Source organism: Sprattus sprattus (genome assembly GCF_963457725.1).
Source record: "Sprattus sprattus genome assembly, chromosome: 4".
Classification (NCBI taxonomy): Eukaryota; Metazoa; Chordata; class Actinopteri; order Clupeiformes; family Clupeidae; genus Sprattus; species Sprattus sprattus.
In genome coordinates this window covers 29,490,134-29,603,344 of record NC_137923.1, presented here as the reverse complement: position 1 = coordinate 29,603,344, position 113,211 = coordinate 29,490,134, and the positions used below count along the sequence as shown (strand labels likewise).

The 113,211-nt window shown below is 42.9% G+C and overlaps 5 protein-coding genes across 7 annotated transcripts; 4 read left to right on the top strand and 1 right to left on the bottom strand.

Moving 5' to 3' along the window:
- Window positions 1-2,360: 2,360 nt before the first annotated feature.
- mapre2 (microtubule-associated protein, RP/EB family, member 2) lies at window positions 2,361-12,058 on the top strand. Of its 2 annotated transcripts, none has more exons than XM_080836466.1 (7): window positions 2,361-2,428; window positions 7,535-7,662; window positions 8,373-8,518; window positions 9,165-9,381; window positions 9,618-9,763; window positions 10,158-10,316; window positions 10,724-12,058. In XM_080836466.1, the coding sequence occupies exons 2-7, from the start codon at window positions 7,542-7,544 to the stop codon at window positions 10,814-10,816; spliced, it is 882 nt and encodes a 293-aa protein (XP_080692592.1). In that variant the 5' UTR covers window positions 2,361-2,428; window positions 7,535-7,541; the 3' UTR covers window positions 10,817-12,058. The 2 variants fall into 2 exon arrangements, with proteins under 2 accessions (XP_080692592.1, XP_080692591.1); XM_080836465.1 differs by lacking the exon at window positions 2,361-2,428 and adding an exon at window positions 4,831-5,048.
- A 2,989-nt stretch (window positions 12,059-15,047) lies between these two features.
- Window positions 15,048-69,938, top strand: spidr (scaffold protein involved in DNA repair). The gene is made up of 20 exons (XM_080838174.1): window positions 15,048-15,148; window positions 15,442-15,597; window positions 15,770-15,833; window positions 15,937-16,119; window positions 19,828-19,988; window positions 34,764-34,999; window positions 38,063-38,175; window positions 41,323-41,611; window positions 48,015-48,237; window positions 48,800-49,056; window positions 56,888-57,046; window positions 59,529-59,616; window positions 60,317-60,454; window positions 60,924-60,983; window positions 65,277-65,499; window positions 65,861-66,004; window positions 67,813-67,906; window positions 68,294-68,408; window positions 68,921-68,974; window positions 69,248-69,938. Exons 1-20 carry the CDS (start codon window positions 15,131-15,133, stop codon window positions 69,359-69,361), a joined length of 2,889 nt encoding a protein of 962 aa, XP_080694300.1. The 5' UTR covers window positions 15,048-15,130; the 3' UTR covers window positions 69,362-69,938.
- An 856-nt stretch (window positions 69,939-70,794) lies between these two features.
- Window positions 70,795-72,227, bottom strand: cebpd (CCAAT enhancer binding protein delta). The gene has a single exon (XM_080837776.1). It carries the CDS (start codon window positions 71,990-71,992, stop codon window positions 71,117-71,119), a length of 876 nt encoding a protein of 291 aa, XP_080693902.1. The 5' UTR covers window positions 71,993-72,227; the 3' UTR covers window positions 70,795-71,116.
- A 1,591-nt stretch (window positions 72,228-73,818) lies between these two features.
- mcm4 (minichromosome maintenance complex component 4) lies at window positions 73,819-84,485 on the top strand. The gene is made up of 17 exons (XM_080836384.1): window positions 73,819-73,833; window positions 74,234-74,315; window positions 77,294-77,449; window positions 78,008-78,171; window positions 78,588-78,689; window positions 79,113-79,208; window positions 79,368-79,463; window positions 79,603-79,741; window positions 80,313-80,533; window positions 81,085-81,205; window positions 81,491-81,750; window positions 82,111-82,476; window positions 82,736-82,863; window positions 83,072-83,279; window positions 83,510-83,738; window positions 84,074-84,207; window positions 84,344-84,485. Exons 2-17 carry the CDS (start codon window positions 74,255-74,257, stop codon window positions 84,434-84,436), a joined length of 2,574 nt encoding a protein of 857 aa, XP_080692510.1. The 5' UTR covers window positions 73,819-73,833; window positions 74,234-74,254; the 3' UTR covers window positions 84,437-84,485.
- Window positions 84,486-85,543: 1,058 nt separating this feature from the next.
- On the top strand, window positions 85,544-91,565 carry ube2v2 (ubiquitin-conjugating enzyme E2 variant 2). 2 transcript variants are annotated; one of them, XM_080836484.1, is made up of 4 exons: window positions 85,544-85,567; window positions 87,043-87,191; window positions 90,193-90,318; window positions 90,923-91,565. In XM_080836484.1, exons 1-4 carry the CDS (start codon window positions 85,552-85,554, stop codon window positions 91,067-91,069), a joined length of 438 nt encoding a protein of 145 aa, XP_080692610.1. In that variant the 5' UTR covers window positions 85,544-85,551; the 3' UTR covers window positions 91,070-91,565. The 2 variants fall into 2 exon arrangements, with proteins under 2 accessions (XP_080692610.1, XP_080692611.1); XM_080836485.1 differs by lacking the exon at window positions 90,193-90,318.
- The last annotated feature ends 21,646 nt before the right edge of the window (window positions 91,566-113,211 follow it).

Here is a 113,211-nt window from a genome sequence, read left to right as displayed (position 1 = left end):
TCCAAGAATGAAACTGTGAGCAAACAGAGTGCAGATCATTGGGTGTCGCTGCTCACTCGCTGTAATCATGTTTTAGTCAGATTATCAACAAAACCCCAATGGTCTCATGTTTATGTTTGCTCACAAGTCACACACTTCTGATACAATAATTAGTTTTCATTGCTCATTTTTTCACAATTGGAAAACTGATTGATGAGATGTTGTTTTCTTTGATACATATCTTTGAACCGAGTGCACTGCCTTAGCCAATCGGGTAATCTCTTAAAGCCTGGCATAGATACTTAAATATACAAAAGAGCACTGGATAAAGATGAACTTACATGAAATCTGATGCTGGAAGATAATACTGTCCAGTGGAAGGATGTTTACTGTGTGTTGTGTGACACAATTTACAGAGTAGAACTGTGGAAATTTCATGAGATGATAACTAAAAGCATGCATTGCAATAATAATTCAATATTTGTTCTCACTGAGATTGTCTAATCATACTTCTCTGGATAAATAGCTATACACATTGTCTGTGTTTGTCATATGATGGTATGACTACATTATTTTTGTTTAATTTTCACTAACTCATTCCTTCATTTATTTAGTCATCTACTACTACTCTCTCTGTCTGTCTTACTGTCTTTGTATCAGTCATTGTGCAACATCTTCAGACAAGAGCTGCTTGTTTAATTTTTTTCTTGCATAAACCAACACACTGCACAATTCACTGAGCAATGTTATTGATACCTGCTGACACAACAAAACGTTATCCACAAGTTAATTTTGTGAACTTTATCTAAAATGTTTTTCTTTGTTTATTTCAGTGATTTTTGCATGGTGGTAAAACAATAAAGACAACTGAATACTGCATTCATGCAATTCTTCCAACTGAAGAAAGAAATATCTGTGTTCAATATTAGTTAACTTACAGTGTTGAATTGATAAAAAAAAATGTCAAAGGAAAGATAATCAAAATGGGGAATCAATGGTGAGGGCCCTTTTCAAACTGGCAGCCCATGCAACTTTGAGACACCACTCTGGTAATACAGAACCTACACACGTTCTTACCACTAGGTGTCATCATTGGTTCTGGTGGAGGCCTGCATGCCATTCAGCTAAAAAAAGAAATGTGTTAGATTTGTCTCAGTGCTCTTGTTAGACTTGTATGCCTTTCCTACAGAGACAGCTTGTTAAAAAAATGTAGAATGTACTAGAAAAGCAGCATTTTTCACTCTTTGCTTTAAGACGCGTTTTCTTTACCCGTGTCAAATCACTTTTTCAGCTTACACTCCTTCCGGTGGAGGACGAATTTTAGTTTGCAAGTTAAGCCATCTAAGCCCTGACTTGACGTGATAAATGACCACATGCCTAGGAAGACACAACGACATAAAAGCAAGCTTAACACGATAAGAGCAGGCCTACGAGATTATTTCAGTTGTTGCATAATTATAATCACGAAGGTCTCCTACTTAAAGTAAGCCTAAAACAGAGAAATAAATTAGCCGACGCAGTAGGGTGAATGCTCAAAATGCGTGACTGATGTAGGCTACAATTCATACACATTGGGATTTTTTTAGTGGTTTACAAAGGAACAGATAAAATAACAAAACAAGGAGATTAAAAAGGTTTAAAGTGCGTTAGAAATAACACAGAAAATTGCAATTGCAACATACGCAAAGTACAGTGCATTTGACCAGTTAACAAAGAGGATCTGAGAAGTCTAGATTTGAAACTGGCTACAGTTGGAGCACATTTGATGTCATCAGGAAGTCTTAGGTGCCTATGTCAGTGTAGGCCTTGTTGTCAGAGATATTTCTTCTAGTTAAAACGGTTGACTACTGCTGTAATAATCAAAGTACTTATTCAGCTTAGACTAGACTCGAAATGACTTAATATAGGCTAATAAAAAAGACCGCATGTTTTGAAACAGAACACAGACACAACAATATAAAAGTAAACTGAACACAAAAAGAGAACGACATTTCAATTGTAGTTTATTTATAATCACAAAGGTCTCCTGAATGCTCGAAAAGCAGTGATTGATTAGTATATATAAAAAAACTATCAATATCCCTGTTGCAACCTAGAAGAGATCCGACAGTTACAGCGACAGAGATGATGGCTGTCTAATGAAAATAATCATTGTGCTAATATTATCGTGCTTATATTTGCGGCACTCTGCTGTTTCAATGAATGTGAATGCTGGTGAGATTATAAATGGGAACCGCTGGAATTTGTTGAACTGCGCTCTCATCTCTAATTGGCAGGATAAAACATACGGTACATATGCACCAATTGGCTTACACAATGTCAACTTCTTGTCAAATAAGAAACGTGTGCTTTTCGCCGTCACCATCTCCTACTATGAGCAGGAAGAGGGTGGGGTGACTAGCCGAAGATATTGGCATATTTCATCTGGTTGAAGAGTAACAGTTCAACGGTGAGTCGCAGGCTTTGTGTGTGCTAGATTGAACTCCATGTACTATATCGCTCTATTTCGTTAACCTTGTCGTGTTTCAGTTCAGCTGATTTGTTTTGTAGCTCACTATACATTAGTCACCTTGTTATGACAGTTTGAACTAGTAGGCTACTAGCTTGATAGCTTAGCTACCAGCATAACCAGCTGTTTGTCAACTCGATTGGTCTGCTCTGATTAGCGAACCAACTAGCCTTAGTAGCTAATACACTAACATCAGCAAATGTCAACTTTGTTGTTTTGGCTAAACGCTTTGTGAGGCTTAATGGTAATTAAAATATTACAACAGTACTCTATGCTGTCTGTCCTTCATTGCAGTGGTATATATATAATTATACCGATAGAAGCAGCTAACATGAGTAGCCACTTAGCTAATAAGCTCTAGCAATAATTTGTACACGGTTATTTGACAGTGTCAGGCCAGTGCAAAGTGCATTGCAGATTTATTGCTACTGAAAAGCATGCATTCAGCCTAACACCAAACACGTAACATGTTACCTTATGTTTGGATTTAAGATGAATTAGCCTTTTAGCACACACATGTAAAAGTAATTTTGCAGAAAAAAAATATCCAGGGAAGGGCAGGATGCTCTGATTCACCATACAACGTGGTCATGGTGGTGTTTTAATTAACGGGAATGCTACTTGATGTTGCTCATCACCAAACGGGTAAAAGTAAATCAAGGAAAACAAAATGACATTATCTGGCATTTGTAAAGGAGTCCAATCTGCCCCATAAGATAATTGTAAATACGTTTGTTTTTTTTCCAGCGGTTTCAGTCGTGCACAAGTTGTATACAAAGGTGCTTGCGTAAACATTGGCTTTTTTCATCAAATCATATAGGTAATGAAAATAAGTTGGTTTCATGCGTAAGTTTTAATGATATCACTGACAATGGACAAAAGGTCCATCATCAACAATCGTCCTCTGTGGGTGTGTCTGGAAATGAGGGTGTCACGGGCTGGCTTCAAAGCAAATTCTTCTAGCCTCATTATCCTTGACAAAAAAAGGCAGTTTGATTAAGAGTTGTGATAGTTGTCTTGTCATTATTAACATAATTAGTTACCATAATCTTGTCACTCATTTGTGAAATGTATTTTGTATTTATTTATGTAAATTATTATAGAAAGTTTTTAAAGGTGGTTTATGTCACGACATTCTATACATTCTATTTAAAGAGACAGTGTGCAACAATTTGCCACTTTTTGAAGGATGTTTTATAAAGGCAACTAATACTGTTATTGTCAAATTAATTTACATGGTATATGGTCATGTAAACACACTTGTCGTTCCAACTAGCCGCTTAGTGTATGCAATATACAGTTCGGTGTTCCGGGTCAGACCATCCTGCGAAAATGTAAAAAGAAAAGCTTTAGCAAAGGACAACTATATTGCCAAGACATGAATTATAATACTAGATAGGCTTTTATCAGTGTTGTTTTGGATTCTACGTAGTTTGATTGCTATTTTTCAATCAAAACTCCATGCTGTTGCTTTAACAGTTTTGCTTTGAATGGTCAATTTCCCTGTTAGGCCTATTTCAGTGTAGTACATGAGTTATAATTGTGCTATTTCATTGCAGAGAACCTCCTGTATACCATTTTGAGACGCTTGGTAATCTTTCCAATTTCTGTGTCGACTTAAACCACAGGCTATAATATACGGGCATTTCTTTTAGCTACATCAGTTTTGAAGAATTTGGAATTTGTTTTACGGATTTCTATTTAGAATATAATGGTTCCATTTTTTCTTCAAGGACTCTAATCAGTAGTTTTAAGAACATTTTTAAGGGTTGTAAGTCAAGTTTAATCTTTAATAGTTTTGCAAATCAAAATTAATTTAAAACCATGTATTTTGCCAAAGAATTTCAACAGTTCCAGAGAAAAGCCATGGCTAGATCTATGATTATGAATTTCAATGTGTTATCATTTATTATACTTGAGATGATAGCCCACCACTACAGTACAGTGGTTCTCTGTAGTGTGAAAAGGGTCATTCAACAATATATTTAACTCAGCATTACTTTTATATTATTATTCATATACAAAACAACCAGTAGATTAGAGTCTCAATAATATAGTGTTCATTTGGTCAGGTCTTTGAAGCATCCTCCTGTTGAAGCAAAACTCGTTCAAGCATTTTTGGAAGTCACTCTGGAGTAGTCAATTTAAGAGGCTGGCTCAGTAACTCCTTTGTATGTTTTGACAGACTTTATTCGAGGGGGCACAATAATGTTTCATGTTTCCATAAGGGAAAACTGGATGGTTTCTATGGTGGAACCCTCCCATGGTCACATGACCCTGCAGTTTCAGACAGCTTTTCAGTGACGTCGCTGTAGAGCCAGAGATTTGCTGAGAATAATCGGGGCGAGCGCTAGCAGAGGTGCGGCAGTAGGAGTTACACACACCGTCTATTGCTTCTCCACCGTGAACAGAAAACTGTTCAATATTTTAGTGACCTAATGCCAGGTCCCACCCAAGCACTGTCCCCAAATGGAGAAAATAACAACGACATCATTCCGGACAACGGAACCAACATCATTCCTTACAGAAAAAATACTGTTCGGGGAGAGCGCGCCTACAGGTAAACTAGAGCAATGCCTCGTTTTTGCGTGGTTATTTCTGGCAACTTAGCTTCAAACCTAGGTCTGCAAAAGGGATGATAATACATTTGTCTACAGCAACGTCGAAAAGCAAAATAGTATAAACACTCTGTCTTATAGTATGTGACACTCTTCATCATGTTAGCGCTCTGCTGCAGAGCGCCCGAAACCAAATCCTAATGTGTTATAATTGTGAAATGTCTTTCTTACTATCTTTCTTCCAGTGAATTAGTTAGGTAGTAATCGGTAGATGATTGGCTCCATAAAAGGTTGGTAACCAGCTGGTTATCCTGCTACCCAATGCAATAGTGGGTTAGAATGGTCGTCGTTTCCTCTGACAGAGCAGACATCAGATACCGTTAGCTACTGGCTAACATCCATTAGCGATCACAAATAAGATCAACGGGTATTAGCCTACGCAGTGAAGCCTTGTCTGTCAGACAGGGTAGAACCAATGGTTGCAATGGAAATCGAGTTGTAAATATTCACACGGAGATTTGTTTTTAACTTGACATGCTTGCTAATGTTATAGATAATGTTAATGTTAGCAAATTGGCATGTTGGTCTGGAGCTGGCTGGTGGAGACATGGAACATCCGCTTTTGTTGACACGACAACGGCAATCCCGTTTTTTCTGAATCCTGAACCATTGTAGTTGTGTGGTTGCCACCCAGTATTCGCTATAGAGATACATTTGACTCTCTATGTGTCTTCGTAGTGTCAGGACAATGCTACTGGCAACCCAAATTCCTCCTCAGCCATTCTTGCCTTCGAAGTCGAATCGTAGTAAACTGATCATAAAGCTAGCGAACGTTTTAAAGAGAGCATTCAACGCTGGCTAAGCTAATTAAGCTTTGGCGTCGGCCAACTGGGAGGAGATATTTGCCTCCTGCAGTTTGAAGGAGTTTTAAGAAGCTTATGTAAGACATGTTGGTTATCTCGATAGACAATAAGAAAAAAAAAAATATGTGTCCCGTTTCTCTCTGCCATCTTTTTTCTCTAGCATATTATCGCATTGTTGCACAACGACTGGTTTATTTGTATGGATTTGTGTTTACATTCCTTTAATTAACTAAGGGTCTGTCCCATCCAGGGCCTGTCCTGATGTAATCCTTTGCTTATCATAAACCGATGTTAACACCAGGTCATTGGATGTCTCAGGAGTATGACCTGTCAAAGACTCGAGGGCAGTTATACAGGCTCGTAGGAAACTCTGTGTGTCAGGGGTGGGGGTAGATGTGGGGTAGCATGGTCGCGTCTTCCTCATGTCCTTGTGTTCTTCCCAAAGGGTGCGGGACCTCTAAATTGTAAAGTTCATGGTAGGTGTCTTTCTCCAGACACCAAACTCTATTTTATGCAAACCTTCCCTATGTGTGTATTCGTTTAGCCTATCACGAATGGAATGGGTGCTCAATCAAATACGCAAGCCACGTTAGAAGCGAACTGTTTTTCCTCTGGCAGAATCCTATGATAAGACTTGCCCCCACACACGTTCCCTCGGGGGTTGCGTGACTTGGGAAGAGGGTGCTGCAGAAGTGTAATCTTAACGATGTAAACAAGTCTCTTTAAGAGAAATTTCGAGGGAATCCCCTCCCTGAAAACAACCTGAAAACAAACTAAACTAAATATAATAAAAATTGCTTGGAAATGAAATTGTCGATTTCAGACAGGTAAACCAATGCGGCCAACATAAGACACAACTAACAATGACATCAACGTTTTCTTAACTTGTTTTTGAAATGGAAGAGATATAGGTCTGTTCAGGCCATATTTAGGGATTCACACAAGATACACTGGTCTTTATCTTGACGTGTGATGTTTTACTTAAATGTTTTTTTATCACATTTTTTTTGTATCTCATCCATATTTGTCCCCCATCTCAGTCATCTTTTCTCATTGCCATCAGTGGCAATCACACTGGGTGAATATGACTTCTAATTCAACAGAAATAGTAGAACTTTAATATAAGTGATTAGAACCTAAATGCTGTGCATGAACTGGCTTGTACATAATTTCCCGCAGTGTGAATATGAAACCCATATTGTGGATTCTTACCCCTCTGAATGGGGCTTTCCTCTCCTGTAACACATTTTTTTTTTGTAGAAAAAGGAGCATAGTAAGAAGTAGGTGACGTCTATTTTTACACCATATCCGCATTGAGGACAGGCTGGGCACACTGGGCAGTGAATTTCTTGCAAGTGTAATATGAAATGTGAAATTAGAGTTATCCTCACACCTAGGCCTATTTTCCGCTTTAATTTAACATGTACGTGCATTTTTATGTGCTTTTAATGTGCCATTATCCCAGTGTCAAAATGAGAGCCGCGACGTTTCAAATGTAATCTACCAGTGTAACAAGCACTTAACAACCACAACCACCATCACTGAAACCATTGCTAAATGAGGCAAAGTGGAGGCAGGGTAGTCCACTAATTGTTGTTGTTATTTTGTTTACGTTATTTTGGCAGTTGGGGGATGGCGGTCAATGTGTATTCTACCTCAATAACCCAGGAGACGATGAGCAGGCATGACATCACTGCCTGGGTTAACGATCTTGTGTCCCTCAACTACACTAAAGTTGAGCAGCTGTCTTCAGGTAAGTGCAAGCGTGTCCTCTAGTGCTGTACCCTTCCCAAGATAATGGAGGAAGATGGCTGGCCTACTACCCTAATTAGAGAGTAATGGACTGAGAATGAGATAACAAGGATGTAACAAATTAAACACTGATTTATCCACATTTGTGAAACCATGCATAGAGCTTCATTTGGCATTATGCTGATGATTACCTTAGAGAGAGTGAATGCTAAAAAAAACTGTTGCTACATATTTTTTATATAGTTCATAACTTTGGATCACCTTATCTTGACCCATTACAATATAATATAATAATATATGTGAAAAAAGAGTATTCATAGGGTAACCATTTTTAAAATAAAAATCAAGCTGGCCATTGCATTGCGTGACCCTGTGGTTTCTAATAGATGTTTTAGTTTATTGATCGATGTACTGCACAATCGTTTGACAGCCAGGGATGTGGTAACAGCTGACCTAATGGAATGCTGTTGGCATTCTGAGTTAAATCAGAGACAGAGTCTGTCAGAAGCCTATATTGGTGAGGCCTAATGGCACTCAACTATATGGAAATCGAAGCCTGTGGAGTCAACACACGCACACAGACATACACACGCACATACACACACATGCACATACACTCACGCACGCGCACACACACACACACACACACACACACACACACACACACACACACACAGTTTACATTTTTAAGCTTTTGCTTTGTCTTTGTAGGGGCAGCCTACTGCCAATTTATGGATCTGCTGTTTCCTGGCTGCATCAGTCTTAAGAAGGTCAAGTTCCAAGCCAAGCTGGAGCATGAATACATCCACAACTTCAAGCTGCTGCAGGCCTCTTTCAAAAGGATGAATGTGGATAAGGTGAGTGGATGAAGGCCACAGAGTTTTCAGCTTGATGCCAGTCTGCCCAAACATGTACTTAAATGGCTAACTTGGTAGATGAACATCAGTGAATGGCTGTGCAAGTGATCGGAAGTGCTGTGTAGTAGAGGTCTGTGTGGGATGGATTTTTCAGTCCTGCTCTCTCAAGATCCTGTCCTCCCTGTTTATGTAAAACTCAGGTTATTGCTTGCTGCTCTAGTGCAAACATGAATACAATTCAGTTTTAGAATAAAAAAATCTACTTTTATTTAATTTTATATATTTATATTTTGCGGGAATCCAGCACGCCATGTCTTTATCCCACTCACAGACACGTATCAGTTTCTTCCTTGAACGCGCACTCGAAAATTAGTCCTGCGCCACATGCTTGTGTCCTGGACCAGTGTTACTCCCGCTCGAGTGCAGGCCTCTACTATGTACAAGGTTTTTGTGAAATTAAAATGAAGAGGCTAAGTTTCATAACAGATGTAATTTGAAAGTGTGAAATATTGATTTCTATACACACATACTCTACATAAAAATACAATACCTGGTTCAATGTTTTTTTTTGGAAATGTATACATGTTTAAAACTTTTTTTGTTGGTGTTGTGTTTAGTCAGACAGCTTTTTTTGTCCTTCTCAAAGATCATTCCTGTAGAGAAGCTTGTAAAAGGACGGTTTCAGGACAACCTCGACTTCATCCAGTGGTTCAAGAAGTTCTTTGATGCCAACTATGATGGCAAGGAGTATGATCCGGTCGAGGCCAGACAGGGACAAGATGCCCTTCCCCCGCCCGACCCTGGCGAGCAGATCTTCAACCTGCCAAAGAAGTCCCACCATGCAGCGAGTTCCCCCACAGCAGGTAACGCCTCAGTACCATTTAGGCATTCATGTTGAGCTTCATGTCAATTCAAAAAACCTCAAAATCACATATTTTCAGTTTCTCAAGATGCACAATGTTATTAAGTATACCACTAATAACTCTTACCAAACTATTGATTTCAGTGTACTGTATATCAGTGGAAAACAGTCCTTGCTCATGTTGTGTTTAAGTCATCACCCCCTCCCAAAACTAGCTTATTATGCATTTGTATCCAGGAGCTACCAGATCGTCCAGTTCAACCCCCAAATCGTCAACGCCAACATCTCGGCCCTCCTCCGCCAAACGAGCCCCTGTGACCTCATCAATTCCTGCAAGGGGAGAGAAGGAACTAGAGGCCCAAGTGACACAGCTCGCTGATCAGGTCTGCACTTCCGGCTGTTCCTACTAAATGCACCTTGTACCTTAATCTTAATACAACCTTATTCATATGCAAACCCTTTACACTATGTAGTGTATACTAATATTATAGTGTACATATAACATAGTCCTACACTGTCATGACTTGCAAACATGCATAACCTTACAGCGCTGATGGAATTTCCGACAATATTTGTAACCCTCATTACATTTAGTCATTTAAAAGATGATTTCACCCAGCAAGTGATAGTTGTGTAAATATATTACTACTTTTGAGTGATGGGATCAGTGCTTCCAGCTGGTTTGGCATGTAGAGATAGATGAACAAGTAGATGAGTGATTCAGCTCTGTACTTAAGCTGTATCATTTAGGTGTATCCTGTGTCCTGTGATTTGCAGTTAAACACGATGAAGCTGGCACTGGAGGGCGTGGAGAAGGAGAGGGACTTCTACTTCGGGAAGCTGCGGGAGGTGGAGCTCCTCGCTCAGGAGCACGGTCCAGAGAACAGCCCTTTTCTTGACCGACTGATGGAAGTCCTGTACTCGGCAGACGAGAATGTAAGTACCAATTATATCTCTGTCTCACAGTTAAGGTCATGCATGCGCAGATTAAACATATCTAATTTGTAAACTAGGTACAAGTTTAATTGTAGGTTTTGAGTTAGAATAATGGAAAATTCTTTCCTGTACCTTTTCAGTAGGCTTTATTACATGTACTGTATTTAAGATGCTCTTGAGACCTTTAAATATTTAAATAAATCCTCCAAAGTACTGTTGCACAAAGTTGCAAACAGTTCATAGGCATTTTTGGCAGGGCATGTTGCATTAATAAATGCTGTGTTGTGCAACACGTCACACATGGCAAACATGCACGCTAACATTACACCTGATGCAGTTGAGCTGAATGTGCATGTGGGCCAGGAATGCAGGCTCGTGTTGAGTTCCTACTCGTGTTCCCCCCACAGGAGGCGGGAGCTGAACTCGGGGAAGAGGCAGAGGCCGAGGCCCATGGCCGAGAGGAGTTAGCTCAAGAGCCAGAGGAGCAAGATGAGTACTGAGCTCACAGGAGAGTTCAACTCCTTTTTGTTTCATGAGAACTGTTTTTAAAATCCCAGTATTTTTTTGGTTCATTTTTTCATCTTTCGGTTTTTGGTTGACCTGAGGATTGAGCACATAAAGCATCCTAGAAGCACCCCCGTCCCTCCTTTTTTATTCACTACGTCCACGCATACTGTTTGTGTTTCCTTTGGTGACTATCATTGGTTTGAGATGCTGCATCCTGTCCGTGCTCTGACCATCCTGATTGTCTTTTTTTAAATCAAGGACTCTTTGCCTGAAGCAAGAAGTTCCCAACTTCTTTTGTGAGGCCGTGTTTGTGAAGGATGGATTGCTTATATCCGTTGGCAGTATCCTCTTCATGCATTTTTTTTATTTGTCTTTTCCATGTTTTTACATATCAAGTGTAGTAATCAGGAAAAAAAGAACAATGCAATAAGCATAGTCCGGTAAGGCTTGTAGAATGGCCTGTGGAACTCCCTAATGCTCTGAATTTTGCTTCTCTTAACTGTTAGAAATACGCTTCTAGAACACTCTGCTTGCTCCTGTATCCGAGAGGGTATCCTTGTCCATAAACTAGGTTTATGAAGCCAGTTTGTGAGCATGACCCATTTTCCCTCTCTGATAGTCACGGCAGATACCTTGTCATACCGCAATCCGTGCATTCATGAGAACAGCAAAGTTAGACTTGCACTGTAACATGGTGCTGCAATTTAAAATGAATTATATGTATTGTATAATGTCTTAAATGGGCAGCATTGCAATCTGTTGTCTTGATGCGCATTCAATCGTGCAAAGCGTGTCACTGCAGTGTCCAGTAAAAAAAAGGAAAGAATAAAAACCATCCCTCACCGTCCAGTTACCTAAAACAAACCATGTATATTAAAGATGTTTTAATATAATTTTGAACCACAGGTTTTTAGCAAAAATACCAGTCAGATCACCAAGTTATACGTACATGGCATAAGAGTATCCCAGTGCATAGTATACTTTTTCATGATATTGCATTTATTTCCATGACAATTAAACTCTGCAGCTCACCGCTTTAGTCATATATTGTGTACAATGAAAAGGAATGTAAACATGTATTGTTAATAATTATAGACAATGTTTTTTTTCTTCTTCTCAATAGCCCACTCATTATGCATTCCCCAAAATGTGTTGCATGTTTGCATTTTATTTGTGAATAACTTGACCTGCTTTTTACATATTTAATAAAAAACAAAAAAAACAATGTTTAGTGAGCTGTGTTTTTGTATGTTTACCCTGCTGATTTCGATGGATTTGCTGTAATAAACCCTTCACTTTAAAGGACAATATTGTATTGCATTCCTTTCTAAAATTAATTTCACATTATATTAATTTAAACTTGGAAAGAAATGCTTGTTTTACATGTAGTATTTATTGTTACACAAGGTTTTTATTGCCCTAAGCTTAACTGTTCTCTCCCTTGTATGTCGCTTTGGACAAAAGCGTCTGCTAAATGACTAAATGTAAATGTACATTTTATTCTACAGAATTCATTTTTTATCCAAAAAGTATGCTGTAGTGGAAATGGACATTTCTTAGTTTTTATTGCAATACTGATTCACTGAGTGGACACTGTTGTGACACAGGGAGTCCGTTTGTGAGATAAAAATAATCTAAGAAGTACAATCGGGATCAATACTGATATGGAAATAAGAGCAACCTACTAGAGACCTGGAGGCCATTTTAAAATGCACTCTCATGAGACTGACCTAAGCGGTAAATGGATTCATTGAAATATTCTTGCCTTGTTCATCCTCAACCAATGAACCCTGTTTAAAGAATGTACTGGCCAAAATAATGGATTTTGACATAAAACAGTGTGACAATTAGACCACAATCAAAGTGATGTAACTGAGACTGGTAGAGAAAATAAACTTTAAAGGTTATTCAATGCTTCAAAGGACAAAACACCAAACACATCATGTTACAAATGGAGCATCTACTCTTAAAAACCTTAACTAGTTTAACTGCAAGATCAGGGTGCTAACACCAAGGGTTTGAGGGCGCGTACAGTGATAAAACATCATTGCAGTATGCTTTTACAATAAATAAAATAAATAAACTTAGACATATACATACATGCAAACATGAATACATACATACATACAGTACACACATGTATACCCACATAAGTGTAATCAGTGTAATGGCTTTGTCTCAAATGAACATTTTATCTGGAGACTACACAGTGGAGTCTTACACACTGTACATTCTAAATGTGGACTAGGTATACATAGAGATGGGCAGTATTTCAATTACTTGTATTTGAAATACTATTTAATTTACTTTTGAGTATTTTGTAATTTGTATTTGATAGGGCCGATAAAAAATCGAATGCAATTTGTAACAAAATACTTTAGAGTGGAGTCATTTTGTATTTAAAATACTTTCTTCAGTGTTTAGGCAGAAGGAGATTTTTTTTCTGTTGGATTCTACCACTAGACCATCTGATCTGCCTCTGAATGTCATTGTCGATTCAGGCATCAATTTGCCAAAAGTGGTGCTTCTTATGGCCCGCCCCTTTTTGGGGCGAAAAGGAAATCACCCCAGATCTCTCTCATTGGTGTAGGGTCCTCACATTTGGCAGCTACAGATGATGACTCTCATGTTGAATCAATTTTTTTTCACAAAACAGGGTACAGGTCGAAAACTTAGATAGCTGTCTTGATGCTTGTCAATTTATCTTCATTAGTACACCAAAGGAGGTTCTTTCAAATAGCGAATCGAGTTGTTGCCCTGAACGTTAGCCATCTTGACATAATTTGATTTGATCAAAGCCATATGATGTCCTTATACGCAATTACGTATGACGAAAGCATGGTGGGGATAGCCCTCCCGGAAGCCATAGAGATTGCAATGAGAGCCCTGTTTTGTGAAAACATGAAAGTCACACAGCTGCTGCCTGCAAAAATATATATATACAAAATCAATCAAGTTGTTGTCTTTTATTAGCTTTGCTTAGTTACACTGACATTATGTGACTGTTCTTCCTTTTTTACTGGGTTCACCAGAGCTTAGTGTATATAAATAGCCCTGTAGCCAGGGCCCATAGACATATTTATGTCAATCTAAATAGTCTGAATAGCCAAGTCAAATTGCCAAAAATACTGATGTTTACCTACTATATTCAGCGAAAAAATAAGCGGAATATGTGTGCTGGGGCAGGGGCGTGGTGGCGGCGGTTACAAACATGAAAAAAAGGATACGGGACTCAAATGTTTGGGAACCACTGCCTTACAACACTGACAAGGGCCCGTCATAATAGCCTGCACCTGGGCCCGTGATAACTAGCCTACGTTACGCCACTGAATAGCCCAAACCTGAATGTTCTGCTATACCAAATTGAGAGAAAACTGAAAATTCAGAAAAAGTATTTCCTGTATTTTAAAAATACAAAATACATGTATTGTATTTTGTTACGTTTTCTGGCAACAGTATTTTGTATTTTATTTTGATACATTTATTTGAAGGGTATTTTGTATTTTGTATCAAAATACATTTTTATGTATTTTTGCCCATCTCTGGGTATACAGTAGGCTACATTAGCGAAACTGAAACTACTATTCAAGGCGCCCGAGGCAACATTAGAGGCCTGAGACGAATAATAAACGTTCAATTTCTAGTCTTTTTTACACGTAGTAAGTTTCAATAAGACCATACCATTACATATCGACATTCAAGGAGCAAAGATGAGACGTCGTTGTGTGGTGAGAACTGATAGCAAATCGCGCTGCCAGCGCCGCCGGTGGGGAGAGGCAATTTTTTCAATTCTTCCGATTTTTTGGTGGCACCAATATATAAAAGGCTACGCTCTTGCGGTTAGTTTTAGCGCTCTTTTTAACGCCCAAAGTATCAAATAATTATGCAAATGTGATAATATGGTGAAGTAAATGTCAATATCATAAAGATTGTCTTATCCAGAATATTTCCATTTTGAAGCCCTAATGTTGCTTTGGGCTCCTTTAACTGTAGGGCAATTTATGCATGATGCGGAGCCGGTTTTCCCTCACAATTCATCATTGCCCATCCTGCCATCCCCATGCTGAATTTACGGTGGCCACTGGTCTTCCGTGGTCGCGAGGTGGCAATAGCGCGCTAAAGTCTTTGAAATCGTGAGGAGAAGAAGTAGACAACAAGACGCGCCAAACAAGATGTTGGTTACTGTAAAACAGTCTCAACTACTATTTATTCCATAACCTAATGGAAAGAATATTGAACGAAGCCCAGCAAAAATATAAAATGATGATATAACAGAGTGTACTATTGAAATACATTTACGTTTCAACATGTCTATTTCTGTAAGGGTAAGTTCGAGCTTTGACCGCTCGCTTAAATTAACTCATGTTGCATTGCATAGCATAGCTAGCAGTAAGTTAGTCGACTTATTGATCCTAGCAGCATTAGCAAGTTACATTTTATGTGTGTGGTTAACATGACGTTAATGTTGGCTATTTTGTGCAATAGGTTAGTCACAATAAAAACTAGTAAAGACCACCACATTTCTCATTTTAGAGACAGACCTCGATGACGAGGGAAGTAACATAACATTAACAAACAAGTAACATCAGACATTCCCACATCTCTTTTCCCTCGTCAGCGAAAAAGAAAGTCAAGAGATTTGAGATGTATCCTGTTCCCAGAGGATGTAAAAGACACGCTCCGAATTACCTCTAGTGAAACCAAAATGCCGGTCTCGTCACTGAAATCATGGCAGCGATGTGGAGACGGTTTCCTTGACACCCCAATCCAGAAGGTGAGGACACCTAAGTCAAGATAGCGTGACGCATGGGACCAGTGTGTTCTCTATCTTTGTCAACACTTGACAACAATTTAATCTGATTATCCCATGACAAATAGTTTTGATGCGCTGTCTCCACTCCACAAACAACTTCCATGTGTAATTTCAACTCTCATTATTGTGACAGAAACCCAAAACAGTGGGCCAAAAACATGCAACTGCGAGACAAAGTCTGCTTCAAACACCTTCAGGTAACCAATATATTTGGTGATTGGTAAGTTTGTAACTGTTACTATTTAATCTGATAATTTAATCTGAATTGACTTTTGAATGCTGTTATTATTACCCTTTTAGAAAAGTACAGAGAGGAGCCTGTCCACATTGCTTGGAGCTCAAGTGAGAGTGAACCATCTGACTGTGAGGAAAAAATAACTCCATCCAGAACAGTGGTACCTCCCAAACCATGCCAGTCTCAGCCCCAACACAAACCCAGACTCAACGTCAGCAGCTATCTGCAGTTATTAAACAGTGAAGCAGGTAGGCACAGTTGGTCTTTACTCTTTGCTACATTTGTTTTCCCCGCAAACAATTCAGACAATTAGTTTGAGGAAAATGTGAGATACCAGCAACATTCTCAAACATCTGCAGAATTATGCTGGTATGTGTGTACCGTATTTTCCCGACTATTAACCACACTGCAGGGTTTCCCCCAGGATTTCCTGTAAGGTGCGGTGGCACCTCAGCGGGGGGTCTGGGGGCCCCCCCCCAGAAAATTTTGTATTTCTTAGACGCAATTTCCTGCATTTTAACCGAATTGTGGGCCCAGTTTCAGCTCAATACAGAACTGTACTTTTGTTTCTAAATACGGGACAATGTCATTATTTCAGGTCCTTAAAGGTGTACAAAGTATGGGTCCTCATGAGCTACCTATTTGGCAAAACATGATCAGTGTTATACAGCCACGGTTTAAACCTAGGCTTTTCAACCCATGTTGGGTCCCAACCTGAAGCCCTGTGTTTGCCAGGTTTTTTATTGTTGTTGGTTGGCTGGCTCTTCTCACTGTCTTCCCTCACATCTGACTCTCTTGGTTCTAGGCAGCATTCTCCAGCTCCACTACTACTACCTGCCTATATTTCATTTCAAAACATTACATGTTGAAATATGATGACAAAATATTACTGTTTACAGTAGCCTACTTCACATACATTGTGTGACTACTATGACTATTGTTACTGACTACTGATACTGTCATCATAAGAAGATTTAGCAAAAGGGGCAGGTGTTTATTTTGGGGATATTTACACTGCACGCATAGTAGCCTGCTTGCTGAAGCCTAATGATGCTGTACAGCGCTTGCTACAACTACGTCATTAAGCAGGGTGCCGCAAAGTGGTCAACAAGTCAAACAAGAGAAGGCGGTGCTGAAAGGCAAAACACACACACACACACACACGAACGCATGTCCAAGTGGGGTTATGAATTCACAGGATATCTCGAGGTTAATTTGAGAAATGGCTCTTTCCTTTTTTTAGTGAAGTATTTCAGCAAACTCATCTGAAAAAGAGGACAGAGTGAGACGATCTAAATGCATTAGAATTATTATCTTTGAAGGGGACGCGTTGACATTTTGGATTCGAAAACTCCGGCGGGAATTACTAGCTATTAGGCTACTTGTTTAACTGTTCTTGTATTTATTACGAACGAAATCGCTAAGTTGGTCGGCTTGTCCTTAGCCTAACTAATAGATCTATGAGCTCTGCGAAGGTGTCCGCCTATTTTAAAACCACGCAGGCCTCGGACTTGCTACCTTTAACAAACTTTGCTCTGTTGTCATCCGCTACAAGTGCAGGGCTCATTGAGGGACCACACACAGCTGTGCGTTTAGAAATGACCGTTACTGAAGCTTATTTACATTTAGCCTCCCGAAATAGACGCAATGTGAGAAACCAGCCGTCTACGTCTACAACATATTAGGCCTACGATGTAACCCCTGCACAATGTTCAACAACTTGTTCTCACATGTAAAATAAAATTAATTCAACGTCACGTACCTCTGATCCAGTTGTTCGGTTTCTAGTTTGAGGGCCAGTGTGTCAGAAACGAGAGAGGGGGCGGGGGGAGTATGTAAACCGGCTGTGGTAAGCCGTGGATGCCGTGGAACGCTGATCAAGTGCGGGAAAGGCAGACGAATCCTTTGATGTGGCAAATAACACACCAAAAAACAGGGCTCCGATTTTTTCCGATGCGTGGCGGGGAATGACGAAGGTGCGGCGGCCCGCCACGCTGAAATGAACGTAGCGGAAACCCTGCACTGTATATAAACTGCATTACAGTATTTTATGTAATTTGATAAAACTAACCCATGTATTGGCCGCACCAGTGTATTAACCACAGTTTATTGAATGTAACGTCATGCCAAGTAGTTGTGGTGGAAGCACTCCTAGGCATTGAAAAGATGTATGAAGTGGGGATGGATATTTCAAGCAAAAATACGACACTTGCATGCACCGTAGGGGTGGGGGGAAAAAAATCGATTAATCGATTTTTCTCGATTCTCTCTTAAAATGATTCTGTCTCGATTCAGAAAAGTTTATAATCGATTTTGCAAAAAAAAAAAACTTTTATTTTTTTACACATCCATTTTATGTTGAAATGCAAGCTGCATCGATTATTGCATTGCTCATAGAAAGTCAAAATTGTGACAAGAAAAAGCTTTTTCTCTGATAAAGAAAACGGAGAAGGTAATTCATCTGTTGATTTTCTTTAATTATCAAACACAAAGTAGGAAGTGATTTTAGACTGAGTTGCAAACTCAAATTATTTAAAAGTCGAAATGCATCGATAATGGTTTTATCGGTTTAGAATTGATAATCGATAATTGGTTTAAAATCGATAATTGATTTAGAATCGAATCGTTGACCTCTGAATCGGAATCAAATCGAATCGTGAGGTGCCAAGAGATTCCCACCCCTAATGCACAGACACACACACACACACACAAATACCCCATTCCCACTCACAGTGAAAACCATTTATTGGGTGTGGGAATGAACGCTTAATGTCTAACTATAATTGTGAATTGATCCCCCCGTGATCTTGTACCATGAACGACAATCTTCTGATATGCTTGCAGTTGGAATTGAACACGTTACTTTAATGGTTCCGAGAAGGGCAAGAGGGGGGCACCTCATTAGCTAACATTACATTGATATCAGAGTAAGCCCTTGCCTCCCATTATTTCTCTTAGGATTGTTTAATGTCTGGTGTCCATTTAACATCACCCACAAGTGGTTGTGATCCCTTTGAACCCAAGACTGCCTTTAATTGGTAAGCCGGTTTTGAGAATTAAACTTTTGCTAGCTAGTTGTGTTTCCTGGTTACTCTGGTTATCTAGTTGCTCTGCTAGCTAACTAGCTAGCTAAGGGAACTTTCATAACCTTAAACGATTTAAATGGATTTCTATTTGCAAGAAATTATAGCTATTATCTTTTTAAATTACCTTATCAGGCTGATGTTATAGTCTCCTCGATTTGACTTATAAAACTCTAGTTGGGAAAGGTAGAAACCCTCAGGGTGCCTGTGCAGTTTCAATTTACAACTTAATTTTCACAAGGTTATATTCACACATATTAACATCACACGCTAGCAGCTGCCCACTGTTAAGATGGTTCACTAAGCTAGAGATAGCTAGGATAGTTAATATCCAGGTTAACTGGCATGAGACCTCGCACACCTCTTGTGGAAGCTCCATAGCATCCTGTTACAGTCTGGTAGGACTGAATGTGACTGAGTGTGAATGAAAATGTGTTATCTATCCAATGTTGTTTTTCGTATATGAAAGAGAGAGAGAGAGAGAGAGACCCATCCAAACTTTATCTGGCAGTTGCTGTGCGCGTTACTAACTACTTGGCAAAAAAAATGCATTCCTGTGTGTCGGACACACCTATTAAGTATTAACTGCAGGGCTGCAGAATGTTTGCAAAATCAATGTATAAACCCCGGTTAATAGTCTGGAAATGACGGTATTCAAGTTTTGTCACTTAATTGTTCCTTTGGTTGATTGATTAGATGTCTGTATTTACCTCTGCTTCCAATGTAGATGCCTGTCGCTACACCATGCACAATTTTTGAATCATACAGAACTTTTTATTTTCTTTAATTTAAGATTCCATTTATCATAAATGGAGACATAACCATAGGAGTTTTGTGTCATTTGCCTCCAACTTTATCAACCTCTCTTCGCAGACGAGCTCCCTGCTATCGAGTCTGACAGTGATCTGAGTGATGAGGATGACGAGGTCAGGGGTCACAAGGAGGAAGAGTCTGACGACACGGGAGCAATTTCAGATTGCAACTCGCCTGAGAAGGACAAACGTGAAGAAAAACCACCCAGAGAGACACAAATAGTGAGTTTCCAGAGTACTTTCCTTAATAACACTACATGAACAGTCATACACAACCCCTACTGAAGGCCTTGTGATATGTTGCTATGAGCTCACAGTAGGTGGCAGTATTGCTTAACGAGAGGACTGCAGCATCTCTATAAGCCGTGAGTTTAAAACTTCAACACCAAAGTTCCCCTTGGTCTTCATAAGATGGGATTTCAAGTGGGTGCTTGGAGGCCTAAAATCTCTGTTCAGAAAACTCCCTATCTCCCTATTGACTGACGATTTTTGCTAGGCAGTTTAAAGCTGTGACACAAAACTCCACCAGTCACAATCCTGAGTAAACACAGGAGATTCTTTTTGGCACCATTTCTAAGATGTGTGATATCTTCTCTTGTGCATTTCTTTCTGGTTGGTTTATTGTTGGAACTAGCTTGAGGTGCCTGATATTACTCTCTCCTGGCTGTAGTGATGGGAGAGATTTCTCTCTCCTACAGTTAATAGTGATACAAATCTTGACCTCTATTTATCAGTGGCAAAGCTTGAAAGACACATGTTTTCAGCTGTACACCTGCATTAGCTGACCCCCTTTATGTTCACCCTATAACTCTATGATAATTGTTTTTCTGCAGTGGCATTAGCCGAAGCACGATGGAGGGAAAGATAATGCTGTGAAAGGAAACAGGGTACTCAAGACTGTTGGACTGTTGGCTGGTGTATATAGTTGAGGTCATGATCAGGAGTGCTGTTACTTTTTGACACACTTTGAGGACGCTTGATGCCCGTTCTGTTGGAAAGTCTTTGTTTTGCCATTTTGTCGCCACATGCTTTGCAGAAGCAATGCTTCCATTAAAGTCTTTAACACAGATGTTGGACCACAGGACTCACAAGTACCCTAACCCAGTACCAATGTTGGCAGTTGGCGGATTGGAGATTTCCGAGACTACTGATTCAGGTTCTGACAAAAACATGAAAAGATTTCCTAACAAGATGCTGGGGGAAAAAAACAAGATGAAGTAGAAAATACCTGAATGGTTGTAACTGTGTTGATCCAGTGATCAAACTTTTTTTTTCTATGGGGGTCTGAGCCACACCTAACAGAATCAAACCCAGCCAGGCAGAGGGCCTAATGGGCGTAGACTTAATTGTGGGGTTAATTTTGAAACCATTGGACCAGCCTTTAACTAATTGACCACTCTGGGTTTGCTACAGTGCCTTGCATGAGTATTCACCCCCTTGGATGTTTTACCCTTTTATTGCTTTTATAAATCAGTCATGGTCAATTTAAGTTGGCTTTTTGGACAAAAAAAATCACAAAAAAGCCCTCTTTAATGTCAAAGTGAAAACAGATTTCTACACAGTTATGTAAATTAAATAAAAATATGTAATGAAAATAAGTAATTGCATAAGTATTCACCCCCTTTATATAGACTGACCTAATTCAACAGAGGTCCAGCCAATTGTTGCTAGAAGTCTCACAATTAGTGAAATGGGGATCAGTGTGCAGTGAATGTAGTATAACGACACCTGTTCCTGGAAGGTCCATTCACTGGTCGGTATTCAGTAATCAGTATTCCTGGCTATTGTTACACCATTAAGACCCAAAACCTATGACTACTCTGAAGGAGTTTCAAGCTTCAGCAGTTGAGATTGGAGAAACTGTTTATACAACAACTGTTGCCTGGGTCACCAATCAAAGCTTTATGGAAGAGAGCCACTGTTGAAAAAAAGTATCGACTACAGTTCGCCAAAAGGCATGTGGGAGTCTGCGTGGTCAAGTGGAAGAAGGTTCTGTCGTTTGATGAGACCAAAGTGGAGCATTTTTTCAACAGTGGCTCTCTTCCATGAAGCTTTGATTGGTGAAGAACCAAGGCAACAGTGGTTGTATGTAGAGTCTCTCCAATACCAGCTGCTGAAGCTTGAAACTTCTTCAGAGTAGTCATAGGTCTATTGGTGGCCTCTCTTACTAGTCTCTTTCTTGCATGGTCACTCAGTTTGTAAGGACAGTCTGATCTAGGAAGATTTACACATGTGCCATATTCCTTTCATTTCTTGATGATGGATTAAACAGAATTTCAGGGGATGTTAAGTGCCTTGGACATTTTGTTGTATCCTTCCCCTGACCTATACTTTTCAATAACCTTTTCTCTGAGTTTCTTACGGTGATCTTTGGTCTTCATGGTGTAACAGTAGCCAGGAATACTGATTACTGAATTCTGACCAATGAATGGACCTTCCAGAAACAGGTGTCGTTATACTACAATCACTTGAGACACATTCACTGCACACTGATCCCCATTTCACTAATTGTGAGACTTCTAGCACCAATTGGCTGCACCTCTGTTGAATTAGGTCAGTCTATTTAGAAGGGGGGGAATACTTATGCAATCACTTATTTTCGTTACATATTTTTATTTAATTAACATAACTGTGTAGAAATCTGTTTTCACTTTGACATTAAAGAGGGCTATTTTGTGATTTGTTTTTTTTTTGTCCAAAAAGCCAACTTATATTGACCATGACTGATTTATAAAAGCCATAAAAGGGTAAAACATCCAAGGGGGTGAATACTTATGCAAGGCACTGTATACTGTCTATTTCGCCACCAACAGTTCAAGCTGATATATTAACCTTTTTCCCAAACCCAGTTGACAGTAAAGAAAGAAATTCTTTGCCCTTGATGAATAAATGTACACAATCTTCTTGTTCTTTGATGTTTGCTGGCATTGCTACTTCCTCTCTGCATCAATTTTTCTAGCTCTGGTTTTGCTGCCATTGTTGATACTACATTTTAAAACAAATACTTTACTTCAACCCCACTGGTCTCTGATTGGTCTTCCCATCAGAGCAGCGGAGTGGTTCAGTTTGCCAATAGGGTAGGCGGGCGGTGCCTTGCAGAGTTTGATTTTAAGTTTGGCTGTTAATTTATAGGCTTTACCAAACAGTAGTAATTCCTTTGATCACTGATTTCAAAGCCAGTTAAAAGTAATCTTTAGTCTTGCAGTGCATGATCAAAGAGCTAATCAAATTATTTTGCCAGAACTATCCAACCGTCTCATCTAATAGCCACTGCCACTTTAGGGGGACTGTCATTTCACCAGTAAAGTCTGTTTGTTTTTTAGATCTGAACCTTTTATGGGTCACATCAAATGGTTAACCAGAACAAGAATGAATGTCCACAGTTTTCTGCTGCTGAAAAAAAACTACAGTGTGAGGAACTTCATCTTTTATCTCGTTGACCTTTACCCTGTGGCCAGCACCAGGTTCCAACTTGGACAGAATATGCACACCTTTTCTATTTTTTTTTTTTCAAATCAAGTGGCTTCCATTCTTCTGTCACAAGACTACTGGTCAGTCAGCCCAGTGGGTGATCGTGAGGTGGTCTGCGGTGTGACGCATCAGCCTTCCCATCAGTCCCTTCTTTTGCGGATGTGAAAGTACACTTTCCAATTTAGACATGCTGACATGGCCAAAACGTTTGTCGCGCCCCAAACTTCCACCATTTGAGGTCTAAAGTGCCTTCTTGGAGTAGTTGATTCCCTTCAGTCATTGATTTGACCTTATGGGTAACCATTGACCATATCCAAGACACCGGGAAAGCTGTCTAGATTTACATTTATTTAGTCATTTAGCAGACGCTTTCGTCCAAAGCAACATACAAGGGAGAGAACAGTCAAGCTACAAGCAATAGAGACCTAGTGTAACCATAAATACTATTTTGCATAAGAAATTAAAAAAAAAGTGCAGAATGTAACTGATGTAAGTGCAAGTTAAATACTAGTAGAAGTGCAATTTAGGAAGGAAGGTGCTCTCTGAAGAGATGGGTCTTCAAGAACTTCTTACGCCCCTGCTCTGTTAGTGCTAGGCAGCTCGTTCCACTAACGTGGAATTACGAAAGAGAATAGTCTGGATTGACGTACTTGCACAGGCGAAAGTGCTAAACGACGCTCATTAGACGAGCGCAGCATCCTGGATGTAACATTTGCCCTTACAAGAACATTTAAGTAGGTAGGAGCAGAACCAGCAATCACTCTGTAAGCAAGCATAAATGACTTGAATGTAATGCAAGCAGCTACAGGCAGCCAGTGGAGCTGTCTAGGTTCATGGCATAAGCCTGGAGGTCTCTTGCATAAATCAGTAATTTCCAGGGAAACCCAGCTGAAAAGACAGATCACTGTGGGTTTGACTGATCAAGTCTCGGGCGAAGGACTGTATTCATAAACATTCGAAGCTGCTTTCATGTGGGTACAGCTAAATATTTTTTTATATTAAGGCAATTGACAACGGACAATAATGTAACATACATCAACTGGTTGGAACTAGTTGACCTATAATTAAAAATTTTCAACAAGAAAAGATGTTAATTCCTCTATATGTTATGGACTTTCCAAAGAGGCCAAACCTCACTGTTGCATGAAAGTCACCATACCCAACAGCCTAACCTATGTATTATAGGGATGGGGGAAAAAAATCGATTCAGTCACAAATCGCGATTCTTGTGTGTGACGATTTTTAAATCGGCATGCTGCCTCAAAAATCGATCTTTTTTATATATATATATATATACAGTGGTGGCCAAAATTATTAGAACACCTGACAGATCTGAGAATAATTACCTTTTTTTTGCCTCCAAAACATGATTTAATTTCATAATGTTCATGAAACATGCAGATGGCTGTTCTGAGCACAACAAATATCAGATGAAGTGATTCCTACTGTTTTTATCCACTTTTAACTTTAATATGTGGTACGTCCACCTTTTGCAGCAATTACAGCAGCACATCTCTCTAGCACAGAGTCAATATATTTCTTCAGAACTTCAACAATAATGTTATCCCATGCCTTCTGCAACTCAAGCCAAAGGCTTTCCTTGGAATTTACAGTAGATCTGTCGAGTTTATTTTCCAACTTGCCCCGAATTTGCTTGATGGGTTTGAAGTCCGGACTTTGAGAGGGCCGGTCCATAATTTTCAATGTTCCAGCAGATTCCTTGTCGCCGGTAGATCCGGCAATAGTTAAAATAATGTTTATGGTCATTGTCCTCTTTGAAAATAAATCCAGGCCCAATAAGACGTCTCCAAGAAGGAACTCCGTGCCTCACCAGAATGCTGTGGTATACTTTTGTATCCATGATGCCATCAAATTAGCCAAAGTCACCTGTTCCTGAGGCTAAAATTGCACCCCACACTATAATACTACCCCCTCCTTGTTTAACTGTTGGCAAGAGACACTAATTTTTATATCTCTCCCCCTCACTTCGTGGAACATACACGCTTTGCTTGTTGCCAAACTATTCAAACCTGGACTCATCAGTACACAACACTTAAACCAATCTTTATTTGTCCATTTCTTGTGTTCTTTTGCAAATTTCAGGCGTTACACTCAATTGTTCTCTTTCAGTAATGTTTCTTTGCTGCTATTCTGCCAAAAAGTCCTTCTTCTCCCAGTTTCCGACGGACAGTTCTTGAAGACACGGTTGCACCATTAGTCATTGTGATGTTGATCTCGTCACACAGTTCTTGTAAAGTCTTTCTTCAGTCCTGAAGACTGAGAATTTTGAGATGCTTCACTTGTGTGTCTGAGAGTTTCGTTTTTAAACCTCCCTCCTTTCGGTTCTGGTGCCATGGTGGTCTAAAGTGTACTTTACAGTGCTGGGACTGCATCTCAAGTCCTTGGCTATGGGGCAGTAACTCCAGCCAGCATCAAAAAAAGCCTTTATTCGAACCCGTTGCTCACTCGTTAGCTCCTTCTTCACCTTAGCCATGTTCAAAGAGCAACATGTGCTTCAAGACTGCTTCTAGAGGCTTTGGATCTATACAATTTTGTGGTGTTGCCTCAGTGACAAAACCCTGATGTTACCAATCACTTAATGAGCAGGATAGGCCTTGTACATTCAAAAGAATCGCCAAGCTGTTTCCTAAGACTCTTGCATCACCATCAATTTAACCACAATAACACCTGACAATGATTACACAAGTAATTTGGCTTCTTCTGTGCAGGAACATGATTGTGTGACATTGACAGTGAAATAGGCCTAGCTTGTTTTTGTACGGAAAATGACCTAAATCTCATTATGATGGCTCTATTCTAGGATTAATATAGCATAATGATGACTTTGTACATATCAAATTCGTTTTTAGGGTATTTTAATGGCCAATTCAACAAAAACAACTGAAAACTCTTAAATATGTCTAGTGTTCTAATAATTTTGGCCACCACTGTATATATATTTTTTTGTCTAGCCTACTATTAATTATTGTATTCAAGGCGGGGAAAAACGTCCTACAGATTGCGCAATGCATTCTATGAGTTCCTTACAGCTAGAAGCTCAGCTTCACACATAGTAGCTAGGTAGGAATACAAAGGCTAACATTTTGGACAGCTAACAGCAGACGTTAGTTCCATAAATTCATGCTGCACCTCAACAGTTTAAATCGCACGTCTGGATGAACGTTGGCCAACTCTGTAGCAGTTTTTTTTTTTTTTTTTTTGACGGTGGGCTGACTGAGGTGATTCAAATTGCTTACCCCTAGAGGGGCACCATTGTGTCTCGCATACATTCCTCGTATGACGGCGAGAGAGCATGAAAAAAATAAAATTAACAACAGTGTCTAAAATACACGCTGTCTGAAGTGATTACTCGTTAATTTATAAAATGTAGTCTTGAGAAGAAAAGCAAACTTTTAATCGCGATAAATTTAGAATCATGAATTTCAAAATGTTTCAAAATCTATTGACAGCCCTTATTTTAAGAAAACTTGTACTGATTCTATTTAATTTACCTTTTATTTATTGTTTAAAATCAGCCTAAGTGGCATTCATTTCTTAATCTGTCAGTTTGTGTGCAGTTTACAGGGGCTTTACAATAAAAGGGCACATTTGTATTTATTTTCTCTATTGGCTGCCCTGCAGCCATTAAATTAATGTTAAGATTTAGGAATTCAAACTTGAAATTAAACTTGGAAAGCTCTAAGTGAATTTGACTGTGTTGTAATTTAACGTATGATTCAACTGTTTTCCATGGTCCAGTTCAAAAAAAAAAATTACCAAAAGAAATTGCAAGAAATCATAATATCGAGTCACTTGCAAAATCGCAATACCCAGAGAATCGTGATACATATCGAATCGCCACCCAAGTATCATGATAGTATCGTATCGGGAGGTCCCTGCCGATTCCCGTCCCTAATGTATTATAGCAACAGGATGTGCTACAAACATCATATTGATACTAAACAGACCCTCCAGGATTTTGCGATCGCGCCAATTCAACGATTACCCGCGAATTTAGCGCGACGTAGCAATTTTAACACATCACCGCAACTTTCCCGCAAATTTGACAAATCATTGTCGTCTCCCACAACTTTATCCTGTCCTGCAGACACAGTGCAGACACTAACAGAGTTCTAATCCGTTGTAAACAATGAGAATGGCTACACCAGGGTACTATTCGGCGACACTCGCTAAGCGGTTTAGCGAGCTAAACTCCAGGCTAAAAAAAGACAACACCGCTTTAGCGCATTCGCCGAAGCAACTTTTGCTCAATTTCCATGGTAATTAATCGCTTAGCCCTAGCCTGCTCCAGGGCAGGCTAAGCAAAGGTTAGCTGGCTAAACTTGCCACACCCACGCCAAAAGGAGGGATCCCATTGACAAGGAGTCATAGTTTGATTAGCGTAGGAAGAGTTCTTTGCGATCGCCAAGAAGATCCATTTTTCCATCATGATGAGTTCTTGTATGAGCGCTACCGATCCACCCGACAAGGAATAATTAATTTAGAAGACCTTCTCGAGTCATTTATTGCACCACCATCAAACATTGAATGTCATCACTTTCTTGAGAGTGTTAGCCTTCATTTTTGTAATGTCGGCGATGCGGAGAACAAAGCACTCATAATTATATGACAGTGGTAGCCTAAAGTAGAGTTGAGACATTGGTACAGTTGATAAACCCGAAATAACTTTCATAATGCAGCCTGAGACGTGATTTTTAGTTTGCACATGGATACTAACGTTTTCTTTGATCCCAGGAAATTTGAGCACATAACCCAAATAGATATTGGCTAAAGTTGTTTTACCTACTTTAACTTACATCATTGCAAACGTTTAGTTTTGCAAACGTGTCTAGTGTTTGTGCGGTAGTGAATGGTGGATGGTGGAGGTGGATGGTAAGGTGGGTGCATGATAAGAAGAGAGAAAGAAACACAATTTATTTGGATTGCTTCAATTTATTGAATTTCTTATTAATACATTTTCATTTAGTCATTTAGCAGACGGTTTTATTCAAAGCGATTTAAAACTACAATTCTTACGAAGGTGAAGGGAATCGAACCGGCGATTTACTGCATGCAAGCCCTACGCTCTGCCCGCTGTACCAAAGTCACATGTTCGGGTCAAGAAAAGATATCACTAATTAGACAGCCTATGGACAGTTTCTTTAATGCTGTTGCACTCGCGACAGTGATGAATTTTGACATGATTATGGTCTTGAATTCTTCATAACGCGTTCATGGTCATATCCCGCCTCAGCGGAGAAAAAAATGAGTCTTTTTCTTTGAGTTTAGACTATAATGCCGTTCAAAAAATCCTGGTTTTGGTTATCGACCTTTCATGCCTTTTAAAGCAGGACGTGCACGTGCAATTTAGCTGACGAGATAAATTAACTTGAGGTTAAAATAAATTAGCGCCCGTCGCCAGACCGGCTTGGCCTGTTCTCATTTAGCGAGCTAGTTAATCTCCAGTTGCGAGCTAAATTAATTATCTTAGCTTCAGTTGTACGCCGAACAGGGCCCAGGCATGGAAATTAAACGCAGTTTTATGTGTAGGCTGAGATATTCATAACATTTTATTCAGTCTTACTTGTGGTCCTTTTGTGTTCTGTCTCAGAAAAGTTTATAATCGATTTTGTTATTTAAAATTGAATGTTGAAATGCAATCTGCATCGATTATTGCATTGCTCATAGAAAGTCAAAATTGTGACAAGAAAAAGCTTTTTCGCTAATAAACCAAATAGAGAAGGTAATTCATCTGTTGATTTTCTTTAATTATCAAACACAAAGTAGGAAGTGATTTAAGACTCTGAGTAGCAAACTCAAATGATTTAAAAGTTGAAATGCATCGATAATCGTTTTATCGGTTTAGAATTGATAATCGATAATTGGTTTAAAATCGATAATTGGTTTAAAATCGATAATCGGTTTAGAATCAAATCGTTGACCTCTGAATCGGAATCGAATCAAATTGTGAGGTGACAAGAGATTGTCACCCCTAATAATCAGGCCCAGAAAAAACCTCTAGAAGTCTCAACACTGGTGTCTTTTGTCCCAGATCGTCCCCTTCCATACTCACGGTGGGTTAGGACACATGTCAATAGGAGGGACAACAACAGGTACACCTCTAAAATGATTTCATGTCATGCATATCACAACCCTCATGTTGCGGTCAAATATATTATGCAAGTACAGGCAACAGAGAATTCACTGGAGGCCCAGACCGTCCGTGTGTACACCTCATCATGGATGTTGGGTTATATTTCTTTAAGCGTTATGAGTAGTTTATGGATCGAGTACTATTTACAGCTTTGGCAACTTGAGTTTAGATTTTGGCAATTGTTTACACTTTGAATTTTGATCGTGACAGCCACTGCAGCCTTGTGGTGAAGTGTGTTCTACAAACAGTCTCACTAAAGGGCATTGTTTTTTTTAACTTTTTTATTTGATGGATGCTGAGCAAAAGGGTATTTTTAAATGTTCTCCAGATCACCAAATACCACTATTATGTAACTGAGAATAAAATAGTAAAATAGTGTATTGTTTTTGTGTAGAGTGTGATCAATTGGCATTCCTTTGGCTTTTCTTTTGGTCACTTACCCATGCCATATTGAAACGCTTGGAAGCAAGAAATATGGAAGCAGGCACCACACTTGAAAGCGGAAGCTGTCAGCTGACTGGAGAGGGAAACAAGCAGCTGCGGAGGCTCTCACCTCAGTGGACCTCGTGCCACACTAAAGTTATTTCCTACTCGCAGAGAGGCCAGTCAAACGGACTCATGACGCATTGTTTCAGCTGCTTGTTGTTACTTTCTGAATTTTATATAGCAAAATTTCAAGTCGGTTCAAGTTGTTAGCTCCACCTTGAGTCAACGATCCAAGATGTACTCTTCCCTTGCAGGGAAACTTGCTGAAGCAAGCAAAAAAAGCACACAAAAAAACTGAAAAGGAAAGCAAGCTGCTGATGCTATGTGGGTTAGAGGCACTGGAGACAAATGTGTTGTGCTTCAGAGATTGCAGTCACACAGTGTAGTGCACATATCAGGTATTCCACAACACCAGGTCAATACCACTTACTTACCTACTTGACTTTGTGCAGATGTAGGCTGTTCACATATTATTATGTCTAAATAATATGTAATGAGTGCAATACGTTTAAATAATAAAAAAGCGAATTATTCTCTGGACACTGGACAGGAACATTAAGCCCATAGTGAAACATAGCTGAACTAGAACTCAACCAGTGGAATTCAAAATGCAAAAGCTAGCCCACCTCACATGAGTAGGAGAAAAAAGTACTGTTACAGACGTCTCCCTCTGAACTGTTGGCTTCTACCAACCCTAATAGATCTCTTGTGTAGGGAAAGATTCATTTTAAGAGCTGATAAGCTGAGATAAGCGTTTTTTCTAGTGTCAGTACAAATTGTAATTCTAGACTGAAATGATGCAAACGGCATAGATCTTTGAAGGATACACCACTGTTGAAATGGCTACATATAATGAATGTAGCCATGGCAACATTGCTCAACAGCAATAACATAAAACACAGCTGCCGATTCGATTGGCTATAACAGACAATCCACATTATCCAAACAAATCCATATGATAAGTTTAGTTTGGCTTGATCTGAAGATCACCTGTGGCAAATAGGTGAACGTTATACTATCAACCAGTGGACCTTTTAATTAGCTGAGCACAAGTGCACTACAAAGCATTACGAAGGACTTGTTAGCGCTGCAATGGAATTGATATTGTGAGAACCACAGGAGCTTAAAAGGGCGCCAAAAAAAGATTACACTATCAGCAGAAACACAATGGAGCTTCTTTGCTTGGCCCCAAATCAGAGCAGGCGGGGAGATTCTGGCTTTAGACATGCATCACATGAACTTTCTTGCACTAAATTATATAAAAAATACCGTTCTGTCTCCGTATCCATCTGACTGAAAAAAATAAGTTACATTCTCCAATAAGCCAGAACTTGTGCTGTATTCAGCTATTTAAATCATACTCAGCAGCTCGTAAGGTTGCATCATTTCCATTAAAAAAAGTGGACCAAAACTTGAATGAAAGAATTCAGAATGCAAATTCTGGTTATGCTACAGGTTTAAGAAGTGTCCCTCCTTGCAGTAAAACTGTTATTGTGCTGACTAAGTAAAAGCAGATGATAATTGTGACTTACAACTGAAGCATGAATTGACTATAAATGTTTTATATGAGAGGAGATATCAGCCAGAGCCTTGTTGGGTACTTGGCTCATCAACCTTGTGGGCTTTACTTGGGTGCTTGTGATGAGCCCTTGCTTGGGTGAAGTGCTCATCATTCGATTCCCTTCCAAAGAGTGTAAACATCTCCTTGGGCATCACAAACAACCAATTGCCATTAGAGAGGTTCCTAGAAGCAGTGTCAACCGATCCCCACGTGGTGTTTGGATTCACCTAGCAACACTTTCTAAGAATCTACTGTACTATGATATAGTCCCACTCCTTGGTCACACTGACCCCTCTTTCAGGCCTCCAAAATAGAAACATGCCCTTTTTGAAATTGACTGAGGAAAAAACATTGCTATTCGATCCTGTTGATTAATCCAATAGGCTACCACATGCTACTGTAGTGTTGTTTGTGCACCCAAAGTTGTTGCTGGGAGAAGAAATGTAGAATGGCAGAATGAATAGTATAGGCTTACTGTGGCATTGTTTTATGTGTGTTTCTCTCTCTGTCCTCAGAGTGAGCAACCACTTGCCAGAAATAATGGCAGAAAGGACTAAACCAATTCACTGAAATATATTAAAAGAAATAAAATTCAAAACCAATCAATCATTTATATTTATCTCGGTAACAAGGAATGTGCACAACTAAAAAAAAAAACCTCAGTGATTCGAAACTAACAGCATTGAGGCCAGATGACGGCTAGCTCCTCTTGGCCTCAGCCAGCAAACGTAGCGATTACCACCACATCTGCAGCGTTCTGTGCCAGGGAGATTGAAAACCCGTGTTTACTACCCAGCGCTCTCCCCAAAAACATGCCAGAGATGGATTTGACAGAGGTTGAAGTCCTCGTGTGCTTCCAGCTCCTCTGCAATCATTGCAGGGTGAACACATTTTTGAACAGATGCCAGGAACATAGTGTTCCACGGAGCTAGTTAGAAGAGTGTGACGTTTGCTGGAAGCCAGCCTAGCAGGGTCAAGTTGATTCAAATAAAAAGAGCGCGTAGGCCGATGAGTGGGCTGGAATGTTGGAACTTGTCTGCACACGGCTAAAAGGTTCTGCGAATGGCTTTTTCCATGGGAACTGGTTCTATAGTCAGGTGTGTTGGTTGGGTGGTGTGCTGTTCATGCAGCAGCATTACATGTGTGTGTGTGTGTGTGTGTGTGTGTGTGTGTGTGTGTGTTTGTGTGAGTGTGTGTGTGTGTGTGGATGTTTATGTACCTTATACTCTGTCCCCTCTCCCTTCGGGCTAAGTGTGTCACATCCGCTGTGACTCATCCTCAGGTGATTTATCTTAGTCATCAATCACTCGTTGTATTTATCCGCCTCATATGTGACGTTATGGCTGTTATCTTTATTATCTCTTTCTTTTGCCCGAAGGGGGGCTCTTGTTGCCTATAAACCTTTTACTGTTTTTATGAGTACAGTGTGCACAGCATGCCAAGGATCTTATAGAACAACTTTGTTCACTGATTTACATTCTGTAGTGAAGCACATTACCGACTAGACCAGTACTTTCTTAGGGATTCGTTTGAGAGCGACATTAGCCATACATTTTCTTCATATTGTAGTAGTGCCATAGTAGTTCCTATGGGGATGAGTATTGACATGCATAACAAAGTTATTGTATTTATTTTTTTCAAAATGTAGCAAGTCTACTATAAAGCCATAAAGAGCGTGTTATGAATTCAGATAATTTGACCATATAAACTCAAAGCCTCCTGGTAATAAATAAGGAACTGGATTTTCGCCTTGCTAATAGAACATTCACAATTAAGGGTCCTCAGCGTGGAGGCATAGTGTGGTTAACAACTTGTTGGCTTTATAATGTCGTATTATCATCTTCGCTGTGCACCTGTTACTTGTTGTTGAGAATGGCATCATGAAAAAGAAAAAAATATTTGTGTTAAACTGCATGGGTGTGTTTTAGGGCTGGGATAAACGATTATTTTTTAAACGATTAATCTAGCGATTATTTTTTCGATGCATCGATTAATCTAACGATTAATTTTTTCTGTTCGATTCGATTTGATTATCGATTATCTCCCCATTAATTCACTAATAGCAATTTACTAGTTGATTTCTACATCTGGGGAAAAAAACATGAATCCCTTGACATTGCAATATGTGTTTGTTTATTGCTCTTCAAAATTCCAAAATAAAAAAGAAAATGGAAGAAAATCACCTAACCAGGTCATAAAAATGTTGTCTGTAACACTGAAAAACAGAATACATGGTTAAAGACAAAGAACCAGCTTATTTTTGTGTGGAGGAACGTAAGCATTCCAACATGCTCAGGAGTCAGGCTTGCCCTTTAATTCCAAAATATTTATTTTTTTTTTTTTCAAATGATGCATCGGCGCGAAATATTTTGCGTCAACGTATTTTTTGCGTCGACGTAATCGATGACGTCGACGCGTCGTACCAGCCCTAGTGTGTCTATATCACTACAATGCATCAGCCAGATCAATAAAAACGTCTCTATTTGGATTTAATGCGTCTGTTTTGTCTGTTGTAGTTCCTTGAACAAATTCAGCTTGACCCCTGTCTAGTGAATCTCTGTTCATCTTAGGGCAACATGAAGAGGGAATAAACGACATCCTGTCCTTTTGCCATTAGAGAGGTTCCTTGAAACAGTGTCAACCGATCCCCACGTGGTGTTTGGATTCACCTAGCAACACCTTCTAAGAATCTACTGTACTATGATATAGTCCCACTCCTTGGTCACACTGACCCCTCTTTCAGGCCTCCAAAATAGAAACATGCCCTTTTTGAAATTGACTGAGGAAAAAACATTGCTATTTGAGCCTGTTGATTAATCCAATAGGCTACCACATGCCACTGTAGTGTTGTTTAAGCACCCAAATGTGTTGCTGGGAGAAGAAATGTTATATGAAATGAAATGATCTTATGTTTTTAAGCTATGTTTTTAAACTATATTTTTAAGCTATGTTTTCAACTATGTTTTTCAACTATGTTTTCAAATATGTTTTTAACTATGTTTTGTGTTTCTTTCTCTGTCCTCAGAGTGAGGCAACCAAACTTACTCCGGCTCAAACTTGAATCTCAAGTTTGCCGTTTTTGTGTCACCCCTGTTCCATCCCTTACATCCTATGTGGAATGGAACAATCAACTGTTTAATGTTGTCTTGTGTTCATTTGTGTCAAATAATATCGATATAGTGTCGAGCGACTTGTGGTTGAGTTTGGAAGTAACTGGATGTCTATACTAAACAGGGAAGGCAACTGACCACCTAATTACCTCCTCTCATGCTTTAGAATATCGGATCTTTTTGGTCTATGATCGTAGTGACTGCTTTTCTTCCAGGTGGCTGATGTGGACATCTCTGACTACCCCTCGGATGGAGAGGGTAGTGCTGCAGGTGAAACAGCCTCCTCGAATGTTGCGGAATCCGACCCTGTAGATTCAACTGATGGTGGCCGCCGTTTACTGAGTGACTGGGTCCGGTCCGCTCAGGCATTGTTGCAGACACCTCAGAAGCAAGCCAACTGCCATTTCAAGACCCCAGATGACTCCAATAAAAAGAGAAGGAAATTTGAAAGGTACGAATCAGAGCCATCCAAAAAAAGCATATTTTTACGGGTTGTTGATTTGTTGAGAGGTAATGATAAGATCAAGCGGGATGTCACTGGGGTGGGAACCGTGTGTGTGATTTTTGGCCGGCGTGAAAGAAACAGCTCTGCAAGGCTAGGGGGGTGCAGCTGTATAAACACTGGTAACCTTGGTGCTGGAGCCGATGTCTGCGGGACGCCGGACCGCTGGGAGTCTATCACACTTCAGCCCCGTTAGCCATGGTTGCATGAAACAGCTGGTCAGCACATCTGTAGGATCACACAGACGGGGATGCTGGACCACTCCAGTCCACGTGCTCAGATGACCTAAGTTAGCTCCGCCACAAACACAGCCCCGCTATTATCTCTTTCCCTCTTCCAATGACACCTTGGTTGTGTGATAAGAGAACTGGCATGAATACTGCCAGAACTGCTTCAGCGCCCTGAATATCACGATGGCAGTGTTCTAGGACCAAAGCCAGTTTTAAATACAAACAAGTTGTAACACGAGGTTCACGAGGGCAAGATAAGACCTGTGTTTTTTGGCTAATGTGGCCCGTTGTGTATATTTAGTACTGTGGCTCAGGTGCTGTTTTAAATAGTGCTGATGTTGTAGTCTGACAGGGAAACAGTCCTGCTTAGAGTTATTTTGACTTGTTCTTTATTTGCTTAGTAATCGTGCCTCTCTGTCAACAGAGTTATTGTTAAAGCCTTTTAAAACTGGTGTCTATTTCTGTGATTATTTACTGAATGGACGTGGTGAAGAGTGGTGTATATATGAAGCCAGGACTGACCACCAGTATCCCGACAGTCATCCAGGGACTTGTTTCAGCCTTGTACGGCCCTGTCCCCAGACTGCCGTAGACTGTCTAGTGTGTATTGCATTCATTAGCTGATTCGTTAAGCACACACTCACACACCCATGATGGTAAGGAGCATGCATCAAATCAACTTATTGACCCCAGATGAGACTTCATGCAGCCAGCAGCCCGGCCTACAACGTTAGAGGAGTCCATCTGTTCCACTATGGTTTGATTTTATGCGATGCCAGTCTCAGGAGTATGGATATGTGGGAAACGCCCATGAGCGTTAGCGTGAAATAAGCTTTTGTTTGTCAAGCCAAGTAGCATGTATCCTCGCAGCAACAATCAGCATTCTCTCTGAAGAGATTTCTTTAGCCATATAAACATCAGATCAGAGTATTGCTCTGTGAATGGTCATTTAGCATGTTGTCCCCTTCCTTTGGAAGGAGTCGGTCTTTGGCCAAGTGAACTTAGAGTGTACCTCAGGGGGGAGCTGTCCCCCTTGGTTTGGCCCGTGTTTTGGAAAGCGGGACTGTTCCTTGTGTGATCCCTGACCGGCACGCAGAGGAGCAGAGCACTGCACGCGTCTAGCTGATGGCTTATTTGGTGGCCTGCTCAGGCAGTCAGATGGTGTCACACGCCTGGAGGCCTCTTGGTGATGTCTCTTTATTCACCCTCTGCCCCACTGATTATTAAAATGGCTGATACTACTCCCTCTCTCTAGATCCAGACACAGTTTTTAGCAATTTCTGTGACGATTTCACAAAATGTCTTTCGGTTTCGAAACGCAGTAGCATCTTATGAACTTTAGACAGCAATAGTTGAGAATGACGTCACTGTGTTGTGATGTCTCTGAGGCAGATCCCATAGTATGCTGAAAGTACAGTGAAGCAATATTTTTACACTTATCCTCACAGTCTTTGTTGCTGAATGGATGTCTCTTCTGTACAACAGCATGTGCATGCTAAAAATAGACATTAAATTACCATCATGGTTTGATCAATCTCTTTAAGTTCAGGGTTCCCACGGGTCATGGAATTTCTGGAATATCATGGAATTTCATAAAAGTTTTTCCAGACCTGGAAAGTCATGGAATTTTACCATTTTGCATGCACAGTCCTGGAATATCATGGAATTTTCTTAACAGTTGTGTAGAAGCAAAACTCGTGTGCATTTTGTTGCTTTACTTTTTAGTTTTGTGTACAACTTTGTTTTCATACGCTTTGCAAATCTGACGGAATATGCACAGTAATGTAGGCACTCTGAGATTCCTTTGAATGAAAAGTGCGTTAAAAATAAAATGAATTATTATTATTATTTATTATTAATGTTAGTGGTCTGATGAACATCAATTTAAAAGTTGATGTTAGCAAACCACCAATCATGGACTGTTGTCTTTTTTAGCCAGCTATACGGTCTGGTGTTTAGCCAGCTATACGGTCTGGTGTGTTCATGAACGCTTCGACAGTGCTTCAGTGGTGACGTTGGTGGTGTCAGTCAAAAATATTGGCATTGGTTTTGTTTAACAAATCTCAAATTTCAGCCAAGAAGGGTGGTTGTTTTTGACATTTACAGTTAAGTTTTACATATCTGGTTGTGTAAAGCTTCATATAGACAAAGAACAGCTCTAGGGGTGAATATAATCTTCAGTTTTCACACTTTTAAAAACTTTTTAACATTTCTTTTTACGGAAGTGGTCATGGAAATTCTGTTTTTTGGGTCTGGAAAGTCATGGAAAATCATGGAATTTTATATTTGACTTCGAGTGGGAACCCCATCTTATCCTATTGTAGCTGGAAGAGCTCTGTTGACCCCTTGAGTAAAAAAAGCAAGTCACTTCTCCAACAATGGTTTGCAATTGCAGAGGACACCATCGATGACTTGTTCTTTATGTAGAATCCACTGGGCACACAGACCCACACTGTTATTGACATTGTTTGTTGTTTAGCTAAATGTATTTCCACTGATTCCTCTCCCTGCTCAAGAGTGTGTGTCTGTGTTGCACTGATTCCTCTCCCTGCTCAAGAGTGTGTGTCTGTGTTGCACTGATTCCTCTCCCTGCTCAAGAGTGTGTGTCTGTGTTGCACTGATTCCTCTCCCTGCTCAAGAGTGTGTGTCTGTGTTGCACTGATTCCTCTCCCTGCTCAAGAGTGTGTGTCTGTGTTGCACTGATTCCTCTCCCTGCTCAAGAGTGTGTGTCTGTGTTGCACTGATTCCTCTCCCTGCTCAAGAGTGTGTGTCTGCGTTGCAGTGGAGGGCTGGCTGAGAGGCTGAACCAACTCCAGAGCAGACAGAGGTCCGCCGTCAGCTTCTGGAGGCACCAGTCCACCGCTGACACAACCACCACCACCGCTGCAGCTGCAGGTAACCCAGGCCTCAGTGGCTTAGTCTCTTGGAATGGATTTAAAGTGGGTATAAAAAAACTGTAGCCATCCATCCAGTCATCCATGCATTTCCATCCTTCCTTTTTTTATACTTTCCTCTGCTGCAGCTCAGCTCATCTGTATCTGAATCATATACTCCAAGAAACATGTATTCTATATAATCAAACAAGCAATGCATTTGTTCTATATACTTAAAGAAACTTTGCATCTGTTACTCAAAGAAACAATGCATTTGTTCTATATACTCAAAGAAACAATGCATCTGTTACCAAAAGAAAAAATGCATTTGTTCTATATACTCAAAGAAACAATGCATCTGTTACTCAAAGAAACAATGCATCTGCTCTATAAAGTCAATGTTGCTGAGGAGTCAGTGGGCTTGTCTCAGGGTTGCACCGTAAGCACATAATCTTTAATCATATGCCAGGGGTTATGTGTTGCATTTCACCAAAGAGCTGTATTACACAGATGGCTAGTCTGCCATGCCAGCACCTTTTAATGGTCCACATTTGGTACAGTATCATTCAGTAACAGGACAAAATGGTGCTTGGTGATGGTTGAACTTGCAATCACCCTTCTAGAGTGACATTTCTTGAACAAACAGGAAAAAACAGTTGATACGCTGCACACCTGTACGAGCACATTTACATAGAGCTTGCAACCTACGCACTCCTAGAAGGCACAAGTGCACCTGAATGCCTGAGCAATATCATTGACTTCCAGCCTGCAACTGTCAGGGGCTCTTGAAGCCCACGGAGGTGATGGCTGTCAGATGTGTGGTTTGCCGCGTGGGTGGGTCCATACAGAAAGTGTGACACTAGTATGTGTGAGATGACTCCAAGCCTTAAAAAAAGAAAAGGGCTTTAAATAAGGTGACAGGAACATTTTTTTCTTTCTTTCTTCCTTTCTTCCTTTCTTTCTTTTTTTTCCCCTTGGTCCACGGAACAACGATGAAATGAGGTGGTGTGTAATCTGACAAGTGCCTTCATACACAACTGTGCCCTCTCTCTTGCTCTCTTACCCTCTCTCTCTCTCTCTCTCTCATTTATTCTGTCACTTTCTTTCTGTCTGTCTGTGTGTCTCTCTGAGTGGAGGAGAATGCAACGGTTGCTGGTGGAAAGTGCCGTGGAGGAGGGCTGAAAGGTGGGGGTGGAAAAGTAGAGAACAATGAGGTGAGGGTGGGCAAGGCGACAGAGTTATCAGATCATCCAACGAGGGTACGACAAACGCACCGTGGCCTTTCTACCTATAGAGATGTGTGGTTTGGAAATGGATGCCAGTACAGCACAAAAGCAGACGTTTTAAAATCCTTTCAAAAACGAAGTTTTCTGTCGATATGGTGTCATACATGAGATGTACAGTGATGGTACAAAATGAATATTCATCAAAAACGTACATTTCTCTCCGTACATGTATACTGAACATGCAATATATGCTGTAAAGAACACACAGTGATCAGGTCCTACTGTACGTAGGCCTCGGATGCAGGCTAATCAAGTAATACTTTACATTCAGACTGTCTGTCTTATGGAGTGGTGAACCCTTGGGCCCTTAATGCTTAATGCTAACAGGGGTCTTAATGCTCTTCAACAGCAGTCACAGGGGTGTTAATGCTCTTCAACAACAGTAACAGGGGTCTAAATGCTCTTCAGCAGTAACAGGGGTCTAAATGCTCTTCAGCAGTAACAGGGGTCTAAATGCTCTTCAGCAGTAACAGGTGTCTAAATGTTTTCCCCCAATCTGCTGGCATACAGTGAGAATTTCTACAGAACAGCTGTGACTCACATGTGGCATAGGATAACTACCCAGTGTGGATTTGCTGCAGAAAGCCACAAATTCAAGTGTTCATAGTCAACATTTGTTCAGAGTGAACATGTATTCATAGTCAACATGTGTTCAGAGTCAAATCTGTAGGCAGCCCTAAGGGACACCAGTGATTATTAGTTTAGTCGTCGTAGCCAAGGTTTTTGCACTGCATGAATGACGCATCATGACCATACCTTGTTGGGTGCAGCATTTGTGTCGGAGCGAGTTATGTTATTATGGTATGTTTACTATTCCAAATCCACACAGTGCGCTGCTTTAATGCAATGAACACACAGAGCACGTCTCTGGTTATCAGTGCCAAGCTCTGAACTGCATGGATCACTGCTGTCGTACTCAGTGACATGACTCAACCAGTGCTGTGCTCTCCTATCGTTCATCTATAATCAGCCTAGAGAGAACGAATTCTTGTCCTTACTGTCACGCATCAGGGATAATGTGTGTGTGTTTGTCTCTGTGTGTGTGTGTGTGTGTGTGTGTGTGTGTGTGTTTCATATCCATGGTGCTGAGGCAAGTCGGTTCCTGCTTCACAGTTTGGGAGCATGGAGCAGAATTTATAGGCGGTGCATTAAAACAATTCTTGTGGCCAAGAGGGAGAGTGTCAACTTTTCAAACTGTGACTCTCACAGAACGCTCAGTGCAGTTGTGCTGAGGGTAGGGTGGATGAATCACACTTCAGCTTGTTTCTTGTTTTTTTGTTGTTTTCCACCCACGTGCTATTTCTCACGTTGCTCTGTTGTTACAATCTGTCTCGAAGTGCCTTTTTTGTAGTGATGTGGAATATTAAACTGTCCATGAAGGCCTTGAGGCTTGTGAAGCTTGTGCATTGCCGGTACACGATCCTAAATGCCCATTTCCCCACTCTAGTGTTTATCCTCACCCTGCACACATTTTAGTGGAACTTCTATTGGTATGTGTGTTGTAGGTCTTTTTAGTTTATGGACTTCAGTATCATATTTTGATTCTGACAATTTTTTGAGCCACTTCATTTTTCTAGTACTGTCCTGAAATATAAGCGTTGTTAAGCAGGCCTGCACTAGACATTTTGGTGGTCTCTTCCTTTCTCAAATTAGACTTTCTACCTTTTGAACGTTTGTACAGAGGATATCCAGTCAATCTTTTATTGAGAGCCAATGACATCTGCTCTCTTCCCTCCCCGGAGCGCTGTAATTAGTGAATGCCTATGTGCAACACTGCTCTCTTTTGCACTCCTGTAGTGCCATCTAGTCTGATGTTCTGTGTGTGTGTGTGTGTGTGTGTGTGTGTGTGTGTGCGTGTGTGTGTGTGTGTCTCCATGTGGCAGGGAAGCTGGGTGTGCTAGCACTCCGAGTCCTGCATGTGCAGGAGGACTGTGGCCTGAGTGTGGTCCTGTGCCAGCGCCTCCAGGAAACACAGAACCCGGTGCAGGAGCAACAGAACCCAGCGGAGGAGCAACAGAACCCGGTGCTGGAGCAACAGAACCCAGCGGAGGAGCAACAGGATGAGCAGGATGACCCAGCGGAGAGAGACCACTGCCTGGTGCTGTTCAGTCGGGAGACGGTGACCCACCTCGCTCCGAGCCCGGGTGACCTTGTCCACGTGCATCCGCCCTGGTGAGAAAAACACTGACCCGCCTGGGTGTGTGTGTGTGAGTGTAAGAAAGAGAGGAGCAGCAGCAGTAGTGGTGAGAAAAACACTGACCACGCGCCCTCCTCCCTCACCGGGCAGGCAGGAGTGACTGTAAATGATAATAATAATAATAATGGATTTTATTTTTATAGCACACTTTCACATACAAAGACGTCTCAAGGTGCTTAACAAGGTCACAACAACAATAATGCAAGGTAATAGGAGTGCAAAAATAGCAATTAAAACAGTGCATTCTAAAAACAATACAGAAAAGAAATAAACACAGAAACCAGGACTTTAGGTGAAGGCAGATATAAATAGATGGGTTTTGAGGTGTGCTTTAAAAGTGGTGAGGGAATCCAAAGCCCTAATGTTCTCCGGGAGCTTGTTCCAAAGTCGTGGCCCCAGCGAGGAGAAGGCACGATCTCCCATTCTGGTCATATTTGTCCGTGGAACTGCAAGCAGGTTTGCGCGTTCGGACCTTAGAGTCCTTCATGTGAGATGAGGGGTGAGGAGATCCTGGAGATAGGCTGGACCGGTGGTGTTTATGGCCTTATGAACTAGGAGTAGGACTTTGAAGACTATTCTCTGGTTGATTGGAATCCAGTGGAGGGAGTGGAGGACTGCGGTGATGTGTTCGGATTTTCGTGTCTTGGTGAGAACCCGGGCAGCACTGTTTTGAACATACTGCTGAATGTTTTTTGCTGGTAGAATGTCAGCAGAGAGTTGCAGTAGTCCAGACGGGAGCTGATAAATGCGTGCACCAGCTTTTCTGCAGCATGTTTGGGAAGAGAGGGTCTCAGCCTTGAGATGTTTCTCAGGTGGTAAAATGATGTTTGGCAGATGGATTTGATGTGTGCATCAAAGGACAATGAAGAGTCCAGCTTGACACCAAGGTTTGTGATGAGTGAGGAGAGAGGGGTGGGGTGACCATTTATGGTGATTTGGGTGATACCGGCCTTTTTTGTTTGATTCGGCGTGCCAATAAGAATGGCTTCAGACTTGCCACCATTTAGCTGTAGTGAGTTGTTGCTCATCCAGTGCTGGATGTCATCCAGGCATTTGGTAGTCTGTGATAGGCCCAGGTGTTTGTCGGGTGAAGTTCGGACGTAGATTTGTGTGTCATCTGCATAGGAGTGAAATGGGATGTTATGATAAATGGGTTCCCCTGAACACAAGTCTCATCATTGGGTTGATGTCAGGAGCACTATTTCACATATGACAAGTGGCATTTTAATGCTTTCCAAAATATTTTATATATTTTGTTATGTTCCATATTATAACCATTCCCTTCACCCAATATACACACAGACACTTACTGCAAGTAGTATGAATTGCATTAATAGTAACTGAAAACATGGGGTCGAGATTGGTTCATGCATCAGTTTATTGACGCTTTTATAAACTGTGTGTGTGTGTGTGTGTGTGTGTGTGTGAGAGAAAGAGAGGAGCAGCAGCAGTAGTGGTGAGGTGTGTGTGTGTGTGTGTGTGTGTGTGTGTGTGTGTGTGAGAGAAAGAGAGGAGCAGCAGCAGTAGTGGTGATGTGTGTGTGTGTGTGTGTGTTTGTGTGTGTGTGTGTGTGTGTGTGTGTGAGAGAAAGAGAGGAGCAGCAGCAGTACTGGTGCGGTGTGTGTGTGTGAGAGAAAGAGAGGAGCAGCAGCAGTACTGGTGCGGTGTGTGTGTGTGTGTGTGTGTGTGAGAGAGAAAGAAAGAGAGGAGCAGTACTGGTGCAGTGTGTGTGTGTGTGAGAGAAAGAGAGGAGCAGCAGCAGTACTGGTGTGGTGTGTGTGTGTGAGAGAAAGCGAGCAGCAGCAGCAGTAGTGGTGCGATGTGTGTGTAGCGATTGCGTGAGTGAATGGAGTGGAGTGGAGCCTGTCTCCAGCTGTTGGGAGTCGGGGCTCAGCCCACGCTGGAGTTGGCAGGCAGGAAGAGTGGCCAGAGGCCAGGGGGCGTCCTCTCTACTCTCTCTCTCTCACTCACTCACTCACACACACACACACACACACACACACACACACACACACTCACACACTCACACACTCACACACTCACACACTCACACACTCACACACTCACACACTCACACACTCACACACTCACACTCACACTCACACTCACACTCACACTCACACTCACACTCACACTCACACTCACACTCACACACACACACACACACACACACACACACACGCAGGAAGAGTGAAGAGTGGCCAGAGGCCAGGGGGCCTCCTCTCCACTCCCACGTCATCAGAAACTCCAGGGAATGGCTCACATTCCTCTTCCTGGCAGTGCTTAGCTCATTTCCAGCAACCCGGGAGAGGGAAAAAAGCGCAGTAGTTTTTCTTCTCTTCCTTCTTCCCCCACCCCCCACCCCCATCACCCCCTTCTTGGAGCACTAGCTGCGCACTGGATCACAATGGCCCTGGAGAAGGCCAAGACAGGGAATTGAAAACACATGCTGCTCTGCTCAGTGAGTTCCTGGCAGTTCAGTGTCTCCCTTTCGCTCTTGCTATCGCTGGTCCCTCTCACTCCCTTTCTCCCACTCACTCCCACTCCCCCAGCGTTTTACCAGGAATAGATTTTGACAGTGGAAAGTCCAATTGATATTGTCCAACAATGCTTTTGGATTTCTAGGTTAAACTTACAGTGCAAAGCACATAACTAGTTTCCTGTTCCCTGATACTATATGGGTATATTGGACCATTTTTTATTTAAGCAATATAGCACGAGTGGGTTAGGTAAGGGATAATCCCACGGGTGGTGTTCGGCCGTACCCACCGAGACCGGAGGCTGAGTGGCGTAGGCAACAACACCCGTGGGATTATCCCTTACCAACCCCACTCCCACGAGTGCTATATTGCTGTTATATAACAATTCTACAGTCAACAAATTAACATTTCAACACAAAGTTATTGATTAAAAATAGTTTATTTCGCCATTGTTTCTCCGCAACAAAAAAATTGTTCCATTGTCAACGTCTTGGTTTGGAATTATAAGAATTTTGGATTAACGGCTAGCATCAATGCGCTATAGAATATTTCATCGCGGAGTGATTTATTATAAACTGTGAAAAGTCCCCGTTGGTATGTTGACGGATAATCTATAGCATGGAACGTCTCTCGTCCAATCAGAAACAGCTAAATAACGCAATAGAACCCAGTTTTGTTCGCTTTTTTAGACACTTTCTACAAATTATAATATAGTATATAGTATATAGTATAATATAGTATATAGTCTAATCGGACATATCTGTTAGGATTTGATAGATTTTAGGTCTATATGAAAAATGTGTTTATATGAATATGTTTTATCTTATCCATGAATCTTATCAGTAGTATTTTAAGAGGTAGGTCAATCATCCCAGTTTGTTCAGTTCAAACTCCCTTAGCCAGTCAAGTTCAGTGACATTTCCCGTACATAGTACAAATGTGGAAAACTCCGGAATTTCACATGTCCGGAGTTCCAGTAGTATTCCACTCCTTGTGCGCTTCCTTTGCGGTGTGCAGAGGCACTTCCTTCCACCTTCCAGAACCCGCACCATGCGTAGGATGGCCCCCCCCCCCCTCCCACGCACACCCGCGGGGGTGTAAGCTGCCGGAAATGCCTGTCAGTACTTGCTGTTCCTCACTTCACTGATAGTACCTGGGCCACTCCTTACCTGCTTGTGACGTGAGCACTTACCTTACTCATTCACTCACTCACTCATTTGCCTGTCTGTTTACCTTTCTGCCAGTTTGTGTGTGAAGGTGTGTGTCTCATTTTTCCTGGTTGATTGTTCCATTCTCAGAAAGGGGTGTATGCACTGTTTTGTTTTTTCAATGTGTTTTGCCACACATCAGCTTTTAATTTAGGTGTGTTAGATGTCTCTGAAAGTCAGTCCTCAAGTTAATCTTCCTCTTTTTCAGACTTTTTTTAACGAAACATGTATTTGGCCAGAATCTACTTCCAGAAAATCTAATGCTGTTGATTTGGTGATTTGGAGTTTCAATAATGTGATGACCCTCACAACCTTTCAGGGAAGAAATATGAAAGGAATTTTTGCAGGGTAGAGCATATCTGGGTCTCTCGCTGCTCAGCTGAGTCTCTGCGTCATGTTATGGTTTATGGCCTCCGAGTCGGTCTTGGGTCACTCATCGCAGAGCCACAAAAGCCACGGATGACTCAGACTTCAGCACAGTGTTGCTCTTGGAGGAAGTCAGTTTAATGTAGCGCAATGGAGCATCATCACCAAGGAGCATCCACATGAAGCTTGTGTACACAGACAGTCTCAAGTTTAGGGGCGCTCTCAGGTCGAGTCTCAGGTTCAGCTACTGGGAAATTTCCTTTACTAGTTTCCTAGCAGAGCAAGCTTGGACTGACCCCTGCATAGGCCAACCAGGCCGGGGTTCACTGAGGTCATTCCATGTACCTCTGGCTCTGGCCGCCCCTCGCTGGCAAACCTCCAAATCCACCGCGGGGCTCAGCTTGTTGGGGTGGTGACGTATATAAATACATTTTCCCAGCTAAACGGCCATATGACGCTCTCGGGGCAAGCAGAGACGGGTCGGAGCAGAATCCTGCACTGGCAGCCGCCCAGCTCATTGCCCTGAGGTGCTCTCCCAGCGCCTGACTGAAAACAGGGCCTGTTAAATGCTCCATGCCAGCTTAACCTCTGGAACAGTTTGACAGTATCTTGTTTAATTATGATGAACCGAGTTTAACTGATGTTGAGAATAATTGGGTAGTGTCTGTGTGTGTTCTCAATTTTGATATGTTTTTGCGTGGATGTTTAGATTCCTGAGTTATACGATGTCTGGAGAACATGCAGAATTGAAATTTAAACGTTTCTCTGCCAAGACACATTTCTTAATTCTAAATTAATCTCTCTAAATTATGTTTCAATTTCAAAAACTCTAAACACAAATGCGTAACTGCACACTCATCTTCGCCAACCTCAGACTTCCATAACAAAACCAAGCTCTTACATTTACATGATACACCCAATATAGACACACAACACATGTAGACATTTTCAAAAAAATGTGTACTGTGGCGAAACAAACTGTGAAAAACGAAACATTCTGTAAATATATCCAACTAACACATAAAGAACATAGAGTTCAGTAAAATAATATCCATGCTGTATTTACCAAAATAAACCAATTGGAAAAAAACTGTTTGTACTTAAAGAAAGTCTTTGTTGAACCATTGTTCCAAAACAACTGACCCATGGCCCCTTTTTCTCTCTATCCTGAGGTTCTGATTGGTCCATGGCCTTTTTATCTATCTATCCTGAGGTTCTGATTGGTCCATGGCCCTTTTATCTCTCTATCCTGAGGTTCTGATTGGTATGTGAGTGTTTGCACCTGGTGAATAGTGTTTTAGTTGGGTTCGGGGTTTGATGACTTGAGTTAATGACATTGAATGCCAGAGCTTACTAATTAAGCATATGGGGCAGCTAGTGACAGCTAGTGAAGGTATTTGTGTGTAGAATTTTGCACACAAATGAAAACTGGGGAAAGTCTTGGGAATAGTTTGGGAATATAGTCTGTGTATTGGTAGATGGTGTCATGGTTTGGGATGTTTATTTAATAGGCCCAGTTATAGTGTGAAAGCAATCGAGAAAAACGGCAAGGTTTTGTGTTGTTGCCATGTTGCACGTACAGTCAGTTGCTCATTACTAGGCCCACATCAATGGTACAAGCCTTGAATGAATGACAGTGATTCTGGGCTTTCCACTGGGTGTGGAAGGAGACGTGTTTACGTGAGTCATGTGCCTGTTGATAGTCAGAGACGTGGAGGAGGATTGTTATCTGTGCGTCTGCCATTGTTGGCATCTACTCTTGCATACATTTTTAATCCTAGGGGCTGATGAAGAACTTCTCATGTATGTGATTAGATCAGGTTTTTTTTTTCTTCTTTCTTTTTTTTCACCAGTTAACTCAAAATGTCCCCACTGTAGCCTGTGGTTCTGGTGGGCTTTAAAGCTGTCGTAAGTGTGCCTGAGACCTGAGATGTACACAGTACAGTCAAATACTGAAAGTCAAATACTGAGTTTGCTGCCTTCGTCAGCTAGTATCAAGAATAGATATGAATGAATGATGAATATTAATGTTTTGTTTGTTTGTATACAGTTATAAGCAGATCAAAGAGGTTTTTCTATCAAAGAGGTTTTTTTGCTGCAGTGTTGTTTAAATGTATATGTGCAAGACCCAAAAGTTGACATTGAGAAAATGACATTGACATTTGAGAACAAATGTTTTGCCCGAGGGGAGTTATGACAGAACAATAGTCTTTCTACGAATTCCAACTATTGAGTACACTGAATGTCACAGTGCCGCAGGAAAACAAAGAATATTATTGCATTTCCTGTCTCAACTTTCCCCCACACCCCCTTCTCACCAACAGGCAAACCTTGGTCATTGAAGGCGAGAGCCGCTCGGTCATTCTCAGTACCCACTTCAGCCAGAAGGTCCTGAGTGCGGGGACACGGAGCCACGCTGAACCCAGCCCCAAGCACCGTCCCCACGCCCTCAGATGCAGCCCCTACCCCCTGAACCACTCTTGGGGCCTGTGGCTAGAGCAGAGGTGCGCCCCACCAGCTCAAAGAGACAGTGGCGGCAGCCGACAGGTGTGTGTGGTGCCGGTGGTGTTTGCAGTCTCTTCGTGCCCTATAATTTGAGTAAACACTCGCAGGCTCCCCCGAGGATCTGTCTCCACTTGTGACCTGTGGTACAGGTTCTGAGTCAGGTGTTGTTCAGAAAACTCTCGTAGGTGATGTGGACTGGCTTCAAGAGCTTAATTCACAATTAGCTTGAACACAGGAGAGCACTTTGTAGCAGTTGTCCTGTGCCAAAAAAGACATTGAAATACATCCAAATATAGATATTTTTATTCTCAAACACACATCCATATACATCTACATACATACACATGTAATTATATACACATGCACACATGGAGAGAGCAAAATAGTCTACTGTGTACACAGATAGGCAATGAAGGCGTGAGTAAAGGTATAATGCAGTATGCAGTGGATCTTAAGGTCCATAACAATGCAGATAATAAAGTGTTGTGTTTGTATTCATGCACACATATGAACCTCTGTGTATGTTTGTGTGTCTGTGTGTGTGTGTGTGTGTGTGTGTCTGCGTGTGTCTGCATGCGCGTGTGTTTTTTCTTTCTCTCCGCAGGTAGGCTTGTGTGAGCGGGTGTGGCCTGAGCCCAGAGGTGTGTGCGACTCCCTGCTGGAGGCCCTGGAGAGCCTGGGGCCAGCAGGGGCCCTGGAGCAGCGCCTGGAGGTGGTACTGCAGCGCATCTACTGCCTCCCCATCCCACAATCCTCTGCTCTCAGACTCCACGGCATCCGCAGGTCCCCTCAGGCACCGTCCCCTCACACACGGTCCCCTCATGCACCTTCCCCTTGCAAAAGCAGCAACAGCGCTGGCAGGTGCGTTATTTTTCTTATTAGTCTTTGTGTCCTTCTGTGCATTGTTTAATCACACTTGAGGTACCAGCCACAGGTTTATCACTTAAGTGCAAAGAGATTGATATATGTTTGGTCGGAGGGGGAGCGGTCAGACAAAGACTCTTATCAAATGAACTGAATAGATCATAATTCATAAGGTTTATTAATATGAAATGAACTTACACGCTTGATGTGATGTTTCTTGAAACAGTGCTCGTAGTAAACAGCATCGTAAAATGGAGAGTGAGGTGAAATGGATCCTCTGAGACACTGCCAGTAGTGGTGTGAGAGTGGAGGGGCTGAGAGTTCAGAGGAACGCCACAGACTGGTTGAGTGGGTCAGCCAGCAGAGGGAGAGGGAGAGAGAGGGAGGGAGAGAGAGAGAGAGAGAGGCCAGCGAGAGAGAGAGAATTCTCATAATGTCAGCCATTCTTCCCCTCTCAACATAAAGGGCGTGTTGACTCATGCTGTCTTATGGCTGGCAGGGCTGGGCCGAACACCAAACAGGTCTTATTGAGGTGGGCCTTCAGTGGGTTTAAAACAGCCCTGCTGTGTTGTAGGAACAAATGAACATAATACTTTAAAGTCCTATACAATTAATCTCTTTAGCGTAAGCAGATTTCAAATTGGGTAAATTTTTTCTTGAAAGTGCTGTTATATTAGATAATTAGACATAAAACCTTGCATCATTGCCATTTTCTTTTGGTACCTTCAAATAAATGTAGCTGGTGTATGCTTATGTGAAGGACAGATAAACACATCTGTCGCTTCTTCATGCCGTCCAGGGTATGCTTCATGTAGTCTTGTGGCGCAGGTTGAGACGCCCCACAAAATGGAAGAAAAAGCCTTTACAGCTCAATATTGCCAAGTTAGCATGTTAGCTTGCAAGGTTTTGCCATGTCACACAACAACAATTAGACCCTTCTGCTAGCTATAAGAAGAAGCTAACGCAGTTATTAAGGCCAAGGTTACAATTAAACTGAGGAAGACTTTGTTGGAGGAAGGGAGGAGTCTTCTTTCAGTTGGGACTAATAACTTAGTAGCTTTTATTGCTATGTCTTGTGTTGCACTTTCTTGATGTTTGGCTGTGTTATGAAAGTTGTCAACTCGCTAGTTTTTCCATCATTAACATCCCTGCCAATGTTATTTATGAAAGAATGCAACATAGGCTGTAACCGATATCATTGGTATCATTCCTGTCTCATGGAGATTTTTAGTTTTTCCAGGTACACACAGTCATCGTCAGTCCTGTCTCAGGCTAGCATCCAGATAAATTCATCTTGTGCCAAAAAGTTGATCATTCTAGTCAGCTAGCTTGTGATAAAATAAGCTATCTAATATATATTATGCTATGGTAAATCCTTACCTGTGAACTTGTAAATTGACTATTTCAGAATGCCATGGTGCCCTAACTTAAGTTGTTTGTGCAGAACCAACTGCATTCAGCAGTAGAACTCACCGTCTTTAAGAGCCTCTGTAGAACGCTGGGCTGCGCAGTGTGACCGATTGCAATATTTGCCTGCTGTACGTGTGTTTATTCCAGGCTAACATTCATGTTGTTGAAGCAGGCGGTGAGGGAGTGAGTGAGGGAGTGCAGGAACTTCTCCAGCTGTGGGGCTGCTGTCCTCTCCTTGGCAGCAGTGGGCAGGGTGTGTGGGGGAGAGAGAGAGAGAGGGAGAGAGAGAAAGAGAAAGGGAGAGAGAGTGAAGAAGATGGGGAGAAAGAGGGAGATAGAGTAAAGGAGAGGGGGAGAGAGAAAAGGAGAAGGAGAGAGAGAGAGAGTGAAGAAGAGGGGGGAGAGTGAAGGAGAGGGGGAGAGAGAGTGCTCTAGATTCTGTCAATTACCAACTAACTATGGAGCCCCTCCCAGGACACAGCATGCTCTCTGGCTCTCTGGTCCATATGGCACAGCTCAACAAACATGCCTAATGACGCACAGGACTGTCAGTGATCCACAGACCCAAGAGAGAGGTGAGAAGGGGGAGATGAGGGGAGAGCATGAGCACACACGTTAAAGTGGCAATTCGTGTTCATTCTAATGCGATCATTCTAATAAATACAAATTTAAATTGGGGTCTTCCTGTATCTTCCATTCCATGAACCATGGAAATCAGAAAACTTCAGTCATAAAACTGAAGTTGAATTTTCTTGACTCAAGTTGCTGTTCAGAAACGAGATCAAACGGGTCACCTTTGATCTTTGACCTGCATCCTATCTTGAACGTTCCGAATGAAGGCGAGATTCCACCCAGGCAAATAGAACACACTGGCCCTGTTCACCACTTGTCTTCCAGCCCACCCCTTTGGAAGAGGGGGTGGGAGTAGAATGGGGGTGGGGTTGTTGTTTTGTTCCTCTGCTGAGTAATAACACCACTGAGGTGTTTGTTGTCAGAGGACTATGTGCACGAGGCTGGCACACAAACACACGCACAAGCACTCACTCACACACACACACACACACCCACACACACACACACACACACACACACACACACACACACACACACACACACACACACACACACAAGGGTTCATGTGGTGGGGTGCTATGGAAAAAGACGGTTCCAGAGTCACTTGACTGGTAACCGGACACTGGCCAGAGCAGAGCAGAGCACGCTTTACCGCGTGGCCTTGTAAACAGAGGCCCCACTGACAAGGCCCCCCTCTGACCCCCAGAGGGCCCCTCCTCTCTGCTGCCTCTTTCCAGCAGAGGAAGAAGGAGACTCATGGCTGGGGGAAGAGAAGGGGGGGGGGGACTGCAGAATGGTGGCAACACTTTCGTCACAGAATGGGTCCTGACGTCTGCACTTCACTAGAGAGACTAGAACAGCACTGTGCAAAAGAACTAACTAACCACTAAACAGAGGACATGGTTTCTAGATGGAAGAGGGGAAGTTTCGTTTGTGCTTGACTGTTGCCATCTTTGTGTACAGAGGCACGCGCCAAAAGTGACGTCATTTTGGCCGGCGCTTGGTGCACTTTGGTGTCTTTTCAGCTAACTTGTGTGCTATCTAATGGGTGTTTGATTATTTGGCACCCTGCTATTTGTTTTGATAGCGTGTAAACATTTGTTGAATGACGCTTGAAGCTAGTTTGTGTGGTTCCTTAAAGAAAACTTAATTTGGCACTTAACATCTTTTTCTGACGAAAACTGTACTTACCTAATGTACTTCCCTAATGTAAACTAACCTTAGGTAAGTGATATACTTCACAATTTGCTCTAATTTGGCACATTATCTCTTCTTATTGCTGATTCCAGTGGTCTAGATGGTTATTTGTCTTGGCAGCCACACCTTTCATTTACCAGGAAAGCTGTGATGAGTCAAACAGGCGTCTAGCACAAGTATAAAAAGGTTATCAGTTGTATTGATGCCACAGTTGGTGCGAAGAACAACCAATGCATTAAAGCATCACAAGTGGTGCAGTCATCTTCACTTTCACTGGCTCAAGGGATGGGTTAAGTACAGTGTATGGTATATCTGACTAGTGTTAGATCATGTTGGCGTTCACTGGAGTTGCCTCTTCTGTCCTGGCGTCGGTAAACAATGACTTATGGCCTATTATAGTGATTGGATGCTTAAGTAAGACAGATGTTATCTGGACCCGATGCTACCTCTTGAGAAAAGAAAGGACAACATTTCTTAAGCCATGTTTATATCTCCCAAAAGCCTTGATCCGACATTTGGACCAACTGGACATAACAGTGGGTTGTTGTAGATAAACAAGGGATCACAGCGGATACTATCCTGCCCCCACGGCTGTATACATTACTGTTTTCAGATGGAGTCTTTTTCTAAACTTCCGTTTTACAACGTTTACCAATTTTACAAAGTGACGCTTATGTGGTTTGATTCTGACAAGTCTTCAGTGCGAAATCACTATTATAATCACTAAGGATCTTGCTTGTTCTCAACCCCTTTAGAAACTTTTGTTACCCACAAGGAATCATAACTTTTTTTCTTTTTTGGTCCAACATCCTCAGTTCCAGTAAGAGCAAACTGAATAAACAAAGTGGAAAAGAAGAAGTGTGTGTGTGCTGGGCCTGAGGAGGGGCTCCTTGGATGTTTTCATGCTGAAGTGGGAACGCAATGTGCTCGGGAGATCTGGTTACATCCCTGTTTATCGGCAGCCCGTCGCCCATTGGTTCACAGCGCAGCGGAAGGAAGCCCGCCCCCTTCAGACCTGCCAATGAGACACCTCTGAAGGGCTATCTGTGCGTGGGGCGCTTACTCTCAGTGGGGCTGTGTGTGTGCGTTTGTGTGTGTGAGAGAGACTGACTGTGTGTGTGTGTGTGTGTGTGTGTGTGTGTGTGTGTGTGTGTGTGTAAGGGAGAGAGTGAATGTGACTGAGGCTGCGCATGTCTGTTCGGACAAGCTCAATGGATCTACACTTCCAGGAAGAGCTCCCTAACTGCTGAGAATTCCTGCCATTGCTCACAATAACAAAGTCCTCAAATCAGTCAGTGTCCAACACTGCCCAATGACAAGAGACCCCCAGAGTGAAGATGCTTTCTGGATTGAGGAAGTGGTTATAGTGTGTGTGTGTGTGTGTGTGTGTGTGGGGTGGGGTGGGGTGCAACATGAGGGGGCAGAGAGAGAAAGAGGTTGTATGTATGGACACCATGAGCCTTTTTACTTTCTGCCTTGTATCACCTGCCTGTCTAGTTTCCCTCAAGTATGCACAAGCCCCCACAAGCCTCCTCTGTCACAGATAGGCAGTGCTCTTGTTTTCATTTCTCACTTGGCTGGTCAATGTGGTTTGCTGTGTACCAAGCAATGAACCAAGTGTCATGAGAATTTACAATATGACAGCGCTGCACTGGCAAGACAACACTGCCCAGACTTGAGCTTTTCTCGCCTGTTTCAGGTTCGGTTCTCTCTCTTTACTGTTGATGCCTGATAGACATCTTTCCACATGACCGGAAGAATTGCCATTTGCAAAATATACCTCAAGGTGCATGGCCTTACCCCGACCATGCCAGTACAAGTGAGTCTGCGTAAGAGGAGACATGTTAACACTCCTATATGCTCATGGTAAACACTTTAATATTAGCCTGTCTCACTGGCTGTCTCAGATGTAGGGAGGATTTGTTGACATACAAAAAAATTAAAATGGTCTCCATCACTTGATAGGGTTTTACTGAGAGATGGATAAGGTGACCCTAAATTCCAAGTGGGCCAATGAATGACCCAAGCCTTCAGTATCCCAACATCAGTGTTCTCCAGTGTTCAAAGTCACAATTGAAATGACTGATGGCTGTACTGACTATGTATGTGTTGACATGGTACCAGTGTCAGTATCTTTGTGTAAGTGTTTTTTTTTGTTTTGTGTTTGAATTCCATGTTGTTGTGTATGTGGTTGAATGCCCCAGAAGAACCCTGTGCCCTGGACTGATTCCCAAGATGCGGTCTACTTATTAGTCGTAAAACCAGGGTGCTCCGAAGTCTACTTGTTCTTTGCCTATACAGCACTTGGTCCAGAACTTTGACGACAAATTAAGCATTTTTAGTAAATGTTTTCGACATGGGTGTTGTGATATTACAAAAACGCAAGAATCGAATATCATGTTTTGTCTTATTTTCAACCAGTCATGTTGTGATCCCCATGTTATGCCAGTTCATCAAAGCCAAGTGCACAGGTTTTAGTGTGGTACAAAGTCTGACATTTTTAGTAAAGTAATAAATATATATATTTAGATATCGATATTTTATATATATACAGTATATATATTTTTATATATATAATATCATTTAGAGGCCCCAAAAGCAGTAGCGTGTGATGATGATGATAAGCTTCTATGCTCCGATGAGGTGAAGCATAGGTAAGGTTTCCCAGAAACCAAAATACCCTTGAAAACCTTTTTCTTTTGAGGTAAATTTGTCATGATAGGTTTCACATCTTTGTGCACTTATCTGTGGCTCATATGAGTCTCATTAAAAAAGTATGGATCATTGAGATGTTACTTACAAATTCTTTCTCACTGCATTGCACTAGCCGGAATTTCAAAATGAGTCAGAAAGAACAAAATAAAAACACCAACTTCCAACATCAGAACTCTCTGCATCTATCACTTCCCCTCTACTTATTAGACCACAAGCAAAACAGGGATGAGAAAATAATCGGGGGGAAAAAAACTGGAATTGTTTACTCTGGGCTGTGAACCGCGGTGTTTACTTTTTCTCTTGCTTGAGCACAGGTGCCATGTCTGGACTTGAAAGCCTTCAGCACACCACTTTTCTGGGGCCGCCTCAAGCTCCCAGGCAGGAGCACTGCTGCCTGCACTAAAGACAGCCTCGCACTTGGCTCAAGTTCTTCTCCACCGCCACTCCCCCCTTTCCCCAACATAATAAGAAAGCAGGCAGAGGACATGTTCAATGTGATGGGGGAGGGGTGTGTGTGTGTGTGTGCAGGCGGTTCCTGTCATGTTATTTACTGATTGGATTTGAAATGCTCACTACCCCAACCCCTCTTGTGGTGTCATTCATACCTTACAAACTTTAAGATTATGTGGTTATGAGTTGACAACTGCAAATTTGCGGCTATCCAATGTCACTGCCACTGAATGTCACTCCTGATTAAATGTAATCAGTGAGGAAAAAACTGATTGAGCTGCATTTCACTCATGGAAACAAGCCAAAAATCAAGTTGTGCCGCTTTGAGCGTGGATTCATTGTAATCGTAACATTGTTTTAAAACCTGAAAATGTTAAGAGAACTATTCATCTTCCTGATGTACTTTATTCTTGGAAACTGTTGTGCACTTTGGAATGGCTTGATGTATTTGCCTGGGTGTGTCATTCTTGACCCAGGGAGATTTATCTCCCTTGATAGGACACTCTCTGAAGGTTGCAGCCTGAGAATCCAGCAGTCTGGTCAAAAGAAATGTGTAATTCCATATCCTTGTATTTGCACAGTGAGGTGGCTATGTTTGACAGTCCTTTTTGGTTTGCTCTCATGGGTCAGGTGTTGTGAGCTGAAGCTGTACGCGGAGCTCTACACCCAGAGGGGTTAATTTTCTCCTAATGACGGAGAAGGTCTCCTGAAGGTGCCAGGCAAATGCTTCATAAAGCTGTCCGCAAAGCTCCCTCATACCTTTTGTCTTGCTGACTTTTCTGTTTCCAAGGTTCAGGGTTTGGAATGCAGCTCACTAGGCCAAGGGTTACCCGCTCCCCTCCAGGGTCTCCCGAGCAACTCTGTGCTGCGTCTCCTGCCCTGGGGGGGGGACCGCTCCACGCCTGCTGGGGCACGGCTGGAGCATGTCCTCAAGATAATATTTCAATCGGTTACTAATTAACCTGAAGAGGGGGGAAGAAACAACACTCCTGTGGGCCAGTAGATTCTTCTGTTGTCAGGCAGGCAGAAGGGATAGCAGCCTCTCAGCTTATCTTAACTCCTGGGCCGTGTTTTTCACACAGTAAACTTGCCATCAGGAAGCTGTTCTGATTCAGAATCCTTAATGTTTTTAGAGAGACAGACACAAAACACCAGCACAGTTACTCCACCTCCACAGAAAAAAGTAGATGTTAGTGGTTTTAGGTGTTGTGCGTTTATGATTTTAGACAGATACTATATAACATCTGAATATTCTCTTTGCACCCGTTTGTGGCTGATGAGGGATAAAACCAGACCCTGTATAATTCTTTCCCTCTTAGGCTCTGTATATAAATTGACTTGTGTTAACACGGCTTTTCACACATCTGTGACGAACTGAACTACAATTGTGAATGTGTGTGTGTGTGTGTGTGTGTGTGTGTGCGTGTGTGCGTGTGTGCGTGTGTGCGTGTGCGCGTGTGCGTGCGTGTGTGCGTGCGTGCAGACTGTGCGTGTTGGTGCAGGATGCCTGGGGCATGTTCAGCGAGGTGCAGCTCCAGGCCCTGGCCTCAGAGGAGCAGCTCCAGCTCCTCATCCTGCAGTGGGAGGGCAGGAGCTGCCTGCTGCACGGGGTCAAGGTGCTGCGGAGGGTCACAAGGGACAGGTGAGAGAATGGAGGTACACTGCATACACTACATACACATACTCAAACAGACCAGGCAAGGCAATATCTATACAGCCCATTTCAAAAGACATTTGATGTGTTTTATGTAAAACATTTAGAACATGTAAGACATAAACAAGAATAATTTCAGGAAAATAATAAATATGTATACACACAATGTGTTCTCTCTCTCTCTCTCTCTCACGCACACACACACACACACACACACACACACACACACACACACACACACACACACAAATATATATGTGCAATTACACGTACAGAAATATGATGATTGAGACAAAGACTGTAGGGAAATCAGGGAGCAATTGAGGTTGAATTTCTCTTCATGGTTGATTTAATTTAGCTTAACCCTTTGTGGGATTTAATCTTGGGGTTTTAAATGTGCAACACACATGGCCTGGGCCTCACCATTTGGTAGTCTGCTGGTGTTGGATGCCCCAGTGTGTGCAGCGAAGACACTTCCTGCTCAGCGGCGTCCAACCTGCTGGCATGTCAGAGGGAATCCGTGGCATGTGAGCTCTCCTGATCCTCAGACAGGGCCGTCCACACACGGGGTATCAGTGTCGCCTCAACCTCATGTCTCACTTCAGAGTGTGTCTGTCTGCTGGTTTGTGTCAGACTGTGGTCTGGAGTTTAAGGGGTTAGGTTTCTGCAGCCTTGCAATACAGGGCTGCATTTCTGTTTATGACACTAGGTGTTTTGTTTGTTGTTGTTTTGTTTGTTTGTTTGTTGGTTTGATTTTTGTAAGGATATCTGAACACATCACTGCCATTATCAGTGGGTCATTGAACTGAAAGACATGATATGAAAGCCAAGTATTTGTAAAAGAAAGTACAAAGTGCCTTTATAGATTATAAATGGGTGTCACACATGAATGTAGATAGTAAAGTGCAGATCACATTTAAGTGATTGATAGGATCAGTAAATGTTTTTCCGTCACTGACCTTATTAACTAGCACTGGTAAGAACTATGCCCAGGGGCTAAAAGACATTAGAGAGCATCTCTCTGAAGACCTGAGGATGACCTCTTGTGTTCGATTGGCAGTCCCGTGGTAACTAGTATCTGTAGATTGAACAGGTGCAAGAAAGCAAGAAAAGACAGTGCTGATAAAAAAATGTTTACCTGAACTAGAGTGCAAGGTCTCTATAACAGGTTTAGAGGAAAAAGTTAGAGCATTGTTTTTCTGATCCAAGTCCAGCTTAACTCTTAGAACAAAGTTCTATTGTGAGATGTAGTAGGGCTCTCTCAGGTCACATGTCTGCCTGGTAAGATTCTACCCAAAAGTGTGCTCAGGTCAGCTCTGTGTCCCGCCCAACCAGACAGGGTTGTAGAGCAGGTTCTGTGATGATGTTGGTGTTGGAGGGGAGGGAGAGAGTGGGGGCGAGAGCAATTGTGAGCTGTGGAACTAGTTCTGAACAATGGCTCCATCATATCACTGAACAACAACTAACCTGGAAAACAGCATACAGTATACCCCAACAAACTGCATACAGTATACCTCAGCAAATGTGTTGCTGTATTGGGCTGACAGGATGAGGGGTTTTAACACCAGAATTTGCTAGATTTCTTGTAATCTCTCTTTTCCCCTTTCTGTTGCTGTGGTTTGACCCCCACACCTCCGTTCCCTTTTAGGTCTTGTGACATCTGGCAGACACCATGTCCCATTTTATGTGTTACTTTCTTGAAGGGGGATTTACTCCTATGGTGTATATGCAGTGTAGACCTCTCACAGTCACAAGCCAATTCTTGAGCTAATGTTTCTCATTCATGGGCATAGCCCATCAAAGAATACCGATTGCAAGTAGATTTAGGATAGTAGGTGTCTTATATAGTCAAATATGTAGTCAAGGTCTCAATTATAGATGCCGTAAATTTTTACATATTGGATCTCTAGAACATAAACAAAGTCAGTGCCAAGAAATCTGACATTTATTGGGCTGAGAGAAAGACTGTCAAACTGAATTTACGAATCTTGTGATTTATAGGTTCCATAATGCAGTTAATGAGCCATTGTACTCTATTTCATGCCAAAGCATGCCAAACACAGCAAAGCCAAGCTTGCCTTTCTACTTGCATAAGTACTGTTAAAGTCTGTAGGGGAATATAGACAAATCACTTGTTTTTATTCCAGATCTGACCCCATGCGAAGTGCAATTAGTGTCTTTTCTATAGATTTCTGTGTGAGAGGATGCATGTTGGAAGAGCTTGAGTCAGGGAGTCTGTGTGTCGGTCACATTCTTGAAGAGAAAAATCTTTGTATTGCTTTTCTCTCTCTCTCTTGACACACCCACACACATTATCACAAGTTATCAAGATGTAGCTTAATGCCTTCACCCTAACCTTGCTGCACACACACACACACGCACACACACGCACACATGCACAAGCATGTGCATGTACAAGCAAGCACACAGATCTGTTTCTAATAAGTGTATTGTTTTCCCTTGTCATCAGGTGTGCTCCTCTCTTCAGTCTGATAGACAGCCTGTGGCCTCCGACTCTGCCCCTCCGAGTGCATGGAGACGCTGTCAGCTGTGAGGAGGTATGCTCTACTACACCCCAAGCACACCATCTCCACCCTCACAGTGCAACCATACAGGCAAAGAAAGAAAGAAAGAAAGACTTATGGCATTCAAAAGCAGAAAGGAATGTTGGAAGAATAGAAGGGAGCGAACAAGCAAACAGTCAAACTTCACATTTAGTTGATGGATCAGCATTGTCTCCTCATACCTCCGGGTATTGAGGTTTCATCTGAGTTAAGGGCTACAATTATTCCCAGAATTCTTCTCCTGTTAGTCCTCTATCTCATTTCCTGTTAAAGCTGCCAAAGGAAGTGCTCATCTGGTGTGGAATAATAATGATGCATGTGACATGTCTGAGTCACTAGTCCTGCACATGATACAAAGATTATTGGCATAGAGCTCATGGTATATGACACAGCTTGATAATGCTTGATTATACTCTGGAGATGCCGAATATCGTTAAGATTATGATTAATCAGGTGTGTGTACTTGACAGACAGTACCATTGCTGAGTTAAGTCAGGTACACAGAGGAGAGTCATGCGAAACCAGCAGAGCAGGTTTGCACCAGAAGCAGCACTGAGCCCCCTTGGTGTATTTGTGTTTTGTTAAACTGAAAAACGTCACCTCAAAAGGCTCAGACGGTTCGCTATTCTAAAGGCGACGTCCCAAAAGGGCCGTTCGCCATGGTTTCAGAACACAGCGTTTTGCTGTGTTACAGAGCAGAACCACAGCACCGGCTCCAAGTTTCTGTTACCGGCTGTCAGGCAGTGAGGCGTCAGTGGTGGTGAGTCAGGAGCTGCCGATGTCCCCCCTTTACCTGCCACCGGTGATGCAGAGCCTAAAGGAGATACTGCAGGTAAATCAGCACAGCTCACGTCCCCTCAAACCATATGGGTTACCACCCACACACACACCCACAAATACATACATACAGGTATGCACGAATGCACATTCTTGCAATCATTCCTCTCTCTCTTACTCACTTACTCAGTCAGTCACTCACTCACTCTATCGCTATCTTTCTGTCTCTCACACACCCACACACACACACATACATACACACACCCATTCATTTGTCACCCATTCGAGTCAGTCACCCAAACAGCCCACACACTTACTCAGGGAGTTTCAGAAATCACTCAGTGTACACGCCTGTTGTCACAATATTTTTCTGTTTTGTTTTGTTCAATTTCAAAACAGGCGTTTTAAAGCATATGCTGTCGCATAGCTTTTCTCGCTTAGCCTACTGTGAAATTAAAAATGTTATATATAAAATGTATATTAGACTGCAGCCTACGTTATAGAATGTCATCTCTGCTTATTAGGTTGGAAAAGAAGGAGGGCGCTGTAGCTTTACAGCAAATGTTGTGTTCAACCGCTTGCAGGTAAGGCCACCAAAATGAAAATTTGCGTCCATGCATGACTGTGGTTGTTTCAGAGTTTCATGATAACCCATCTGTGGCTTTAGGGCTTCAGTCAAAAAAAAATATTCTTAGCTGTATCAGATAAACGGTTTCGAAACTTCTTTGAAGCTTGGTCTGAAGATCTTCTGTAGCAAAATTGGTTAAAATTGGAAACAAAATTGTGGCCTGTGAATTATTTTTTTTAATCATCCATCAATCAGGTTTACATGACAAGTTGCCATGTCTCGACCTTCCACAGTATTACCAGACATAGGGATGAATTTTTTAAGACCAACACATCAACAGATATTAGCCGAAAAGCACTTTTTGCTTATTGTAGCGCCCTCTTGAAATGAAATGACTCAAAACATGTTGCCCTTCCACACAATGGGTCACAAGTCCATGTACAAAGTTTTTTTTATATACATGGCGCCATGGTGAGATATGACCTCAATTCCGGTTTGCAGCTTTGCATCTGATTTTGATTGGCTATGATGAACAAACGCTTTGGCAAATCAAAAAGCTAACGATTAACGTTTGTGATGCTTGGTCTGAAGAACATTTGTGGCAGATTTAATGAAGATTGGACACAATTTATGGCCTTTGAACTTTGAGCGGTTGGTGGCACTACTGTTTAGTCTGGGAAGTCCCGCCCCTCTTCTCCGGCCAATGATTTTGCCTCTGAAAAGGGTCTGGCAAAGATTGCACAGCCGTTCATTACAGCATTCTCAGGATCTCTGGGACCAATCACAAACTGGCTTTTGGCTACCTGGCGCGCCATTGGCGGATTTAAAATAACCACGTCTAGTATCAAAAGCGAAACCTAAGAGAAAAGCACAGCAAACTATAAACTGCTCTCGCGGCTGTCTTGGATGATTTCAAAGGCAAGTTTTCTTTGAAAATAGAACAGAAACTTGCTCTGAAACAATTCATACAGAAAAAATATGTGTTTGCTTTATTACCGATCGTTGTATAGTATCGTTGGTCTGATTGGTTAAAGGCGTATCCAATTACGTGAGTGAAGTGGACCTCCATTTAGTAGTTTGCCAGACTAACTGAGCAAATGAAATGCAGTGAAGGGGCGGGGAATTCCCAGACAAACTACTGTTAGTGACGCACGGAAATCAAACTTGGTAAAAAGCATCATGGGACTGTACCCAATCAGTATGCCAAATATAACATTTTAGCACACGGTTCTAGGGGCTGCCATAGTCTCCAATGGCTGAGGAAAAGAGAAGAAAAAGATGATGATGATGATGATGAATAATAAGAAAAGTTGTTTGCAAGTTTGGTAAACATTGAAAACCTAGAACACTGTAGTAGACCTAAACGTTAGCTAGATTCGCTCTCTGTAGCCTACCTTATTGTCTGTTGTTCAACAGAATTGTTTAAAAAAATATTTTGGATAATCAGACCCTGGGTCACCACAACTGACTAATGGAGAAAGGAATGGGCGCAAAATGTCCTCCTCACATAATACACTCCAGTGTCCACTTTTGTGTCTCTGGTATGATAATGATTTTCACTTGTCCAATTGACTACATGTTCCCACAAGCTAAGGATGAGAAGATATTGGAATAAAGATTCTGCCTCAGAAATGTGTGTGCATTTTCACTTATTTCAGTGCCTTTGACTTTCTGAATTTATCAGATGCTGGCTTACACCACCTGTACTTTTTCTGTAAGAAAAAAAGAAACTCAACCAAGAGTAAATAATAAACATGTAGAGGAGACCGGTGTTAGGATATAGAATTAATTATTAACTTTATTATTTTACCTTATTAACTGTAAATAAACTTCTTTTCTTTCACTTTGATGACATAATTTGTCATGGACCTATTTCTCCCTGTTGATTTATGATATCTGCTTGAGGCAGCAGAAGGTACAAGACACAGCAGTCTGCAGTGAAATGAGATCTCTAGCTGAGAGAGAGAGAGAGATAACACATTGCAGATTGTCTACCCTGGATTTTCCTGATATGAATACGATATTGATTCCACTGAAGCTTGTCTCAGTGTCAGAGTCCCCATAACTCTTTGTAGCTATAAGATGCTATCCACTTTCTGAAAGCTGCCTGAGAAATTTAAAAACACAGCTGTGACATTTTTTCTTGCCATTTCTTCCCACATTTAATCCATTTTGTGAGGTGAGGACACTAGAATGCATGGGTGTGGAATGGTGACTACTACAGTAAAAATGTCAAGATTTATCCAATCGAGTTTATCTTTCACGTTCGTTCAGTCTTATTCTTCTGTGGTTGGTAAAAGAAATAAGCCTTTAAGTAGTCTGTATCTGTGGGGACAGAGTGTTCCAACATTTGACTCTTGAACAGACTTGCTGCTATCTTTCCCATTTAATCCAAACATGTTTACCCTTTGAACTCTTAAAGATAACCAGAGCGGTGGCTGTAACACGTATGGTACACACACCTTTTTTTATCATTAACCATTTCATGTTTGCCGTGAATGGATTGGCATTGTTCTGAAAAAAAGTGAGCTGGTGATTTTGTAAATTTGGCATTATGAACAAAGCTATCAGGATTCCTTTGCAGTGACCTGATTTGGTCAACTCCAAATTCCAGCGTGAATTATTCCCGCTCTTCCTCAGATCACTTTCTTTCCCAGTGCAATGATTTGACTTAACACCCCACCCTATGTTCTAAATGCCAGAGTGTCCATTTATAGTCAGAAAGAGACAACATGTAAATACAGAATTTGTCGTCTAGTTCTGTAATTGAAGTACTTAGTTTCTGGTGTGAGTTCCTTGTATTTGATCCGTCTTCCCGCCAAGCGAACACAATACCTGGAATGACATCACAATACCTTATCTTGGAATGACATTGAATAAGAGCACAGACCTGCCAGGGTAGACACTGTCATATAACACCCAATTTGCTGCCAATCCAACCTTGGCTGAGAGGAATCATATTGTTGCACTGATAACCCACTTTGACCTGGGGATCAGGCTTTAGGGGGTAAGCAGTAGCCAGTTAGCGTTGACCAATCTCCTTTTTATTAATCTTCTTAGATAGTTGTTCTGGAAAGAACATAGATTGGATTAGATGTATGAGCCCTCAAACAGTTCAACTTTTAAGTACAGAGTTGAACTACAGAAGAACAAACCTACTTGGGATTGCCACCATATCTGTGAGAATCAGAATCACCTTCTCATCTTATTTCCTAAAACATGTGTTTGTCCATGTGCAGGCTGGTTAATATTTCATTCAGTTTAATTCAATTTCATTTATATAGCGCCAAAACAATAAAATTGTCTCAAGGCACTTTACAGAGCCCAGCTCATGCACCATTGCCAAAACAATGACGGAAGGTGACTGCACCATAAATATTTTAAAACACACCAGCATGAAAACACGTTATAGTCTGAATGGCACATTGATAAAAGGCGATGATCCCTGCTCACGGGTTTCAGTGAGTTTGTTGTTTTAAAGGCAAAACGCCAATGGAGAGCTGTTGACAAACTGGATTTGCATTGATTAACTTCTACATTGCATTCATAACAATGGCTATAGCATCATCTGAGAGCATTATATTGGACACAACTAACTTTTAACTTTTGGCTAGTATGTACATCACAATACCTAATAGGTATGTATAATAGATGTTTATAAAAATGTTAGCTAGCATTTCTTTATAAGCACGCCTGGAGAGACTTTTTCAGCTGTGAAGGTGACTGCACATTGGTGGCAACTACAGCTTGCAGTTTAGTAAGAGGAAATAAAGCTCACCAACACCAAAAGGACTTTACATTGTGATATGTATGAAAGCCTGATTTAATTAAGGTTCTTTTTTCATTTTTTCTTTGTTTATTTTTATTTTTTCATTGGCTACGTGGTTTTACTTGACTGTGGTGCATCATAGGTAAAGAAATACCAGACATATAGAACTATTTTGGTCTCCTTTGTGAAGCTCTCTTGGTGGACTGGTCTCCTTTGTGAAGCTCTCTTCGTGGACTTCCAGGATCTCCAGGATTGTGGAATGTCCTCATAGTGTAATATAGTGTAATCACATATAAGGCTTTGAAAGGGGATGTGTAGCTTTTCTATAAGTCATGCCTGGCACCGTGTCTCAAGCCAGTTAAAACCTTTAAGCCATCCTTTCAGACTCTTTCCATGTAGCAACTGAATGTGCCTGATGCTTCTCTTGTACTTACATTTTATAATGTTTTTTACAAAAATACACGCATTTAGCTATACTCTCACACAGACTCATACACACACACACACACACATTTCAAATTTGTTATGTACTGTTGTCAGCCCTCTGGTTCAGGTGCTGGTGATGCAGAGAGCTGGTTGCTCTTTGTGACGGACGCCAGCCTGCAGGGAGAGGAAGAGCCAAGGCCAGGCTGCTGCCGCCGGACGCTGCCTGTGTGCCTTAGCCCGTCCCACGTGCTCCAGCGCTCAGTCAGACAGGCTCTCGCCTCCTCATCTTCCTCATCCTCCTGCCACCTCACCCTCAAAGATGTGTCATTGCAGCGGGGTAAAGCACTATAAATGAGGCAGCATTAATCGTGTGATGTGTGTTTTAAAGGTGCTGTCCAATCATATTACACCCCTGCCTTTTGAGTGCACACACAGAATGGCCAGCGAGAGGACCTTGTTGAGAAATTTGCTGACTTTGGAATTGGAATCATGGACTGTACCTTTAATGTAACGGTGTTGTTACCGCCTCAATTCTTTTGTTTAGTGTGTTTGCAGGCACTGATGGACATTTCATATTAAGTTGAATTTACATTGGCTCATAAAACTACTGAATAGCCCGCTGGAATCAATCACTTTAGCCAGTAGATCCCCATGTCTGCTTGTATTTAGTGTAATAGGACACTGTTGTCCCTGCCCAGGTTGTATTGTTTGCTCGGAGCAGTCCACAGTCAGACTGGCTCCGGCAGCGGGAGACTCCCTGCACCCTGACCCTCTCGCACAGCCTGTTCGACTGGACCAGCTGGGCCCGGAAACGCCGCCCAACACCCTATGCATGCTCACTGGTTAGTGCATTCCGCTCAATTCCCTCCCGGATCGATTCGCACAGGGAACATCTTATCCTGCTAAAGGGATCCAGTTGTTTGTGGCAGTTTCTGTCAGACTTGTGCTGTGACTGGGACCTTGTGGTTACGTCAAAGCTTTTGTCCTTCGCCACAGTCAGCCATTTCTCTTCTTTTTACAGCTCTTCTGTTATTCTTTTCTCTCACAAGGCTTTTCAAATGGTTTCAGTTACCAAAAGAATGAAGAAGAAGAAAAGACTTGATTTATCCCTTATTTAGTTCTTGGCCATCATGTTTTTGTCTCTTTGTGTAGCTTCTTAGAAAAACCCCAAACCCCATTTGAATTCTTCTTCAATCACACATGAAAGTGTCATGGTGTCGTCAGCCTTTGCCACTGTTGATCCTGCCAGTTCATGACAGTGGACGGATCTCTCCCCGTCTACGCTGCCAGTGACGACTCAAAAGATAACTGTAACTATAGCGATATGAGCGTTCACACTGACCAACGATAAGAAAGGCCTCTCAAATATCCTTTATGTTTGAATGTGGCATTCGATTGTATTCTTATTGGCGATTGTCATTATAGTTAGTGTTGGCAGTGTGAACAGGCTTAAAGACTGGACATCAGAATCTAATTGTTGTTTTGCAAATGTTTTTTTTTCTTAACCCCTTAGTCTGGAAAGAGTCCACAGTACACTGTTTCTGTGCTTGAAGTGAAACTGCAGGTTGGGGTCATGATGGTTTCAGTGGGGGTGATGTGTGCTTGAGCTGCGGGGGAATGAGAGATGGGGTGTCGCCCTGGCTGCTCTCATATTGCTTTGCTGATACGGTCTGATCACCAGGACTGAAAAGTTGTATCAAGCACATATTATCTCCTGCCAGGTCAGCATGTTTGCCTGTGCTTGGCTGCACGCCCTGCTCAGAGCTCTTCTGCATCACGGCCGAGTGGAGTTCCTTATCTGTAGGAAATGCTGAAAGTTATATAAGGGGATGTGTGTGTGCGTTTGTGTGTGTGTGTCTGCGTGCGTGTGTGTCTGTTTGCGTGTGTGCATGCGCAAGTGCGTGTGTGTGTGTGCGTGCGCATGTGCGTGTGAGCATGAGTGTGTGGCAGTGCGCGTGTGTGTGTGTGCGTGTGTATGTAGTCGAGGAGGATATTTGTCAGATGGTGTCAGCTCAGCTTCTGGGGGTAAACCCTATATGTGGTTGGGCTAAAGCACTAAGTGCAAGTGGGAGAAAAGGCCTGAGCACATTCAGGTAGTAAACACAAGCTAGTAAACATAGCAAAGCTCTCACCAAACAATGTGCTCCCATTCCTCCCACTCTGTCACATGTAGGCCCCTTGTGTTTCAGGAAAACCTTCAAGGATCAGGCTGTCTGTCTGGCTCCACAAGAGACATGACCCTTACCTCTGGACACCAGGAATTAAATTTCAAGGATCCAAATAGCTTTTCCGTTCAGTGTTGGAGCAGGGAGGCTTGACTGGGCCCTAGAAGCCTTATTTTCACATGTTTGTGTAATGGGTAAATCACCATACTGTTTGTGATTAACAGTGCACTGGCAGTGGCATAGGCAATAAGCCACTACCCTGGCCTGTGGGCCAATGTATTAGTGTAGTAACTGAGTACAGTACAATGTGACTGTTGGTTTAACTGTCAGTGGGGTTTTCAAACATGCATCGATGTGGTTAATATCTGGGCTTAACTAACAGCGTCTAAGTGTGTGGTGCATAACTAGGTTTTGTTCTTAAAGTGAGATTCAGAAGATGTCCTTCTGACAGGTGACGCCTGACATCTCTTTGTCCTTCCACTCAGGTGTGGTTGTCGGTGTGGATGAGGAGACGGCTTACTCCTGGCCGGTGTGTAGCCGGTGTGAGAGTGAGCGTCTGGAGAGGGCTATGGCCACGCAGTGAGTACTCACAGTCACACCCACACCATTAAACTCCCAAAACACACCAGGTTTAACGCTAATCTCTGCTAGATTACAGCAGGCAATACTTGGAGTGAGTGAGATCACCCTTGCTTTTTTTTGTTTCTGTCTTACTGGCTAATCAGCCTCTAGCAGTCTTGTAGTTAAAACTCCTTGAGAATAATCTGTTGTCTTATACAATGAATGTTAATTGGCTGAAAACATGGATGGATGTTTCCTCTGGAAGTAACTTGTGCTGCAGTTTACTCCTACCGTCCTCCATTAACTTGTACTGTCCCTCACATTGTGCATATTCCTCAAATAGGGGGCATCACAGTCATGTAGCTGACATATTTGGATACATCTGTGAAATATCTGTCTTCTCAGGGAAGGTTTCTTTTGTACTGTTTGTGACACGGACGTGGTCAGACCCACCATCAAGATGCAACTTGAAGTGTTCCTAAGCTGTCCTTCTCTGAGCGACTGCACCATCAAAATAAAGGTAAGGCTTAGTAAAGGTGTCTCTGCCTGACGTCCTGTTCTGTGTGGTTCTCCTTTGCTCTTGTTCAGACCAAGTAAACATAACACTATACAAAGCAGGAAGGCTTGGCTGCGTCATTACAGAGACTAGAAACTAGAAACTTTTTGACATGATGTTATCGTCACTTTTTTTTTCTTCTTTTAACCATTTCTACGACAGTCTCTTCTTTCTGTTGTCTGTGACAAGGCATAGTTAACTTGGTTCTGCACCCTGGGCCTCAGGGAAGCCAGTTCCCCAAGTTACTCAGAAATCAGCCAAGACTTGGCCCACAGTTAGAGTTTTCAGATCAGATTCATGAAGCTCAACCATTTCATTAAGCAGCAGACAGAGGAGTGAAATGATCTGATGAATTGCAGTGTTCTCCTTAAAAAAAGGAATTCAGACATTCCTCATAAAGCATGTGATTACTTTTCTCTGGAAGTACAAAAAAGTGATAACATCTCAAAATGCTCTCTATCATTTCTGTTCTCTAGCTGCAACAGAAAACTATTGATTCAGTTCTGAGCTCATTGGGCAGCGATCCAGCGGTAAGCCCTGATCTCTTGACACTTGACACCTGTTTCTTGCATGTGTGACTGCTCAGTTTGCATTTCTACTTCTGCTTCAGTGCACACCAGCATCGTCCGACCGTTACGTTGGATCGGGGCTAACACATTCCCTCAATTCCCTCCCAATATTCCTCCGACTCATAACAACATGATTACTTAGAAGCACAAGATGTATATCTGTCTTTCCTATGAAACTATAGCAGGTCCATTTACCAACGTTGCTCTCACTGGCTCGTGTGTTTGGATTGACAGTTCTGCGAGGTGGAGAGCGTTCTGGGAAAGGAGGTGGGCCCCGTCAGTGCCTATGTACGAGTGATCACCAGGACCCCGGGCCTGTGGGTGGGCCTGGAGGAGGTCAGCCTCTGACGCGGTGCAGCAGCGCGGGCAGCCGTCGGACTACAGGCCCCCTGCCCCAGGGCACCCTGATCCTGAGGAGTGTGTGGGCTCACAGTGGGCTTAGCGTTGTGCTGGTTTGTATTGTGTGTTTGTAGGGGTAAGGTTGAAATGCACAAGATTAGCGTGTCAGAGAGGGTTAGTAGTACACTGTAAACATGCCTGAAATGATCTGGTTGGCCCGAGTAACATACGCATAATATATTGGCATCGAAAAAAAATTGTCTTGGAAATGAAGATGTCAAGCGCTGTGGTGTACGTCATTTGTCATGGGTCACTGGTTCAAACACATGGCCCTGTGACACAGTTTGGAATGACAAGGTGCTGCAAAGTCACACTTTGAAGCCATGAGCCGGACACATTTAGCAACCATGTGATGGGTTCCTCTTCCGTCAACACAATGACGGTGCATCTGCGTTCAGGATGGTCCTCTGGATGGCACTACAGTGCTGAGAAAACGTTTGACATTTTGAATCTACCTCTACCTCGTATTTACAGCCCTTCATCTGTCCCTAGTGTGGATATTATTTGTTGGGACTTCAGTTCTTTCATTTTGTTGTGTCTGTTCAATAAAGAACGTGAACTTCTGGAGAAGCATATTTGGTTGTGTGTTTTTGTATGTGTGTGTGTGTGTGTGTGTGTGTGTGTGTGTGATTTCTGTCAGTATACATGCTGTACACATCCACTGAATATTATGCAGAAACATTAAAATGGAACCTTGTCTGTTGTGTCCAACCATGACTGGAGGTCATCACACTGCACAAACCAACCATGAACCATCTCTAGAGGTGATCAGTACCAGTAGACTGTGCCTACTGTGGATCAGTACCAGTAGACTGTGCCTACTGTGGATAAGTACCACAAGACTGAGACATCTGTTGATCAGTACCAGTAGACTGCCTACTGGATCAGTACCACTAGACTGTGCTGACTGTGAGTCAGTACCAGTAGACTGCGCTGACTGTGGATCAGTCTACCAGTAGACTGCTGACTGGCACTGGAAGTCCACAAAATTCTTAATGCTTTGGTCAGATGGTTATAAACTAAACAAAAATTAGGCCATTTGAGATTTTTTTGATAATAAATTGACACTTGAAGGATTATAGCCTATAGGTTCTCTCACTTGTACGTCGCTCCCTTGTAAATTACTAAATGTAAATGATATATGTGGGATTGATTGAACTCTTGGACATATTTTAGTAGCCCTTATTGCATACCATTCAGTAATATCAGTTTTTTTTTTTTTTTTTTTTGCAAGGGTAGTTCTAGAACCTTCCAAATATGTCCAACGTGCCACAAACAGGCACTGCTACATACTTTACATTTTACCTTGAAGAAGGCTGTGCCCCTTGCCACTCCCCTCCCCCTTAAGAATCTGAACTCACATTGACAAGCTCGTGTTTCAGGATTTCAAGTCATTTTATTACAGATTTCACAGATTTCCCAACTTTTATACAAACCATATAAAAATGTTAAACATGCTCTGGCATTTGTAATGAGTTTGGAGTACCATGACAAATATATGAAGTTTGAGAATAATTTAAAATACAAAAATTCAAAAATATTTATATATATAATATATACTGTATGTGGCAGCAAGAGACTGCAATAGCCATATTTTCAGTGTCAAAAAGTAATCTGGTGTAACTTATGTACAATTGCTACAGAGAATATTTCCTTTGAGGTATGTTTCCAAGAGTTCAGTCTCTCTGAGGCAAGATTCACTTGTCACCGACTGTCCACGGTCCCCCCATAAGAAGAGTTGGGGATCTGCTTGAAGAAGTTCCTCAAGCTTGTAAGCTCGCGTGTAAGCTGGTCGACTGCTTTGTGCAGACGGTCATTCTCCGAACTCATTTCAATCATCTTTTGCTGCATCTCCAGGTTGCGTACTTTGGCCTTGTCCCTGCTTTTACGCACAGCGACGTTATTCCTCTCCCGTCTCTGGCGATACTCCGGACTGTATCTATCCAGGTTCTTTTTACCCTTTTCTTTCCCATGTCTTCGGGGGCCCGAAGGGGAACCGACGGAGAGGGGCTCTGGCGTAGTTGGTGGAGTTGGCTGTCCTGTGTGCAGGGTCATCGATGTCTGCGCACAGGTCTCTATCTGCGAGGGGAGCGGTGAGGAGATGTCACTGTCACTCCAGTCCGCCTCCTGTTTGATGGGCGCGCTGAATACACCTTTCTCGAAGTTGGCATTCTGCATCCTCTCAAAGTCCTTTTGAATGCCCCCGCAAAATGTGCTGGTCGTCAGCAGCGGTTGGCTGGACGGTGCATTAGAACAGCAGAAGTCAGCTTTCTCTTGCTTCACAGTGTTGTTAAACAGATCTGCAAACAGTTCGTCGTTGCAGAGTTCGAGATTCGGCACTGACGCCATCGATTCGATGTACGTACTGAAGTCAATAGCGCTCTCGTCGTCGTAGATGGCTGGCGCTGTGCTCAGCTCGACCATACTCGTCTCCTCGACCATGCCATCACTTCGCATGGTTTTGCAGTCTCCGGGGAGACTGCTCTGTTTATTGTCGTAGAAATTTGTAGGCTCCATCGCCCAACTCATATTGCATGGTGAAGAGACGCACTGCGAATCCAGGTTGTAAATGTCACACATGAACGCGGCTGGACTCCTAGTAGCCTTGAAGTTGACTGCCAACTTTGATTAGCCTACTTGTCAGGTCAAAATAAAAAGGGCCAACTGTATGCTCTCTCGCTGAACTATACCTTGCGACAGCTAGGCTAAACGTTCGGCGTTGAGTCACTGGCGTTCCCTTGGTCCTAAGTAAATCAGTTCTTTCTGAATCTGGTTTCTGAGCTTGTAAAGCTTGTTCAGGTCAAGTGTCACTGAGATCTCGCTCCTCTGAAATAACCTGTGGCTTGCTCAGTAAATATGTATGCCCTCCTTTGCCTACGTCAGCCGCTCACCGCCCCCTGCTTGACAAGCCATACGGCCCTCTGACAGTCACATGGTGTTGCTCCGCTCCTATTTGAGGAGAGAAGGGTGTGCTCACACCTCCCACTACTACTAGTAAAGTGTTAGTGGGACAAGTTAGAACTACTCTGCTTTTGTAAACAACCATGTGTGGCCAAGTCAGGCAGAATGCCATAATTTATCGTCAAGAACAATGGAGCCAATATTGATTCCCCCAATCAAAATCAAGCTGAATATGCAGAGATTTTACATCTGAATGCATTATAGCAGAACAGCGAATTAGTTTCACTTTTTTTGTTTATATTTCAGATACTGTTAACACATTATCTACTGGATAATAGACCTCGACAACTGGGTTTCGCCTAATTGTATTAAAAGCAGCAATACGGACTTCTGTTCCAAGACTAGTAACCGAATGACCTAAAAGGCATGCAAAAACCTTGCAAACACAACGAAAAATAAACGCTTGCCAACACACTAACTGACAGTATAGCTGTCATGTCATGCGTGTGAAAGCTTTTTTCAAATTTTGCAGGGTGTTCTAGCCCGGTACACAGAACTACATAGGACATATCCTGTATGGCTGGTGGGGAAGACAAAGGTGTTTATCTGTCCTTTACGTGACCAAATGCTAAAATGAATGTGAGGATGGTCCCAAAACTAGTTGCCTATTAAACCATACCTCAAAAAGTGTCAAGTTGTTGCATAGTGTTACTTTAACTGGCGGTTGGAATTATTATTTATATTGCGAACTAGTATTATTGTACTGCAGGAATGTATAGGCAACTCGATATCATACACATTATGATAATGTATGTGTCGTCATGCCTTCCACACGTGGAGGGCATCGTCCTGTGTTTTTCCAGTCGGAAGTTCCCGGAATGAATTCTCTGGCCTCAAGGTACTAAATCCAATCCTCATACGCCATCTAGCGAGTGTGTCTATAATAACGCGGTGGCGCAGGGTGGTTTGATATGCAGTGAATGGTGACCACGTGCACCTAGAAACTTAAATGTAACTTTGTATTTGTACCTTCAAAATGTGAAGGTACCAAGACCAACACCTGATTTCGTGTAGATCCCACATAACGATATGTAAACTTCCATCATAACCGGTTACATTTCAGGAGTACTCAAAGGGCAGTATTTGCCATATTGCCATCTAGCGGATACATGTATTATTGGTGTTGAGGGAGAAATTTGCCGCGAGTTTATTGGGTGATACCAAGTGTTTCGGGGGCTCAGTCTCAAGATATCTAAAACAAGTGCTAATTTTATGCTGTTAATGTTATGTGTCGCCTTTGTTGTATCATTAGATAACGTTATTTTATTAAAAATAATAAAATATGACCAGTATGCGGGATGTAACATTATTGGGTTGAAGTCGCCATGCCCTGGCTCTCCAATATAGAAAAAATAATAACTTCCGAGTGTCACGATTGGTGTAGTTCTTCGCGGGAAATTTGCGTCACTGGGACGATTTCGCGCCAACTTCATTGCAGTGGAAGAGGAACATTGGAGCAGGTGAGCTGGTGCTTCTACTCTTTTGTGTTTTGACCGTCTCTTTTAAAATGAAATAGAATATTTGTTTGCTGCCTATGTTATGAACGGTGTCTTTATATGGTTTATTTTTAATTTGTCGATGTCGACATTCAGTAGGCTTAATGTAACTTAATCAATGAACAGCAACATTCGATCATTGCTGCTTTGTTGTCAGACATCTTTTACCCGTCATACAGGATTACCATTCAGATTCTAACTTCTAACTGTAAGATCACACATAAACACAACGATAAACTACTTTGTCGTTACGCTATTGTATGGGCCATTTTGATAGCATTAGCATTGATTGAGGGTGAATATGTATGGTTTTACTCCTCTATTTTTGTCAATAAACCCACCCTTAACATGTGCCCGTCTGCAGAATATCTAGTTTGTGCTCAAGATGTCTTCGCCAACTTCAACGCCAAGTCGCAAGCGGGGAAGGGCCAGCAATCCCTCTACACGTAAGTCCTTATCAAACCAGCCACACTTCTTGTCCTAGCTTGGTGAGAATGAGAATTTTATCTTTTAAACTTTTTATTGTCGTCGTTTGATCAGAGCGCTCTTTTAGAATTGATGAAATATGGTTTGATTGGCGGTGTGTCGATACATTTTTTGGATTGATTCCTGTGAGACTAGTAAGGCATGTCAATAATTCCATGTCTAATAATAAGATTAGCAATGCCTCTTACATACAGGCTTAACTCTACGCCATGACCACAATCAGTGGCGGACCTAGTCATTTGGGGGCCTAAGGCGAACATAGCCAGGGGCCCTCTTCATCCGTCCTTTTAATGCAAAAAAAAAAAAGGGCCACCTCAAAGCAGGGGCGGACTGGGGGAAAAAGTGGCCCGGGAGTTGTCTGTCAGAGCGGCCCACTTAATATACGGCGCGTTGCCCACTCAATGTATGCAAAATACCCATACACTTAACATAATTTTGGATGATTACAAAGAAATAACATTATATAGGTTTTTTAATAACATTTGGATCCACAAATTTGCCTGGATGGACACATGGAATAAAATGATACTGGCTATTGTAACACTCCAAGGTAGGTATAGTTTGCTAGATGAATATGCTTAACTCTGGGCTAGTATCAGATGGTTATATGTATAACTACCTTATTAGTATACTAGTATAACTAACTTAAAGGCACCCAGTGCAACTTTATGTAAACATTCAATGAAAAATAAACATTCAATTTCTAGTCTTTTTTGCACGTAGTAAGTTTCAATAACTCCATACCATTACATATCGACATTCAAGGAGCAAAGATGAGACGTCGTTGTGTGGTGAGAACTGATAGAAAATCGTAAACAACAACAATCGCCGGTGGTGAGAAGCCATTTTTCCATTGACTGGAACCTGCTTTATTTATTGTAGGTTACCAAAAATAAAGAAAATGGCGGCGATTGTTGTTGTTATCGATTTTCTATCAGTTCTCACCACACAACGACGTCTCATCTTTGCTGCTTGAATGTCGGTATGTAATGGTATGGAGTTATTGAAACTTACTACGTGTAAAAAAGACTAGAAATTGAATGTTTATTTTTAAGCCTCGAAAGTTGCACTGGGTGCCTTTAAGGAATAAATGTCAGCAGAGAAAGAGTACACAATTTTTTTGATAATGATTAGGGCGACCTACATTAAGCAATATCAATTTTTTTGTAGGCTGATGATTAACTCATACAGCAATACCTTTTTGTATAGTAGATGGCAGCACACAATCAAAATATTTCCCCTCTACCTATAGCTACAGTAGCTAGTTATATGGAAGAAAGTTGCATTCAGGAGCCTTCATAAGCAAACATGATTTGGCTCCACATTAAATTATCCCACTTTTTCATTATCCACATGTCTCAAATGTTGTATGATGCAACATAGCTTTACAGGACACATACAATATGTCCAGTAACAATGTAAAGAAGGGGGCAACATATAAGTCAAAACCAACTATATTTATTGACTGATCTCGAAAGTATTGGCTTACAAAAGCTAAATAAGTCTTCACAAAGAAAATAACTCAGTGTTAGGGCAAAAAGCGAACATTCACACTGTACAACCTATGAAAAGTGACAGTGGTAGCCTACAAATAAAGGAATACAGACCGCGTTAGCCACTTCACAGCGTGCTAGCCATGATTTTCTTTCGTTCCAATTCTGATGTAGGATTCCACCCTTTGTAGAAACCTGTTGAATCGATACATTTGGTGTAGGAAGTCCTAGTTGTTTTGTAGTCAATTTATCCTAATTAGTATGCCGACTAAAAATGAGTTTCTTTCAAGGAGTGACTTCAGTTGTTGCACTGAATGTTAGGCATCTTGACAGACTATGCCTTGACCGTTTTTTTTAAACACATACGTCCTTATACTTATGACGAAAGAATGGAGCATGGCGAGCGCTCCCGGAAGCCATGGAAAATGCATTGAGAGCCCTCTTTTATGAAAGAGAATGGATTTAACATTAGAGTGAGAGAGATCTGGGGCGATTTCCATTTAGCCCCAAATAGGGACGCCGCCTTCTGAAGCACAACTGTTGCGTGACCGTTGCCTGATTCGACATTTGGTAATTTCCGACAGAGAAAAAAAATCTCCTTTTCCTGAAGGCAGTTCGTCGCCATAATCGCCCTTAAGGTCCGCCGCCACTGGTTTGAACTTTATTGTAGAAATGAACAGAACAGAACATACGATGGGGTGTAAACATCAGTGGTAATGGTAGTGTTGCATGCTGGGTGTGTGATTGTGTGTGTGTGTGTAGGGTTGTTAAAGGTGTCTACGAGCGAGACACGCAAGTATTAGGCTAGAGTGATTGACATTTAATAACAAATAAACATAGTAAGACTGACGGAGGAGATTAGATTAGTAAAGAAAATAGTAACCATGAGTGTGAATACAGGTCACTAGGAGTAGTATAAATAGCAGACAGTGATTCCGATTGGCTATCATTAGAGGTATATAATGTATTCTGTGAAGCAAGGAAAACTGTCGCGACCGACATCTGCGGGAGGGCCGGTTGGTTATAGACTTGGGCCATCCCATCGGCCCATCGGTGCCTGGGTGCAATTCGTCGGGGGCTTTCTGCTGGGTGGGGGCCTAAGGCAATTGCCTAGTTCGCCTTAATGGTAGGTCCGCCACTGACCACAATATATAAGTACCAAGTGGACTATAACAGTCACCAAATTGGTTAGAAACTTCAGGCTGCTATTCTGTATGAGGACTACCATATTTCATTTGACCAATAGTTAGTTGTTTGGGTTTTTCGTTCCATCCGTCCCCACACACACACACATACTTAGAGAACCACTCGGCTCAACTTCAGCCTTGATGGTTGATAAACAAAGCACCCACTGAGTGTAGTACAGTGAACTATCCATATAAGGTTTAAATTGAATGACGACGCCATGCGTTTATAATTGACCTCTGTTGTCCCTGTGTGTTCAGCGGGGAGCGAGGGCCCCCTCTCCCCCCCATCTCAGCGGGCCAGGTCCCAGGACGCCTCTCAGGGGGAGCTGCCACCCATGCCCACCTCTCCAGCCACAGACATATGCAGCCCCAACCCTCAGGACAACTCTTTGTTCTCCAGCCCTCGCCGCTCAGGTAAGCATCAAGCCCTACCACAACCAGATGCATGCCCGTACGGTGGTTGTGTTAATTTATATATTATTTTTGTAATATTTTTTTTTAATTTGATATAAATACATATTGATGGATAGATGATTAATACATATATATATATAATCCTGAAAGAAATTTGAGTTTTTGCAAGCTCAAAACATTTCAGCCAAGTCAGAATGACAGTTGTGCTGCTTGATGTGTGTTTAATATGAACAGCACATTTATGTATGTGACCTTCAGTGGGCAGGTTTTGAACATTCTATTAAAAGCTTTTTTCAACAATGTAAGATTCTAAAATTCCATGTTGTATTCACAGACCCAGATATTCTTTTGAACATTCAACAAAATTCTACACACACCAGTGTGACTGTATCTGCTGAAGTCCTTAATACCCCCTATCTCTCACTCACTGATTCACTCACTCACTGATTCACTCACTCACTGATTCACTCACTCAATGATTCACTCACTCACTCAATGATTCACTCACTCAATGATTCACTCACTCACTGATTCACTCTTTCTGTCTCGCTCTCTCAGTGCTCCCCAGTGAAGTGGATGCCAGTTCCCCGCTGCTCTATGGGACCCCCAGCTCCCGTGTGGAGGGGACACCCCGTAGTGGGATCCGTGGCACTCCGGCCCGCCAGCGCCCTGACTTGGGCTCCGTCAGGAAGGCCCCCCAAGTGGACCTCCACTCAGAACCTGTGAGTGCTTATTAATGTACAGTACTGTATAGCCTGAACTGCATGGCCTATGTGGAGTAAAACTTCCATTAAGGCATTATAATGTATTTAGAAATGTAGGCTAGGTCTACCCAAGATATACAAAGATGATGCACACATTGAGTAATTCCTGCAAGAGTTGTGGGCATGAGTCTCCGTTTTGTTTCATGAATTTGTTGCATTTAGACTTTTGCATTCCATGTTGAAAGTTCTGGGGTTTAGCATGCACATTAGTTTGTGGCACACTCAAACTTTTAATTAGTTCTATACAGTGAGGGCAGTACTGATGAAGTTATTCCAAGAGATTTCAAGTTTGTCATTGGTACTTGGTACTGACCTCTGCTGTGTGACCCAAGTGTGATGCAGTGTCATTAGTGTTTGTGTATGTGTCTCGGCAGCCCGCTGGAGAGAATGCTGTGGCAAGCGATCAGGCTGCGGGGCAGAGGCTGGTCATTTGGGGTACCGATGTTAACGTAGGCACCTGCAAAGAGAAGTTTCAGGTATGTCCCATCAGTCCTGTGCCCTTGTGCTGTTCTGTTGTGTTTATTTGCAGACTGCTTTGTAGGATAGCTTTGGGCTCTCTGTGTCTTTGTCTGTTGATATGTTCTCGTCTTCTGATTTTAAGTAGATATAAACCAGTTCTGCCTTAACTATAACGTGATATGAACAACATAAAGAGACCGCTTTGGGCTCTGTTGATATGTTGCGCTGTAGCGATTCGAGGTCTGATCTAAGCAGATATAAACCAGTTCTGCCTTAATTGACTGATATGACCAACATAAAGACACACTGTGGGTGGCATGATGCTATTGCTGTTCGTGAGAAAGACCTGTTGTTAATGTTGTCCCATTGGTCCAGACCTGTTGTTAATGTGGTCCCATTGGTTCAGACCTGTTGTTAATGTTGTCCCATTGGTCTTGCAGCGGTTCCTGCAGCGCTTCATTGACACCACCTCCAAAGAGGATGAGAACTGTGGGCTGGATCTTAACGAGCCCTTGTACATGCAGAAACTAGATGAGGTGAGACAACACTGCAAATGAGTGTGTGTATATGTATGAATGTAACACATAATATAAGCGTGTGTGCACGTGCATAGGGATGTATGCAGTAATTTAAAGTAGTTCATGCACTCAGCTATGTGACCATTTCTGACGCTAACGCTTCTGTGTTGTCCTCAGATCAGCGTTGTTGGGGAGCCTGTGCTGAATGTGAACTGTGGCCACGTGCAGTCCTTCGATGCAGACATGTACAGGCAGCTCATCTGCTATCCCCAGGTAAGACACCCCACCACCCCCGCGTCTGCCTGGAGAGCTGTCGACCTGACCTGTATGTGATATGACTGGCATGTGTGATGTGCGCATTAGATCCTGTGCTCTGGAAGGCCACTCACGTTCCACCCTTGTGCTTTTACAGGAAGTCATCCCCACGTTTGATATGGCAGTCAACGAGCTGTTCTTTGAGCGTTACCCAGATTCCATCTTAGGGCATCAGATTCAAGTGCGACCGTACAACGCCCTTAAGACCAGAAACATGCGCAGCCTCAACCCTGAAGGTAATTAGCATGTCGGACGGAATTTGAGAATACAATTATCATTTGACATGTGGGGTATAACGCACATCTGTTAATTATGATGGAGCAGGTAGGCATGGCCACCTTTATCGTAAACACCGTTCCTTCCCTGGGTAACCGGTCATAACATGGTTATTTGACATCTGTTTGGAGGCAGGCCTCATTTCATAACAGACATGTTTTGAATATGAAACAGCTGTTTGCATACTTGCAAGATGAGTGGCAGTGTTAAGAAAGGGTGTGTGTGTGCACCTGTCAATGCAGTTTACTGCTTTTATGATCTTTATGTTATACCATCTTTAAATAACAAACTTGTGTGGTTTTACTGTTGTCACTCGTTATAAAACCATCATTCATGGAACTCGAATTTGGTTTTACTGTTGTCACTTGTTATAAAACCATTATTCATGGGACTTGAAATTTAGAAGATATGCTTATCCAAGATGTTTTCTGAAACCAGAGCAGTAGAACAGTGTCTGTGATATTCCAGCCTTTGTAATTGTTCAAGCTTTAACATTTATATGGTGTCTGTCTATCTGTCTATCTATCTCAGACATTGACCAGCTCATCACCATCAGTGGCATGGTGATCCGTAACTCCCAGCTGATCCCTGAGATGCAGGAGGCCTTTTTCCGCTGCCAGGTGTGTGCGTTCAGCACGCGCGTGGAGGTGGACCGCGGCCGCATAGCCGAGCCTGCTGTCTGCCGCAACTGCAACACCACCCACAGTCTGGCCCTGATGCACAACCGCTCGCTATTCTCCGACAAACAGATGGTACGTGAGGCTCCCACGGCCCCTGAGGGCCCCGCCTTCAAGCCTCTCTGTTAGCAGATGCTATACCGGAGGATCGGAGCATTGATCCACTTACTAAGGGAACATGTGCTCTGATGATCTGGGTTGGATGCTTGGTGTAATCCTTCTGTCGCCTCCATGTATGTGTTTGTCAGTATCCCTTAAAGTCCTAGCCTTAAAGTAATCTATTTTCAGCCTCAAATACTAATCACTTGCATGATATAACCTTGATGCATCATACTCCAAGATAATCCTGCGTTTCAGATGAACCGTTTAAAAGGTGTTATTTGTGTGTGTTTGTTTTTTTTTTTTTAAACCACTCATTCGTTCATGCTATTTGTCTCGTTTGTAGTCGGGCAGCGCCAGTTCGGTACCATCTTTCCATAAGGCTGATTCCATTAATATGTGGTCATGTGTGTCCTGGTGTCTTTCCATGAGGCTGATCCCATTGTAGGTCGTCATGTGTGTCCTTGTGTCTTTCCATAAGGCTGATCCCATTCGTATGTGGTCATGTGTGTCCTGGTGTCTTTCAGATTAAGCTGCAGGAGTCCCCGGAGGACATGCCCGCTGGTCAGACTCCTCATACCACTGTGGTTTACGCTCACAATGACCTCGTGGACAAAGTCCAGCCAGGAGACAGAATCAACATCACAGGTACGCAAACAAGGCCTCGAGCTGTATGTAACATTAAGCATAGTGTTCTTTACTTAGCATGAAGTGCATCACTGAGTGCATTGTTAGAGGAGTTTTAGCAGCTAGGGTATATTACTGACTGCATATCTTGAGTGTAAATGCACATCACTTGTATGATGCACTATAAACCATTCAGGTTGTGTGTTCAGTAGGGTAATAGTATGCATGTTGGTGACGGAGATCTGGTTCACCTCATTCAGTCTCTCATTTTCTAAAGCAATATTTGACTCCTCTCCTCTGCCGCAGGCATCTACAGGGCTGCCCCGATGCGCGTGAACCCCAGGCAGAGCCAGGTGAAGGCCGTCTACAAGACCCACATCGACGTCATCCACTTCCGCAAGACGGACGAGCGGCGCCTGCATGGGCTGGATGATGAGAACGAGCAGAAGCTCTTCACCGAGGAGCGCGTGCAGACGCTTCGGGAGCTGGCCGGCAAGCCCGACGTCTACGAGCGTCTCTCCTCAGCCCTGGCGCCCAGCATCTATGAGCACGAGGACATCAAGAAGGTCAGTGGCCTCTCCCCCAGCCAAACGAGAAGAGGGCTAAGGCCCTGATGCTGTGTTAAGAGTGTTGAAAAATGTACTTTGAATATATAGCATGAAAATAAAATCTGATATAAGATTATGATTGGTGTGCTAATAGCATTTTTAATTAAATGTACTTTATAAATTCTGTGGATAGTTAGTCAGTGACATTTGTAAAACAGCTGTGTTTTTTTTTTCTCTGAGTAGAATAAAAACCGCACTCTCAAGCTTTTCTCTTTAGAAATAAGACCAGTTTATTTTCGTACAGACGCGTTTCGGCCTTACGCCATCGTCAGTGTCAGTTTTTTTTTTCTCTGAAACATCATCCTCTTTCTGCCACAGGGAATCCTCCTGCAGCTTTTCGGCGGCACACGAAAGGACTTCTCCCAGACGGGCCGTGGCAACTTCCGTGCCGAGGTCAACATCCTGCTCTGTGGAGACCCTGGCACAAGCAAGTCTCAGCTGCTGCAGTACGTCTTCAACCTGGTGCCTCGCGGGCAGTACACCTCGGGCAAGGGATCGAGCGCCGTGGGTCTGACGGCGTACGTCATGAAGGACCCCGAGACACGGCAGCTGGTGCTGCAGACGGGCGCGCTGGTGCTCAGTGACAACGGCATCTGCTGCATTGACGAGTTCGACAAGATGAGCGACAGCACGCGCTCAGTGCTCCATGAGGTCATGGAACAGCAGACACTCTCCATCGCCAAGGTATGGGGGGTGTGTGTGTTTGTGTGTGTGTGTGTGTGTGTATAGCAGGGCTGCACTGTCCAGATGAAGTATTGGTTTTGGTATAGATGGTGAATTCATGAATTTCTCTGTGAAATGTTGTAAATTAGTGGTCTTTAACATGAGTGCTTAGCTGTTTACACCAAGCCCCTCAGCTTGCAAAGATCCTTCTTAAGAACGCAAAAGCACTAGCACCAGCAACCACACGCTCTCACCTGCAATCTGTCTCCTTTGGCCATAGGCTGGAATCATCTGTCAGCTGAACGCTCGCACTTCCGTCTTGGCCGCAGCCAACCCAGTGGAGTCTCAGTGGAACCCGAAGAAGACCACCATTGAGAACATTCAGCTGCCACACACACTCCTGTCCAGGTGAGGATCTCCGCTCAGAGGCCTGGGTGTCAGTCACGGGGTATCAGTTATTCATTGACCACTCGGTATGATGAGAGAGAGAGAGAGACTATTTGATAAAATAACGTGAATGCAGGTAAAGTGTTTGCTGTAATTGATTGTCTACTCTAAGAATTAGTAATGCAGTTATCAGATTCATTTTGTTTCTATTTTCATCCTTTTAATACAGATTTGACCTCATCTTCTTGATGCTGGACCCTCAAGATGAGGCCTACGACAGGCGGCTGGCCCACCACTTAGTGGCGCTCTACTACAAGGGCGAGGAGCAGATCGAGGAGGAGTACTTGGACATGGCTGTGCTGAAGGACTACATCGCCTACGCCCGCACTTACATCGTCCCCAGGCTGTGTGAAGAAGCCAGCCAAGCACTTATTGAGGTACTGCAGTCTATTTTCAGACGCATGCAGCCCAGGGTAAAAGGGGCTTGTTGGGATGATCCTGCTGGGATGACAGGATGAGGCTGATAATCAACAGCACTTTGGAGACAGTCTAGTGTACACATCATACACTAAGCACATTACTGCAGTGATGGCAAGTGTTGTTTGTGTCGGCTAGAACTGCATGTGCTCTTTAACGCTGACCGTTGTCGTCTGTCTCATGTCGTCAGGCGTATGTGGACATGAGGAAGATTGGCAGCGGCCGGGGCATGGTGTCCGCCTACCCACGTCAGCTTGAGTCCCTCATCCGGCTGGCCGAGGCCCATGCCAAGGTGCGCTTCTCCGAAAAGGTGGAGACCATTGACGTGGAGGAAGCCAAGAGGCTTCACAGAGAGGCCCTCAAGCAGTCAGCGACTGACCCCAGAACCGGATTAGTCGACATCACCATCCTAACAACAGGTAAAAATAACATGGTCAGGGTTATCATAGAAAACAGGGTTGTCTGTGAAAGGTACTGTGCAGTAAATTGCTATAAAACTTGCATGGGTGAACATTTTTTGAATGTCTAAAATGGTGTTGTATGTCCAACATCGGGTCATTATATTATGTTACAAGGGTAATGTAACTGTACTGTCCAGGTATTTCATACATTTCAGACTCAATAACCAATTGTAAGACCGATACACAATGTGCAAACACATGTATTGGGTAGTCTACAAACTCTTGGGTAGTCTACAAACTCTCGACAGACAATGTTAAATGAGTAAAGGGTTTCTGCTTGCTTTTTTTCAAAGGAATGAGTGCTACCGCCAGAAAGAGGAAGGAGGAAATAGCCCAAGCCCTCAAGAAAATGATTCAGGCAAAGGGGAAGACGCCTGCCATGAAGTATCAGCAACTATTTGATGACCTTCGAGCACAATCTGAGGCTGTAAGTGGATTAATTTTCTATAATATAAAAGTCTGATATGACCAAAGACTCATCTTTCAACAAGGAGGTCAATTCAGTAATGTTCATAGAAATAACTTCCTGACCATTTTTGATTTCTATCTTGTCTTTGTTCCAGGCCATCACCAAGGACTTGTTCGATGAGGCTCTCCGAGCTTTGGCAGATGAAGACTATCTAACAGTCACAGGAAAAACTGTTCGCCTTTTGTAAAATATTGATGCATTTTTGCCTTACAGGAATGACTTATCTGGATGCAAATTAAGTAGCATACGCTTGTGTTCTCTGGTGATCTGTGGGGATCTTTCTGTACTATGTTGAAAAATAATGAATTTATAAAAGACTGGTTTGTTTCTTTTGTGATGCAATAAAATGTGTTTGCCATTAACTTGGGTTTGGTCAGAATGTGTCGTTTAACAAAAGCGCTACAGGACCGACAACGAAGCTCTAAAACGTTCTAGAACTTAAGTCCTCAGTTGAAAGTGAATGTTACTTCAAGCCTGTTATCCAATAAACTATTTTTCACTTTTAGCTGTTAGAGTTAGTGAGCTGTCATAGACATGGATCGTGCCAGTGATCATAAGTGCCTGTTTGGTCGGTTGGCTGTTCAGATCATGTATCCATCTTCTCAGCTGCTTTTTAACCTTAGAAGTCAACGATCAAATGCCCGCTTTCCCCTCACTGTTTGGAAATGCAGATGAAATGATGTTTTTTATCCAAAGACATGCATACATCCTCCAAAGACATGCATACATCCTCCAAAGACATGCATACATCCTCCAGTCAGGAGATCATTTTTATACACCCCGTCCCTACTCTTGAGGGTGTAGTGTCATGCTCATCCATTCGTGCCAGAATGTAAGAACCGACATTTTCATTAATTGACACAATTCCTTAGGGAAGGATTTCCCCCCACAACATCACTTAGCTGCTTTGACAGCACAGTGCAGTACAGCAGCAGTCTGATTTGTAAAACCAAACAAAATACATCTTCAGGACACTGCATGGGAGGCTTTTGAAAGAATTTCATTGACATTAATGCCAATACAAGTACAGTGCGTGAAGCCAGCTCCACCTACCTCTCCACTTAGAAGAGGTTTTTTTCCCACGGTCATGGTTTTCTAAAGTATTATAACACAGTCTGTACATCGTCCAAGTCGTTTTTGTCCACACTTTTGGAGGCCTAGGTAACTCATCTTGCGGCTCGCCTAGGGGCTTGGGGCACACGCCCCTCTGTGCAGATCCATGCCAGTGCAGTGGTGGTGACGTTTTAGTCAAGTGACTCCTATGTCACGATTTCGTGTGCTTTCTGAATTTGGCTGAAGAAGATGGCGGCCTCCTCAGGTTTGTCTCACTATCTGTGAAATATTTCAAACCCCTCCCCAGTAATCTGGAGTTAGCACAATCGTAAAGAGTGTATCGGCTGACTTCTAAATTTAAATGCACGTGCAGCTTTGTAAGTAACAGGAGTTAATATCCCGAGTACTTTGTGCAAATTAGCATGCTAGCCCCAGTGCCTCGAGTAGACGATAATGTTAGTTATGACAAGGGCTCATAACATTAGCTGGCTTGTTATATAGTTATCTAGTCTCCAGCTTGTGTCAAATTAACAGATGTATGTGATGTTTTAAGTACAGAAGTATTCATATTGGTTTTGATTGTGGTCAGAAACTGAATATGAAATGTTCTTCTAAAGAGAAATGTCCTTGTTCATTGTGTGGCAAGCTAGACCATGAATGGCTAGCGTTGGTGAAGCTCGCTAGCTATTAAGCTAAATTTGTACTGGCATGATTGAATCCATCTAAGTGAACAGTTTCGTTGGCGTCCTAATCATTAAATGACAGGGTGAATAAGCTATTTACTCGTATAAAGAACGTTATCAACTTATTCGAGGTTGCGTTATTTAAGTATCAACTAACTTCCGGTAAATAAATGTTGCACACGCGTTTTCATTTCCGTCTGGGTACGTTTAGATAGCAAGCTAACTTTGGTATTCGGAGTGCACTTGTCCCGCCACCTATTTTACGCATTTTCACTTGAAAATGGTCAATACAGCTACGTGGTCATACAGCTACGTGGTCATACAGCTACGGTCATACAGCTACGTTGTGAATGGGGAAGCTAGGTGACTTTTTTGTGTGAAATTTGCGTCCACAATTTTTGGTGCTGGTCGTTATTCAGAGATACATTTCGCTACATTAAAGGAAGTGACTAATGACGCAAAACTCATGGAACAGTAGCTGATTGCACAATGCTGCATATCTCTCTGCACTCTATGTACAGCATCTCATCTGGCGTGATGAGTCGGGTAGGGAAACCTTCCGGCACCTAAATAGACCGTTGTTGTGCTCTACCTTCTCTCCCTACAGTCTGGCAGAATGCAGCCTTCTAGCCAAAACACCCGTCTGTAGAACGCGCATTTCTTTATCTCCTTACATTTTACTGAAGACAGTTGCTTATGACCATAACATTGCTGCTGCTTCAACAAATTATCTGGGTATTAGTACGACGTTATAATGCTAATCCAGAACTGTATTTTGAACTGTTTGCACATACTGTCTGCTGTTTGAGGTACTTTGATTTATGTTAATAGATGTGAGTGGAGATTGTTTGAATTAGGCGTACTTGGTTGTTGACACTTTTGGGTGTTGGAGGGCTAATGCGTACTGTTCCAGCTCAGTAAGTGATTATGGTTATGATATGTTTAAGTATTTTGCATCCAGTGGATAGTGACAAGTCTGTGCATCATATCTCAAAAGCAGGAAGTCATGTTAATTGCCTCACAATTGTTTTGCTCCAATGCCGTATGTCTGTTGCAGGAGTTAAAGTACCACGCAATTTCCGTTTGTTGGAAGAGCTTGAGGAGGGACAGAAGGGTGTGGGTGATGGCACGGTCAGCTGGGGGCTGGAGGACGACGAGGACATGACACTGACCCGGTGGACGGGCATGATCATCGGCCCTGCACGAGTACGCTTCACTTCCTTACTCTTTCGTGTGATTTAAAAAAAAAAAAATCCTGTCCATTATTTGTTGTCAAAATAGACTATAATTTGAACCACAGTACTGAAAGGGGATTCTAATGAATCTCACCACGGCTGAGGTACTCGTAGATGGTCAGCCAGGCATATTCCAGTTTTTTTTTTGCACAGTAGGAATCAAACTGGATTTAATTATTTACTGTTAAAAAACCCCAGTAATAGTAATTTACCTCAGATGTCAACTACCCTTATAACTGAGCATGAATGCATCCATGGTGTGAGCAAATGGCCGACCTCTAGAGTTCCCAGGAGCGCATGTATGGACCGTATTTAGTGAGTGTTTACTACCTTGCAGACCTGTGAAATCATTGTGCAAGAGAGGGTGATTGAGCTCAGGGGCAGATTTGCCTATCCGATTTTATGACGAGATTTTCCCCATAGTCAACATTTCATAGAGTGTCTTGGTGGCTAATAGTTGAATGGATGCAAGCAGTTAACCTTTATGGTGACGTAAACACAGAGACATTCAGAGTGACAGCTAATGTGTTTACTGAAGTAGGTAACTCTGAACCGGTATCCCTACTAACACCCAGTTACCTGATAATGCTTCACTTGGGCACAGCAAAACTGTCATATAGTCCAAAGGGTTTTTATATCCAATGTGAGAGCAGCTATGGAATAGCAGCCATTGAGTTTATTGTATTTATATTGCAGCTAAGGAACCTGTATAGGCTAAATGCACATTTGACAGGCTATGCACCTTGTGATGTAAGTGCATTTTGTGCATGTCCCTGGTTTTATTACGCGTTACGAGTTGGACAGTACTCAATTGTGGCTGGCTTTTAAGGCGTGACACGGCAGGCAAAAACATCGTTTTTTTTCAGCAGTGGTCAATTTTGAGATTTTGAGCTAGTTCACTCCCTAAACATGTAATCTTTCATACTAGCATAAAGAAAATATCCTAATTATACATTAATGTGTATATTTATTCACATTTTGTCTGTTCGTGGCGTCAGCATTCTCCTAGGTTTCCAGGAAAGTTAGCATTCTAACGTAACGTGCAGTATATCGGCTTTCTGATGCCTGACATGTTTGGTACTGTTGAAAAGCTCTATACCTCGCACACAACGCTATCTAATCCAAATAAGGACATTTCCTTTCCAGCAGTAACCAATGATGTTAGCAAAAACGGGGCTTTAAACCTAAGGACGCAATTTCATTGGTTTGCGGTGGTTTCTGATAACATGATTCTTTCAGACGCATCACGTGGTATGGCTTGACACTTCCTTGAATCTTTAAATGCGATTTTCTCAAAATCAGTTTTTTGTCATACTCCAAGGATAAAAACTCCACTTCAGTTCAACCTATATACACAAAACTTTCCAGTCTTGTACCCAACTATATTATGAAGACATTTTAAATATATTATTCCTAGCCTGAATTATATAACATTATATCCCCAAAAACATGGCGAAAATCGATTTTTTTTTAAGGCTATTGACAGTCTTTTCTGATTTACAGGAAAACAAAAGTAGATATCCATAAATCCCTCTGTAATTTTTTCCCCATCTAATATGCCAACAAAAGGGAAAAGGATTTTTTAACCTGGCTCTATCCCATGATCAGATATGATCTTTTAAACATTATGCAAATTAGTGCAAATCATATTTAATGAGATAATGCATAATTTGCATATTCAAACATCAAAATACAAAACACTTGTAATACATTTTTTTCTCATCTAAACATGACTAATCCACTGAGGAAGTTTCATGGTGATACCTATTATTTAAGATTTTTACCCTGTTCACCTGTAGTGTCTCGCCTTAAGCTTGGTTTAGTGACAGAGAAAAATCTGAGTAGGGTCATAACAGGATCAGTATGAGTATGTACAGGCCCAAGAGTGTGTAATGACTGTTACCCACTCTGATTTCTTGCTATATTTTAATAGCATATAATTATATAATATAATTTTTTTATATAATGCTTTTTTTTTTTGCATATCAGTTATCTTGACCTTCGTGTCCTGCGGTCCATTTGTGGTGATGTCTAGGTATTTTTTAAATCAGGTGTAACGTGGGATGCTGTAGTTGCAGCTTCACTGCCTTACTGTATTGCTTGATGGGCTCACCTCCCCATGTCCCACCCCCTTCAAATGGTCTCTCCCCCTTCAGATGGTCTCTCTCCCTCTTTAACCTGCACTCTCTCTCCCCCTTCAGATGGTCTCTCCCTGTCTAACCTGCACTGTCTCACCCCCTCAGATGGTCTCTCCCCCTTCAGATGGTCTCTCCCTGTCCAGCCTGCACTGTCTCACCCCCTCAGATGGTCTCTCCCCCTTCAGATGGTCTCTCCCTGTCTAACCTGCACTGTCTCACCCCCTCAGATTGTCTCTCCCCCCTTTCAGAGGGTCTCTCTCCCTGTCTAGCCTGCACTGTCTCACCCCCTCAGATGGTCTCTCCCCCTGTCTTGCCTGCACGCCCCCATTCCCGTTTCATGATGGTTGCACGTTACTTCCTATTGTGCCTGAATGTATACGGTTCTTCACATCACATAGGAACAGTTAGAGAGTGCAGGGGGGGGGGGGGGGCCTTGATGCAGATCCTCTCCTAAACTGAATGGGATCTTCCTTGGCACATTCTTCAAGTTTCATTTAAATTGGCCAGGTAGTTTTTGTGTAATCCTACTTACAGGCAGACCAGCAAACCGAACCAAAGATGAGGAAGCCTAATAAATGAACTCATCTGTGTGGGGCCTGAATGAATGTACTATGTGATGTATTTATGTATCTGTTCTCAGCAATGCAATTCACGTGTTTGTTATTGAATGATTTTGAGTTAATGGGCTAGCATGAGCTTCTTTCCTCTCTGCTTCAGATTGCCCATAAAGGGAGATGCTACTGCACTGATTGGTGATTCTTGTTGTTCTGTTGCCTCTGGCAGAATCATCTCCACGAATTCTAACAAAATGCTGTTGTGTGTTTCTTGTCGTAGACTAATTATGAAAACAGAATATACAGCCTGAAAATGGAGTGTGGACCCAAATATCCTGAAGTATCACCGGTTATTAGATTTGTAACAAAAATTAGCATGAATGGAGTAAATAATTCCAATGGAATGGTACGTATGTTTTCATTTCCCTGTTTTTCAGCCGAGCCAGAGTTTGTAGATAAGCGGTTGAGTTGGAGTTAGGAATTGGGATTCTAAACCAGTAATTTAACAACCTTTAAGCATATTTCTGTAGTGATTGTCAAAAGCTTCTGTTGTGGTGATTTTCTGATGCTTTCACTGATATGTGCGGCTGCATCATTTTGATTTAAATTTCAGACTTTAGTTACAGACGTCTCATGGCAGCAGTCATTCCTATGTGCAAACATTGCCAGTACAACTGGGGGTAATGCAGAGTCACTGAGCCCTTTAAGCCCCCCCCCCCCCACCCCCCCTCTTTGAGACGAGTGTAGTTCTGGGGTAGGTGGGACTGCATTGCATACCCATGCATTGTAAGAGTAGCCTTTCCTTAATCCCCCTCCAGTAGGCTAGCTTCTTGTGCCTTCAATTTTTCTCTGTCAGTGTTGTAGAAGAGCATGTCTGCATTATTTTCTAGCTAATGACTGTGCAATTGCCTTTTAGCGCTAATAGTGCCCTGCATAAAGTGTTCTTATGATGACCTTGTTGTCTGTTACCTCAGTACTCAAGCGCACCTCACGTTCTTCCTCTCTTCTAGGTGGATTCTCGTAGCATACCAATTCTAGCTAAATGGCAAAATTCATATAGCATTAAAGTTGTTCTTCAAGAGCTACGACGTCTATTGATGTCCAAAGAAAATATGAAGCTTCCCCAGCCTCCAGAAGGACAGACTTACAGCAATTAATTGTAAATGATTGTTTTGACCCCTCTGTCTTCAACCTTACTCTCTTAGAAATGTCTCGTTAAAAAAAAAAAAAAAAGAATCATTATGAATTTCGCTCACTACACACATTAAAGAACCACATCAGCGAGAGCATTGGAGGATTGGACATTTCTGTTAGTTAGGCTGTTGTCAACCCTAGAGTATGAAAAAGAAAAAGGAAAAAAATAAAAATACACAAACATGAATGCCTATCAAGTCAGGGCACTGAGTGACATTCTGTTTTAAGAGACGTGCACAAATGTATCTCTTCTTTTGATTCAGCGCTTCCCTTGGCCATTAGCTTTAAGTTGACGAGATGTGTTTAAGTTGACGAGATGTGTTTAAGTTGACGAGATGTGTTTTTGACTTGACTGAGGGCGGGTGGCCTTTCTCTCCCTCAGCCACGGTTTCTCCTTTTTTATCTTTATTTTTTTATTTCGTTTGTTTTCCATCAAGCATTGTTATATGTTAAACCAACTATTCACCCAAACTAAACAAATGTTGTGTGTATGATGGCATGCTGAAACTAATAAAACACGTAGTTGCCAAGGGCAAAGCTGCGTAACACATTGTAAAGTAGTTAATATCTAGTGGGTACATTGAGATCTCTTGCAGAAGAGTTCTAAATAAACAAAAAAGGAATCATTTGAAGTGTGCCTGTAGTCTTTTAGTAGTGTCACAGAACGGTGAAGGTTTTTTTTTTTTTCTTCTTTAAAAAAAAGAATCTGTATTTAACATTGAAGCAGTTTGTTCCTGTGCAGCAGGTTTTTTTTTTTGACATGTAACAGACACCCTTTTTCTGTTTCAAAACAACCCTTGCATTAAACTTCTAGAGGAAAATGACATGTGACTTGAGATTAAAAATCACTCTGAGACTTGTGCATCAGCTTGATTTAATCCTGTGTGTGCATGTGTGCATCTGTGTGTGAGTTTGTGCGCATGATCTAAACGCTATCAGTTCGGTTGTGCAAAATCTCCTGATAAGCACAAGTTCTTAGTTGTGTCTACAGTTGGCTCAAAAATTAGACGTGGGAATATCTCTCTTTTGCCGCTTTCATGTGCAAAAGCAGGGACCTGTTCAGTTGTCCACCGGGCATGGCACTTACTGTACTTTGGATACATTTGGTCTGTGTGTGTCTTCCAAGCAATGGGAGGTTCAGCTTCTGGAGTTCGGGTGGAACTGGCAATCTGTTCTATAGTTCAGAGGGCTTGTGACTGTCGTCATCCCACCTCCTTAGGGTGTTTGACCAGAGAGAGCCAATCCACACGCACGCTTATGAGGCCAGATGTTTTAATGATGACCGCTCCTCATGGTTGTGTGTGCCTTTTTGCAGAGGCCTATTCCAACTCCACTCCCACAACACAGGAGTTCACAGTATAGCCCAACGTCACCAGCACTCTCAGTCTGATGTGCAAGCCTCGTGTTTTTTTTAGTTTGTCCGTCTTTGTTTACTGGCCCCAACTAGACCCTCAAAGCTTTGCCTAAACATGTCATACCACAGACTAATATAACTATTGTCAAAGCAACTGTTCCTGGAATGGCCAATGTAATGGACACGCTCCTATAAACATGAGGTTTGTGTTTTAAATGGCAGTGCTGGGCCTGGGAGGGGGATTCTCATGGACAATGGTTTAGGCTGCATTTCACAACCACATTTCGGAAGCATTCGGAAGAAGTGTATGACCCGCTGATAAAATATGGAGTTGCATGCCATTGTCCCATTAGGATTATTAACTGCCATTTCTCAAGCGCCTGCGTCACCAACTCTGCTAGCATTGGCAAATCTATGACTATAAATGTGTCTGTCTAATTCATTCAAATATTCAACCACACTAAACCCTGGTACATAATATAGTAACAATGAATATCAGCTTTGCATGTGGTCTCTCAACAGATGCAACTGGCTACTGTCAAGAGTATATAGAAATTATTTCACTTTCCTCAAGGAATCTCCTAATTATGCATGGGCACTGATGACAGCACAGCATTGAGCATGTACATTATTTATTATCTTTTTCCTGAAAATTAAATGTATGATGCCAAAGAAAAATGACATTCTTTGATCTGTTAGTCTAAGTGAGATATGGACTTTTCTCTCTACTTGATACTGATACTTCTACTGATAAACTTGATGGCTTGCTAATCAGTGATTTTAGGATGGGCCCTAGTGGGAATCGCAGGTGTGCTTATCGATCCTTCACATAACTAAATTAATTAATCTGAGGTCGACACCAGCTCTATCCTCTCCAAAAATGTGATACTTTTGTGTAACTTGCCCCAACACTTTAAACTTTAGATTCAGTCGGGTGTAGTTGTGAAAAATGGCCACTAAAGGACGCTGTTCATCTATTTACCAGCAGATGGGTGAAACAGATTTGTGTGTTTTTCCTGCACCTTCTCTTCAATCTCAGTTCATCTTTTCCTTGTTCGACATTGACAAATGACAAGGCAACGCTGAGGAGGTGTGTAACTTGGGAGAGGCCAGGACTGTTGTATTCCTTCCAGTACTAACTCATGTCAGTTTCTGACATTCATACTGATCTGTCTGTATTTTTGCATACTAGCTCCCCAATAGCATCCCTGTAGCCAGGGCATCCCGCCCTGTGTTATGATAACCAAGCTGTTCAGATGTATTTGAGTGGGTGATAATATCCCCAAGATTTGCGCATGTTTTTTAATTTGCGTACGTGGCTGAATGAATGCACACACTTATATAATGCCCATCTTGGCACCCAACTCGTCTAACATACAACCTAGACAACTTTACTCTCAACCAATAATGTGTCGCACCCACCTAGATGATGCAGCAGACAGCATTGTTTGGCTCGTGAACACACCACACACTGACTGCATGGTGTGACGGCGAGCAAACCGATCTAGACCTCCTACACACAAACATACACATAAAATCTTCCAGCATCCAGCCTTATTCTCAGCTCACTGAGTCATGTCCAGCTGGCCGCCCATGGAAGTGTGTGCGAGTCAATAACGCGCAAGGAAAGCTCCCACTGAAGGTGATTGTGTCTCCTATCAGAAGGCAGCAGGCGCCAAGATATGAAGCTCCTTTCCCTGGTGTGTGGGAGTGGGAGCCCAGCGTGGAGGCCTCAGGTTGGGGGGGGGGGGGGGGGTTTACAGGTTAACACAGTGGATCGTAAGCCAGTTCCCTTCTCCTGCATTTATCTCAGTTCTTTTAACCCAGGCCATAACACTTTCTTGTCACTCTTAGTCAGGCCATTACAGCCTCTCCCCTGCAGGTGGCGGGGTTGGGGGACACAAGGTGTCTTGCAGGGCCTCCCTCTGAGCGTAATTGCGTTACAGTTCGAGGAGGATGAGACACGCTTCGCTGACCTTGCCGGAGGGAAGTATGACAGCATGCCCGCCTGGCCCACAGGCGCTTGTCTCACGTCCTCTCTTTGTCCTTGTGCCTGTGTGTATGTGTGTGTGTGTGTGTCTGTGTGTGTCGTCGTTGGAAAGTGCCGGATAATTGACCTGTTATTCTGCACACTTGGAGGTTATTTATCTCAGGCCCAGTTTCTTTCATCTTCCACCGCTCTCATGTGCGAAAGCTCTTTATGGGCCGGTGTAAAGAGTCACAGCAGAAGTGGCCCAAACAGGTCTCATCCAAACAAGCCCTCGGTCAACAAGCGCCCAAAGCCAGTGTGACAATGCCGTGACAACTCAACTTGTTGTGGCAAAGGATGTGATGTGAAATAATTGACTCTCATTTGTTTATTTTCACAAATAACTCACAGATCTCCCTCATTCCTGCTGCTGTTGCTGCCGCTGCTGTGTCTTTGATGGATGCACATGAACAAAAAAAGGGGGGGAGGCAGGGGTTCCTACATCCCTACATCACTCCATCACTACGCTTTCCCATAGGCTGTCAGTGTTTAATATGGTATGAGGAGAGAGCTGCGCTGGGTCTCTCTGGGTTTGCCCCTGCGTCTGTTGATGCCAGTGGGAATTTCTCTGCTCACGCATATGCTCACGCTCGTGCTCAGCTCTCTGGCACGCGCCCATTCCCCGGGGAGAGGTCCATTGTCATCCCCTTCACTGTGCATCAGATCTCCGCTGCATGCCGGGACGCATGGACGCATGCACCTCCTGCATTCTGCACTCCTCTGCATGCTGGGACGCATGCACCACCTGCACTCAGAGTAAGCCTGTGCTGCGTGGGACATGTGGATTTGGAGCATTTAGTGCTGACGTGCGTTTGAATGTGTAGCTACGCACATGTGATCCTTGGTCTGTTTTTTTGTTTTTTTTCCATAATGTCATGAAGGAGGGAGCACTTGCGGGCCCTCGGGAGTCCGAGCGGCTGAAGGGTTTCTCCCAGCCGGCATCTCGCCTGACCATGTGTGGAATGTTTGCATGTCCTGCTGGTGGACACAGGTGCAAGAAGAAGAACTAAAGCAGAACTGGGAGACAGTTCCCATCACAACCTGCAAATAGAATTATAGAATAAAACTACTGTTTAGGAAAATTGGGAGATTATGGGTATTAATATGTATGTTGTACACACTGTACGTAACCATATATATATATACAATGTTACGTAGAGTGTGTTGTATGTATACATGTGAGCCTACAACATGTATACAGACAAGACACAGTACGTAACATATATATATATATATTTATATTTATTTATATATACGTATATATATATACCTGTAAGTATTTGTTTTTGACTGATTTGACAAGCCATCCCCAATACTGAAGTGTTGTTTTGACTGCCTGTGGCCTCCTGGTTTGTTGGAGTTGTAACAGGAAACTGTGTCCTGCCTCTGAGCCCAGCTGCTCACGTGCGGAGATGCTGTCCAGCCTGGTCCTAACCCTTACCCAGTCTGGCTGGCTCCGGCAGGGCAACACCATAAAAACCTCCACATTTCTCAAATTCCCCCAGGCACACAAAAAGGCAAACCCAAGACAATGTCAACAAAAACCTAAATGATTGAATCATTAGGGAGTCATGTTCAAAACATGTGTGTGACCTCTATTGTTGTGTTGTGTTGTGTGCTGTTCCTCCGCCGTGTCTGTCTGTCTGTCTGTCTGTGCTCCGTTTGGTCATTCCTCTAGAAGCTCGTGTTTCGGTTCCCATGTTCCCACTTCCCACTTCCCATGTCACTTGGCACACTTGTTGGAAATGATCCCACATAGATAGAATTAACAATTTCTCAGAACTCTTCCCAATTTGGTATACCTAGTCTTGGGGCTTAATTTTACAGAACTGTGAGAAATGAACAATATCTTTTATGTTATGTTAAATTTGGTTGGTTAACCACATTTGCATTGCCCTCATACCCTCAGAGTATAGCGGCCTGAATTAGCTTTGCAAATGATAATACAGTTAATTCCCAGCGCCTAATCCTTCTTCATTTCTGGTCATATTCTCAGTAAGGGTTTCCCATCAACATCACTGAAAGGTGTGTTTTCCACAGATTAAGATTCTCCAGAGTATTACAGTATGAAGTGGCATGCTATCTCAGATTTAGCGATACTGGCATTCTATGAAACACCAGCATATTTAATCTGGAGAAATAGTGAACCACCACACTAGTTTCAGTAGTGGCAATGAAGTATATGTTAGAGAAATATGTTATGTTGAAGTATAACTTCTTGCATCCGGCTGATTTTGCTTTCTTTTTTCCCCCTCACCTTTTGGATTGTCCCAAGCAAGCCAGCATTACAGAAAAACCTCCTCACTTGTGAGCTGGAGTAATAACACACTGCAAAGATTCAGCAGCTCATTTTAGGTTTGTGTCTCCAGGGAGTGCTGTTTGCAGCATTAAGAGTTGATGGTTTTGTGGCAAAAAGCTAATACAGTTTTTGAACCCTGTGAGTGTCTTACACTTGGACATGAAACAGTTCACATACAGTCCAAGATCTACCTCACCCCTTGGAACTTTCCCTGAAACGCAAAAAACGCTGGTTTGAGATTGTCTGTGAGTCAGCACAATGCCAGTGGTGAGTTTTTATCCCAGAAGAAATACATAGCAATTGTTGGTTAACATGCAAATGAGTGCACTTGGGGTTCTGCTGGGTGATCTAAGTTGGGGAGGAATGTGAAGGAAGGGGGGAGACCATGAGTCCTGTCTGCTGTCTGCTAGCTGGAGCCAGTCCTGCTTAGAAATGTTCCCAGAGTTCTCACCTTCTGCCCCCGAGGGGTCGGAGGTCACGGCATCCCCCCCACCAGCCCATACTGTAAAGAGATTTGGGCCGGGCGTGACGACACCCACCGGGGTGAATAGCCGCGGACCGAGCCGAGACGTTTCTTTGGCACGCGGAGCGTGTGGGATCCAAATGAGCCTGTCACGCAGCACAGTAAATCTGATCAAATGTAGCTGCTCTTCCCCCCTCACATTCACCCTCTTCATAGGATCATTTGAAAGCAGAAATGCCTAATGTTGCTTTTTAAATGAGATGTTTGTTTTTGTTGTTTTGGTAAATAAGATTAGAATTAGAATTCGACTGAAGTTGAATAGGAATTTAAATGTTTGACTTCTATGAGCAGTGCTGCAAAAGCAGTCCTTAAAAAGTCCTTAGAGAGGGCTAGGAGGAGTTAGGTGTTTGGACTTCCATGTGTGCAGACACCTGTCACTGCCCTGCTCTATGGAACCAAAAGTGTTGAAATAAAATAACAGCCACTCTCAAGTACAAGAAAAATATCAAGGGTTTGTTTTCACTAGTTAAAATTTGTAAGATTGTGATACAATTGCCGTCGACATTTGGGCATTTCTGAAAGGTAACGTTGGCTCTCTGAGATGACCAGGCGGCTGACCTTAAGATAGCAGATCTCAGCCTGCATGTTTCTCGATGAGAAATAAGCCAGCGTGTCATGTAAGAGGTCTGAAAACAAATCCCCCAAGGTCTTCAGGGAAATACACTTGTGTGCCTCTTGCTCTCTCGGCCCTCTGTAGAGTGGCCATGCTAGCTCGCTCGCTAGCAAGGATGCTTAATTGTATATACAGTGAGCTCCATGAATGACCCCACCCCCCACCCACTCTCTCACTGCTGTGAGAAAGACAGCAGATTGGAACCATGTGTTCAGCCCTCTGCTTCCCCGACGCTGATAGGATGGCCTGCTCTGGGGTCGCTCGCATGCTGACGTGATGCAGCCTCCAATGTGGCTCAAGTTCAGCCGGAGCAGTGATTAAGCATTTATCCATAGCCATGAACACCAACACAGCCCAATATCATTTTTCCATAGCCACCAACATGGCCAAATATCATTTATCCATAGCCACCAACACGGCCCAATATCATTTATCCATAGCCACCAACACGGCCCAATATCATTTATCCATAGCCACCAACACGGCCCAATATCATTTATCCATAGCCACCAACACGGCCCAATATCATTTATCCATAGCCACCAACACGGCCCAATATCATTTATCCATAGCCATGAACACCAACACGTCCCAATATCACAGCATTTATCATATAATTTATCCATAGCTATGAACACCAACACGTCCCAATATCACAGCATTTATCATATAATTTATCCATAGCCATGAACACCAACACGTCCCAATATCACAGCATTTATCATATCATTTATCCATAGCCATGAACACCAACACGGCCCATTATCATTTATCCATAGCCATGAACACCAACACGGCCCAATATCATAGCATCTGACATGCTACGCACCTCTATGTATGTCCCCTTAATAGCTGTGATCTCGTTTAGAGCACGACAAGACTTGGACAACAAATTCTGAATTAATGAACTACGATCTCTGCTGGCGTGCGGACTGCCTTGTAGAAGTTCTGAATGCTTCTGTATCATATGCAGGGTCGGATGTGTTAATGAGGGTTTAGGCCTGATTTGATGACTGCACAGTGGGTCTTTCTTCATACTACAGCGACTTTTCTTCTGCTGGAGCTATAGAGCTATAGTAGCGCTCATCAATTTTGCGAAGGGAAAAAAAGCCGAAGAACAAATAAGCTGTGTACTTATTACATTCCAAGTTATTTATACTGAGGGGGAAAGTCGGCAGACTTCGTGTCTCTGCTTAGCGGGAACTATTAAATTACGGCTGGATGTTTTTAATTACCTCACATAAATGCTGGAACACAACACATGCTAGGCCCTTGTGCATTTCATGCCTTTGTGTGTGTGTGTGTGTGTGTGTGTGTGTGCGTGCGTGTGTCTGTTCGCGTGAGTGTATGTGTGTGCACGTGTGTGTGCGTGTATGTGTGTGCGCGTATGTGTGTGCGTGTGTAGTATGTGTGTGTCTGTGTGTGTGTGTGTGTGTGTGTGTGTGTTTGAGTGTGTGCGTGCGTGTGTGTGTGTGTGTGTGTGTGTGTGTGTGTGTGTGTGTGTGCGTGCATGTGCAGGCGCATCCGCGTCTGCGCATGTTACCATGACTTTAGGTGGTGTGTGTATAAACATGATTTTAGGCGGCACGAGTTTGTGTGTGTATGTGTGTGTGTGTGTATGTGTGTGTTATGGTGATCATGCTGTGAGGGGGCGGGGGGACCGGCTTGCTCTTCATCCTGGTGGTCCCTGTGTAGCTTTGGTGTCAAAAAGTGCCTTTTTTTCTGAACACGTGAAAGAGAGAAAGGGAGGGAGGGAGGGAGAGAGAGAAAGGGAAAAAGCGAGAGAGAAAGGGGGAGAGAGAGAGAAAGGGAAAGACAGAGAGAGAAAAGGGGAGAGAGACAGAGAAAGGGAGAGAGAGAGAAAGGGAGAGGGACAAAGGGAGAGAGAGAGAGAAAGGGAGAGAGAGAGAAAGAGAGAGGGAGAAAGGGAGAGAGAGGTGAGCATTCCTGCCGCTGGCGCAAGGGAAAGGAAATGGGCAATAAAAGCAGAGCAGAAAAAAACAAGTGAAGAAGGAGAAGAGAAAAAAAAGAAAAAAAACTTGAGCGTCGCAGTGGAGCCAGTGATTCTGGGATCCACTTAATTGCTCTTAAATGAAAAAGAGTTTTGGCTTCCTGCTCACTGTACTTAAGAGAAGTCGAGTCAAATCCCAAATGCACGGCGGCCAAGCGTCACTCGCTCCCCGCTCCACGGGCTCTAATCCGCCTCTCTCACTGCTGCCATCAGTAATATTATTATTAATTTGGAGAGAGCTGCAAGCCGTAACCCAACTCCCAGTGAGTCACGCTGACCGGCTAGCCATCTTCGTCCGCAGTCATACGCCCTCTGGTCTTCTAGTCTTTCTACATGTGTGTGTATGTGTGTGTGAGTGTGTGAATGTGTAAGAGTGTGTGTGTGTGTGTGTGTGTGTGTGTGTGTGTGTGTGTGTGTGTGTGTGTGTGGATGTGTGTGTGTGTGTGTAAATAAGTGAGTGTGTGTGTGTGTGAGTGTGTGTGAAGCATGGGTGTGTGTGTGTTCGTGCGGCATGTTCAAATCGTTTAGCTCCTCACACCATTGTTATGCTTGGATGAATGGCGGGGGTGGGGGGTTGGGGCTGAAGCAAAAAGGGCGAACACAGCCCATCATTGTTTCATTGTTTCACCATTACTGCTATTCATCCGTGCAACACAAACATGGCACCGAGGTACAGATGTGGGAAAGGCCCACCAAACATGCCACATTTCGCATCTCTTGACAGGTCCACTGTTATTTTGTTTCCCCTGCAGTACCGACTGCGTGACCACATCCCACTGTGCCCAGCGGTGGAGCCACACTGATCCCAGGCAGAGGTGACACTTGTTGTTGTGCGTTGCCCTCCTTCAGACCCCAAACAGATGGTCGAGCATCGGCCCACACACACACAGACACACACAGCCACTGCGACACAACATCCATACATACACATATACAAATACTGCAACACACTCATCCACACACACACATACACACACACACTGCGACACACACATCCACACACACACATATACAAACACACACACTGCGACACACACATCCACACACACACATAAACACACACACACACTGCGACACACACATCCACATATACACACACACACACTGCGACCCACACATCCACACACACACACACACACACACACACACGTGGCTACTGCCAGTCACACTGCGGCGTGGTGGCGGCCGTTGCGGCGTTAGGTGAGCCTCCCGGCAGGATATGGGACAAAGCCAGGAAGGAAGAGGGAGGGAATCCTGGATCTGCGGAGCCGTCCGCAGGGCCAGCAGCATGGCTCCTGACGTTCCCGACGTTCACTCTTCTCTCCTCCACCGCTACAGACAGTGGTGAGGTCACCGGCGTTACGTCGGAAGTGTTGTTATGTTGATGATGATGAGGTTTGGACTTGTGCTGCCATTCAGAGGAAAGACAATAAACTGACGAAGTGGTTTGGAAGTAGTGCTGCGTACTACGCACATCAAAGGAACCATGGTACCTTTGTGTTCTAAGGCACTTGGACGGCTCTTGCACGGTCCCAGTCTAATGATACATGCGGCTGACTTTTACGTCGTTTAGTGAGGTTTGTGTAATCTGCTAGCCAACCACATGAAAATGAGCGATTTAACCATAAAAGATGATGCATGGGTTACGTTTCAGACATGCAGCAGTGGACAAAAAAGAGGCGAAAAAAAGAGAAGGGGAGATGTACAAATATTTCCATGGCTCCTGTGGCCTGCTGCTAGCATAGCTCTGGCGTGAGCTCACACGTGTGGCTAGTTTGTGCTTTCTCAGCACGGCTCCTTTCCCAGACTCAGAATGTTGAGGTCCATCCACAGCCAGCCTCAACCAACCCCCACTCCCCCCTCTCCCCAAGACACACACACATACACACACAAACACACACACACACACACACACTGCACCCTGTGTTAATTAAATTGCATTTTATTTATATATCGCCAAAACAATAACATTGTCTCCATGTTTAAGATGGGTCAGTCATGTTAGTGCAAGGTCATGATTTTTTGCAGTGCTTATGACCATTAGTTTTTTACGTTTTCAAGGATTCTTTTTAACCAGAGAAATATGAAAGTATGAATATGAATAAAAGTATGCTATAACAGGTACTTAATGATCACTCTCAATTCAATTTGAAATGGCAATTGTTCAGTGTAGTATATGTCATGATCTCAGTAATTCAACAGGGATAGTAAAAGTAATTTTTACAAACTCAGCAGTCCCTTTTGAATGTGCTTGAAAGCATTGTGTGTGTAAAGACTTAAAAGGAATGTTTATTCCTGCTGATATGATTTCCTCTACCGTGAGAGAGATCTTCGGCTGCAGAGGGTCTCTGTGGTTGCAAGAGGCCCGTAAACTTACATGAAATGTATTCCTGATAATGCAAACACTGGGAACAGAGGCGCCCGAAATAACTTTCTCATGCAAGATGTGGAAGAGATTAAGACTGAACTTAGAGAGAGAGAGAGAGAGACGGAGAGAGAGGGAGGGAGGGAGAGAGAGTTGCCGACCGTCAGAAGGTTAGAACAAGAGACGCAGAGGAGGGGGCATGGGGAGGGAGAGAGAGAGAGAGAGAGAGAGCGAGAAGGAAAAAAGGAACTCATAAAAGTCACATTTGTTGGTAATGCATGAGGAAGTGAAGGCAGCTTTGGCACATGTGTCTGCGGCGCTAAATTAACTGTTAACACAAATAATCAAAGTGCAGGGCCCATTGAGCACTGGCGCCAGGCAGAGGAGGGGGAGAGGCTGGGCCTCGGTCACAGGGACTGGGGCTGCCCCCGAGAGCCCAGGCCCTAGCAGGTGGAGGTCTCTGTGTGTGTGTGTGTGTGTGTGTGTGTGTGTGTGTGTGTGTGTGTGTGTGTCTGTGTGTGTGTGTGTGTGTGCGTACGTGTGTGCGTGCGTGCGTGCGTGGGTGCGTGCGTGCGTGCGTGCGTGTGTGTGTGTTAGTGTACACACCCACACACACACAAATGAGGGACTTTCACAGGATGGAAGTGCTTACAAAAAAGGCTGACCAGCCCACTGACAAAGGAAAAGGCATAGCTGCTCTCCTGCTTCCCATCTATTGTGTTATCAGGAGTGTCCCTCTCTTCAGAGCAGCGCAGCTTCAAAAGGGACAGGACCCTCTTCAGTTCCGGGTTTCCACAAGCTACCAACTCAAAATGACTATCACCTTATTTTTACAGAAGGCACATAATGTCCTACAAATAAGCTGGCCAAACATTCACGGTCCTTCATTAGGTCCAAGCATTCGGGAGCAAATAAAAGCGTCATTATTTAACCAGGATCACCTCTCTCCTTTAATGTTATAGATACTTGTCACTGTGGTCAAAATTACTTACAGACAACTGGAGTGGTACTGCAGATTTATTAACGATATCGGGAGCATTGTTACAAGCAATCCATGTTCATGAAATGTCCCACAACAATGCCCATCAGTCTCTGGGCAAACTGAGCTCTTATACCTAAAACCCCTCCCTCGTACTCTTACACTGTGGCCACCTCGTCCTCCACTATAGATAAGAATATTTACCTAGGATCCCCTTACCCCAAGCATTTAGTAACTCTCTTAGCTCATCAAACCTTACCCAACAGGTCAGACAGAATACATGGCCACACTAAGTTACCAATTCAATTTATGTTATCCTATGGAATCCTATACTAACCTACTTAATTAAATGTGAAACATATATTTTTTATCCCACATCACCTCTCACCCTAATGTCTCCCCTCCCCATCTCTCATCACAATGGGCTTTGTGGCCGTACCTGAGCGTCCCGCCCCGCGGAGGGCAGGAGGAAAGCCCACTGGTGAGAGTTGAAGGGCATGCTGTGGCCCCCATCGGCTTCCTGTGTTGAAAATGGCCCTCACCTCGGCTCCTAATGGATGGCTCAGGCAGGCCGGCTCCACAAACAAGGCTGTGCAGGAGAGAGAGAGAGAGAGAGAGAGAGAGAGAGAGAGAGAGAGAGAGAGAGAGAGAGAGAGAGAGAGAGAGAAGGCCTGGGCTGTCTGGGAGCCATGCTGAGGCACGGGCTCTTAAATCCTTTCACACATGTGATGATGCATGCCCACCGGCTCACCTTTCGCAATCGTAGAGCCGTGGGCTCCTGTTTTCCCCACAAATCTCTTCGGAGTGAAACATTCAATTGGGGTTAAAATAGGGCTCCCACAGGAACACATGCAGTGAAGTCCCAATAAGCCTGTGCCAGGGCATGAGCTGGTTTGGATGAAGTTGTTGTCTAGATGACCACACACACACACACACACACACACACACACACACACACACACACACACACACACACACACACACACACACACACACATACACACATACACACACACACACACACACACACACACACACACACACACACACACATATATATATGTTATTTACATTTTTTTGTTATTTTAAATGTTATCTTATTCTTCCTCCTCACTTTCTTTCCCTTTCTAATTATTACTTAGGAATTGGAGAGAGTTTGTATTATGGACATATGTTATGCTATTGTATGCTTGGAGGCAAGCATGATAATACTATTTAGATGTCATACTAAACCTGGTTAGAGTTGAGCTACAAGATAAGCCAGTAACCTCAGTGGTCTACACACAGACAGACGTCTAGACAGTATATTCAAAAAAATAATACTTTATTTTCTAAAGCGTATATGTTCCTCTGTTTCCTTGCCATAATTAAATGATTAATGACCTGATACATCAAAGGCGGTGTCAAACACACTATTTTATACGGGAAACTATGCTGTGTGTTGCCAGATCATTGAAGGATCTGCCGTGTAAAATAAAAACCTAATAAACTGTCCGGAAGTGCCATTTTCAGATACTAAGAGGTCATGTTTAGCAACACAGAATCAAGAGAGAACCCAAATGTGAACTATTCGATTGTAAAAAAGGGGGACTTGTGGCCTTGTGACGTCAGCGTATAAACAGCCCGGTCCCCCGGTGCCCCCCGTGTCCCAGCCAGCCCTCAGAGTGGGCTGAAGCCAGAGGTAGCCTGGCGCCACAGTCATCATGCGTGTCAGTCACTTGCGAAAGCCTCTGTTTTCCTTAGAGGATGAGCTAAGCCCCTCCTTCAGCCCTGACGATTTATTTTCAGCGGAGGCTGTCCAAGACCCCCCTTTTTTTCCTCAAATCTCCGTTTATCTTGGACATGTTGTTTCAATATGGACCAATCAGCACAGCCTTTCAGAGGAATGTCCCCTGAGACCTGACTTGGCTTCCCAATAGGGCCATTCATTTTGAGGACACAAGTTTAACATCTGGTTTGCATTAATGTCCTTACAATGGTTTCTCATCTTGGCAAAAAAAAAGTTGCTCGTCTGGACAAGTGGGCAATCATCCCTGATAGCAAATGTTTACAAAGTCATTCTCTCCTGAATGAGATTTTTATCAGTGTAAAGTTTTTTTTATTATTAAATCGAGGGAAATTTAAATTATGCATATCTGAAGGTTTCTAGGAGGAATGGGACACGTCAAAGTCGTAGAGAGACATGCGTGTAATAACATTAGTCACACATCGTTTAGATGTGTATGTGCTAGTTTTGTCCTGAACACACGCACTGTACATAGTGGGACTGGTGCTGGTAGATAACTAGCTCATCTGACTAAACAGCTTTTCGTTGTGATTGTAATTGTACATAAACTAATAACTTAATTTCTGCCCCACTCTGCCTGACACCATTAAGATGTTTTCTTCATTATTCTCCTGTATCTCATAACATTCTTGTGACTTTCCTGAATGTCATTATCACCTACCAGCACCACACTTCTGGGCCCATGTTCCATCATTCTGTGCCAAAGTCCAGAAGCTGTTCCATCACACAGTTCTCTCAGTCACACCTGCTACAGCCCTTCATGTCCAGCCCTCCTCTAAGTGCGTCATATAGAGCACAAACACCAGCTATAATACACTACAGAGCACTCTCACTTTGCTAGGATTCTCATTGTTTTCCGATAAACAGTTAAGGCTGTTTTGTACTTGTAATACTGATCAATTTGTTTTTTCAGCAGCAAGGTTTACTGTCAACTTTTATTGTTGTCCAATTAGTGCATTATGCATATGAATTACAATATTTACATAAAAGTGTGCAAATGAAAGCGTTGAACTGAGCTAGAAATGAACACTTGCATGCTAATATAATAGAGTAAATATTCATAGTTTATGCCAGCGTTGATGTTATTCTGCTATCTCATCTGTCACTATTACTAGTAGATTAAGCGATTGCAAGGTACAGGGTTTATTACATATGTATTACATGCTAATGAGAAACTGGAGACTGTTTATATTCGCTTTAAATCTGATACAAAAAAAAGGCCATGAAATCCCATAAACAAATCAGAAATACTGTTTGCTCTGTCACCCATCACCAAAACTCAGAGCTCAAATCAGCCTGTTATTCATAGATTTATTTACTTTCTATCTTTCAGGGTCATGCGGTTTATTGTTGTTGAACATGACACATTGTCGTTCATGGCTTATGTCGCAACTGCATCCTCCTTGTTGGAAAGCCAAATACTCCACACGGTTGAACATTAAGCAATACCATTAAGCAATATGACAACATCCTTCATAGACTGTATATTTCCTCCACTCCACTCCTTCACTGACTTCTAGTTGAATGTTTTTTCCCCCTAGTGTTACCTCTCAACTCATGTTGGTTAAATCATAACGCCTCTGTGAAGGAAGGAGAAACTGTTTCCCCAAAAGTACAGTTAAGCATGAGCTGTTCGCTCTTAGGAACATTAAATTAATCGTGGCATCCAAATTGCCCTAAATTTAGCAACCGGCACTCACAAATTGGCCTGTTTGTGACCTGTTTCCAATGTGTAAAACCAAACACAGCGAGCGCTCCCACCCCTCCCCCCTCTCTTATCCACATTCTTGCTGACCTTGCATAAAGATATTTAAACGGCCTGCTATTTGGATCCAGCCTTCAGAAACATGCCAGACACACAATGACTGCTAGACTCCACGTCTATAAAAGGAATCATTTAGCTTCTTCTGTACACAGTGATGCCATCGTGCCAGTCACACTTATGCTAGCTTGGGCATGGGTGCATTTTTTTATTTTCTGTGCCTTTTGTCTTTTGATCTTCACAGGCAGTCCCGCTTTAAGAAGCTAAACCTCAGTGACAGACACTGCTGGTGCTAGACGTTGGTGGTTAGGGGGGGGGGGGGGGGGGGGGGGGCACATTTCATGGGCAAGAAGGAGCCTTATCCTGCCAAACATGTGTTGTAGTCATGGTGATGATACTGATCGTGCATGATTCTGAGTAGTATGCTGTGGAAAAAAGGTCCATGTGAAAACTATTTTACAGTGGTGACCCAAAAGTCCCCATTGGCTTATGTTTTAGTGTGACATTATTGTTTAAGTCTCCATTGGGGAAACTTGGCCATTCACTAGTTATCTCAAGTATCAACACAGTCTAAACCACAGCAATTGTGCAATTTTGCTCTGTTTATTCCAACGTGTATCCTATCTGTGTTTTGGCCTCTTGCCATTGTTGAAAGGGCTAAACTGGTCATGTCTGCGTGTGTGTGAGCACACTTCACCTCAAAAGCCCTCACTGACAATTAGTTGTTATTTATGACAGAGTCATTTCAGTGAAACATAGAGTATCATTGTGTTTTCATCTTGAAATGACCTCTTCTGTAAATAAAGTTTTTCTCCATATCAATTGCACTAGTTATGGTCTAGTCAGTGGTTATGGGCTGTTCTCCCCTTTACAGCTGGAAGGGGCTACCAGTGACTCTGTTCAGGCTCAACTTTTAAAACACTTATTATCTCTGTTGTTGCAATACATCATAGGAATATGTTTTAGAAGGAAGATATTATGAATATTTCTTCATGGGGAGGAATAGCGGCCATAATTCAGGGCTGAAAAGATTCAGGGTCTTATCTGCTTGACTTCTCTCTCTCTCTCAGTCTCTCTCTCTGTCTATCTGTCTCTCTGTCTCTCAGTCTCTCTGTCTCTCTGTCTCTCTGTCTCTCTCTCTCTCAGTCTGTCTCTCTGTCTCTCTGTCTCTCTGTCTCCCTGTCTCTCAGTCTCTCTCCCGTTTCTCTCTCTCACTGTTTGTATCTAGATGCAGTGCCCAGATTGCAGGCTGACTGCTTCACAGGCAGTGAGTGTGTGTCTGACTTCATTGTAAATGAATGAGACATGTGCCCCCAGTGGCATCTCTCCCAGGCATCCCTCCTGACCCTTGACCTTTTGAGAGGTGTGTTTTACAGCTGGCCCTAACTGCACCCAGAGCGCGCTGACAGCCCCTTGGGTTATTTGATCCGCGGGGGATGGTTGGCATTTCTGCCTCCCCTAGTTATCAAGTATCAGCAGTCACAGCCCCAGTGCAGGTCACATCCTGTTTGTTTGTTTGCCCCCAGTCTCTGTCTCATGTGGCGGACTGTGCTAGCTGTTTAACTCTCTCTTTCACACGTACTCTTTCACACCAAACAATAAGCTTGCTACACATCCATTTCGAAGTGAAACAATTTCCTTGAGGACACCTATTCACTATCCAATGAACATCACTGAAAAGTCACCACAAGGTTCCCCAAAAGTCCCACTCAAGGTGTCAGTATTACATTGTGATTAGCTTCCATTGATCCGAGCAGACTGGGGTTTTTACAAAAGACAACAGTGTGGCAGTAGCGATACAATTAGAAAGAAAGCAAGGCATTGTGGGCTCTTGTGGTGGTGGTGATGGTGGTGTGAGTGGGCCAGTGTTTTATCTGTCACCTGGGAGCTGTGCTCGGAGACTGGGTCACAGTTCAGCCCAGCAGGGCACCTTGTAAATTGCCTGTGGCTGTCGCCTCGGAGCGGGCACACAACAGGGCAGCCTTTCATCAGGACCTCTCGCCCGGAATGCCTCCCTGCTAGGAAAGGGGGCAGCCCGGAAGTGGGTCTGGGCGGACGGGGAACAGTGGGATGGCTCCGCGTCTCAGACAGTGCTCTCTTTCACAAGGGCTCGCCTGTCTATGCTATTTATTTATTTATTTATTTTTTTCTCTTCTTTTTCCCCCTTGAAAGCGGCCCTTTGACGAACACTTGAGTCAGCTGATTTTGAAGTCGTTCTACGACTCATTTGATTGTGTGTGACTTGTGGTCTAAATGTGTTCCAGTCAGACGAAGCCTCCTCTTACTTCTCTCACGTCGTGGCTTTAATCAAGAGACACGCTGTCAGCCATTAGGTCAGTTAGATGACTAATGAGAACTGCCTTTTGAAATGCACAGTCATCAAGCCCTCATTTGTGAACAGATTTCGGGACTCTACTATCTCATGTATTCTTCCTTTCACTACTGGAACTGATAGGCCCCCACCATAGACAGCACTGCCAGTGGTGTTGCCCCATCAGAGATGTAGAAATATTTCTGTAAATATTTGGGGATGTTCCTGTGCTGAGACAAATGCTACGTCTGAGTTCATTGAGTGAGCCCTCCAGTACACAAAACTCAGCACACCACTCCAAACCAGCCTGCTTTCCACACAACTCCAACAAGCCTGCTTAACACACTTCTCCAAACTAGCCTGCGGTTGAAACCCCTCTGAGGCAATGGTCGCCTCGAATAAAATAGTCTGGAAAGCCACTAATGCCCCCCACGTACACACACACATTTTTTTTTGATTAACACTAATTTGCCCAATTGAGAGACTCAGGGTTATTATTAGCATGGTCTGACGCTTGAAAATAACAAGCTGTGGTCACAACAACAAGGGCTGGATCACTCAAACACAGACCCTGTATGACTATGACTGTATGTTGCGCCAGGCCCTTGTGTAATGGTTAATAATCTGTTCCCAATACAAATGTGTGAAGTTGGATAATATCCATTCTAGTGAGCACTTACGGCGTATAAATGCATGCTGATGGGAGCGCTAACGTTGATGTAAAGTCTGGCCATGGGCTGGGTGAAATGCTCCCTGTAGGTGCAGCGCAGCAGTGATGAATATAAGTGGGCTGTAATTTGTGCTAGCTGCGGGGGCACTGGCTTAACGGCGCTGTTGTTTTCCTCTGGCTGACCCCTTTGGCTTTTATATCCTCCTTAATGGGTTATAACCCAAACCTGAATGCATGGTAATTATCATTTTATTTTTCGTTCCAAGGTTGTTGTTTTTTTTTCAGACTAAATGGCGTATCACAAACCACAGGGGAAGGTGGTGAGCTTTTGGAAATGGGTTTAATAGGTCAGTCAACATCATTTGGTTTCACTACTTTTTCTCTACAGTATGCACCATTCTTGGTAGCTTCCCCATCATTATTGGTGTTGTCGTCGTTGTCGCCAATGCTGCCACCGCCACCGCCATCGTCATCCCTAGACCCACATGTACTGTGTGTGCTACAGATGTGGTGTGTATTTCTGCGATGGCGTTGATCTTGTCTGCTGAGTCAGAGGCTGTACCTGGAGAGCACTGAGGGCCTCAGCCCTGCTCTTCTCCCGGCTTGAAATAGCTCCTGATGTGTTCCACGGGAAGCCCTTCCGCAGCCCCGGGGCCCAGCCCCTTCTGGAAGCTTTTCAGGAAACTGTACATTTTCTTGGCTGAATGCCGCAACAAGAATGACTGACTCTCCTTATGATGTCACTGCTTGAGGCCATGCGAGTTAGCCAACGGTGCTCTTCACTCCGCTTACTGAGCAGAATAATAAAAAAAAAATAGTAAATCAACTTTATGTTCAAACATTTTAGCCAGGATGTTGATCAAAATGTGTTAAATTCGACACCCACCGGTAGAACCCTCTGAAAAATCTGTGAAATCCAGAAAATCCTCTAGAATATCAGCTCTGGGGGAGGGGGGTTGGGGGCACTGAGTGGGATATTGTGCAAGTCTTCATGGGAAACAAGCATCCAGTTGCTGTTCTTTATTTACCGTAGTGTGTGATCGTCTGTTCATGCATTCATTTATCCTTCACGCAATCAACTTAGAACCAATTTATTTATTTTTTTAATCCTTATGATTTTATGTGTATGTCCATAGGCGACTTCAATGGGGGAAATCTGTAATAATCTATGGGCAATCTGTATGTAATCTGTAAATTGACATGTACGCTGTCGTAGAGCAGCCCGGCCCGCGACACCAGAACAGAATGGGGGGATGATTTGTGTGGGTATGGAGAGGCTCAGGGGTGGAGCTGTGTGCGTTTTGGGGTGGGGGGAGGAGTGGGGGGTAGAGAGGGCAGCAGTGGCCACACAGTGTCTGCAGCCCAGCAGTTGGGGATAGACAGCCAGTGTTTCTGGAGGGCAAGCTGAGTGTGTATTTGTGTGTGTGTCGGCAGGAGGTGGGGGGGTTGACCTGCGGGAGAGGAGGAGGTGTGGGGTGGAGGGGTGGAGGGGTAGAGGGGTCAGGTCGGCCGGCGGGCGGGCGGTGTGGAGGTTGGTCGGTGAGACTGTGGGTCATTGTGGCCGCTGGGCTGGCGTGAGTGAGGGAGCGAAGGAGCGTTTGGGTGGCAGAGATCGCAGAGCCCCTGGACATTCATCAACCTGCCCAGCCGGCCCGCCTGACTGGAGCCAGCGTCTGTTTTCTCCCTTTTCCCACCTCCCTCTTTTTCTCCCCCTCCCTCTCTATCCCCTTCTCCTCTTTCCTCCTCTTTCCTCTACTTTCCTTTTCCTTCTTTATTCTCTTGTCTCTTCCTGTGTCCTCCTGTCAGTTTATTACTCTCTGTTCCTTGTTCTTCTCTTTCTCCTTTTCTGTTTCTAATCTCTCTCTCTCTGTCATCTGCCTGCTTTTGAATGTTTGAAACTTTCCTCTCTTTCTTTACTCCTACCTCATTCTTCACTCCTCTCTCTCTCGCTCTCTCTCTCTCTCACTCCCTTTCTTTCTCTCTCACAGTCTCCGACACACACACTCAGTTGCAAACACAGAGAGAGAGAGAGAGAGAGAGAGAGTGAGAGAGTGAGGGAGAGTGAGAAAGTGAGAGAGAGCGAGAAAGCGAGAGAGAGAGAGAGAGTGTCAGTGTGATCCAGCCCAACTGTGCTGAAGCAATAGCCCCCGAGGAGACAGACTTGGGTCAGTGCAAATAATCAGGCCGCTGACGCCTTGGCTCGTTACACACGAGGGCGGGGGAGGGGGAGGGGGGGCGAGGGGGAGACGTCTGACGGAGAGCAGGGCTCCCACAGGAAGTGGCGGACACAGTCTCCCACCATGACTCGTCGGAGCACCAGAACATTAGCCTAAGATGTGGCGTCGCCACGCCGAGCCCCCTCCCCCCAACATCTCGCTCCAGACCTCACTGCCATCACCAACCCCCTTCAAAGAAGTGAAAAATGAAGGCATATGTAAGAGAATTGCCCTCAGACAACAGCGGTGTGTGTTTCACACGTGATTACTTATGTGAGGTAGGAGGTGGACGTGGGGTGAGAATATGGTTTCTTTATCCTGGATGGATGGTGATGCAACACCTTACATTCTTCTCAGGGCTTTGCTGAAGAGACAAGCAGAGGAAAGAGAACTGAATCATCACCACCCCTGTGCTTAATTCTCCATCTGTCTGATGGTGCCTTCTGCAGAGGATGTGCTGCTCATATTTTTTGTTTTTGTTTTGTTTTGCTGTTTTGTTTGCGTGCCTGCAGTGCGAGTCTGCTCATCCTCTCTTCTCAATCTTCTCTTCCTCTTCAAGTGGGTTTAGGTGGGAGGAAGCCGTCCCTTTAGGCTATCCTGTTGATATCGCAGAGACGTGCGCATCGTTTGTACAGTGTACTTTGAAATTGCAGCCAATAGATGCAGAAAAAAAAACAATACCACACACAAGTCTGAAGTCACAGTCTGAGAGCGTGACTCCTGAACAATAGAAGATCTTCACAAACGATGTATCATAACAAACGGTCAGCGATGAAGCGTTTGTTTCTATCCGCCCGCTGGCTATCATGGTCAAACCTCAATTTGTGTGGATGGATTTAGTTGTGTAGGAGATTAGACACACAGACACAGACCTCCAAAGACTGTAGCCTTTCCTATGACTCAGCGCACACCTACACACACACACACATACACACACACACACACACACACACAATCACACACACACACACACACACACACACACACACACACACACACACACACACACACACACACACACACACACACACACACACACACACACACACACACCAGCACCAGCCTTTTGTTTTGCTCTGGTGAGGCTTGGATGCCTGTTACAATCAATAGATGTTTGATTCATTCAGTCTAAAAGATGGGGAGAGAAGTCACGGGCAGCTCTGTCTGAGTCCAGTGGGAGGTATGAC

Coding starts and splice junctions, on each gene's coding strand:
- mapre2 (XM_080836465.1), top strand. CDS start 4,927: ATGCCAGGTCCCACCCAAGCACTGTCCCCAAATGGAGAAAATAACAAC. Junction 7,663..8,372: donor AGTTGAGCAGCTGTCTTCAG/GTAAGTGCAAGC, acceptor TTGTCTTTGTAG/GGGCAGCCTACTGCCAATTT. Junction 8,519..9,164: donor AAAGGATGAATGTGGATAAG/GTGAGTGGATGA, acceptor TCCTTCTCAAAG/ATCATTCCTGTAGAGAAGCT.
- mcm4 (XM_080836384.1), top strand. CDS start 74,255: ATGTCTTCGCCAACTTCAACGCCAAGTCGCAAGCGGGGAAGGGCCAGC. Junction 78,690..79,112: donor CCTGCAAAGAGAAGTTTCAG/GTATGTCCCATC, acceptor TTGGTCTTGCAG/CGGTTCCTGCAGCGCTTCAT. Junction 81,206..81,490: donor AGACAGAATCAACATCACAG/GTACGCAAACAA, acceptor CCTCTGCCGCAG/GCATCTACAGGGCTGCCCCG.
- cebpd (XM_080837776.1), bottom strand. CDS start 71,992: ATGTGTGACATTTACAACCTGGATTCGCAGTGCGTCTCTTCACCATGC.
- spidr (XM_080838174.1), top strand. Junction 35,000..38,062: donor AAGAGAAGGAAATTTGAAAG/GTACGAATCAGA, acceptor TCTGCGTTGCAG/TGGAGGGCTGGCTGAGAGGC. Junction 38,176..41,322: donor CACCACCGCTGCAGCTGCAG/GTAACCCAGGCC, acceptor TCCATGTGGCAG/GGAAGCTGGGTGTGCTAGCA.
- ube2v2 (XM_080836484.1), top strand. Junction 87,192..90,192: donor TGATCATCGGCCCTGCACGA/GTACGCTTCACT, acceptor TTCTTGTCGTAG/ACTAATTATGAAAACAGAAT. Junction 90,319..90,922: donor TAAATAATTCCAATGGAATG/GTACGTATGTTT, acceptor CCTCTCTTCTAG/GTGGATTCTCGTAGCATACC.